At 41.4% G+C, this 115,154-nt stretch overlaps 2 protein-coding genes across 7 annotated transcripts; one reads left to right on the top strand and one right to left on the bottom strand.

Annotated features, from left to right (window-relative positions):
• The first annotated feature begins 41,882 nt into the window (after positions 1–41,882).
• ACSL3 (acyl-CoA synthetase long chain family member 3) lies at positions 41,883–113,756 on the top strand. Of its 6 annotated transcripts, XM_025890819.2 has the most exons (17): positions 41,883–42,127; positions 57,523–57,700; positions 65,647–65,701; positions 86,830–87,244; positions 94,228–94,405; positions 95,588–95,697; positions 96,557–96,695; positions 98,659–98,809; positions 99,995–100,118; positions 100,360–100,431; positions 101,960–102,099; positions 103,252–103,424; positions 105,058–105,132; positions 106,175–106,366; positions 107,718–107,832; positions 109,489–109,646; positions 113,033–113,756. In XM_025890819.2, the coding sequence occupies exons 4-17, from the start codon at positions 86,867–86,869 to the stop codon at positions 113,188–113,190; spliced, it is 2,163 nt and encodes a 720-aa protein (XP_025746604.1). In that variant the 5' UTR covers positions 41,883–42,127; positions 57,523–57,700; positions 65,647–65,701; positions 86,830–86,866; the 3' UTR covers positions 113,191–113,756. The 6 variants fall into 6 exon arrangements, with proteins under 6 accessions (XP_025746604.1, XP_025746597.1, XP_025746609.1 ...); XM_025890812.2 differs by lacking the exon at positions 57,523–57,700; XM_025890824.2 differs by lacking the exons at positions 57,523–57,700; positions 65,647–65,701.
• LOC112838172 (PAT complex subunit Asterix-like) lies at positions 73,741–74,377 on the bottom strand. The gene has a single exon (XM_073878029.1). It carries the CDS (start codon positions 74,355–74,357, stop codon positions 74,037–74,039), a length of 321 nt encoding a protein of 106 aa, XP_073734130.1. The 5' UTR covers positions 74,358–74,377; the 3' UTR covers positions 73,741–74,036.
• Positions 113,757–115,154: the final 1,398 nt, after the last annotated feature.

Below are 115,154 nucleotides of genomic sequence, written 5' to 3'. Positions count from 1 at the left end.
CCTGCATCGGTCTCCTTGCTCAGTGGGGAGCCTGCTTCTCCCCCTGCCCCTCATCCGTGCTCTCTCTCTCATGCTCTTTCTCTCTCTCAAATAAATAAATAAAACATCTTTAAAAAAATAAAATAAAAGATGTTATTGGGGCACCTGGGTGGTGGTTCAGTCAGTGGAGCATGTGACTCGATCTCAGGTTTATGAGTTCAACCATGTTGAGTGTGGAGCCTACTTAAGAAAAAAATAAACAACAACAACAACAAAAAAACAAAGGATGTTATTCCTATTAAAATTCTTTTGAATTTGTTTTTATCAGATCCCAACCTAGTGGAGGAATTGGACAATTTACTGAGCGTGGCCAAAGAGGAATGACATGTTTTGGCATACAGAGCTAGTGTTTTTGAAGACAGAGAATCCAGTGGAACACCTAGAGAGACACACACACCAAAAAATAACTCCCGGGTCATAGTTCTAGAATAACTATGCCACGTTAACGATGGAGTTGCCATCCCGTGTTGGCGCGTCTGATACAATGCCATCCATGCCTCTCACCAGTGAGTAGCTGTGGCAGAGTACACAGTGCCGGCTCCTCATCGTCTGAAAGAGCTGAGATTGTATTAATATTTTGAAATCTGTGACTTATAACTCTTTCTTAAGTGTGGCAGGAAGCAGAACTCAGCTTTCTGCTCCAAAGCACTATCAGCTGGTAGATCTGTTCCCTGTGTCACTGCCCTTGTCTTCCTTCCAGGTCACAGCCAGCAGACATGTGGGTGACAGTCTGAGGGGGCTGAGGATCCTCACTGGGCTCTTGTGAGGGGCTCCTAGCTACAGCCCAAGGATCAGAATGGAGGCTGAGTGCCACCCTCTTTGCAGCTCAGGGACGGGTGCTGCTCACAAATCCAGTTCATCAATTCATTCATCTCCAGCACATCTCCTTCGTTTTTGGCTGTGACATTTACCGCCATTTTGATGAATCCAAGTGGAAAGTGATTTCCTGATAGAATGAACAAGCACAAAATCAGGGCACTTTGCTACAACAAGCTGTCTCAGAAGAATAATGTGTTATATATCTACATAATTTAAAATATGGTCTCAATATTAAAATGTGGTTGTGAATTGGGGCTCCTGGCTGGCTCAGTCAGTAGAGCATATGACTCTTGATCTCATGGTCATGAGTTCAAGCCCCCTATTGGGTACAGATCTTACATTAAAAAAAAAGTAAAAAAAAACAGTGAATGTGCATATTGGCTAAACAAATTATATCAGGTTAATATCCTTAGCCAAGGGACACCTGGGTGGCTCAGTCAGTTAAGCATCTGCCTTTGGCTCAGGTCATGATCCCAGGGTCCTGGGATCGAGCCCTGCATCGGGCTCCCTGCTCAGTGGGAGCCTGCTTCTCCCTCTGCCTGCTGCTCTCCCTGCTTATGCTCTCTCTCTCTCTCTGACAAATAAATAAATAAAATCTTTTAAAAAAATCCTTAGCCAAGAAATTCAATGGCAAATATATGGACACTCTGGCTCTTCTAAACCCTTGGCACAGTCCCTCCCCCGGTGTAAATTTCATGTAAAACCTCTCGGCATTTATTTATGCAAAAAAGAAAAGGAAATATTTTTATTTTCCCCCTTTCCTACTCAAAATATTGTATAATAAGTTGAGTGTATGGCACTTTGCTCTTTTATGTAATATATCCTAAAGATCCTCCTGTATCAGTAAAAAAAGAATATCCTTGTTCTTTTTTTAAAACAGCTTTATCAAGATGTAATTCACATACCACACAATTCACCCGTTTGGAGTGTACAATTCAATGGGTTTTAGTATATTCACAGAGTTGTGCACCCATCACCACCACCAATTTTTATAACATTTTTATTACCCCCCAAAGGGATCTTATAGTCCTTAGCTGTCACCCACCAAACTTCCCACCCCGTCCCCTTACCAAAGGCAACGACTCATCTACTTTCTGTCTCTATAGATTTGCCTCTTTCGGGCATTTCTTACAAATGCAATCATAGAATGAATACACGGTCCTTTGTGACTGGCTTCTTCCATGTAACATAATGTTTTCAAGGTTCAACCGTGTTGTAGCCTTGCTCTTCTTTATAGCTGCATAATGTTCTCTTGTGTAGAAGTCCCATTATTTGTTCAATCATTCCCCTATCAGAAGCATGGGTTCCTCCCAGTCTTTGCCTTTTCAAGCAATGCTACAGTGAGTAAACTTGAATACGTGTCACTTCTTATGTCTGCTGGCACATACGTGGAATGCATTTTCAGACGTGGGAATTCTGGAGCAGATAGTAAATGCAACTGTAATTTTTTTAGATATTGCTGTCTTACTCTACCAGAGTCCCACCAGCAAAGTCTGAGAAGCTAATCCCTCATAGCCTCACCAGCAGAGCATGCTATCAAACTTCAGAGTTTTTGCCCATTTGGTGGGTTTATTTTATTTTTATTTTTTTTAAAGATTTTATTTATTTATTTGACAGAGAGAGACACAGCGAGAGAGGGAACACAAGCAGGGGGAGTGGGAGAGGGAGAAGCAGACTCCCCGCTGAGCAGGGAGCCCGATGTGGGGCTCGATCCCAGGACCCTGGGATCATGACCTGAGCCGAAGGCAGACGCTTAACGCCTGAGCCGCCCAGGCGCCCCATTTGGTGGGTTTAAAAAAAGTTAATCTCTGTATGGTTTTCCTTCGCATATTTCTTACCATGGTTAAGACTGATATCTATATATATTGACACCTCTTATGATTTCCTTGTTTGAACTAAATTCTCTTGGCTTCATCAGAGGGATGGTTGGGGTGGCTTCCCACAAAAGTTTGCTTTCCACATATTTTGTCTTTTGCCACAAGGATCTGGTCATTTTAGTACTGATGGTTATTATAAAGATATATATTTTAAGCATAAGTAATTATCTTTACGAGTGTCAAAAGCACAGTAATTTTTATTTCCAAATTAGTTTGCCTTTTTTTTTAGATTAATTGACTAAGAAATTATCTTTCACTAGCGATGGTTATTTTGGTTAGCAACATGACTGTCCTTATCATGAAACTGCAACTCACATGAAATAAAAACAAAACATCTATTTATAACCAATAGAATTACTTCATTATATGTTAGATGCTCATCACCAGTCCCATTTGGAATTTCTCTGAAAAATAGATTCTAGTATTTCCTGAGGGGGGAAAAAAAGCTGTTTCTCTGAATATTCTCCCCTTTTCGTTAGACATTTTATCAAGTAAATTTTTCCATTTGGAACTAAGGTTTCTTTAAAGGGCAAGCAAAGGCATATATGTTTTGATTTATTTAACATGTAATGTACTGAAGTTCTGAGACTTGTGCACAAAGTTTATGTATTTTTTCCTTTTTTTAAATTTAAATTCAATTTAACATATAGTGTATTATTAGTTTCAGGGATAGAATTTAGTGATTCATCAGTTGCATATAACACCCAGTGCTCATCACTTCAAGTACCCTCTTTAATGCCCATCACCCAGTTACCCCATCCTCCCACACCTCTCCCCTCCAGCAACCCTCAGTTTGTTTCCTAGAGTTAAGAGTCTCAGGGTGCCTGGGTGGCTCAGTCGGTTAAGCATCTGCCTTGCATTCAGATCATGATCCCGGAGTCCTGCATCAGGCTCCCTGCTCAACGGGGAGCCTGCGTCTCCCTCTGCACCTCCCCCTGCTCGTGCGGTCTCTCTCTTACTCACTTTCTCTCTCAAATAAATAAATAACATCTTTTTTTTTTAAAAGAGTCTCTTATGATTTGCCTCCTTCCCTGTTTTCATCTTATTTTATTTTTCCTTCCCTTCCCCTATGTTCACCTGTTTTGTTTCTTAAATTCCACATTTGAGTGAAATCATGTGGTATTTGTCTTTCTTAGACTTATTTCACTTAGCAAGATACCCTCTAGTTCCATCCACGTTGTTGGCAGTGGGTCAGCAGTCTCTCAAAGACGACTGTTGGCTTGAGGTCTAACCTGCATATCCACCTAAGGGACTCCTGTGTAGGGGACCCTAGATCTCCTGAGAGGAGCAGTGATGAAAGTAGGATTGATGCACGGGCCCTCAGGGCTCTGACATTAACGTTCTCAAAGCAAAACCAGAAGCAAGCCTGCTTTAACCTGTAAGTGGGCTGGCCTGATGCTTCCAGAAGACCAGGCACGAGACAGGAGCGCTTCAGTTAACAGGTGTCAGAGTTTGGAACCATGATTAATTGCTAGCAGGGGCCAGCAGTCCTGTTGAGGGTGCTAAGAGTGGAATGGTAGCTCCCTAGCATCCACAGCAGGAAGAAGTAGAAACTGAAGGTCTGACCCTCCTGTGTAAGGCTAAAAAGTAAGCTGGAATTCTCTGAGAAGCCGCAGCATTTATTATTAGGCAATAGCAGCAGTAGCTACAACAATAATACAGCAGTTTCTACTTACTCATGGTCGTTCTACAAACTCACTGTAAACTTCGAGTTAGCAAATCCTGAACCATTACGCCCAGGTGTAATCTGTGAGCTTCTGGTAAGATTTTTATCAACCAACCAATATGTGACCAGTTTTACGTGTGAACTCATAGTCAACAGCTCCATAATGCGCCGCTGAAGGAACCACACCTCACACAGGAGTCCTCTGTGCGTTAGGGACCCTCGGGAGCTCTTCAGCACCACACCTGGGGGCCATTTTAAACAGCAAAATTGACAACAAAAGTGCAAAACTTCAAACGATGTGGCACTAAATGGACCGCGGAAAGGACACTTGTTTGCAGTCTGAGAGCTGTAATGAGAAAGCAGAGTGTCCCCTTGTCTGAGCTCAGCTAAGAACATATGCCAAGAGCGACTCCGAATTTTTGGCTGCCTGTCTGCGAGTAGGTCAGACATGGCAAGTATTGACTTCCGGGTTAGAATAAGTTTTAGCAAGTAGGGCACCTGTGAAGACTGAGGAGTGAGTGTAATTGTCATCACTGAGGGGACAAAAAGTCCTCTCTCCCTGTGAGGAACACAGCCGACCACAGAAGCAAGGAGAGTGGCCTGAGGGGCCTTGTGAGGCCTTGTGGGGCTTTGTGGGGGCCTTGTGAGGCCTTGTGGGGCCAGCTTGGGCTCTCTGGTTGGTATTCCGCGGCCCCACTAGCCAGGTCATGGGATTTCCGTGGGCCTCAGTTTCCTTATCAGCGAAATGGACATAATTCCTGACCTCAATACGTTCGAGGGGATGCTTTGAAGTTAAACTATAGGAAGCCTTTGAAGAAGTCAGAATAAATAAATGAGAAAGAAAACAAATCCGAGGCCTCCAGTGGTTATTTCTGTGTGAGAATAGTAAAGGCAATTTTTATTTCCTTCTTTGTACCTCTCTGAATTATTTCATGCTGCTTTCTATTGAGTGTGCGTCTTTCTAATCCAACACAGCTTGAAAAGGAAAAAGCGCCCACGAGAGTGACGTTAATTCATAGGAAACTGCTTCGAAGAAGGACTGTGACAGAGAAGAAGGTGTTGTTTTCCACGAAATAAATCAATATATGCTCTGGGTTCGTAAACCCAAGTGAAATTCCTACGTGCTCAGTCGTGCACGGAAAAACAAGTCCCACCTGGTTTGGGTAGTTCATCTTGTGTCAGAGCCTTTGAGTCAGATCCGCATTTATAAGGACTTCTGCACCTCGCCGACCATGCCCAGCCGGCCCGCCTCCTGGGGCTGTCAGCGCTGCCCTTGACTTCATTTGTACTGAAAGAAAAACAGGGAGGAGGGCTGGGTTATCCTCCCCGTCCTCACAGCAACCCCGGAGAAAGGCAACGCAGAGCAGTGTATGGTGGGAGTCTGCACTGCGTGTCCTCTTGATTTAGTGATGCAGTTTGTAAAATGTCAGGCTTGTCTGTTCTCTTGGCTCCAGGAACTAACTCAATTCACTGTTTTGGAAGCACACGTTCCTCTGCGCGCTGTTGAACAAAGAACAGGTTTTTCTCACTCAGAAGTTCACTGCCTTCCATAAACAATCGTTTACACACTTCTCGCTGTCCTTTCCACTGGACGTGGGATGCGTTCGCTTTTTCTGGTCCAAACTGTCCCCGGGTGTAGCTGAGGGCATTTCAATCGTTGTGATGTTTTGTGATAGAGATGGTTGGCTCTCCATGCGAGGTAATATGATCCTAAAAGAGATTAGAGAACAAAGCCTAAGCCCTTCAGCTCTGGCCTCTGGCTTACGTAAAACACAAACCTGGTTGATATATTTGATCTATTCCTGGACAATTAGGTCTCCTGCAAAATTAAGCAGGAGCATCCCTGTTCACAGATTTAAAGGCGTGTTAGATATGCCAGATTGGAAACAAAAAACAATCAAACAAACAAAACACCTTGCAGAAATAATAAAAAAGGATTGCATGGTTATTATCTAAGAAGAAGAAATGTCATTAGTGTCTACCAAAGTGAACATTGTTTTAACATTAATTCTGTTTACATAACTAATGGACTGTGTTAGGTGGATTTAGAACATTAAGTATGTCCCATGCAGAAATCCATACAGATTTCACATAAAAGTCTGTAGTTTCACAATAATCCTTTAAAAGGGCACTTGAAAGGAATTCAGAAATGCTAGCCCATTTGGTGAGAGAGAAGAGAGCAGCAGGAGTTTGGGGTAATTAACAGGCTGGATGGAATCTTTTTCTACCTGTGCAAATTACTTAGAGCAATGTAGATGAGATCTGTTCCTAGAACTGTCCAAATGTATGAGATTTTGTTTAAGCCCTTCACAGTTTTGTATCAGGATTAATTACAAAGATGTTGCTTTCTATAGTTCTCTTTTATATATAAAAAAGCCATGATTATAGTGCTATTTGAGAATCACTAGAAAGCACTTACATGAGGGAGGCAATTAATCTTAATCAGAAAGAAGGAAATTTGGTTGTGGCATTTGTAAGAATACTCTTGGAGGGAAACTCAGTCTGGACCTTGACAAAACCGATGATGATAGCCCTGGAGGAAACCAGTCTGTTTACGTCTCTATTATTTCACATAAAAATCCCTATTTGATTATATTTCATATAAACTAGGTACAATGCAGACATCTGAGAAGAATCTTGATTGTTGGATTCTCAGACTGTTGGAATTCCACGAACAAGGGGAAGAAAGAGATAAACAAATAAAAATAAACTAAGTCATGGGCCATCAGACAAAGTTTTGGCTTCAAGGAACATTCAAATGAATATACAGGCAAAGTATCTTTGCTGACATGGATAAAATACACCTTTCTTTTGAAGCATGGCACGTAAGCAGATGTCAAGAAGAGATAAAGAGAGGGTTGGCTGAGCTCAGAGGGACCCCTGACATCATCCCACCAGCCTCATCATCTTAAAGCTAGAGACACTGAAACCCCCAAGAACTAACGTGACTTGCCCAGCTGAGGCTTTTTCCCTGCACGCCTCACTTCTCTTGAAATAAAACACACTAAAGGACGCAGCAGTTCATAGGCTGCCTCTTGACTAGAAAGAAGAACAAAAGGAAGGGAAGAAGGGAGAGGGGGAGATCCTTGTTCAAGGAGGAAGCCATTCTTCCTGTGGCTCAGCCCAAAGCCCCGGAAGGCAATTTTTCTTCAGTCTCAGGCTGCCTCTCCATCTGCCTTCTTACTCCTTATTATCTATGCTGATATCATTAGTTACTGAGGTTCTGTGCCCAATTAAAAATGAAATGAACATGAGGATAGAATGTAAGAAAATGGGGGAGCCTGGGTGGCTCAATCTGAGCGTCTGCCTTCGGCTTGGGTTGTGATCCCAAGGTCTTGGGATCGAGCCCCACGTCGGGCTCCCTGCTCAGTGGGGAGCCTGCTTCTCCCTCTGCCCCTCCCCCTGCTCACGTACTCTCTCTCTCTCTCTCTCTCTCTCTGACAAATAAATAAAATCTTAAAAAAAAAAGGAAAGGTGGATGGAAAGTAAATTTAAAAAAAAGAATGTAAGAAAATGTTACAGACAGCACATGATATATCCATATTGAAGAAGAATACATTGGCTATTTAAATTTTAATCCTAATGAATCCATTGTCTTATCCCTAAAAAAACAATGTTTATGAGGGTGCATAAATGCTAACCTAATAAAATATGCTCTCCATGACCCGAATGTCCCTAATATTAATTAGCAGGAGGATGAATGCCCGCAAGCCTGAAAGAATGATTTAGGAGTCTCGGATTTTGTCTCTAATTTGTCGTGTGACCCTGGGCATATCACTATACTTTTGCTGTAGCTTCTCAGTCCATAAAAAGGATAGTAAAATTACCTACCGAGGTAACCTCAAAGAAGTGTCAATGCCAATGACTGATGCTGATGCTGATGATGGCTTACACACCTGAGATTAAAGGCAGGGTAGAAGAATGTAAAGTCTTTGCTGTTGTAATCACTGTTACTGTTCCTGCACCACAAGCAGCGTTAGCCCATCTGCTGCCACTCAACACCAGCTCCCTGCAAAGCACCCCCCAAGGATGCAGGATGGCTTTCCCACGTGCTCCCAGCCACGGCTTGTCTCAGACTTTTCATTCATCCATTGGTTCATTCACCTAGGCACTCATTTTTTTTTTTAAGATTATTTATTTATTTATTTATTTGACATACTGAGAGAGAAATAGAGCACACAAGCAAGGGGAGCAGCAGAGGGAGAGGGAGAAGCAGGCTCTCCACTGAGCAGGGAGCCCAACGCAGGGCTCGATCCCAGGACCCTGGGATCATGACCCCCGCAGAAGGGAGACACTTAACCAACTGAGCCACCCAGGTGCCCCTAAGCACTCATTTATTTATCTAACAAGGACTTTCTGAGTTCCTGGGATGCTATATGTATGATGCTAAATACCAAGATACAGTTTTGAATAAGACAACCCCCCTAATGACGCTAAATTTCTTCTAACACCTCTTCTCTTCTCCTGGACCCTATTTGCTTGTCTCCTGTTGCAGACGTGGACATTGAGGTGACAAAGCTCCCCAGACCAGTATTCATTTGGAAAGTGGAGGAGGTACCTCTCTCCCTCTGTGTGTTGGCACTAGCTTGAGACCTGTGACAGTGTGTACAATTCTTAATCATGACCAATACCACCTCCCGAATGATTTTCTATGTCAGGCACTATGCTAAATGCTTGTTTTTCGTATCTCATTTAATCATACTCAACAAGGTAGGTACAATTACTAACGCTTCTTGGCAGATGAAGAAACTGAGGCATAGGAGGTTTAACTTGACCAAGTGCTAAGACCAGTACATGATTGAACTGGTATTTTGGGGTTTAAAACCAGAATTACCTGGCGCTGTGTTGCCTCTTTGTCTCAAGGAAGTTTTACTGAACTACCTGTTTTGTATTTAACTTACAGCCCCTCTCTACCCAACCCCTTCCTTCCCACCTCTATAAGATGGGTAGTCACCACGGAGACTGTTTCAGACCGAGATGTGAGCAAGAGGCTTGGTGCTCTCCCAGGGAGCATTCCTCTCCTCCTCTCCAGGGTTGAGGACTTTGCTCCTGGGTCAAGCCTCTTGGGCATGGTTCCCTCTTCCCTTAGTAGAGGCTCTTTCTCAGGAGGAGGCTCCCAGCCCTTCATGCATATGGACCTCTGGCAAGCAGTTCTAGTCCTGGATACCACTGCCCTGTGCTGAATTAGGACAATACATCAGCGATTCCAAGAAGTAGGCAATCTGTAGAAGTTTGAGGGATCTAGGTTTTTATTAATTCTAATAAGGATATCAGCAAAACATCTTCATGATTGATGAGGTGAAAAAGCCTCATTAGGTCACACCCCGTTCTAGCTGCACACTTTTTTTTTTAAGTGTTATATTCTTTGGGCATGACCAATGGATGCATGGATGCAGTTGTTGGGACAGAGAAACAAGGCCATTCACCTTGCCATCCCTAGGTGCCAAAGTAGCAGTTAGCTTGTGTTAAAGCTGCACCACTTTATACGACCTCCTCTTTCTAGTAGCACACGTATAGAGGGCTTACGGAGAGCTGAGTATGGAGTGGGAGAAGAAACCCTTCCCTACGTTAAGGGGCAGGCTCACTATCCAGGCCAGCTCACTCTCCCAACCTGGAGAAGTGAGATCCAGAGACAAACTTCCTTGTATCATAAATGAATGTTGCTATGGTAGATGGTCTTTGCAGATTTATAAAAAGTCATGCATAACTCAAAATCTAATAGGCATAAAGAGTGAAACCAGGGCACCTGGGTGAGGCTCAGTCGGTTAAGTGTCTGCCTTCAGCTCAGGTCGTGATCCCAGGGTCCTGGGATTGAGTCCTGCATCGGTCTCCTTGCTCTGCGAAGAGTCTGCTTCCCCCCCATCCCTCCCCCCTGCTCATGATCACTCTCTCTCTCAAATAAATAAATAAAATCTTTAAAAAAAAACCCCAAGGTTTTTGGAAAATATGGCAAAATGGAAAATATCAGAAAACAAGTGTTGTTCTATGACACCCTTGTTTGTACATATGTGGATATATGCCCCGGGTTGCGCACATCTCTTTCTGTGAGTTATGGTTCAAATGTTTGCAAGTCACCACTGGTAAAGCCTCAGAATATGAAAGAGGTTTCTATTATAAAATTATTCTCTTGTTTCCAAAATGATCATGGGCACACTCTGGCTGCTGCTGATGTCCTTTTTTTTTTTCCTCCTTCAGTTTTAACAAGTATCAGTTGCTGATGTTCAATAGTGAGTTAATGGACTTATACCTTCTTTTATGAGAAAATGGTTTCCTTTGGAAATCTCATTTTTATTTTATTTCTTTTATTGTTTTATTTTTTAAGAGAAAACTACAAGTTTTAACTGAAAAATGTAAATGATGTAAATAAAGGGAGGGAATGTTCCATATCCTCAAAGGCCAGTACTAAATAGCACTGCCAGTTTATTGCAAATCGGATTTTCATTCCCTCCTAGATATACTTCGCTTTTAGTTTTGTTTATTCAACTCTTTCGCTAATACTTAGATTACTTTTTTTAAGATTTTATTTATTTGATAGAGAGAGACACAGTGAGAAAGAGAACACAAACAGGGGGGATGAGAGAGGGAGAAGCAGGCTTCCCTTCGAGCAGGGAGCCCGATGCGGGGCTCAATCCCAGGACGCTGGGACCATGACCTGAGCTGAAGGCAGACGCTTAACGACTGAGCCATCCAGGTGCCCCATCCTTTTGCTAATACTTATCTATTACATTTAAAATTTCCAAGATATGTAGTTATTTTTTTCCTATGATATCCTCTCAAATCTTTCTGAGGATGTTAACTTTTATAACAGAATTTCTTGAGGTATTTATTCTATTTTTATTCAACTTGGTGTCTTTTTATGGTAGTGTTTCTTCCTAAAAACTTGGTGATACTTGGTTTCTGGTGATCTTTGTATTGAAATTTTCTGGCCACCTGCCAGTCATATCTCATGTTCTGGGGAGACGTGAGAGTGGATAGTAGAAACCATATTGGCAAGAGGAGTCTACTGTTAGTTTCTCCTCTGAGTACAGACACTTCCAGTGCCCATGGGGATGTATAATTTTCCAGATCGTACCTTTCCAGCACCAGCGTCCACATGCAAGTGTTTGTCCATGGGCAAATCCCCCAGTCAGTTGTCCAAATAACCCACCTCCTCCCCCTTCATCTTCCCATTCATCACCCTCCCTGCATGCTGCTCCTTACATCCATTGCTTCTGAGCTGGGTGCTCTTCTGGGATTGCTCCCAACATTCAACTTTGTTTTTCTTTGTTAATTAATCCATAGTGCTGATTTCTGTCAGTGATTCTTCAACTTTTCTGGTTCATTGAAGAAACTCTTGTTTTCCAAGATTATGTTATAATTTATTGCTGATATTGATCAGGCTTAAAGTTTGCTTCAAAACACAAAGTATGACACCAAGGATGTCTCCTAATCCAGTCTTTTAACTGTCCCTTTGATGTTTGATATTAATTTCTCATATCTTGACTCATTACCTCTCCTAAAGTGGATAAATAGTATTTCCATTATGGGTCCTCTTATTTTAGCAAAGCGATATAGGCTTTTTTGTACTCTCCTTTTAGCAAAGCAATTTAGGTTTTTTGCTTAGAAAAAGTAAGAGGAAGAAGTCCCAAGCATATAAAATTATGGGTTTTTTGTGGAATTACTTGTATTATTAATATAGGCTGGGTCACAGTTAACAATATATAAAATTAATGCTTAATGTGTGTGTGTGTGTGTGTGTGTGTGTGTGTGTGTATCCCTCTGTTCTTCTTTAGGTAATTTCTATATCACCGAGTGAAGTAGTGAATTTCAAATCTAGCACATTGGTTTTATCTATAAGGTAGATTTTCATGTCCTTTTATTTTCTACAGGAGTATCAGGGCAGACATTTTAACCACATCTTCAACAGACTTGCCTTCTGTCCCTCAGTAGACAGAAACAAACAAGGGGCGCCTGGGTGGCTCAGTCGGTTAAGCGTCTGCCTTCGGCTCAGGTCATGATCCCAGGGTCCTGGGATGGAGCCCCGCATTGGGCTCCCTGCTCCACAGGAAGCCTGCTTCTCCCTCTCCCACTCTCCCTGCTTGTGTTCCCTTTCTCGCTATGTCGATCTCTGTCAAATAAATAAAATAAAATCTTAAAAAAAAAAAAAGAAACAAACAAGAAAGACTGCTATAAAACAGGGTCACAAGCCAAAAAAGCCTGTCTTCTGAATGTTCACTTTCCTTGAAGTGGGGCTTGTCGCCTTCATCTATTTCTGCGGTCTCTTTGCAGCTTTGCTTAATTGCACAATTTATAATCTATAGATCTCACAAGTACAAGTGCAGGAGAATTTTCTAGGGAGGTTACCCAAGGAAAGACTAAATCTCTGATAAAATAAACACTGACTTAGAACCAGACAAAAACTGTCTGTTGGTAGGAGACCTTTCCCCTTAGGATCGATCAACAGTTGCACACTTCCCACAACTAAACGGAAAACACTCTCCATGGCAAAGCCCATCAGAAACAAGTTTCAGGAGACCTGATTTCAAGAAGTCGAAGACAAGGAGACCAGAGAAACCATCGAGAAATCACCACAATAACTACATAGGAATCATTACAGGAAGGATTTGGGGACATTTGCCTTCATTTGGTCTGGCATGGGAGATAAATGGGTCCTGCTTTTCTCTGCAGCCTTACATAACGGTCACTTTTTCAGGTTGAATGGAGCTCACGGTGGTTCTTAACCTTATTCTTTTCTAGCTAAAATTATGACTCATTTTAGATACGTAATTGCCTTACTCTTTCATTTTTCAGTGGAGCTAAAGGAAGGGAGGGAGGAAGGGGGAGAGGGAGAAGGAGCCCCGGGGAGGGCAAGTTCTCAAGGGGAAGCCCGAAAGATTGGATGGACGATACTGAAACTGGCAAAGAAATACAGGCTTCTGCCTGCTTGGGTTTCTGGGCTCAGTCTTCTGCTTGGAATGTTGCCTCCTTTCTCTCTTGGCTTGAAAGTCACCTTCTCTGGGCAAACTGCCCTGCCCCCAGCCCACCCAGGCTAAACCTCTCACTAACTTTCTGGCCTTATCTTTCTTTATATACTCACATGATTATGTCCCCTACTGGGGGACCTTAAGGTCACAAAGGCAGTGTCTTTGTTTTGCTAATAAGCCACACTGCAGAGAGATTAGAGTGCCTACCTCTGAGTTGTGGGGGAAAGTGAAGTTTGCCTGGCGCCCAGCAGAATTTTCTCCTTTTCTTCCTTGTCTTCCTTGAGTGTCCATTTTCACTCACCTACTCCTCTCCCCAGCTCGGCCTCAAAGTGCTAAATATGACTTTGGTATTTTGCTGGAGAACTTCTGTCTTTTATTATCTGTCTAAATATCTCCCTAACCCAACATTGGTTTTCTTTGTAAAACACAGTAAGAACTCCGTTATAAAGCCCCTTGGGTAAATTGGTTATACTTTTTCTGAATTGGAAATGAAATATTAATGACGTGTGAGTTAAGACACTTATATTGCTATTCCCGCAGGAAGTCATCTCTTCGGAGATCAAATTTGTGACTGAATCATTTCAAGAAAGGTAATATTTTGACTACAAAAAGAAATTGACAAAAAATTTTAAATTATAACAAAAAAGCCCAATTATCATTCAAAATGAATTTGTCACCCTGATAATCTAATGTTATCAAGTGAAGCATCTTTTCACAAAAGTTTACAATTGAGGGGAAATAAAAACTGTGTAAAGCAATTTTACCTGAAGAATTAACTAAATGTACGATTTTTTTTTTAAAGATTTTATTTATTTATTTGACAGAGAGAGACACGGTGTGAGAGGGAACACAAACAGGGGGAGTGGGAGCCGAAGCAAGCCTCCCGCTGAGCAGGGAGCCCAATGAGGGGCTCGATCCCAGGACTCTGGGATCATAACCTGAGCCGAAGGCAGACGCTTAACGACTGAGCCACCCAGGCACCCCTAAATGTACGAATTTAATAAGAGAGAGCATTTAGGGGTACTTGGCTGGCTCAGTCAGGGGAGTGTGAGACGCTTGAATCTTGAGGTTGTGAGCTCGAGCCCCACAGTGGTGTAGAGATGGCTTAAAAATAAAATCTAAAAAAGAAAAAGCTTTTAAAATTGTATTATTTATTTATTTATTTATTTTTAAAGATTTTATTTATTTAATTGACAGAGAGAGACACACACACACACAGCGAGAGCAGGAACACAAGCAGTGGGAGCGGGCGAGGGGGAAGCAGGCCTCCCGCCGAGCAGGGAGCCCGATGTGGGCCTCGATCCCAGGACCCTGGGATCATGACCTGAGCCAAAGGCAGTCGCTTAACCGACTGAGCCACCCAGGCGCCCCGAAGCATTTAAAATTTTAAAAAATTTACTTCAAATGCTGGAAAATATTAGCAACATAACGACTTACAGAATAATAGATATAGGAGACCAGAGGGAAAATTGATTAAAACTTTTAAATAAACTAATTTTTGACTTAATAATATGCTGCCATATAGTTACATGAATTTGTTCCATTATTATGTCATGTTAATAAGGTTTAACTTATCCTTTCTTGATACTTTTAACTCATTGTGATTAAAAATACATTAGCACTACTTTTTAAAAAAATTAATATATAGTTTTATCCTGCAAGAAATTTTTAGAAGCTTCTATCCAAAAGGGATAAGAGGTTAAATAAATCACTTTAAAGAAATAGGACATGAAGCAGTTTTATTTTTAAAGTTTGTCTTAGCAAAAACTTCAAAACTTAAAACATTTAGTTGAAATATTAAAACATTAAGAAGGGAGAAATATTAAGGTATTTAAATAGTAATATAAAGACAGCACATATCATGTCTTTATTAGAGTTAAAAAGAAACAAACAGAAGTATACTAACTTGGACAAGACTTTATTTATTTAATTATTTATTTATTTTTGGACAAGTCTATATGTATTTAAATGTTAACTGCCTTCTATTGTAGTCTGGCCATAAATACAGAGGGGATGGTGGTATTGAAACAAACATACCCCTTTGGTCATTTATGGATCTAACATAATGATCGCTGAAGAGTATCCAGCATCCGCTGAGATCATAGCATTGTATTACTTTAATTCGTATGACCTGCTCTATCATGTTCAAGGTTCAACTAAGGTCATATCTCCCTTTAATCAATGGGGCCCTATTTGCTCAGTTGTGCAAGGAGTCCACTTTCTCCCTTGGGGGCCTCTCTCGAGAAGACCAACGGGTTACACAGCCCAGCCGGACCAGTCCTGCTTCCACACATCTTGCCAACAGAATCTGAAGAATATGATTAGTCCACTAATGGATCTCACATTTTCTGTGGTTGTTGCTTCTGCAAATGCCCCTGGTTTATGCTTATATGTTCAGCCATAGTTCCCAAAGCACAGCTTTCTTGCCAGGATAAGTCATTCATTCTGCTGGAATCAGTTCTCAATAATCTAGGCCCTGATATTGGGCCTGGGAATCCAGGCAAGTTTGCCCTTTCCTTCTTGGCAAGATTCCCCTTGCATACCATTTCAATTCCTCAGGGAGAATAGGAACCGCCAAAGGGTAGGAACTATAAGCCTCTCCATGTTCCCAAAAGCTCCCAGTTCTTCATGCAAATTTGCCCACCTTCTCCTCAGAATACCATGAGGTATTGGAAGAGCATACTTTAGTAAGCCAAAAACAAAACAACTTCAACCAAAAATAAAAACAAAAATGAAAAAGCAATGCTTCCTTAAATCAAGGAAATATGCTTCAGATTTATTTACTACTACCATCTAGGATGAGAGGGAACCAACATTATTTGAATGGCAATCTCTCTAGGTAAGTTTAAATTCAGCACTGAGCAGTAAAACAATATACAAAATCCACCAGAGTTCAAGAACAGCTTATCACTCTACCCTTTCTTGTACTACCATTACTTTCTTCCAAGCGTGTGGGTTTATTATCTGTATCTCTGGATGAAGGAACTTTTTAATATCACTCATTAACTCATGAACAAAGAATGGGGCTACCATTATGGCTTTAAAATATATATTTCATGATAGGGCGCCTGGGTGGCTCAGTCGTTAGGCATCTGCCTTTGGCTCGGGTCATGATCCCAGGATCCTGGGATCAAGTCCCGCACCGGGCTCCCTGCTCTGCAGGAAGCCTGCTTCTCCCTCTCCCACTCCCCCTGCTTGTGTTCCTGCTCTCGCTATGTCTCTCTCTGTCAAATAAATAAATAAATAAATAAATAATCTAAAATATATATTTCATGGTATATAAAGCAAAGAAATAGCTCTTAACTTTCCATTTCTCATAATTTCACTTCCTGTATTTTTGAAATCCTTATTCAACTTCAAAGTCTCTCTTCTTGGAAGAAAATTATGAATCAAATCTAAGTTATCGGACTAAAATTCCATAAGAAATAATATGAATTTGTTGCAGATGGGTTACAATTTGATTATTTCCCTCATGCTCTGCAAACCTTGGTAGTCTGACCATAATCAGATGTAGACTTAATCTCTGAATCAAATAAAATCAAATAAACCAAAAACCTCTTCAGTTATCTTCCCACTGAATATGATGTTTTTAGATTCCGCATCTTCATGATAGGGGCTTTTAAATATATTTTCTTAAAAAAAATGTCTGGTTTTTATTCTCCTCCTAATATTTATGCTTATACTCTATAATCATTGGAGCTGGAAGTTATTTTCTCCTGTAACTTTTAACTTAAAATCTTATTTTTATGGGAACAAAGACATTCTGTTTTTAGTCACTGATGGAGTCTCCTTTCGGGTTTCAGGAAATTAAACAGTGGTTTGAAATGTACATATTGCTTTTTGTACATGCCTCTAGATTTCGATGTAGTATAAAACACTGGGAAATACCATGTGTGTAGTTCTGAATACTTTATATACAATTTCTAGTGATTTGTTTTGTGTTTATCAAGTAATGAACCAGTAAAACTGAAAAATTTCCATAGGATTTTGCAGGAAACCCACTCCGGGTAGAAACTGTGTCCCTGGTAACTAAGTGTACCTTAACCAAGGTCTTACAAAATGTTTTTGAAGTTCATTTTGAAGGCCAGAACCCCAAACATATGGTACCCTCAGACGTTGACTTCAGTTGGCCGAGTCAGCACATTAGCACCATATCATCTAGCATGGTGGGAAGAAGATTCTTTGCATTCTTTAGAACTTTTTGTAAGTGACAGAAAAACACCTCCAACTAATTTTGACAATGAAAAGGATTTATTGACTCACATAATCAAAAGTCCCAAGATCCATAATCTTCAGACAAGGTTTGAGGTGACAATTCAAACAATGTCACCAGAAGGAGACCATCTTCCTGTTGGTTCTCCGGGGCATCCCACTACCCTCCACCACCCCAGGAGCTCCAGGTGGCGACATGGAGGCAGCATTCTAAGATCTCACCTCTTCATGCCTTCCAGGGTGACTAGCTCCTTCATAAGCCGTGGAATGCACAATCTTTGACCAAAATCATGCAACATGTCCATCCCTGAACCGACCTCTGTGGCCAAGGTATGAAACATGTGCGTAGTCTTAAATTACCCCTCTCCTTCCCAGAGATGAGACTGATCCTTTGGGCAGGGGTGAAATCCCTGATGATAGGAGATGGTGTAATGAATGTAGAAGAGGCAATCATCAGATCTCGTGATGCCCTTCCTCTCCACACCCTTCTTTCCCATGGCCTTTTAGTAGGAGACACACAGATGTAGAAAACAGCTTCCCATATCTTGACAGCCGATTTGACTGCTTTCCAATGGGGGAGGGGGGTCCTCCAGGGTAGCCTGCTGTCTCTGGCCATTTGCACAGGGCAAAAAGGATGTCTGTATTTCTTGTTGATGTCACTTATTCAGCCAACAGTTCATTATTTTATTCATTCCTTTGCTCATTCAATATATATTTACGTGCCAGATATTGTGCTTTTTTTCCCCATCTTTTCTCTTAGGACCAAATGAAGGTGCTGGGCCTGGGTGGAGGGGCTGAACCCACGCACGCAGTGTGCTTAGAGGTTATGGGAGCTGAGGGGAGTGAGAAATTTTCCTTGCTATCATGCAGGTCCGCTGAGGTCGGCTTAATGGGCTTATAACCCCACCCGCTCTTATCGAGAAATGCTTGGGGGTTTTCAAGGTTGTTAGTTAGCTATTCAAAGATAATCCTTGGGAGGCTCCAATTTTCAAACCAAGTATCTTTCCGCGGTATTTTAAAATTCTCTCATAGATAACAAGGTAATCACTGTCATTTATTAGAACACCTAGCAGGCAGTATGTTATTTATTTTACTTACATTATTTTATTAAGTCTTTACAACAAACGTCCAAGGTAGGAATTATGATTTTTACCTATAAAAAAATAAAAGCATAGAGAGGTCAAGTAAACTTCTCAAGGTATAAAGTGACAGAACCAGTATGTAAACGCAGATCTGTCCAATGCCAAAGCCATGCTTATTCCATGGGCTTCTCTCTTTCATAGATACACTGCACCCTGTTAGCAAATATCAAGTCTTATTTTCGTTCTTAGGTCACACTTAACCCGATTCATCATATCAGTGTCTATTCAGTTCAATTAGTAAGTTATTCTGAAACTGCTATCGGGACCTGGAATGGGTCTACAAGACCATGCGATGGAATTGCATTTTACTGGGGCCTGGGAGTAGAACTCAGGTTTACCTGATTCCCACCTCAGAATTCTTTTCTGGATCCCACAAAAGAAAGTGTGACATAGACCCTTCCTGAGTTCACATTTATAGTTGGGGAAAAAGATTCATAGAAGACAACTCTACCCTTGGTCATCAAAGCAAATTGTACAAATACATTTGAAGGTCACATGGAATGGGGTCAACAGTTAGAACTACAGGAGGAACCTGGAGCATACGCTGTTCCAGCCATTCCTTTTTCTTTTCACCATTGTTGGGAGAAATCTTTTTCTTTTTTTTTTTTTCCCCCTGCCTCCCTGTTCCACATGGAGAAACTCCCATCAGAATAATGAGCCTGCATTAGAAGTGAGTTATCTGATTGGTAAATGACATGGATCCCACAGTAAATGGTGCACGTTCCTTGATGGGGTTTAAAATCTGCCAGGCTTCAAGGCATCAAAGATCGAGGCTCTTCCCTCTCTGCCAGACCGGAGCAAGGCAGTGATCTGGGAGAAGCGGATCTGCTCAGGTGCTCAGCTCCATAGTTCACACTGTGGTGGGGGCGCAGATCGTTAGCCAACCCTGCCCTTTTGGCCGAAAGCTACTGCTTTCACCTCCATCCGTTGGTCTCCTGTGTCTCATTTCTCAGATGCTTCAGAGCTCCATAGGAGAAGAAAGAGGTGTTATTATTTACTGACCTCCCCAAATATAAATCATCCATTTCCTTCTTTATTTAAAATTCAGCAACCATCACGGCTTATTACTGAGTCGAAAGTCAGCCTAAAACATCTTATTAATATTGCAATTTGCATTGCAAGTGCTCAGCAATGATTTACCAAGATGTCCTTTTTAAAACATGTGACTGCTTTTCCAAGGGCCCTTGGCAGCTTATGACTGTGGGGTAGAGGTGCGTGGCAGTCTACATCACTGCCCTCCAACCCCTCTGACTTTGGCCACAGCTGAGGTGGATCAAACTCTACCACTTCAGGCAGGTACCCCGTGCTGTTCATTTTCAGCCCCACAGCCCTCTCCCAAGCCGGGAGGCTGCTCGCCCAGCCTGCAAGCACAGCCTGCAATTGTGGGGGAGCCAATGTCCACCGGGGCAACCCTCAGGCAATGAAGGAGCTGAGTCTGTGAAGAAATGCTCTGGATGTCTGTCCGTCCTTTGGGTGGCCAATTCTTTTTTTTTCTTTTTTTCAAAGATTTTATTTATTTATTTGAGGGAGAGACAGAGAGAGAGAGAGAGAGAGCGCGCGCAAGCATGTGCAGGAGCGGGGTAGTGGGGAGAGGCAAAGGGAGAGGGAGAAAGAGATGCAGACTCCCCACTGAGCAGGGAGCCCAACACAGGGCTCAGATCCCAGGACCCTGGGGTCTGAAGGCAGATGCTTAACTGACTGAGCCACCCAGGCGTCCCTACATTCATACATTTTATAACTTAAAATACATTAACACGTCCTTCAGACATTATAAATTTACATGAAGACAGGAGTACAAGCCCATTTGGAGGTATGAACAACTCAATATTAAGTCATTGTTAAGGGTTGAGTTGTGTAACCTCCCTAACTCCCCAAAGAAGATATACTGAAGTCCTAAACCCCAGTACCTCAGAGTGTGACTTTAGTTGGAGATAGAATCTTTCCAGAGGTAATCACGTAACAATGAGGTCATTAGGGTGGGCTGTAATCCAATAGGGTGTTCTCATAAAAAGGAGAGTTAGGGTCATAGAGAAAAACAGACATAGAAGGAAATCTATGTGAAGACACAAGGAGAACGCCATCTACAAGCCAAGGAATGCCCAAGGCCACCAGAAGCTAGGAGAGAAGACACCGAACAGATTCTCCCTTATAGCTCTTGAGAGAACCAACCATACTGACACCTTGATTTTGGACTTCTAGTCTCCAGAACTAAGAGATACTGAATTTCTGTTGTTTTAGCCATATAGTTGGTGGTACCTTGTCCCTGCGGCCCCAGGAAACCAACACAGCTACTCCAGCAGCACCTTCTCCATTCAGCTCATGTTTCCTTCTTCCATGAAGGCAACTCAGAAGTCAAATGGACTTGATTTTGGTTCAATCATTTGGGCAAGTTACTTAATTTCTCCAAGATTATTTTCTCATCATGTAAAATAAGGACATTAATAATACCTACTGTAGAGTTCTTTTGCCTATGAAGTGAGCTAAAATAGATAAGATCCTTCCTTTCTAGGTGTTATAAATTCAAAAGCATCATATAAGTCCAACTGGCTATCTTCCCAAAAAATGCTTATAAATCAATTGATGGTCAGTCTGATCCTTGTAATTTTTATGCCCCTTAGAGTTTCAAGTTTAGCATCACTTCCTCTGTTCATTACTGCCTGTTATTAATATTGCTGCTATTATTTTTCAAGTCTCAATGATTGAAACTGTTAAGTCTCTTGAAACAAAATAATTATCTTTATGTATTGAAGAAGTCATAAACCAGAAAGACAACAACCTTAGAGCAAGCACCCAGCCTTTCTTGACATGCTATAGTGGATCAGTCTGCAGCCACTGTAAATTAATTAGCAGTGTAGGTGACCTCCAGGGACCAACTTCCAACCTCTTTTGAGCCAGATGTGTACACAGAGTTTTTTAAATTTAATTTAATTTTGTTTAATTCTATTCTATTCTATTCTATTCTATTCTATTCTATTCTATTCTATTCTATTCTATTCATTTTTTCAGCTGAAAGGTCTCACATTTATTACTGAACCAACCTACTGGTATAGAAGCATAGTAACAGAGAAAAAATCATTTCCCTGATAACACATGTCTATTGGCCAGGTAGGAGGAGTGTTTACAGAGTGACAGGATAGGAACATATGATTTTTTTTTTTAAGATTTTTTATTTATTTATTTGACAGAGAGAGACACAGTGAGAGAGGGAATACAAGCAGGGGGAGTGGGAGAGGGAGAAGCAGATTCCTGCCGAGCAGGGAGCCTGATGCAGGGCTCGATCCCAGGACCCCAGGATCATGACCTGAGCCGAAGGCAGACACTTAACGACTGAGCCACCCAGGCACCCCTGGAACTTATGATCTTTGCGCAGCTTAAATACGTGTGCCAGTTAGGTGTGTCATCTCATGATGTGTGATGCCTTATAGAACCAGCTTGGTTCTTCTCCAGTGCCTCCTCTTGGAGTTGTACCTGATTTTTTTTTTTTTTTAAGATTTTATTTATCGGGCGCCTGGGTGGCTCAGTTGGTTAAGCGACTGCCTTCGGCTCAGGTCATGATCCTGGAGTCCCGGGATCGAGTCCCGCATCGGGCTCCCTGCTCAGCAGGGAGTCTGCTTCTCCCTCTGACCCTCTTCCCTCTCGTGCTCTCTATCTCTCATTCTCTCTCTCTCAAATAAATAAATAAAATCTTAAAAAAATAAAGATTTTATTTATTTATTTGACAGAGACAGAGACAGGGAGAGAGGGAACACAAGCAAGGGGAGTGTGAGAGGGGAGGCAGGCTTCCCGCGGAGCAGGGAGCCCGATGCAGGGCTCTATCCTAGGACCCTGGGATCATGACCCGAGCCGAAGGCAAACACTTAACAACTGAGCCACCCAGGTGCCCCTGTACCTGATTTTATTACCAGTTTTCATCTGAATCCACTGGGGAATGGAACAATTCTGCTTTTGTTTCTTGGCCAGGAATTGCTTGATTCTGAGTCTTGTGAAAAGACATGGCGAGGAGCAGTCAGCCACACAGGGCAGGATGGAGGCGAAAAGGAGAAGGGGGCTTTATTATTTTAAATGTATTTTTAAAACCAGATAATTATCCTTGGTTTGTGTGACACAGACTCTTTCAAATAATACCCAAATGCTACAACACTTTATATAGATGATCTTTGGACCATTGGGTTGATTTTATTATTTGACCTCTTTTCATTCATATTCAATCAATATTATTTATATTGATTTTATTATTTGAACTCTTTTCATTCTTTCACAGAGATAATTAAATCCTGATTAAACCACAGTGAGATATCACTTCACACTTCCTAGGATGGCTATAATTTAAAAAGAAAAGAAAAGAAAAGACAAGAAAAGAAAAGAAAAGAAAAGAAAAGAAAAGAAAAGAAAAGAAAAGAAAAGAAAAGAAAAGAAAATGGCAAGTGTTGGTATGGATATGGAGAAACTGGAATCCTTGTACATTGTTGGTGGAAATGTAAAGGTACAGTGCTGTGAAAAACAGTTTGGTGTTTCCTCAAAAAAGTTTAACATGGGGACGCCTGGGTGGCTCAGATGGTTAAGCGTCTGCCTTCAGCTCAGGTCATGATCCCAGGGTCCTGGGATCGAGTCCCACATCGGGCTCCCTGCTCTCAGCAGAAAGCCTGCTTCTCCCTCTCCCTCTGCCTGCCGTTCCCCCTGCTTGTGCTCTCTATCTGCCTCTCTGACAAATAAATAAAATCTTTAAAAAAAAGAAAAAGTTTAACATGAAATTCTTATAAGACCCAGTAATTCCAGTCCTAAGTGTACACCCCAAAGAACTGGAAACAAGGACTCAAACATTGTGCACCAATGTTCATAGCAGCATCATTTACAATAGCCACAAGGTGGAAACAACCCCTGTGTCCATCAACAGATGAATGGATGAACAAAATGCTCTATGTGCACACAATGGACTATTACTCAGCCATAAAAAGGAATGAAGTTCTGACATGTTACAACATGGATCAACCTTGAAAGCATTGTACTAACTGAAATAAGCGAGACACAAAAGGACACACGTGTATGATTCCACTTACATGAAATATCTATAATAGGCAAATTTATAGGCTCAAAAAGTAGATTTTAGGTTGCCAGGGGCTAGGGGTAGAGGAGAATGGGAGTTAATTATGTGATGGGTACAGAGTTTCTATTTGGGGTGAAGGAAATGTCTGGAAATGGACAGTGGTGATGGTTGTACAACATTATGCATGTAATTAACACCACTGAATTGTGCACCTAACAGTGGCAAATCTTACGTTATCTATATTTTACTACAATAAAATAAAAAGAAAGAAAAATCAATTTTATAATTATTCTCTTCTTTTCACATGGAACCTGGGACATGAAACAAGGAGCTCTACACCCATTGGATGATCTCGTGTCGTCTTCATCTTTGCACAGTGTTATGAGGGAAAAATTATTGTCTCCATCTGACAACTAAGGAAAGTAAGGCTCAGAGAGGTGCTCATGGCCAATAGCTAACTGACAGAGCTGCGTTGGGATTCAAGTCCTAGGCCTTCTCCAGAGCTAAGTAGACAATACAGAGATTTCTCTGTCTATGATCTACCAAGATAACCCAAACACCAATATCCACCCTTTCTTTATAGCAACAGATCCAGGTGAGTAGGGAAGAAGGGCCTGTGGGTCCCATAAAGGCGAATTTCCTGGTTCTGAAGGGAAACTGAGTGGTTTTCTCCAGTCCTGTCGATTATTGGCAAAGATAAGTTATGCCTTGAAAGTGTCACTGGAATGCTTCATGTATTTGCGAACTCAGTCATCCGGAAGACAGCCAAAAATCCAGAAGTGTGCAAAAATTACCTGTTAACGCATGCGAGGACAGAAACGAGTAAAATGATTGTCACAGTACCAAGCTGGTTATAGTTTTGGGGCTGCAGCATTTCTGCATATGCTTCAAAGCCTTTTTAAAAATTTTCTAAAGATTTTATTTTCAAGTAATTTCTACACCTAACGTGGGGCTTGAACTCACAACCCCGACATCAAGAGCTGTATGCTCTACTGACTGAGCCAGCCAGGTACCCCAAAGCCTTTCCTTATCCTGGGTCCCAGTCTGCAGCTTTAGCAGCGAAGAGGTGGAGTGGGAGGAGATGGGGCAGTTTTCCCAAAGAGAATTGCAAACGGCTATCAAAAAGAGAACCTGCCCCTCCTGGTGAGCAGCATCCTTACTGCACCCTCCAGTCCCTTCCCCTTTGTCTTCTTTTTGACTCCTCTTTATCTACTGCACTTTTAAACGTTGGTGATACCCGGGGTTCTGTCCTTCCCACTTCCCTTTTCATATTATACAACCCCTTGACCGACCCATCCACAAACATGGCTTCAGCTACCCCCAGTCCCTGAGGACATCTACATTTCCAGTCCTGACAGCTCTTAGACCCATTATACATCTCCACCTGGATGTCCCCAGCTGCATCCATCATCTTCTTCTGAAACCTGCATTTCTGCTGGAATGACAGCGCCAACCAACCGGTCACCCAAGCTAGAAACTTGGGAACCCTCCTGGGCTGTCCCCTTTTTTCCCCCACCCTCCCTAGTTTTTCTGTCCTGTCAATTCTATCTCCTGTATGTTGCTAATCATTTCCCATTTTCTTTATCTCACTGTGCCTTGTTTAATTCCTCCTTATCAAAACCTACCAAGACCACTGAAGTAGACTGTATTTGTCTTCCTGCCTCCAGGCTTATTCCTCTGCAATCTGTTCTCCAGAAAGTGGACAAACAAAACCACATTTAGTCCTATTTTTCTTCTGCCTTAAAGTCTTCAGTGGCTAATGCTTGCTTGCAAGATCTCTCTCAAACATCCAGGCTTGACATGGGTGACAAATTCATTTGTGTTTTTTACCACCTTGTCTCAGGCCACTTTGCTGCACACCCCCTGAGCTGTGGTTATCCTGGCCATCTTACAATTCCAAAAATACACCATGGCCCAACTTGCTTTTGTGCTTTGACGTGTACTGTTCTCTCCACGCGGAATGTCCATGTACCCCCTCATCCTTCACCCCTCTGCTGAATGCTTATGGGTCCTTAGGGACATAGTTTGCATATCTTCTTTTAGAAGCATGTCTTGATGGCCGTGGGCTGATTTTGAAGCTTCTCCTTCATAACGTTTCTTTATCAGCCTTATCAGTAGGGTGCAGAACTCTATGGCTTATCATGCTGTCTTTTTTTTTTTTAAGGTTTTATTTATTTATTTGAGAGAGAGAGAATGAGAGAGAGCACATGAGAGGGGTTGGGGTCAGAGGGAGAAGCAAACTCCCTGCCGAGCAGGGAGCCCAATGCGGGACTCGATCCAGGGACTCCAGGATCATGACCTGAGCCGAAGGCAGTTGCTTAACCAACTGAGCCACCCAGGCGCCCTATCATGCTGTCTTAATACTGATTTTCTTGGATAGCACCATCCCGAGGCTACTTATTATAGGTAGGATCTGGGTCAAACAATTTGATACCTAGAAGGAATGAAAGACATGTTGAATGAATGCTCCTTGCCTGGAAAATTATTCTTTCTCAGTCCAGATCATAGGGGGTTGGTAAGCAATTCCTCCCAGCATTAACAACAATGCCCTGAGAGCTCCTTGAGACTCCAAGTTTGGAAAGAAAAGATGAATTGGTTGAGAACCAAAAATCAGAGCATGTTAGAGAGACATTAGAGTCAAAAGAAAGAGAGTAATGATAATGAAACTGGACTACTCTGTGTGACTACTTATCAGGGAAACTGGTAGACGTTTTTTGTTTTTGCTTTCCAGCACGGTTTTTCCCTTTGTATCTTGGTATGTCCTTTGGGACACCAACCCTTCTCCACAAACTCAATCCCTGTGGTTCAGGTGGGGCTGATCCCAGGCTTCCACACCATTAGTAGACACATGTCCTTGGCCTGTCCAATCAGAGCATTCCATTCCTTTCCCTCGCCAGTTGGTTCAGATCAATGACATTAAACACCAGGACCTTCTCTGGAGCTAAACTGAGATTTTTGGTATTTACTGAGGTTACTTGGTGCAAATACAAGGCAGAATTATAAACCTGCAGTGGCTAGTTACCAGCTTGGTCTCCATGTGGGAAAAGACTCGAGAATGAAGCCCAGGCAAAAGGAGGAAGAGCTGCAAGGCAGAAAATCAAATTGCTGATGATAATGTGCCAAATCCAACTTTGCATGAAGCCGAACCTGTTTTGTTTTGTTTCTCATGATAAAATAAATTCTCCTTTTTTGAACAAGGTAATTCAATTTGGTTGTCTGTCACTTGCAACCCAAAAAGGCTTTATTAGTACTGAAATCAGGGTAGTTAGTAAATCTGGGTGGGGGGGAAAGTGAGTAGACAGGCCCCTGGTTTTGTGGTCCTGCGACAAGGATGTGTTTCCTTCCATCCAAATCATTTCATCCGGTGACGCTCTGGGCTTAAGGTCACTGACCCTCTAGGCATGTAGCAGAGGAAAGAGTACCCCAGAGGGAGGCATGGATCTCAAACTATGGCCCACTTAGATGGGGCACATCTAGTCCCCAACCCATTCTCACTTGCCAAAAAATGTTTCACAATGGACTTTGTTTTATACTAATTTTAATTACTAATACATTCTTCATGTAGAAATGGAAATATAGAAAAGGCAAAAAAGTCCCCTGACTTTACTTGACCATTCCCCTCCAGAGGCTACCCTTTATTCAGCTTGCATTCTTTAAACACTTACTATAACTCACTATGAACTCTCAGAAGGACATCAAGGATTGTTTTACTTGGTGGCTATATGATATGACTGTGATTACGAAAGTCTGCCCACATCCATGCTAAAAGTAAAGTTCCAACTGCAGAAACACCTCTCCTCTCACTCTGTCACCCAACCCCAGGGATATCTGAAATTGCACCTTCCTTCAAATCCCTTTTATGTGTTTAGCAATCTTCTCTGAAAGGTCACTATTGATGGGGCACTGGGATGGCTCAGCCAGTTAAGCATCTGACTCTTGATTTTGGCTCAGGTCATGATCTCATGGCTCTGGGATCAAGCCCCACATTGAGCCTGAGTCAGGCTCTGCTGCTCAGTGAAGAGTCTACTTGTCCCTCTCCTTCTGCACCCCCCCCCAACATTGTGTGTGTTCTCTCTCTCTCAAACAAATAAATAAAATCTTAAAAAAAAAAAGGGTTGCTATTGAACAGCATCCTGGGAGAAGAAGGATGAGCAAGGGTGACCGGGGGGCTCAGTTGGTTAAGCGACTGCCTTCGGCTCAGGTCATGATCCCGGAGTCCCGGGATCGAGTCCCACATCGGGCTCCCTGCTCAGCGGGGAGTCTGCTTCTCTCTCTGACCCTACCCCCTCTGTGCTCTCTCTCTCAAATAAATAAAAAAAAAAAAAACAAAAAAAAAAACTCAGCATTAAAAAAAAAAAGGATGAGCAAAACTATGGCTTTTCTCATGTTTTTCCTCACTCATTTTTTTTCTCACTCATTTTTTTTAAAGTTATGTATCTAATGTACAAACATGGGCTTCATGTAAAAGATTGAAAAATACAGAAATATAAGGAACAAAAGGTGAAAATCCGCCCTCATCCCACAATCTCCCCTCACCATTCCCTCCCCCTCATTATGTTGTATACATTCCCAGTTCTTTTCTTTGCATTTTCATTACGTATCTTGCCAAACAGCAATATATTTTAGAAACTTCCCTGTCAGGGTCATAAGATTAAAGGATTAAGTTATGACACAAACAGAGAATATGCCCCCAGGTAATGAGATACAGGATAAGCAAGTTTCAAAGGGCGAGGAGGGACAGGAAATCTTTGTGCACAAGCCTGAATAGGGAGGGTTGGGCTGCCAGGGTATCAAAAGTACGTACGTGTGGGACAAAGCACCCAGTGGGGCCACATCAGAAGCACACCTCACTGACTTCCCGGTTTTTCCATGCCTGCTGCTCAAATCCTGGTGGCTGGGAGGACGGTTGTGTTAGTGTCATCGGGGTATTTATTTTAATAATTAAAATAATATGTAGGGCGCCTGGGTGGCTCAGTTGGTTAAGCGACTGCCTTTGGCTCAGGTCATGATCCTGGAGTCCCCGGATCGAGTCCCGCATCGGGCTCCCTGCTCGGCAGGGAGTCTGCTTCTCCCTCTGACCCTCCCCCCTCTCATGTGCTCTCTCTCTCTCATTCTTTCTCTCAAATAAATAAATAAAATCTTTAAAAAAAAAATAATAATATGTACATAAAACACTGATTCAATACATGAATGTGATTTTTCCATCTTAACATTTTGATTTAGAGAGTAGACAATGGAAATTTCACACCATTCATCCAGTTAATCAGGATAAAGGAGGAGAGAGCAGTTCAGGCAGATCTGTCTAAAAGGAAACACTGCTTTCCACTTCTTTTTTGCTGTGTTGACTCAGAAACCTGAGCTCGCCTAACCTAGTGCAGGGAGAAGAGGAAGCACTGGAAGTAAGATTCCTGCTTTACAGAGATGGGGAGGTAGAAGGTACGCAGACTCCTGGTAAAGGCTAAGTGATTCTGTTGACTAAAGATATAACCTCAGTGTCACAAAAGTAACAAGCTACCTTCTTAAGCTTCAGTGAATTTCATTTTGAAGTCCTCCTTTCATTTTCTTGTTTATATACTAGGACGTTTGGGTTGTGAATGATCCAAAACTAGCTTGAGCAAACACACACACACACACACACACACACACACAGACTCATTTTATCAGTCAAAATAGTGGTGGGCAGGAGCTGACCTCAAGAACCACCAGATTTGGGGTTTCTCACTCCCATCTCTTCCCTAAGCTGTGTTAGTCCTCAGGGCTTCTGAGAGAAACTTGACTTGCACTTGGTAAACTCTAGACTCAACCCATCCCAATTCAGCCTCTTTCTGGGGATAAAGACGGAAAAAGTGCTAGGGATGGACTCTGATTGGTTCTCCCTGGATCACCTGATTGCCTTGAGCCAATACCTATGGCTTGAGGGACACGTTGTTTTTGTTTGTTTTTAAGATTTTATTTATTTATTCATGAGAAGCAGGGAGGGAAAGAGAGAAGCAGAGGGACAAGCAGGCTCCCAAGGAGCAGGGAGCCCGATGCGGGACTCGATCCCAGGAACCTGGGATCATGACCTGAGCCGAAGGCAGATGCTTAACCATCTGAGCCACCCAGGCGCCCGGGACACGTTGTTCTGATTGGCAGGTTGGGTTTTGTAGTCCCGGCTCCGGCCAGTGTGGGGAAGGCTTGGTGACAAGCCCTGCGGCCAGAAACACAGAGTGGGGCGGGACCCTTCCGCTTTATTTTTTTTTTATTTTTTTATTTTTTAAAAAAGATTTTATTTGTTTATTTGACAGAGAGAGAGAGACACAGCAAGAGAGGGAACACAAGCAGGGGGAGAGGGAGAGGGAGAGGCAGGCTTCCCGTGGAGCAGGGAGCCCGATGCGGGGCTCGATCCCAGGACCCTGGGATCATGACCTGAGCCGAAGGCAGATGCTTAACGACTGAGCCACCCAGGTGCCCCGGGACCCTTCCGCTTTAATAGAAAGGAAGGGCTGCTGGGAAGACAATATGACAAATGTTCATGCTAGAGGTAATCTTTTATAAATGATCTAGCTAGAATTTTACTGCGATTGTGTGGATTAAAATAGAGCTTTGACATTTTATGTATCAAGGTCTTTATCCCCTGTGAGAGTATGTCCCATCATTACCTTTAGTAAACATATCCTAAACTATTGAGGGAAACTATTCTTTTTCAGAGCTGCTTTGATAGTGGCAATACGAGCTACATTGGTTGGAGTGCCTGGCTGGCTCAGTCAGTAGAGCATATGACTCTTGATCTTGCAGTCACGAGTTCAAGCCCGGCATTGGGCACAGAGATTATTTAAAAAAAAAAAAAAAGAAGGGCTATATCAGGATAGCTCATCAAAACAACAAAAGCAGCACAATTTCACTAACTGTCCATGTGGTGGCTTACTTCTTTCTGCCCTTGCTAGCAGTAGCTGATTAAAAAGTGGGTAAATGCCAATTTGTAATTTCTGTAGTTAAAACACAGGTGCAGGGGGCGCCTGGGTGGCTCAGTCGGTTAAGCGGCTGCCTTCGGCTCAGGTCATGATCCCAGGGTCCTGGGATCGAGCCCCATGTCCGGCTCCCTGCTCAGCAGAGAGCCTGCTTCTCCCTCTCCCTCTGCCTGCCACTCTGCCTACTTGTGCTCTCTATCTCTCTGTCAAATAAATAAATAAAATCTTTAAAAAAAAAAAAAAACACAGGTGCAGTAGATCACTTTGAGTTTCTTGAATTAATAACACTGGTATAAAATGAGGTTGGGAAGCATGTTCCAACATTGTGGGTATTTGCTTGCATCACTCAGGCCCGTGTCGGCATGGGAATCAGGAAGTCTGTCTTTAAGAAAGCTGTGGGTCACTTTTGGAGAAACATGGTTCTTTAAAATATTTACACACACACATTTTTTTTTTTCTTAGTGCAGCTCAGGGGGTTTGGGAGCTTCTGCTTTTTGGATGAGTAGCAAACAACCATGATAAACTTCAGGTCTGTCCTTCCATTACCTTTATGCCCTCTTTCCTCCATCTGTGGACAGCTCTGTTATGTCCCTGTTTGGTGGGCCAAGGCACTAGAAATCAGGAGATGCTCTATCTGTTTGTTCTCTGGGCCCGTGGTTTTCTTCTTTTGGTGCTGGGCTCTCAGCTCAGTGACAAGCACATCTACAGTTGGTGGTGGATGAGCTGACACCAATGGTGAATCAGTGCTTCTCAAACTCACAGGAATCACCTAGGGATCTTGTTAAAAGGCGGATTCTGATTCAGTAGATCTGGGAGGTGACGGGAGAGTCTGCATTTCTACTAAACTCCCAGATGAAGTTGATGTTGCCAGTCCATAAAACCATAGTTTAAGTAACAAGGTATTAAAGTCACAGGTAGGCTTTCCTAAATAAGTTAGGTACTCTCACTATACTTCTAGTTAACTTTTTTTTTAAGATTTTATTTCTTTATTTGAGAGAGAGAATGAGATAGAGAGAGCATGAGAGGGGGGAGGGTCAGAGGGAGTAGCAGACTCCCCGCTGAGCAGGGAGCCCAATGTGGGACTCGATCCTGGGACTCCAGGATCATGACCTGAGCCGAAGGCAGTCGCTTAACCAACTGAGCCACCCAGGCGCCCGCTTCTAGTTAGCTTTTGATACTTTCACAAATTATATTACATTAAGAAATAAGCTTTTAAGCAAGGTGTGATGTTATAATCAATACTAGAGTTTTGTGGTTTAGAAATTACATAGAAAGTATATAAAACAGATAAAATATAAAACATATAAAATGTTTTCATGTTTGTTTATGGAGCCTAGAAAAGTATACAAGATCATTAGAGATCTGGTATAAACAGGAATATAAATTAGCAAGATGCAAATAAACAATCTTTACCTGTAGTTTTTTTTTTTTTATTCTTTTAAGCCAGATGTATGGCATGGTCTTAGTTCATGAAAAATTTCTGGACTAAAACTCTCTATTATAGTAAGACAAATACAAATAATAAAGGTTTTCAAGTCAGGGGCGCCTGGGTGGCTCAGTTGGTTGGGCGACTGCCTTCGGCTCGGGTCATGATCCTGGAGCCCTGGGATCGAGTCCCACATCGGGCTCCCTGCTCAGTGGGGAGTCTGCTTCTCCCTCTGACCCTCCCCCCCTCATGTGCTCTCTCTCTCTCTCATTCTCTCTCTTTCAAATAAATAAATAAAATCTTAAAAAAAAGGTTTTCAAGTCAAGATATGAAGGAGGAAAATAGAAACACTAAAATGACTTCTCTGTTTTGATTTTTTTCTTTTTAATTTTTTTATTATTGTTAATCACCATACATTACATCATTAGTTTTTTCTGTTTTGATTTTGACCGTTGCTCTCAATTCTGTCTGCCTGGTGTTTCCACCTTTAAGAGAATGAAAGAGGGACACCTGGGCGGCTCAGTCGGTTAGGCGTCCAACTCTTGATTTTGGCTTGGGTCATGATTTCAGAGTCGTGAGATCAAGCCCCGCGTCAGGCTCCACGCTTGGTGGGGAGTCTGCTTGAGATTCTCTCTCTCTCCTTCTCCCTCTGCCCCTCCCTCTACTGTCTCTCTCTCTCTCTCAAATAAATAAGTAAGGGACACCTGGGTGGCTCAGTCGGTTAAGTGTTGGCCTTTGGCTCAGGTCATGACCCCAGTAGTAAGACAAATACAAATAATAAAGGTTTTCAAGTCAAGATAAGAAGGAGGAAAATAGAAACACTAAGAGTTTCCAGAAGGAAACTCTACCTCCAGGGTTTCAATTACAGAACTGAATAAATGCCTTTTTAGATTTAAATTAGCTTGACTTGAAGTTTCTAGCCCCCTGAAAATGAAAATGATCTTTTTTTTTTTTAAAGATTTTATTTATTTATTTGAGAGAGAGAATGAGAGAGAGAGAGAGAGAGAGAGCACATGAGAGGGGGGAGGGTCGGAGGGAGAAGCGGACTCCCTGCTGAGCAGGGAGCCTGATGCGGGACTCGATCCCCGGACTCCAGGATCATGACCTGAGCCGAAGGCAGTCGCCCAACCAACTGAGCCACCCAGGCACCCAAAATGAAAATGATCTTAATTGGCTGAGTGTTCTTGGAAGCACATGAGTAGCATTCTTTTTATGTTTCTTCTCCTACTGGGCCCAACATGGTGCTTTTGCACACAGTAGGTGCTTACAAATGAATAAATATCACAGAAGCCTTTCTGGGTTGGAAGTTGAGACCTGATTGTCTAATCCTAGTTTTTGCCATAAAGAATGTGTGACTATGCAGAAATCGCTTAACCTGTTTGGACTCTGTTCTCATTTGAGATTTGAAGGGTTTGGACCAGGTCACTGCAATCTTGGCTGATAGTATATCAGTTCCCACCAATGTAGCAGTACTGATTGCTGACAATCTTTCTCATTTTTGATTGGTCCACAGACCTATACTGTTCGGTCAGTGCTTTTGCTGTGCTGTTAAATATTTTAAATATTTCTCCTGTCAATTTATTAATTCAACAAACATTGGGTATCTCCTACCTGTCAGGCCCAGGCCAGGCCCTGGCATACAGTGGAGAGTGAAACAGACATGGTGTATTGTTTTCACGCATCTTACTGTCCAGGGCTCTGCTGATCAATACAGTAGCCACTAACCAACCGTAGGTGGCTGTTGAGCACTTGAAAGGTGGCTAATCCAAATTGAGGTAGACTCTATAAAATGAACACCCGATTTAAAAAAGCCACCCCCTAAAAGTATTTCATTAATAATTTTTATATTGATTATAAGTTAAATGATGATATTGTGGGATATATTGAGTTATATAAAATATGTTACTAAAATTAATTTGGCTGTTTTCTTGGTACTTTTTAAGTGTGGTTACCAGAAAATATAAAATCGCATATGTGGCCTCCATTAGATCTCTAACTGGAAGGCACTAGTTAGAGTAGGAGACCAGTGACTCTCATTTTTTAATGTGTCTATGAATCTCCTAAAAAATTTTGTTGAAATACAGATCTGGTTCTAGTAGGTCTGGGCTGGGGCTTGAGATTCTGCTTCTCTTACGATCTCCCAGGTGATGCTACCTTTGCACACAGCACCCTTTGAGCAGGCTGGAAGGGATTAAAAAAGGCTTATGAAATGGTCCATCAGATGTGGATTGAAATGGAGAAAAATGTGTAGGTATGAATTCATTATGGAAGGAATGAATATTAAGATAGACTCAAGCTGTCGCAGACGAAATAATGGAAGTAAATGTAGTGTGAAGACAGCCTTTCTGTCTAACTGCTAAGAAACAGTTTGATGTCTTGTGAGAAATTTAAAGGTACTATAAAAACTAGCATTGGTGTATGGAGCCCTCCAAACTTACCTACATGTGTACGGTATTCAATAGTTGAATTCAACAAATATTTACTGAGCTAACGTAGTGCAGGTATGTCTACCAGCCCATTGTGTATATTTTTGGGATGAAAAGCTGAAGATGTGCTTCTTCTGAAACAGCTCATCATGGAGTCAGAGAAAGAGGAAGACACAACTGACCATACTGTGGCCCAAGAGGCACTAAGCTCCTGGTGGTGTTCGTGGTTTCCTTTCATTTTTACTAGTAACTGCACTCTGATTTCCCTGTGGAGAATCTCCATCTGTCTCCCCATCACACTGCCTCAGTGATTTTGAGGTGTGGACTCCTGAACTCCACTTGAGGATCTCAGGGTGGAGCCAGTCAGGCAGGTTAGGCCAGAGCCGAGTGTTCTGGGCACACAGACTGGGCAGGGAGGGACATGTAGTATCTTAAGAGGAGATGAGCTTTTTGAGAAGAGAGAGAATTTCCAGTGAGCCAGGAGCCTGCAAGGGCCTCCAGCGGTCTTGCTGCCCCAGGGTCCTCAAACACCTACGCCAATGCCGAGGAAGCTGACCTGTGGAATGGAGAGAGTCAAAGTGGCTCTTTCTGATTTCTTTATAGCTCCTTATCAAGCTGTCCCTGAGGGCAGATAAACTCCCTTTAATTTTGTAAGCCAATAAATTCCATTTGCTTAAGCAAGTTTAATTTCCATTTCCTATTCTTTGGAACCTAAAGAGGCCTAACGGATAAACCAATGGCACAAACAAAACACAGAAAATGGGACAAGTAATTTCGCTCGGGAGCCCCACAGAGCGCTTGAGATTTAAGTTAAATGCCTTAAATGACAAAGCAAGATCTAATGAACCTTTAGATGATAGGACTGTGTTCCTTGTTATATTTATTGATTCTGCAAACTGGACAGGATTTCTAAAAAGCCCAGGTCAAGTCCACGGGATAGAAGAATGCATTCCTAGTCTCTGGTAGAAGTGCTCTGGAGTGGGAAGACGGTTTTCCTGCCAAAAATATCGGCTGTTTCCTCATTAGGGCTTAAGTGTCACCTCCCAAGAGCTGTCTTCCCTGGCCTCTCCATCCAAAAGTGTCTGTTCCTCCTTTCTTCCAGTTATCCCAAAAAGGTCTGAAAAGCACCTTTGACTCTTTAATTATTTTGTTTACTATTTTTATTTATTTATGGTAATGATCCTATCTTAGAATATAAGCTCCTTAAGGGTCAGGATGTTTTCTGTCTTGATAAGTGCTATCTTTGCAGCATCTGGCACAGTACCTGTCATCTGGTGACACACAAATATCTGTTGAACTAATGTTCAGCCTTGCTTCCAAATATTTTATAATGATATAAAGAAACTATAGCAGGGCCAGAGAAGAGAAACCAAAGGATGAAAGGAACGAGAAGTAAGTTCAGTAAGGAATTGCAAAAAAAAATTAAGACAGGTGGTTCCCAAGAAGAGAAGGCTCAGGGATTATTTATTTATTTCATAATTATATGAAAGCTCTTTATCAGAAAAATATAGAACCATTGCTCTTTTTTTTTTTTTTTTTTTTTAGGTCGTCCTCTTCGACCAAGCGCACAACTTCAGGAGGGACGCACATGGAGCAGTGAGGGAGGAAGGGGACACCCGCCTAGCCAGCCAGATCAGCCGAATCAATGCTGGCGATCAATGGGGTGAGAGATGTCACAGCCAGATCACCCTCACATCCAGAACCATTGCTCTTGATTGTCACAAACTTCTAAATCAAAGGTGGAAACAAACAGGAGCACTTCTGTTGGTCCTAGGAAGAACTTGAGCAACATCAGGTTAAAGGTGTGTATTTCAGTGCTCAGCATATTGTGCTTTCCATCAGTTGCCCTACCCCTATCAAGGGGGCTGACTGTAAGTTGCTTATCCAATAACTGTTCGTCCCTTCCCTTCCCAAATCAAAGAATCATGATTTCATATAGATGGTAATGTGTGCTTCTAGGAAATTTCATATTCCAGTCTTTCTGGTCAATGGGATGTAAGGTGAGATGTGCGGGAAAAACAATTTCACAATTCTTTTAATTGCCTAAAGAGAATTACTGGGAGTTGTGTGCCTTTTACATTCTTCTTTTCTTCCTTCCTGATGCTTGGAAGGTAGATGTGATGCCTGGAGCTCCAGCAGCTATTTTGTATTTTATGACCTTGAGCATGGAAGTCACACGTGAAAAAGCCACACCTGAGGAACAGCAGAAAGAGAGAAATATCTTGGGTCCCTGATGATTTCATGGAGTTGCCATTCTCCTTTTATGTGGAATTAAAGTCCTTGTATGCTTCAGCCACTATTATTTTGCATTCTCAGTTACATGTAGCCAAACTTAATTCTAACTGCTATTTCTCAGTTATCTCTTTTTAATAGAATACATCAAGTCTCTATTCCAAAATATCTTTAAAAAATAATAGAAAACCAACTGTTCTGGAAAGTTTACTATAACTGCCTGAATTCAGAGTTCTTTACATCTATAAAACGGAAAGGAGATTCAAGAGAATTGACAAATTACAGAAAAAGTTTAATAAAGATAATATAGAAGACTATCTATTCAGAGACATCCACATAGAGCGCAGTCAAACAAGCCCAACAATGTATTTGAAGAGACTTTTAGACATATACAAATGTGTAGCTAATAAATGTTCACTGCCTTAACCGGAAATTACCATTAATCAAAATGAGCTAGGAATGAGAAAGTGTGTGTTGTTACTTTAAAAAGCTAATTAATTTTAGCCTATTTTAATGGAATTCTGGTGAGTAAGGGCTGGGAATAGATTCTTTCAGTGTATTTTACAATTGTCAGGCCCCCATTAAAGTTTAGGTATTATGTTTTGTCCCCCAAATGATGAAGAATGGAGAAGAACAATAAAAATGGTAAAAGGGATAGAAGATAGGGCATTTGAAAAAAAAAAAAAAAGATTGTTTGGCCTGGAAAAGAAAAAGTAAAAGAGGACTTTAAAGTATCTCATGAGGGTGCCTGGGTGGCTCAGTTGGTTAAGCGACTGCCTTCGGCTCAGGTCATGATCCTGGAGTCCCACATCGGGCTCCCTGCTCAGCGGGGAGTCTGCTTCTCCCTCTGACCTTCCTCCCTCTCATGCTCTCTACCATTCTCTCTCTCTCAAAAAATAAATAAAAATCTTAAAAAAAAATAAAGTATCTCATGAATATGAAGGGTTATTACAAGGAAAGTAGTAGGTTCTCAATCACTAAAGTGAAATAAAATTAAATTAGCTTACATTGAAGAAAGAATGTACTGGTAGTGTTGATGCAGTCCAGTGTCATTGAGGACACAGACATTAAAAATCTCAATCGCTAGAGATCTTTACAGTCTAGAGTAGGTATGAGGATATTCCACTGTGATACCTCACCCCATGATTGCCATGCACATTCCTCCCACATCTGATGTCTGTGTTGCAAAGAAGTGCTTCCTAGAAAGACAGGACCACAGGATTTGGACACACAGGACCTTTTAGAATTTTCATGATTATTTCCTTAAAATTCAGTAACTGAAAAATTCCTTGAAATACATTTTTTTTTTTAACAAAAGGATAAATGGCAGACAATTGATTGCCCACCTGTAGCAGATGCTGTTGGTGCTCTGCACATATCATATCATTCATATGTTCAGTGTATGCTGATGGCCCCCATGAATCTCCACCCCGGGACTTTCTCCCTATCAGTGCATAAGGCAGTTATTTGTCTTTACTGGGGCTAATACAAAATCTGGGTATGGATGTGCCAATCTTGCCCACTGAGTCTTGGCAGTACCACAGTCTGAAGGCTCAGAGAGTGTCTCATTTGCCATCGTGGAATCTTGCATAACATTGTTCTGCCATCAAGGGACTCATTTTATGGCAGAGTGGCAATGATGGGCCTGTGACTATAGGATCCATGGGTCCTGTCATAATACTTCATTCTCGATAAGTACTGCCTGATCAAACTTTTTTTTTTTTTAAGTAAACTTTACAGTAAATGTGGGTCTTTAACTCATGACCCGGAGATCAAGAGTTGCATGCTCTACCCACTGAGCCAGCCAGGTACCCCCTGCCTGATGAAACTCTTAAACGTGTCTTAAAGGCAGTGCTTAAGAGCCAGCTTGAGGATGATCGTCTTTTGGAGTGGGGCCCTGTCCTTCAAAATGCCCTTCATATAGTTTGAACCGAAGGACAAACAATGTTGTGTCCAGTTGCTAGACGATCCTCTTCCAGCCCTAGTAGATGATGTATGAGTGAGCTAAGTTTATCAGGGCGATTTCATTTGTTAGTGATTGGATTACGGGAAGTGGGCTGAGTGCATCTTGGAAAGATGGAGCTCCACAAGAAACACATACTGACACATAGGAGAAGCTGCCGTTCCCTTCTGGCTTTGGAAGTATTGTGTAAACATAGTGCTCAGAATGGTGGCAGCCATTTTGTAACTATGAAGGGAGGGAACATAAACACTGAGCATGGCTGGGCGAAGAGACAGAAGGAGCTAGTTTCTTGCGATAACACCAGTGAGCCTTCGAAGCAACCCTGGAATTGCCTTTCTCTGGGCATTTTAAGAGAGATAACAGATGGTTTTATTGTTTGAGCACTTTTAGTCAGAGATGGGTACTTTTAGGTGATAGCTGTAGCAGACACTACTGATTAGGCTTTCTTTCTCACATTTATTCCTTCCCGTGACTGCTTCCGTGTTGATGGTGCCTGGTTTCCATTAGAGAGGCAGGCCAAAACTGCCAACACTTTCCCAGCGTCCCTTGCAGCTAAGGTGTGAACATGTGACCCAATTCCGACCGATAGGACTTCAGGATCAGTCTGTAGCCAGTCATCTGAGAAAGGATTTCCTCCTTAAGAAGAAGTGGCATTAGGAAACATGCCCCTAGTTTCTGGCCAGATGCTGTTGTGTCTTCATGTGACACCTGAAACCGCAGCTGCCATCTGTGACTAAGATGGCTTAAGGATGAAGCCGATATACTGAGACAGAGTGAAAGATGGTCAAAGCTCAGATCCTCAGTCACATGGCAGAGTCTCTGGATCCATCTTGGACTTGTCCTGCCTCTTGAGTTATCTTTATGTGAGGCAAATAAATGTCATAGTTTTCTGTTGAGTGTTTTGCTCTTTGAAGTCAGAACCGTTTTGACTCAAGCATAGAGTAAGTATCTTCTGCTACCTCAGCTCCCCCACTCCTTCTCAATTCCCAGAAATGAAAGAACAAAAAGGTTTCTGTTAAACTTTTGAACATTGGCTGGCCCTGGTTTTACATTATAATGATTATGGAAAATGTTAGCAGTAGTTTGCCACGTGGTCACAGACTATTTCTGCGACCCTTCACATAAAACAGATCATTAAGTGTTCTAGAGAATTGCAAAGACATCTCCCTGAATTCCCCTGTAATTTGGTAAAATAACAAAACTTTAAAAGGTACTGTTGGGTGTTTTTGAGTTGGCCGTTATAGTTTCTGAATTGAGTTTTTCTAAAAAGAGGGAAAGTGAAGCCAAATTCCATAACTCTCAAACACTCTAAATAAAAATAAAAACATACTGAAAACTTTTCTAAAAGAAAAGCAACTGTGCATGTATTATTTTATTTAAAAAGCAAAACTTTAGAGACTAGAGAAATTATATTTCTGTTTAGCCTAAGTTAACAAGATGAGAATTTAGAATTTTAATTCCAAGGAATATTTTCTTTTAAAAATGTCATATATATGTATGTATATACACACATATTTTATGATATAGAAAGAGATAAGATGTTAAGATGTTGCTGGAATTCTATTAGTCGGCTTTGTGCTTATTGATGGGAAAAAGGTTTAATATTGGTTTTCCTAAAATATATATATACATATATATTTATATTTGCTTTCCTCACTTGGAAATTACTTATTTTCCTAGAGGCTTTTCCTCGTTTTGGAACTACCCCTTCTACTATACTTCCCTCTGCATGCAGAAAAATGGTGATCTTTTTAGATAATTCTGCATTCCATTAGTCTTCAGGGTCTATCCTTTGATAGCATCTCTATAGATTAGCAGCAACTGAACACATTTTCTAGTGGAAAAACAGGTTGCCTGAGTCAGGTATCCATTCCTTTAGGTAGTTAAATTGGCCTGGGGCCCAAGGTGAGTGAGCTTTCTTTGCTCTGTGCATCATCACTCCACCTAGTTCAAGTTCAGACGCCTTCACTGATTTTAGAAATTCTCTTGGGAAGGGCGCCCTTGCTTTTAGCCTGAGGCTGGCTCAGAAACGTCACCTTTCACCTACTTAAAGAAAACTTTTGCATGGCAGGGAGATTTACTATTCAAGTAGCTATTTCTAGCTCCTTCACTGCTTAAAAAAAAGAGAAAAAAGAAGAAAACCCCAAACTCTCCAAATCAGTTTCATTTCCTGGGGTATCAAATCTGACTTAATGTTGTAACTTTGTTCAGAGACCGACTGAATATTTCGTTGGGTTAAAAAAAAAAAAAAAAAGCCCAACCCTCCTACCACTAGGGTAATGAAAATCGTCTTTCTTATAGAGCACTGCAGTTGTTTGAGTCGTTTGTGTTATGGTTTGCATTTGATTGCTTGTGGGGAGGCAGTGTACCTTGCACTCATGTCTTTTTTCCTTTTGTAGTGTTTAAAATGAGATAAACTCTTTGAAATACAGAAACACTTCTAGATTCAGAAGAAGAATGTCTAAAAACAGTAGTTTGGGGTAAACTTTAGCCTTTGAAAACAAATATCAATCTTGTATGAATAGTGCGTGTATTTAAAGAAGATGGGTTATTTGCTGGGTTAAGTGAAGCCAAAGCAAGAGAAATAATTAGAGGGATTTGCTCTGAATCTTTGAGCTCCTCTCGATTCGGGTATTTCCGAAAATCATTTTATTTTACAGAATTTGACAACAACAATGTGTGCAAGGACAGGATAAATGATCCACTTAAGGACGAAAATAATATGCGTATTATTTCATGATCTATGTTAAGATTTAAACACTACAGCAGTAACTGCGTTTCTAGTTATTTTTTGGGTAGGCGGCAGGGGCGGTCTCCCCCCCCCCCCCCCCCAACCCCCCAGCCCTCCGCCCACGTCGCGGCCGCCGAGTCCGCCTCCCCTCCCCCAGCCGCTGCGGTCCGATCCCTCCCTCCGGCCAGGTCCCCACCCCGCGCCGGTGGCGGCTGGGTCCCGTCCGCCGCGGCTCCGCGAATGACCCGTAGTAACCCCGTCCCGCCCCTGGCCGACCGCGCCGCGCTCCCCGGCCGGAATTCGATAGGCCCAGCCCCGCACGCGCCACCGCCCGCGGGCCAATGGGCGGCGGCCTCTCTGCATATGCAACGAGCGCCGGCCGGGGGAGCGCGTCCCGGGCGGTTCGGCTCAACAGACGCTGGTCTGCCGGCGCCGGGCTGCGTCGCTGCGGGTGTCTCCGCGGCCGGGATTGGGACGAGGAGGCAGCGGCAGGGACAGCAGACGGTGGCCGTGTTGCAGCGCGGCCGCGGCGGCTGCGCCAGGGTCCCCAGGAGGCGGCACGGGGCGTGAATGCTCTGGGGGCGCAGCCAGGCCTGCGTGGGCCCGAGGCGGGAGGAACCCGGGCTCCGGCGTCGCGGTGAGTGCGGTGCCCGTTGTGGGAGCGGCGGGGGTCGGTCGGCGGCGCGGCGTCGGCGAGCGGCGGGGCTGGGCCCGAGGGCCGTCCCGGCTTGGGGGCCGGATGTGGCCGCGGAGCCAGGCCCCGGGCATGTGCGCGCCGGGGGTCGCGTGGCGGCCCGCTGCCGGAGGGGGAAACACCCGGGCAGGGTGGGAGGCGCTGCCGTGGGGTCGGGGAAGCGGGTGACGTGGGGCCTGGGCCGAAGGGCCCACGTGAGCCGGGCGGCCGCGCATTCCGGGGGAGGAAGGGTGCCCCGGGTCCCTCCCGGCGCTTGTGGGGGCGGACGGGGTGGGGGGCTGGCATCTTTCTTTGGGTGGGCCTTGACGCGGTCCCTGCGAGGAAACTGAGCCCTGCGGTTCCGGGAACCCCTGCTGGAGGGACCGGCGGGGGTGTCTGTTGCTGCCGGCTGTGGGGAGAAATTGGGTGGGTGAGCAGGGTCGACCTGGCTATTTATTTGTTGGGGCCACGATCCGTGCTGACGGGGCTAGGATTGACCGATGGTTGGGGTTGAGAGTTGCAGGTTTACTTACCCGTAAGTGCGTTTTCATACATCAGTAATAGAATGTGTAACGCTGAGGTAGTGCTCACTATCAGCAGTCCTGCGGGGGAGGGATTATCACGCCCGCTTCCTAGGTGAGCATCCTGAGACACAGACCTTTAACTGGTTTATCCAGTCTGGATTTAGAAAAGGTGCTCTAAGCTAATGTATATATGACCCCTCAAAAACAGAAAGGGTAGAACAACATCTTTAAAATTATATGGAAGCTAGAGGAAGAATAGGCCTTACGAAAGCGATCACAGCTGAATACAGTGACAAATAGTTGACATTTATTGAGGCTTTATTACATGCCAGGCACCGTACTGAGTGCTGTATGCATGGTACCATCACACAGTTAACAGCCCTCTAGGGTGATGCTTATTCCCATTTTACAGCGGGAGAAACTGCAGTTTGGACACATTAACTTGCCTCAGACCACAGCCAGTAAGAGAAGCCGGGATTCAGACAGGCCTGTCTAAAAACCCAGAGTTCTTGCGTCTGACCACTATATTATGCTGCCTCTCCTTGGTGGTTGGCTGAATAGTTGCCACTGTGAATTTTTCTGGGGGGTGGGGTGGGCCAGGAGAGCTGTAGTTTGATGATCTTCATTCAGGATTATCACAGCCTTTTTTGTTTTCCCCAGATTAGTCCTGGGAGCTGAAGGTTATTGCTGAGTTGCTCCAAAAATGTATAAGGTTATTGAAGGGAAGAGGTGTTGAGAGATGGTAGTCATTTGCACAGACTTTATTCTTTGGTTTTCTGGCATCTTCTTCTGCAGTTCTTACCCTTAGGGATGACTAAGACTTCTGTTGTCACTGTGGCATGTTCTTGAGACTTTTCAAGCTATCTTTTACAAGAAGGGTCAAGGTGACAAGTCACCTGGTGTCTTTGGGTCTCCGTTACAGGATTTGTTAAATTTGGACAGGATTTAAAGCTGAAATATTCTTTGAGTCTAAAATGTCCTTCTTGAAGGAAAGAGGGAAGGAAAAAGGGTTGAAAGAAACGAAGGATGGATAAATTATGAGCGGAAAATCATACTGTGTCTGGTTGGGGGTGGGTGTCAGATCTTAAAGCCTCAGGATCTTTCTCATTGCTTATGTGCTTCCCTGCTCTCTGGTTCTGCTTAAATGACTTATTTCCATTCCTCATTCAATTAATTGCTCAGCCAGAGCCTTTTAACTCATGTTATATTTTAGGAACCGTGTAAGGTGCTGGGAATATAGCATTGAGCAGAATTGATGTGATCCTTGCCCTCATGGAGGAAACAGATACGAAGGAAATCATACAGATAAATATATAATTACAAATTATGAGAAGTGCAGTGAAGGAAAAGTGTGTGAATGAAGAGTATAATGAAGATTGTGATTTAGATGGAAATTGGGGAGTTTTTTTGAATTGATCTGGTGAGGTTTTACAATCTTGCATTCTGAGTCTAATTAAATGTACCTAATGCAAGAGTTTGAGAACTTTTGAACAATAATTCATTCTTTTCATTCCACGGTGTCTGATCCTACCCAGAATATCACTCTAGCTCATGTTACAAGACAGAAAAATGAGATAGGGAACTTTTTGAAGCAGTCATTCCACCTTACAGCCTAACTGTTCTGTAACACTTAAATTTTCCCCTCTCAACGTGAACATTTGGGAACCAAAAATCTTTATGTAAGCTTTGGACTTGATAGGATTTGGATGTTTTCAGGAAAGCCAGGCCAAAAAGGTGACAGGTTTTCCTAACTTGAGATAAGTAGCATCATAATTATCAAAGGTATCCAGGGTAGTTAGACTTAAAATTCTCACCTCTTAGGAGACAAAATGATTATGTGGTTTGAAGAAATACAAGCTGTTAAGTACATGAATATTTCAGTTGAATGTGTATTAAGCCAATACAAATAATTCATTGCAATACATTTACTGAATGCCATCTGCATGCAAAGCACTGCCAGGTGTACCATGTGGAATAAATAAAAAGGTGAATTTGACAAAGTCCCGGTTTTCAAGGAGATTTAAATTTAATGAATACTAATACTCAGATTTAAGTCGCACCCCTCCCCCCCACCTTTTCAAAATACTCTCATGTTAGCCCATTTGATCCTCTTAGGAGCCTTATATCACAAGCAGAGATACTGAGAAAAAGGAAATTTGGAGGTAAAATTACCAGAAATGGTGATTAATTGTTGGGAGAAGATGTCCAGTGATCACTAGTTTACCATCTTGGAGCCATCGGTATAGAGGTGATACAGACTCTTGGGCTTGGGTGAGATTGCCTGTGGAGAGACTAGAATGAGAACAGGTGGAGGCCTGGGATGAAGCTGGGTAGAGGGGGCTGAGCTTGGCCAAGGAGATGGGAGGAGTGGCCAGGGAACCTTGCTCAAGGGGGAGCCACAGCTGGAGTGGTGTCCCTGCAGCCAGTGGGGGAGCTCCTGTGAGAGGGAAATTGAGTAATGTCCTATGGATTTAGCTACTCTGAGGTGATGGGTGTTCTTTTGCAGATGTTGTTGATGGGGTGGGAAGCAGAAGCAAGTAGAAGGTGAAGAAAATGGAGATAGCAAGAATAGGAAACTTTATAGGAGTCTTGATTTTTATCAGTTAAGTTTAAATGCTGATGGGAAGGTGTTTGTTGAAAGGGAGAGGTTGAATATAGATCAGTAAAATGTTCGCTTATTTTTGCAAAGTTCTGAGAAGATGGAAGGGGGTGGGATCCAAGTGAGGCCTGTACCTTAGGAGGGACACCTCTCTTCTGTAGTAACCCAAGACTGGCCTGTTAACTGATCTGACACTAATCAGTACTTGATCCTGGAGCCCTGGCCATTTTCAAAAAATTGCCAAGAACTGTTAAGTTCCAAAAAATTAGCTTAATTTTTGCTGACTGATAAGGTCTTTATAGAACCTCACTATAGAAGCATTGTGTGAAATTGATTTAGTATGTGATTTAGTTTTGATTTCATCCACCTTAATAGGGTATATCATCTGGCTTGTGATTATTGTTTCTCTCCTGAAAAAGGAGACATTATAAACATTAAATCTTGTGATTTCTTCTACATGCTATTTTTAGTTTCATAAGAAAGTTTTTAGACTACTTCTGTTTTCCTGACATTTTAAATGACTAAATTCTTTTTATTTAAGAGTTTAGCTTCTGGGGCGACTGGGCGGCTCAGTCAGTTAAGCGTCTGCCTTCTGCACAGGTCATAATTCCAGGGTCCTGGGATCAAGATCTGCATATGGCTCCCTGCTGGTGGGGGGGGGGACTGCTTCTCCCTCACCCTCTGCTGTTCCCCCTGCTTGTGCGCCCTCTCTCTCTCTCTATCAAATAAATAAATAAATAAAATCCTTAAAAAAATAAAGTTTAGCTTCTGTCTTTACTGGAATATCTTTACTTACATACTTCTACTATTTCCCACTCTGAGGGATAAAGAATTGGTGGATGATTCAGTGGGTTCAACTGATCTGCTAATTCTGAAATAGAACCGAAGATACCTAAATAACCTTTTGGATAAACCACCTCCAATTACAGGTTTCTACTTGCCTTTCTTGTATTTGTTATAAGATATATAGGGAGACTGCTTTATTCATTCATATATTTAATGCCTATCTTGCAAGACACTGGGAATTTGAAAATGATTGATAGTCTCTGTTCTCAGAGAGCTCTTCATGGTTCATGAAAGGAAGGAGTTGTATGGACATTATATGGTATGGACGTTATACAAGAAGAAAAGGGCAGATGTATTGCAGTATGGTATAATCCTTACACAGGGGAGGAAGAGGGGGAGACTTTCGCAGTGGAGGGGATGGCCTGGTTTTCCAAGATGAATTGGGCTGACAGGGTGACACGGAGCCAGGAATAGAAAATTTTATCTTGAATTTGGTCCAGGTGTGTATTTCTACAAATATGTACACATTGGAGATATTATAATACCAAAGAATATTAGAAAAATAAAAAGCTTATTTTGCTATCCTGAACATTGCCCAAGAGGTGAAAAGCTGTCCATTTTTCTGTATTGTCATGGTCAGCTTTTCTATCCCCTACTTGACTTAGAAAGTAACCACAATTACACTTTTCTGGTACAAAGCCTTGTTTTTCTTCTTCAAAACAATTGGTCTTTGGAATAAGGCTAAGAGCCAACACCTTTACAGTACTTCTCTGGTCAGGCGCTGTTCCTACTTTCTTCTCACTTCTATTTTTTATTTTTTTTTAAGATTTAATATTCAGAGACATAGCAAGAGAGGGAACACAAGCAGGGGGAGTGAGAGGGAGAAGCAGGCTTCCCGCGGAGCACGGAGCCCGATTCGGGGCTCAGTCCCAGGCCCCTGGGATCATGACCTGAGCCGAAGGCAGACGCTTAACGACTGAGCCACCCAGGTGCCCCTTTCTTCTTACTTTTAACAGATGGGGATATAGATTTTTTTTTTTTAATCATTCTTAACTTCGCAGATGAGGCAGTTGAGGCACAGGGGATCTAACATGACTTGCCTTTGTGTGTGCTGGATCTCATCTCAGGTAGTTTGGTTCCAGAGTCCATGTTCTTAGCCTGGGCACTGCACCTCCTGTGGAGTGACGGACTTGCAGTTCTTACCTCTGAACACAATTGTATCAGGAAAGGAGCTGTTATGACGTTTAGGGACAATGTTTATCTTTTTTTTTTTTTTAAAGATTTTATTTATTTATTTGTCAGAGAGAGAGCACAAGCAGGGGGAGTGGCAGGCAGAGGGAGAGGAAGAAGCAGGCTCCCCACTGAGCAGGGAGCCCGATGCTGTGCTCAACCCCAGGACCCTGGGATCATGACCTGAGCCCAAGGCAGACGCTCAGCCATCTGAGCCACCCAGGCATCCCAATGTTTATCTGTTTTAATTACACATAGTTTACTGCCCCCCAAAAGCCCTCTTCTTACAGGGGGGACATAAGTAAAGAGTAACAGCCTAAGTTGAGGGAGTTTGAGTTTTCTTGTACTTGAATGGGACTACTTAAGGATACATCCTCCTTTAACATTCCTTCAGAGATTATCATCATCGCCCTTTTAGAATTTTTTGGATTGGGAATATAAAGCAATTTGGGTTACTATAATCTAATACCATTTTCTTACTTTTCCTTCTGTTAAAAAGACATGCTTTCTGTATGTCTGAAAAGTATTTCATAATATTTAATCCAGTTAAACCCACTCCCTTCCCCCACATTCTCCAGTTAACCACTAATCTGAATTTGGTGATCTGAATTTTATTATTTGTAGGCATTTCTCTACAGTTTTATTATCCCCAGGCAGTGTATAGTGTTGTTTTATGTGTTTTTAAACTTCAAATAGTATTGTATGATTGTGCAACATACTTTTTTTCACTTGTTATCACTTAATCGTTGTGGTTCCATCAATTGAGTTTCATCAAAGTGGGTATGTACATGTCTGTTTAGCTCATTTATTTTTGCTGTGACATGGTATGACATTTTAGGACTAAGACCACATTTTATTTCCTCTTTGTTCGTAGACCCTTATGTTTCCTTTTTTTAAATTATGAATATTAGCATAAGTATTCCTAAACACCATTCCTTGTCTAATTCCATTTTTGACACTGTAGTCCTCCCCGTGCTCCTTTTTCTTTGTTCTGTACATTCCTAACTCAGGTTCCTCTAATCTTGTCATTATTTGACGTAAGGTATTTCTGTCTGTCATAGTTGTAGTACAAAACCACAGTGGGTGCTTTTCTTCTAAAGTTCTCTTTAGTAACTTTTCATTAACCTTGTTTGACTTTTTCTTTTCTTTGTTCTTAGGCAATTTTGCAGATACATACCTAGTATCATCTCATTTTAAATTCCATAAATGACAGTAGTATCTGGATAATTCACATCTGTCCTTCCTCTTGGAAAATTTTTTCAATCTATTTTTGATTTAGCCAGTTCTGTATTTTAGTGTGTATTTATTAATTTTTCTCTAAAATGTGTCTGTTTCCATTGTAATTTGGTGAGTAAGAATATGGACTTGGAGTTAAGATTGCTTGGATTTGAGTCCTGGATTTACTTCTTGATAGCTGTGTGACCTTGGGCAGCTTGTTTAGCATCTCTGTGACTCAGTTTCTTCTATAAAATAGAGATCATAATGGAATCTACCTGTAGATTGTTAGAAGGGTTTATATGAGGTTAGTGCCTGCCCTTAGTCAACGATCAGTAAATATTAACTATGCTAACTTTAGAGTATGCAATATATTCTAAGTCCACATTTTATTATTGCCTTCTCTTCTGAAGCAGCATTAATATCTTTACATATACAAATATACTTCAAAGAAATGTCTAATGTATTGTAAGGTCTTATTAATGGAGCTTGGGAAGAGATTGTAAATTGTAGAAAATTGAGGGACATTAACCAGTTCATTATATTTTAACATCAGTAATTTAGGATTTAGCTTGTGCTTTAATATTCTGGAAGTGTTTAAAAAGCACATTGAAAGTAGGTTGACATGTGTACTTCTTATTGAAGTAACTTAAGAGTTTCCTCTTTTTTTTAAAGGTGATTTTATGAAATCACAGGGACAGAATCTGTGGGCAGAAAGAGGTGCTGCTGAGAGTACCTTTTTTTTTTTTTTTTTTTTAGTTGTTGTTAAGACTTTATTTATTAATTGTCAGGGAGAAAGAGAGAGAGTGGCAGGCAGAGGGAGAAGCGGGCTCCTAGCTGAGCGAGGAGCCCTATGTGGGGCTGGATCCCAGGATCCTGGGATCATGACCTGCACCGAAGGCGGACGCTTAACCAACTGAGCCACCCAGGTGTCCCTCTTGTTTTAAATACCTTTTGTAATAGGATCTTAATAATGATTCAGATAGCATTTCTAAATACACTAATTATCCTATATCATCAACTCTCTGCTGTTGAGTGGAAAAGGAATCATTGCCAACCATATTTATAAAACTTGCTGTGTAAATTTGAGATGGTTCCTTAACCTTTCTAACCCTTTCCTTTCAGTTTCTTTAACATAAATATTTTAATTCTCACCTCACGAAGTTACGAGCACTGAGGGAGACAACAGATGGTAGTTCAGGGTACGTACATAGGTGACTTCCTGTGTTGGTTGCTTGCCTTATTTCTCTGCCTCCTTCTGTCTTCTCTTTTTCCAGTTTTCTTCTTTGTTCTTCCTTTCTCTGTTCTTTAATTGAGAAATCTGCACATATTTAATGTATACAATTTAAGTTTATACATGCATACACCTGTGTAACCATCACCACAATCAAGGTAATTGACATGTTTATCACTTCCAAAAGTTTCCTTGTGCCTCTCTGTCCTTCAGAAGCAGTTTTTTTTTTTTTTTTTTTTTGGTAAGCAGTAACAAGGTATTCTGAATCCAGTGTGTGAGGGAACCCATCATATAATAAAAGTACATCATTTTTTAAAAAAGATTTTATTGGGTGGCTCAGTCGTTAAATGTCTGCCTTCAGCTCAGGTCATGATCCCAGGGTCCTGGGAACGGTCCCGCAGTCAGGCTTCCTGCTCAGTGGGAAGCCTGCTTCTCCCTCTCCCACTCCCCCTGCTTGTGTTCTCTCTTGCTGTGTCTCTGTCAAATAAATAAATAAAATCTTAAAAAAAAAGATTTTATTTATTAGAGAGCGAGCAAGCAGGAGCAGGGGCAGAGGGAGAGGGAGAAGCAGACTCCCCGCTGAACAGGATGCCCGATGCAGGGCTGACTCTGAGATCATGACCTGAGTCGAAGGCAGACGCTTAACCTACTGAGCCACCCAGGCACCCCAAAAGTGTACATCATTTAAGGGGAGTAGGAAATTCTAATTTCTTAAGGACAAGAATGTTCAGTCTATAGGAGGATACATACAAGGTGTGGTTAGTGTTGAGTGAGCAATACAGAGGACAGAATGGTCATGTTTGGCCAGGGTAACCAGGGAAAGGTCAGCTGAGCGAAAGGAGACACGAGCTGGGTTTGAAGAAAGAGCTGTGTTTGAGGAAGGTACACGAATGGGATGTCCAGGGCAGTTGGGGAAGAGCGGGCCTGGCAGATAAAATTGAGGCATCGACTGGTTTAGGGGGTTTAGGGAAGCTGTGAGGATAAATCACATCCCAGAGGGCAAGCAAAAAACAGGCATGGAGAACAGAAACAGTTAAGAACTTGTATAGACTCATTTATTTATTTTGATTCCTTCAAATCAGAAGGTAGTTGTTGAATGCATGGATGGTTCTAGGAGTGGTGAGGGAGACTGAGCAGCCAGCAAGTGAAGAGAACCATGTGGGCTCTGAGTTGTTACTAGGAAGAGCATTTGGGGATCTGGTCCAAGTTGTTTCCAACCCTGTCACCATGACTGTTGGTTGGCACTGCCCGTGTCGTGCCTGGCAGTGTGGCATTCTCCACACCATTTAGCCTTTCTGGAGTTCGGTTTCCTTGTCTGTGAACCTTTCTTGCTCAGTAGTGTTATGATCTGCTTCTCCATCAGTGTTCTTTTTCTTTTACCTTTCTTTCCGCTTCTTTTTACTTGCCTCAGAATTTTTGTTATCTCTGCCATATTTCTCTTAGGTTTCTTTGAAACTATTAGTTAGCTTCATGCATTTCCCTTTGTTCATTTTACGTTTACTACTTAGAATTCACTGGGGTATTTGCATGGGTTTTATTAGATACTAACTACACTGCTGAAATAGATCTTAAACTTTTGAATATTATTTTAGTTCTAAATTGATCTTGTAGATATGTAACAGCTCAGTTTTCTGCATTGATGTTTCTGGGTTGTAAAATACTCAATATCATCTTGGCCAACATTATAAAAAGTTCTCCTTCAACCACAGAAGTTTCTTATTTTTATTCATTTTACTTTCATCAGGCTTGCAGTAATCCTCATTCTGGATCTTGACTTTGGATTTTTTACTGTAACACTAACACAACCAGAAATTCCTCTCTTCCCATTTGAGACTGACTTGATCCCTGGACTTGATCTCTGCTTTCTAAGTTGAAATACGGAGTTTACTTTAGTTCCATAGAAGATCAGAATGAACTACAATTAATCAGTCTTAGAACTGTATATGGCATCATTTTAATGTAAACAGGATTCACATTAATTGAAATTATACCACGTGGTCATTACATACATTGGTCATTATTTTTTTTTTTACATATCCATAGTGAATATTTTCCTAAGTCATTTTCCTTTTGTATTGTAACTTTCCATATTGCTAGTGTGAGAGTCTAAGAATTTGTATTCATCATTTACCCTGAAACTGAGCCTATCTTTTGTAGACTGATGCTTATTTCGATAGCATAGCACTCTTCTTAGAAATTCAGTGTTTAGTTTGTATGTCACTTCTCTGAGGCATAAAAGGAATACCTATTTATCCAGTAGCATCTTGAGGTGGGAGGATTGTGGGAGGTAGTAGCTAGCTGGGAGTGGGGTATGAGGTCAGAGAGGGAGCTCATGGGACCCCAGGTGTAAGGAAGGAGTTTGGCATGGTGGAGAGGAATGACGAAAGGCTTGAGCTTTGTGACCACACTGTTGCTTGAATCCCCAAATCTAGTTCTACCTCATTTTAGTTTTGTGACCACAGCAAATTCCTTAACCTCTGAGCTTTAGTTTCTTTAGGATTGGGGTGAAATCTGCCTTGCGGGGTACTTGTGCTCCAGCTGTGTGTGTAGCCCATCTTTAGGGTGCAGGAAGGAAATGTTAGAAACTTTCTTTCTAAGAATTTCTACATTTTATGCATGATTCATAGTGTTCACAGTATGCTAGGACCATAGTACATATATACAACATCAAAGGTACATGTGTTTGGAATGCCAGTAGTTTTTACCAAAAGGGGCTTGTTGTGATCCTTAAAGTTTAGAAACTGGACTCCTAGATAAAAAGCTAGGCCCTACTTGGAGGCTTATTAGTTTGGGGGCAGGTTTAGAGATGAATTGAGTATGGGATGAGTTTGAAGAGCTTGGGTTAGTTGGCTCTGGGAAATGGATGGAAGGGTATTGGATTTAGGGAGCATGTCTCTGCAAGATCATTTGAAAAATGGGGGACATAGTAAAACTGGCATGTTAATGATTTGAGTTAGTTCGTAAAAGTCTTAAACTGTATATTTTTGCACGATATCATGTGTTAGAAGATTATATGGTAGAAATTTGGATGGTATATAACCCAGAAACATGAGTCAGTATTAGGGAATTGCTCTTGATGCGTGGATAGTTTGCCTACAGATGACTGAGAGCTGACTGTATGTATGTTTAAGTTAATAGTGTTTGTTTATATTGTGTGATGTCGGCAGACAGGCATGTTAACTGTAGGTGATTAATTACAACTTTGGGTTTCTTGTTATTAATTTCAAATTGGCTTCATGAGATAATAAATGGGTTTGTTATCTTGTTAGATATGTTTCTTTTGGGCTCCTTAAGGGATAGTAGCTGTGTTTAAGTATCCCTCTAAGAGAAAAGAGAGCTCTATGAGGACAAGTATATTTGTGTTTTATTTACTGATTACACCCAGGGCCCAGCATATAGAAGATACTCCTGTTTTGTTGAATGAATCAGTCTGCGTATCCCTGCACAGTAAAGAACACGAGATAGTGTTCATTAAATTGAGTTGAAATATTTGAACATAACACCAAAAAGTTTTGGAAGGCCAACAGCCTGATACAAAATGACCAGTATGTGCTTATTAGTGGGAACTCAGGAATTCTGAAAGAGTAGACTTAATGTTGATAAAATATGCATTTGAATAGCTAGCTGGTTGAATAATATGTACAGATACAATTTAGAAATTTCCTGATGAAGAAGATAAAAAAAAAAGAAAGTGTGATAGATTGTCTCAGGCCAAGCTGAGTTCTTTATCATAACTCCTTGTTGCCTCTCCCCCCCCCGAAAAGGTATTTATTTATTTGAGAGAGCGAGAAGGAGAGAGAGTGTGCAAGTGCACAAGTGGGTGGGAGGGGCAGAGGGAGGGAGAAGCAGACTCCCTGACGTGGCGCTCAGTCCCAGACCTGAGCCAAAGGCAGACGCTGAACCGACTGAGCCACCCAGGTGCCCCTACTTGTTGCCTTCTTTTTTTTTTAAGATTTAATTATTTATTTGACAGAGCGCGAGAGCAGGAACACAAGCAGGGGGAGTGGGAGAGGGAGAAGCAGGCTTCCCGACGAGCAGGGAGCCTGATGCGGGGCTCGATCCCGGGACCCCGGGATCATCACCTGAGTTTAAGACAGACGCTTAACGACTGAGCCACCCAGACGCCCTACTTGTTGCCTTCTTAAAAGCCTTTGACACTTCTGACAATGTCCTCATCAACCTTCATTGTCTGCCTTTGGTTTCTGGGACACTGTTCTTGGTTTCTTTACCTTCCTAATTGGCTTTTGTAGTGTCTGTCCTTTTTTTTTTTTTTTTTTTGGTCCTGGTCCTTATTCTTTTTGTAAGTGAATATACTGTATTTGAGGGATTCCATGGTTTTGACTCTAATAGGGTTAGTGTCAGTGATGACTCTAAAATCTACATCTATAGCTCTGTTGGGAGCCCCAGTCCTGTATTCTGACAATATCTTGAATCTCTCTTCTGTCCGTTCCCACAGACTTAATATCACCCCATCCCCTATGCACTCTCCTATGTGTCTGCACTTCTCTTATATTCCTCATCTATTGCAAGTCACCCAACTTTCTAGAAATGTTGATACTCAGTTTTCAAAGATTAATCTTCACCTCTCCCCATATTCTATTGGTTTTATCTTAGAAAAGTCTCTGTGGTTGGTCCTGCTTTTTCTGTAACTACTTCCCTCTACTCTGGACTTACTCATCCTTCACTTGAGCTATTTTAATAACTACATACCTGGAGTCCTTTCTGGTTTCTTTTCTGTGGTAACCCAAGTAATCATTATGAAAAAACAAATTTGGTCAGTTGCTTTGCTTAAAATGCGGTCTCATTCTGTCTGCTACATGTTTCTATTTTTCATTTTCACTTCTAACTTCCCTCCTATTTTCCTGTGCTGCATCTGCCAAGCTACTTGAGTTTCCTCATTCTGTGCTTGTTCATGCCTCTGTGTTAGACAGGAATGGAGTGTTGGCACAGAGGGGTTGATTCAGCTCTTGTCTGTGGCACTGAGGAAGACCTCTCATAGAAGCTTCAACTGAATCTTGAAGGACAAGTTTACGTTGGCAGTCTTTTTATCTTCTTTGAATTCTCTCAGAATTTTTTAATTCAATGCCAGTTCTAAGTTCTGGAGAATATTATTGAATCAATACGTCCATATTTTTGAGACAGGCCTCTTAGGTCATAGGCTCTGGGCCCCTGTGGATGTCACGTTTGCCATAGTCCACCGGGGTAGAGATGGGAGCCAAGTGGCATCACAGAGTTTCTTTCTTTCTTTCCTTCTTTCCTTCTTTCCTTCTTTCCTTCTTTCCTTCTTTCCTTCTTTCCTTCTTTCCTTCTTTCTTCCTTTCTTCCTTTCTTCCTTTCTTCCTTTCTTCCTTTCTTCCTTTCTCCCTTTCTCCCTTTCTTCCTTTCTTCCTTCCTTCCTTCCTTCCTTCCTTTTCCTTTCCTTTCCTTTCCTTTCCTTTCCTTTCCTCTTTCCTTTCCTCTCCTTTCTTCCTTTCCTTTCTTTCTTTCTTTCTTTCTTTTTAAAGATTTTATTTATTTATTTGACAGAGAGAGACACAGCGAGAGAGGGAACACAAGCAGGGGGAGTGGGAGAGGGAGAAGCGGGCTTCCCTCTGAGCAGGGAGCCTGATGTACTCAGGGGGTCACTGTGAGGATTATGTACGGGGCTTAGCTCAGTGCCAGCACTAGTCATAAGTAATACCACTTACCGGGACGCCTGTGCAGTCATTTATGACTATCTCACCTCTTCATCTTTTCGGTGATCACTTCCTGTTTTCTTCCCTTTCCAGTTGTCCTTGAACTTCACTTTATATATTTTTTAAAGATTTTATTTATTTATTTGAGAGAGAGAGACACAGCGAGAGAGGGAACACAAGCAGGGGGAGTGGGAGAGGGAGAAGCAGGCTTCCCACTGAGCAGGGAGCCCGATGCTGGGCTCGATCCTAGGAGCCTGAGATCATGACCTGAGCCGAAGGCAGATGCTTAACGACTGAGCCACTCAGGCGCCCCCATCACAGAGTTTCGACAGAACCAGTGATTCTCTCTCCGAAAGTTGCAGGCCAGGCAACATGGGCTGTGCAGGCTACCATAATAGTACTGGAGATTAATCAGAAAAAAGACTTAGGAACAGATTGTTTTTGGGACATGGCAACTGTTGAAGAGAGGGTATTGCCGGGCTGATTGTTTGCTTCATGGATCTCCTCATCTTTCTAGGACTTAAATCATCCAGTTGTTGGCTCAGTTCTGACTTTTCTTTAATGCTGCTTAATTTATTGAATAATCTTTTAACCACTAAACTGAAATGCCACTATGGTCAAATATAAAAATACCATGACTGTTAGTTGTTAGTTTTGACATCTAATAGGGCAAGCATGCACTAAGTATTCTTGTTTTCAAGTTTTATTAGCATTTTTTTTTTTTTTTTTGGTCAGTCAACATTTATGGAGCACCTTTATTAGCAAATCTTAAAATGTTTTCCTCTAGATAAACTTTGGAACTAATATCAAGTCATCGCACAAAACAAACAAGTAATAAGATCCTACAAGGATTTTGATTGGATTGTATTTGGTTTGTAGGTTAATTTTGGCAGAATTATAATGATCTTTTCTACCCAGGAACTAGTTTGTTTTTTAATTTAGTGTCTGTCAGTAGCATTTTATACATATGTGCATACATATACGTTATTTTTATTTCTTTTTTAAAAGATTCTATTTTTAAGTAATCTCTACACCCATAAGTGGGGCTCAACTCACAACCCAGAGATAAGAGTTGCATGTTCTACTGACTGAGCCAGCCAGGTGTCCCTACATACATATGTTTAAATAAGATGTTGTGTATTTGAAGTATTTTAAAGTTGCTTTTACTCTTGTGACTAAGATCTTCTCTCTTTTAGGGCACCTGGTGGCTCAGTCGTTAAGTGTCTGCCTTTGGCTCAGGTCATGATCCTGGGATCCTGGGATCGAGACCCGCATCAGGTTCCCTGCTCCACGGGAAGCCTGCTTCTCCCTCTCCCACTCCCCCTGCTTGTGTTCCTGCTCTCACTCTCTCTCTGTCAAATAAATAAATAAAATCTTTTAAAAAGAAAAACAGATCTTCTCTTTTTTTCATTTTTTTAGAGGGGGAGGGGCGGAGGCAGAGGGAGAGGGAGAGAGAGAATCCAAAGCAGGCTCCATACCCGGCACAGGGCGCAAAGCTCCATCTCCCAACCCCAAGATCATAACCTGAGCTGAAATCAAGGGTTGGACACCCAACCGACTGAGCCACCCACACACCCCATTTTCTTTTTATGTAAACTACCCCGAACATGGGGCTTGAACTCATGACCCCAAGACCAGGAGTTGCATGCTGTATGGACAGAGCCAGCCAGGCACCCTTCTTTTCATTTTTTAACTAGTTACTACAAGTATATAGAGAAACTGTCAATTTTTATTATTTACCTGGTATCCAGATAACTTAGTGAATTCTGTCTCTGGTTGGATAGCTTTCAAATGATTCTTCTGGATGTTCTTGTCAGAAGGGCAATCATATGCAAACAACGAAGATTCCATTTCTCCTCCTCTCCTTTTCCAGTATTCATGCTCACTTCTTTTTCTCATTATTGCGTTGGCTGAACTGCAGTGCTGTCTAAAAGAAATGCAATGAGAGCCACAAATATGAGCTGTATATGTAACTTTGAACTTCTAGTAGGCATATTAAATAAAGTAAAAAAAAAAAAAACCCGGTAACTTAAATATATTTTATTTAATCCAGCATACAGTAGGTACCCCCTTATCTGCAGTTTCTCTGTCCCTAGTTTCAGTTACCCTCAAGTCAACCGTGGCCTGGAAACAAATGTTCTTCTTTTTCTGACCTTTCCTCAGAAGGTCAGCAGGAGCCTAAGGCTGGTCCACAACGTTCACCTCCTTCACCTCCTTCACCTCCTTCACCTCTCTTCATCTCATTCCCTAGGCATTTTATCATCTATCACAAGGGTGAGTACAGTAAGATAAAATGTTTTAAGAGACTATATTCACATACCCTAATAAAGTTTTTAATTTTAATTCCAGTATAGTTAACCTAACTTTTATTACAGTATATTGTTAAAATTGTTCTATTTTATTATTATTGCTGTTTAAAAACAAAGTTCAACCAAGTAAATTTGAAGACCTACTAGATTTTATTAAATGATTCATGACTTGGGTAGCATCCCATCAGCAAGTAGGGGGAGCTCCAAGGAGTTGTAGAAAATGGAAGAGGGTGGGGTGAGAAAGTTATTAGAAAAGAAAAGGATTGAGGGGGCGCCTGGGTGGCTCAGTCGTTAAGCGTCTGCCTTCCGCTCAGGTCATGATCCCAGGGTCCTGGGATCGAGCCCTGCCTTGGGCTCCCTGCTCCTCGGGAAGCCTGCTTCTCCCTCTCCCACTCCCCCTGCTTGTGTTCCCTCTCTCGTTGTCTCTCTCTGTCAAATAAGTAAAATCTTAAAAAAAGAAAAAAAAAGGATGTTTCGTTCAAGATCATCTTCCTTTATGGGGATGGCAGGGGGTTTTATGCAAATTAAATCATCTTCCTTTTGGGGGTGTGTGGAGAAGGCCCCTGTGACATACTACCTCATTGATGCTGATCAGAAAATTCCTGACCCCATTAAAACTACATTTCTTAGGGAGGTTGAAACTGCAAGAAGATTAGGTATAAAGTCCATATATGGTGATTTGGCTTAAGTGATGCCATTTCAGACCTGTATTTTTCTTTTTAACATTGTTAATCTCTTACTGTGCCTAATTTACAAATAAAACTTTATCATAGGTATGTATGTATGTATAGGAGAAAACATAGTGTCTGCAGGTTTCAGTAGTATGTGTGGTTTCAGGCATCCATTGGGGGTCTTGGAATGTATCCCCCTGCCCCGGGGATAAAGGGGGGGAACTACTTGTATCCAAAATATTATTTCAACATACAATCAGTATAAAAATTATTAGATGTTTTACATTTTTTCTTTACTAAGACCTTGTAATATGAAGTTCCTTTTAAAGTTGATTATTGATATTTCCTTAAATACTTTTTTTTAATACATATACTGACATGATCACACCTTTCCCTCCCATTTAAACTGCTAATATAGAGAATGATGACAGAATCCTGGGGTATAATACAAAAATATGTTTGGTCTTTGTCCCCACTACTGGCACCTCCGGAGCTCCTGAAGACCCTTGGAATTTCCTGAGTGATAAGAGTCTTTTGTTATTCATAAAAATTCCCTTTGAACACCTCTGAGTTTATGCTAATGAAGCAGCTTAGGTTGGGGTTCTCTAGATAGCCTCAGGATGGGGCTGGTCACCAGAAAGACCCAATGATTAGAGAGTTTAAACTTACAGACCCACCCATCGACCTCCTATGAGGTGTGAGGGAGCTGGAGATAACAAACTCTTGAACGATGAACAAGCTTCCATGTTGGTGACCTGGGCCAGGTGCTGGGAAGGTGGCACACCTGGGGAGGGTTTGGAAGTTCTGCGGTGTCTCCTCCTCCCCCTATCCTTTGCCCTATGCATACCTTCCCTTTGGCTGTTCTGGAGATGTATTCTTTGTGATAAACCGGTAAACATAAGTAATGGGTGTTCCTGAGTTGCCATTCTAGCAAATTACTGAATTTGAGGAGGGGATTGTGGGAATCCCTGGTTTGTAACCGGCTGGTGACCCGTGACTAGCAAGTGGGGAATAGTCTTGCAGGACTGAGCCCTTAACCTGTGGGATCTGGCTCTTGTAAAATAGTACAAAATTGTAGGTCAATTCTAGCTTTAATAAAATTGTCTTTAAAAGTACTATCAATGTGTGCACATGGTGGAGGACTTTTTAAAATAATTTCTTATCAGAGTATGTTTGCAGAATGTAAATTTCTTGAGGCTTTACATCTCTGAATATTTCTTTATTCTACTTGGCAGTTGATCAGGAATTTAGCCAGGAGTAGAATTCTAGTTTAAAATTCATTTCCCTCAAAACTTTGAAGGCATTGTTGATAGCCTTCCAGGGTTACAAAGACATCTGAGGCCAGCATGATTCTTATTCCTTTATAGGAAGGGTGACTATAGGGGCACCTGGGTGGCTCAGTCGTTAAGCGTCTGCCTTCGGCTCAGGTCATGATCTCAGGGTCCTGGGATCGAGCCCCGCATTGGGTTCCCTGCTCGGTGGGAAGGCTGCTTCTCCTTCTCCCACTCCCCCTGCTTGTGTTCCCTCTCTCACTGTGTCTCTCTCTGTCAAATAAATCTTCAAAAAAAAAAAAAAGGAAGGGTGACTATACATCCTGGTTTGTCTGGAGCACTTTCTGTAAAGTATCCTTATGTATTGATCAGTTATATAATTACTTATTTGTAGGTGACCTACTGTTTTTTTTTTTTTTTTTTTTTTGAAGCTTTTGGGGTATTCTTAAACCTAGTGCTCTTTAGAATTCACAAGGTTGTGTCTAGAGGTCACTTATTTTTGCCCCCATTCATCTGCTCAGCACTCGTGGGGCCTTTCAAACTGAAGACTAGCATCCATCAGCTCTGGGATATTTTACTGCCGAGTGCTTCAGTAATTTCTGCCTCTTCATTTTCTTGGTTCTTTCTTTCTAGAACTCCTTTTAGTGGAACCTGATCTTTTGGATTAATTTGACACCTTGAAAAAGGACTTTACTACCGCCATTTTGACCTCAGACTTTCTAATTAAGTTTTTCTTTCCAGCTTATCCCTTTAACTCAGGCAAAAGACCCTGCACAGAACATCTTGTGATGGGAACCGAAACTACCCCCTCATGCAATCAGGAGTGCCTTGAGCCAGCTAGACCTGTGTGTGTGGTTGATCCCAAGACAGTGATCCATCTGAACTTCACTACCCACCTCCATGTACCCACTGACCTTGTACCACATTTCCTTGCATAAACCTAGAAGTATTTTCAGCACTTTGGAGGCAGTCTTTTTTTTTTTTTTGAAGATTTTTATTTATTTATTTGACAGAGAGAGAGAGAGTGCGAGAGCAGGAACACCAGCAGGGAAAGTGGGAGAGGGAGAAGCAGGCTTTCCGCCAAGCAGGGAGCCCGACGTGGGACTCAGTCCCAGGACCCTGGGATCATGACCTGAGCTAAAGGCAGACGCTTAACGGCTGAACCACCCAGGCGCCCCTGGAGGCAGTCTTTAAAACATCAGTCTGCTCTGTTCCCTGTGTGGGCCTCACTGAAATACATTTCCTTTCTCATTTCCCCACCACTGTGTGTCTGCCTTTGGTGAGTGGCTGACCCTGGACTTTTGGAAACCCCCAGAACCCCATGCCCCTATAGCCCTATGCCCCCAGCTACAATCTTATTTTTAAAAGTCTTTTTTGATTTCTGTTTTTTACTTTTTTTTTTTTTTTTTAAGATTTTTTTTTTTTTTTTGGGGGAGGGAATGAGATAGAGAGCATGAGAGGGGGGAGGGTCCGAGGGAGAAGCAGACTCCCTGCTGAGCAGGGAGCCCGATGTGGGACTCGATCCCGGGACTCCAGGATCATGACCTGAGCCGAAGGCAGCCGCTCAACCAACTGAGCCACCCAGGCGCCCTGTTTTTTACTTCTTTGATTTTGCTTCCTTTCTGGGAAAATAGTCTCAGCCTTTTTTCTAATATATATGTGTTGATTTTTAAATTTAATATCAGGTGCTATTCTTACTTTTAACAAGAGCTTTTTCTTTTTAGTCCTGTATGGTGCCCCATTTGTGTTTCATCAACAAGAGCCTCATATCTTTTTTTTTTTTTTAAGATTTTATTTATTTATTTGACAGAGACAGCAAGAGGAGGAACACAAGCAGGGGGGAGTGGGAGAGGGAGAAACACGTCTTCCGCCGAGCAGGGGGCCTGACGTGGGACTCGATCCCAGGACCCTGGGATCATGACCTGAGCCAAAGGCAGACGCTCAACGCCTGAGCCACCCAGGCGCCCGAGCCTCATATCTTTTTGAAGGATTAGTCACATGTATTTAAAGTATTCCCTCTATTTCCTGCATCGTCTGTTTCTATCCATTTCTGCCCCCCCCTTTCAGTTTTCATCTGTGTCCTCCATCGTGATGAGTTTTTGTTAAATATCTGCTGATCAAGAACTTCATATTCTCTCTGGATTTTTGATTCTAATTTTTCTGTTTCTAGGTGTTCCCCCCCCCCCCGTATCAATAAATTTCCCACATTGGCATGAGATTTAACACTGTGAGAGATCTGATAGGCTATTCTGCGTACATATCTGGATGGCTCTTCAGAGATTTGGGTAATATCTAAACCACTTAGCACTTTGCAGGGCTTATAGGGCAGTGCCGGTGAGATATTGCCTTTGTTTCTTAGAGCTGCTATAACACCACGAATTTTGTGGCTTAGCACAACAGAGATCAATTATCTCACAGTTAAAAGGGGCCAGAAGCTGACTGGGCTGAAATCAGGCGTTGGCAGAGCGGTGCCCCCTCCAGAGAAGAGTCTGTTCTCGCCTCTCCAGTCGCTGTGCCTGCTGTACTTGGTGGCCTGGCTCCAGCCTTCCAGGCCAGCAGTACGTCTCTGCTCTGTCCTCATGCTGCCTTCTCAGAAGGAGTGTCAGATCTGCCACCTTTCTTCTAAGGACGCTTGTGGTGGCCTTAGGGCCCAGCTGATCATCCCGATTGCTCTCTCATCCCCCGATCCTTAATTCAGTCACATGTGCAAAGACCCCTTTCTCAAGTAAGGTAACATTTGCAGGTTCCAGGGATTAGGGCCTGATACCTCTGGGGTCATCTATCAGCCTGCTTCCGGGTACTTTAGAGGTCTCCAGTGCTTTCTGTGCTTTTGCAGGTGCTGTTGTTACAGCCTCCGGTTTCCTCTCTCGGGTCCTTTGCCAAAAATTGGTGGATCCGCTCAGTTCTTAGTCAGCCTTCCTTGACCTTTCCTCTGAGACCGAGGACTGCATTTGCCTGTCTGTCTCCTTATCCAGTAGTTTTGGCCATGTCAGTACTATTTGTCTTGTTGGTCTCTACCTCTGGAGTGGGAGCTTTTTGAGTCTTGTGGGCACATTTCCAGAATGGGAAGCATTGGGTACGGAGCCGAGTAGGCATTCATTCACTAACTAGTTGTTGAGGAGGGTCAACATTTATTAAAGGCCACTTAAATACCAGGACCTGTCATGTTGGGCCATTTAATTAACAAAGCCAAATATGGTAAAGTAAGTATGCACATGTGCCAAAATTTCTCCAGGGCAAATTTTTTAAGGAGGCATTTGCTAGGTCACGGGAATTCACATTTTCAGCTTTCGCGGAATGCTGCCAAATCGCTCTCCGAAGTGCGGCGCTCTTGTTCCCTCTGTTCTTGCCAGTGCTTGTGGTGTTTTTTCTAATTAAAAAAATTCGATGGGGGGAAGGATAATGTTTTCATTTGTGTTTCTTTAATCGTGAGGCTATGTCATAGTTAATGGACATTTAGGTTTTTTTAATGGACATATCTTTTTTTTTTAAGATTTTATTTATTTATTTGACAGATCTCTCTCATGGTTAATGGACATTAGGTCCCATGGACGTATGTAGCCTATTTCTTCTACTGAGTTTTATTTATAGAAATTCAACAGATACTCTGGATATGAATTGTATATATACGTTGTCGTCCCTATTTACGTGTGAGGAAACTGGCATAAGAAATAGCAGGTAAATTTGTAAGATTTCCCCCCACCCAGATGGATAGATGGATAAATGGATGAATAAACGAATGAATTTGTTTAGAGTCATTGCTCATGAGAAAGAGTGGGGGCTATGGACCCGGAATCTGTTTTTTTTTTTTTTTAATTTGTGTTAATCACCATACATTACATCCTTAGTTCTTGATGCGGTGTTCCATGATTCATTGTTTGTGCATAACACCCAGTGCTCCACGCAGAACGTGCCCTCCTTAATACCCATCACCAGGCTAACCCATCCCCCACCCGCCTCCCCTCTAGAACCCTCAGTTTGTTTCTCAGAGTCCATCGTCTCTCATGGCTCGTCTCCCCCTCCGATTTACTCCCCTTCATTCTTCCCCTCCTGCTATCTTCTTCTTTTTCTTTTTTCTTAACATATGTTGCATTATTTGTTTCAGAGGTACAGATCTGTGGTTCAACAGTCTTGCACGGGATATCTGGTTTTAAGGCCTAGTCCTTTTTTTTTTAAGTATATCTGGCCGCCTCCCAGGGAATGAGGAAATTAAGAATGAGTAGTGATAACGCTAAATTTTGTCAAAATACTTAACTATTAGTTCCATTTACAGGCTCCGTGCATTTGGGCTCACGTTAAATTATTATTATTTTTTTAAATGCCTGTAGTGACCACAAACCTGCCTGCTTCACAAACATTTGAGAAAAATCATTGAGGGGGGCGCCTGGGTGGCTCAGACGTTAAGCGTCTGCCTTCTGCTCAGGTCATGATCTCAGGGTCCTGGGATTGAGCCCCGCATCGGTCTCCCTGCTCAGCGGGAAGCCTGCTTCTCCCTCTCCCCCTGCATGTGTTCCCTCTCTTGCTGTGTCTCTGTCAAAGAAATAAAATCTTAAAAAAAAAAAAAATCATTGAGGGACGCCTGGGTGGCTCAGATGGTTGAGCGTCTGTTTGCCTTCGGCTCAGGTCATGATCCCAGGGTCCTGGGATCGAGCCCCACGTCTGGCCCTCAGCTCAGTGGGGAGTCTGCTTCCTCCCTCCCCCTCTCCCCCTGCTTGTGTTCTCTCTCTCTTTCTGCCTCTGTCAAATGAATAAATAAATCTTAAAAAAAAAATCATTGGGATAGTGGATAAAAGTGTTGTATACACAGTGAAATACTGTTTATAAATCTTAGTAATTATTCTTCTTGACCATTACCATTATGAGAGAATAAACTCCAGTATATGCCTTAAAAGTTTTGGATGTACCTTTTTATTTTAATAGACTTTATTTTTTAGAGCAGTTTCAGGTTGAAAGCAAAATTGAGCAGAAGGTTCAGAGATTTCCTATATACCTCTGACCTCATTATCAATAGTCCCACACCAGAATGGCACATTTATTGCAGTCAGTGAACCTACACTGATATGATATATCATTATCATTCAGAGTCCTTATTTTACCTTTAGGGTTCACTCTTGGTGTTATACATTCTGTAGGTTTGGACAAATATGTAATGACATTTATCTACTGTCAAAGTATACAGAGTGATTCTACCACCCCCCACATCCTCTGTGCTCTGCCTGTTCATCCCCATTTTCCTCCTTAACCCTTGGCAACCTTTTACTGTCTCAATAGCTTTTCCTTTTCCAGAATGTTGTAGAGTTGGAATCAGACAGTGTATGTAGCCTTTTCAGGTTGACTTCATTCACTTAGGTAATATGCATTTAAGTTTCCTCCATATCTTTTCATGGCTTGATAGCTCATTTCTTTTTAGTGCTGAATAATATTCCATTGTCTGGATGTACCACAGTTTATGCATTCACCTACTGAAGGACATCTTGGTTACTTCCAAGTTTTGGCAATTATGAATAAAGCCGCTATAAATATTTGTATGTATTTTTTTTTCCATTAGTCATAAGTTTTCAGCTCATTTGGGTAAATACCAAGGAGGCTCAGTCACTGGATCATACTGTAAAAAATATGTTTAGTTTTCTTGGAAACTGTCAAACTTGTCTTCCAAAGTGGCCGTGCAGTTTGCATTCCCACCAGAAATGAATGCGTTCCTCTTGTGCCGTATTCTTGCCAGCATTTGGTGATGTCAGTATTTTTGGATTTTGTCCATTCTAATAGATGTGTAGTGATACATAACGTGCTTTTTTCGGTGAAAGGTTACATGATAAAATGTCATTTGTTAGTGTGATAGATGGTGTTTTCAAAAACAGAAATTTTTCTGTAAGTTTTTGGAAGTAAAAATATCTCCAGGAAAAGGCTGATATTTGGCTCTGATGAGACTACAAGTAGTAATGTTTGTCTGTTTATGTTTGTTTTGACAGGTATCGAAACAAAGACGCAGATCTTGAAGGCACTAGCACCTACCATTGTCAACTGGTAAAATGTTAATTTTGTTATAACTGCAAAATACTTCAGCATACAGTGTATTAAGTTAAAAACCAAGTGTATCTAAACTGTCAGATTTTTTTTAATTCTTCCCATTTTGTGATTGTAGAATTACGAAGGTAGAAGGTAGCTTTCCTACTGATTTTGTTTATTTTTTTTTAAAGATTTTATTCATTTATTAGAGAGAGAGAGAGAGAGAGAGGCAGAGGGAGGGGGAGAAGCAGGATCCCTGCTGAACAATGAGCCTGCCGATGCGGGGCTCGATCCCAGGACCCTGAGATCATGACCCTGGCCAAAGGCAGACGCTTAACCAGCTGAGCCACCCAGGCGTCCCATTCCTACTAATTTTAATTCAGTACAAATGCATTGGAACATTAAGCCATGTTATTCACCAATATCACTGATCTTTTCTCAAATTGAATTTCATTTAAGTATTTGTGTGAGCGTTTGTGAACTCAGTAACCTCTTTATTTTGTGAAGTTTAGCACTAGTTAGAGTGGTATTACCATTTCAGCATGTGCTGGTCATTTTAAATTTGTGTTAGTGTTACTGGACATTTTAACAGAAGTTGTTGGTTGCAGGCCCGGAAAACAGCAGTGGGCTTTTTGTTAACCTGCAGCCAGTTCTACATGTTACTCATAGTTGCAGTGGGCTAGAATGTGGCAGGTTGTAGTCTTACCTTACTGTGGCTCCTGAAGTGAATTAGTTTCTTGAAATTTTGGGGCAAGAATTTGAGGATCAAGTGAACTGAAACTTTTTAGCATCTGAGTACAAGTAAAATTGGATAGAGCTGTTAACAAGGAATAGTCCATGTTGATAAAATGCTTTAAGAATGCTTTGAGAATATAAAAGCAGTAAGCATTTTTATCAATTTGAATCATGAGTGTTGACATTTATCTTCTGTTTCAGAAGATCATTTCAAAATCTTTGCTTCCCTTCCCCCCCCCCCCCCACAAATCTTTGCCCACATTGGTCAAATTTACTAATCTTTGTTTTCTATGGATTTTAAAAAGAATGCAAATAAATATTATGTTTATTATTAAAAAACTAAACAGTATAGGAGTCTGTAAGTAAAAGGGTAACTTCTCCGTTCCCATGATTCTTTTGCGAGGGGATTACTGCCCCTTACCAATTTGGAGTGTGTCCTTCTAGACCTTTTATGTGCATTTCCAAAATGACCGTTTTGTAATTAAGCAGGTGTGATGGATAGAGGAATATTCCTTGTCCGTTGATGTGTCTTCACTTTATTTTAGACATTTCGGTGCCTACATTTTCTTGGATTGTATACTTGGCCACGTGAGGAGTGCTTTGAAGTCACTAAGTAAATACATCAGTACATAGTAGTTTCGCTACAAATTTCTTTTAGTGTTTAGTGGATTTTGGAAACTCCAGACTTTGAATTTCTGGCTAAGAATGGCCCAACAGAGTTTAGATTTACAAAGAAATTGGAATTGCAAAGATAACTGTGTAGGGGCAGCTGGTTAGCTTAGTTGGTAGAGCATGTGACTCTCAATCTCAGGGTCCTGAGTTCAAGCCCCACATTGGACATGGAGCATACTTAAAAAAAAAATTTTTATGCATATATATATATAAATATATATACAATTTACTGTGTATTAAACAATGGGTGTTAAATAGTAAGGCATTTGTATAGATGACTGCAGTTAGTTTTGCCTTTATAGAGGCTTGGCTGGATTGGGGTAGACGGGTAAATGGTTATGGAGTTTTAGTACACCTACTTAGGGGACAAGGAAATGGTGAGTGGTGCCTGGGGAAAAAGTGCTATAGCAAAGTGACAAAAGTAACTTTGTCTCTCATTATTTTGCCTAGACTTGAGCAGGTACCCAAAAAGGGAAAGGACATTTGTCACTGTATACTGGTTAAGTATATTAGGAAGTAAACGGAATGTCACAGACGGTTTGAGGAACCTGGTGTCTTGTATTCTAAAAGTTAGAACCACACGGTGTTACATGTGGGAACCGTGCATATTCAGAAGGCCTGTGACTTCTGAAATGATGGAAGAATTGAACTGATTTGCATGTGAACATGTCCTTTGTGTGATGGTTAGAGTGAAGTATTTTGAGCTCCTTAAAAAATCTGGAGAAGCAGATTGTGATTAGAGTTTTATTTTAATGCTGTTGGTGTTAGTAGTCTACCGAAAAAGGGTGTGTAGAATTTGAAGAACATTAACAAATAGAGTTGTACATGAATAAATGTAGACCCATTGCCATAGGTGTTGTCTAGTGTCTTAACTCTGTTAGATGCACAGCAAGTCCATTATTCTTATTTTTTTCTTGGTGTTCAGTTATACTGGTTTAAAGTATATTCTGTCCATGATTCTAGTAATTTACATTTAAGTATTTTCTAGAGTAGACAAGTTCTGATGGCCTTCAGGACTTCACTCACCTTGATGATTCATTGTCCCACATTCAGATGGTAACAAAAAAGGTTATCTGTGCATATAGCCATGCAGTAGAGAAATTATTCAGAATATTGTCATTCTTATATGAAAGTGATCTAGGTTTGAAGTTTGGAAGGAGATGGGGACAGCAGCAGGTTTGCTGTATTTTTGGCTAATCACGAAACAATTTCCTAGAGTAGGGCCGGATATTTCTCATAGCTGTTGAAGGTAGATTCCTTTTTCTTGTGCCTTCTAGTTTTAAAACACAATCTAGGTTTTGAACACTTAATGGGAAAGCTGCAAGAGGCCAGAAAGCTGGGCACACTGGAGAATGGCGGAGAGGAGAGGGGAGACCATATCTTCATAGCTTTAATTTTGAAAACTCTTTGTTTCAGAAAAGCTTAGTGGTAAAATAGTTTATGGGAAGAAGAAAATTTATGTAAAAAGTTAAGGAAAAATAGAATAAGATTATATGAATAAAGTGAAATACAGTAAAAGACTTAAGTATTTACTGAAGGAAGTATTGCATGTTTAAACCTTATTCTTTTTTTATTTAAGATTTTATTTATTTGACAGAGACACAGCGAAAGAGGGAACACAAACAGGGGGAGTGGGAGAGGGAGAAGCGGGCTTTCCGCTGAGCAGGGAGCCCCATGAGGGGCTCCATCCCAGGACCCTGGGATCATGACCTGAGCCGAAGGCAGATGCTTAATGACTAAGCCACCCAGGTTCCAGTTAAACCTTATTCTTAATTAACATTTAGATAATACAAATAATGAATTTGATATAATGTTGGTTGTGATGCAGGTTATTTATCCTGTAGTTACATATTTCTACAACATACTTACAGTTCTTGTTATATATATTATTTGCTTTTTCTTAATTTTTTTTTAAAAAGAGAGAGAACTGGGGGCTGGTGGCAGAGGGGGAGAGAGAATCTTAAGCAAGCTCCACACCCAGCGCAGAGCCTGACCCGGGGCTTGATCTCACAACCCTGAGATCATAACCTGAGCTGAAATCAAGAAGTGGAAGCTTAACCAACTGAGCCACCCAGGTCCCCACCTTTGTTTGTTTTTTAACTGTTAGCCAAGATACAGATAGGGCTTTTGGGATGAGGAAGGATATGGAGAAAAGATAAGGAAATATCTTATTGAACAGTTTATAAATTCTTAAAATTAAAAGGTATTGATTTAGATTGGGTAGATTTAGATGGTGTAGACTAAAATTATCTTGAAAATCTTAATTTTGACAAGTTAATCTCTTTACATTCTCAAAGGCTACATTTACCTGAACTATCTTCTCAATGTGTACTTTATTTTGCTTATTTTAAGCACATTGCTTTTGTTGACATATTTCATATGTTTGCAACTGTTTAGCCTCCGGCCTTTGAATTTTCTTCAATTTCATTTTCTGTTTTTACTGTAGGGAAGAAAATAGTTAAGTTCAAAAGTGAAATTGTTAATTGGACTACCAACCAATCCACTCTCTTAGTTTTAGGTTCATGTAATACTAAATAAAAGTACTCACCTGGATTGACTTGAAGTTACTAAGACCCTCAAGTACCAACCATCCAGGCTGATGTCATTATATAATCTAATCATGTTCTCCTGAAACATTTATATAGGTGGCTCTCATTAACCATTTTGGAGATAATTGGAATAAGTAAGGATTTAGTACTAACAGTTGGGGGGGTGTAAATAGTCCTATTCAGTATTGTTATAATACAGTCAGGGCATTTAATTCTTGGCTGGTTAGGACACACTGATGGATTTGTCAAAACTGCTACGAAGTAGGGCTCCTAAGGTTTAGTTTCTCTGCCCTACCATTTGGATAATATAATGATGACTGACCATGCCATTCCCCCCATTTCCTTTCTATGGATCAGCCTTAAAGAAAATTCTAGGATAAAAAGCTGCACTTGTATATAGAGAATTTCATATCACTTCTTTTGGATATAATAATAAGGGAAGATACATGGCTTGGAAGGTGAGTAGAAAGCGGAGTAGGAATAGGTTTTTCCCTTAGATGAGGAAGGTGAAGCAACATGATTCAGAACCCTGAGTGCATGTGTGTGTGTGCGTTGTCTGGGTTGGGGGGGTGACTGGGGATCTACCACATGACAGGACTGATGAACAGAAGCACCTCTGAGGACTCCCCTGTGTGTTGCTGGATCTTGGCATGAGGTTATTAGCCATAGGCGTAATACTATAAAAACCCTAAGAGTTAGGGAAGTTTGTTGCGGATCAACTTTTTTAGATGTATGGAGGCCCAGTAAGTTGAGTTGGTTAAACAGAGTTGGTCCCGAATTATATTGCATGTGTGTTTTTTACCTTTGGGACTGGAGTGGGACCCACAGGGTGGGATCCGATAGTTCTGTGTCACAAACTCCAAGGATGTTTAAACTCGAGCATGGAGTACGAGCCATGAGAAAAAAATATTCTTCATATATGTATTTTCTTAAAGATAAATTTGTCATCATCTCACTGAAGCTCATGGAGAGAAATCCCCAAAATTGACTAGTGAACTAGAGATGCTAAATGGAATACCAATTCCAAATACAAGATGTGTTAAATATCCTTATTCTCTTATTATTATTCTATAAGGAATTTTATGGATGGATCTATGATTTCAGCTGCTTCTAAACTTTAGAATCTTAAATGCCTGAAACCTGAAATGATAATGATAACGTGCGGCTGAGGCCGGAGTGCTGCTTGTGAGGCAGACATACCACCTTTGACGCATGCTAGCTGAGTCCTCTTAACGCTCTTTGTTTTTTTTTTTTTTTTTAAAGATTTTATTTATTTATTTGAGGAAGAGAATGAGGTAGAGTGAGCATGAGACAGGGGAGGGTCAGAGGGAGAAGCAGACTCCCCGCCGAGCAGGGAGCCCAATGCGGGACTCGATCCCGGGATTCCAGGATCATGACCTGAGCCAAAGGCGGTCGCTTACCAACTGAGCCACCCAGGCGCCCCTCTTAACGCTCTTTGATACACATACTGCTCCTCTTCACATTTTACGGGTGACGACATTGAGGCTTAGGAAAATAGTTGACCTAAGGTGACATTTAGTAAGTAGTAGAACTAAATGTCGGACTCTGTCTGTTTGGCTCCATGGCCTAGGCTCTCAGTAAGCATACATTTGACTTAAGTATCTTCAGAGTCAGTGGGGGTATAAATAAGAAATAATCACGATGAAAGAAAAGTATTGGCATTGGTATACATAGTTCGGCATAAATGAATTTAAAATGCTACGAACACATGGATTGTATTTTGTAGTTTATATAGAGCGTGTTCACCTGATTTCTTTGTTCCCAAAGGGAGTTTTGTGAGGCATTTATTATTATCACCCCAGTTGTGTAGTGAACTTGAAGCTTTGGTGTGTTAAGGGAATTGTCCCCTATTACGCGGTGAGTAAGTGGGGAGGCCAGCATCACACCAAGAGCTTATTGCCACAGTTCTAAAAGGAGCAAGTCTATTGAACATTTTTATATGCAGTCAAACTAGTGTTGCAAGTAATAGTACCTTCGGTAGATTATATAAAGTATGTAAATAAAACTAGGTAAAACTGCTTTGAAATTTTGCATAAACAGAACTTTGTACCCAAACCAACTATACTAATAACTAGCATTTATAGCACCTTTGCATTTTTCCAGAGTCTTTTTATTACTTGCTGCATCCATTTTATCCTCACTTTAAATTTTGTGCGTTAGATAAATGATGACAGACGATGACAGACATGGGAAAATAGACAGAAAAATTGTTTCATAAACGAAAGATTAAAATTAACTAGTGGTAGAATCCAGGCTACAATATGCTTATTCCATGAGATGGTTAATTGTAGGGTGACAGGTTTGCCTAAAACTTTCCTGGTTTTAGTACTGAAAGTCCTGTGTCTTGGGAAACCCCAAAGTGTGAGGCAACCCAGAGTGGTTGGTCATTCCTAATAATTGTCACACTTGGTGGTGGCCTGGGGATGGGATTAGGGTTGCCATATAAAACATAAGGCACTCAGTTAAATCTGAATTTCAGATAAACATTGAATAATTTTTTTACTACATGTTTGATATATATGTATGGGACTTATATACACTAAAATTTGTTCATTGTTTATCTGAAATTCAAATTTAACTGGCTATCTTCTGTTTTTATTTGTTAAGCCTGACTGTCCCCAGTTAAGAGTGAAGGGACATTCTGATGTATAAAAAGATCACTTAGCTGCTTTTTTATGTAGACCTTAGGCTTTATACATTTATCTGCTTAAATAAATGTACCATCTAGCAGTACTTGACTCTTGTTCTTTTAGTTATGTGGGTAGAGATGCAAGAGGTCAGGATGAATGTATGAAATCATATTTTGCTCAGTGCATTAAAACTGGTGTGTGTGTGTGTGTGTGTGTGTGTGTGTGTGTGTGTGTGTGTGTTGGTTGGTTTGAAGCAGTTTTGTACTTGGCAGGAAATTTAACCCAGAGATGAGCCCATTCTATCTTTGTTGGATCAGTCTGTGAAACACTGGCACATTCTCACAGACCGTCCATATTGTCTTTCGACTATATGTTAAAAAAGTATTTTTGCTGTTGTTAAAATAATGGATTCACATGATTCAAAATGAAAAGGAAGTAAAGGTTTTCCTTACTCCCTTCTTGGACCTGTTCATTTGCCCACTATGGAGACAGTCTGATCTGACTGGAAAATGTTAGAATTTTAGAAATGGACCTTAGAAATCTTCCTATTGAGTTTTTTTTTTTAATTTTTAAAATTTATTTATTAGAGAATGAGAGATAGAGAGAACAAGAGGGAAGAGGGTCAGAGGGAGAAGCAGACTCCTTGCCGAGCAGGGAGCCCGATGCGGGACTCGATCCCGGGACTCCAGGATCATGACCTGAGCCGAAGGCAGTTGCTTAACCAACTGAGCCACCCAGGCGCCCTACCCCCCCCTTTTTTTAAAGCGTGGGAACTCTTGCCTGCCCACCCCCCACCCTCCACCAAGGGGGAAGAGTGTTTTGTATAGAAGACAGGGATAGAAATGGGTTCCTCTGGTCATTTACTTCTTCAGTGTTTGGTGGTTGTCAGTACTCCAAAATTGATTTGGGAGCGCTTGGCATCAGTACAATTTAGTCTTAAAATAGATTTAAGTGAATTCCATCATCATTAATGATGAGAAAATTACAATTTATTGACTTAGACAAGGTCTCATAGTAACTGGTGGCAGAGCCAAGACTAGTATATATGTATTTTTATGCATGTGTTTTTGTGTATGCATGTTTAAAACTCCTTTTCTGAAAAAGAGAGGGAAACAAGCCATAAGTGACTCCTGAAGATAGAGAACAAACTGAGGGTTGATGGAGGGAGGTGGGTGGGGGATGGGCTAGATGGGTGATGGGCACTTAGGAGGGCATTTGTTGTGATGAGCACTGGGTATTGTATGTAAGTGATGAATCACTGAATTCTACTCCAGAAACCAATAATGCACTGTATGGTAGCAACAAGAACAACAAATTTAGCCCCCCCCCCCGCCAAAACCCTATTCTGTATCAAGCTGAGAAACCTATAAATTCCCTTGCTTAAATTGTTTCCTATTTGATTTCATTCAAGACAATACTTTTTAATTTTTTTTTTGCCAGAATGCAAAACTTTATTAATAATTAACTGGTTTCAACAAAAAAACGAGTGGATACACGTAGAAACATGGACAGCATCTCCCCCAGCAGCAGGCAGGGTGGGAAAGGCAGGCAGGAGGGGTAGGCCTAGGGTATTCCGCTCTTCCCAGCAGAAGTGGAATCCCAGGTAAAGGGTCAGGTTCCCTCCATCCAGCTGTGAGTCCTGAGACTACCTCATTCAGGGAAGCCCAGGACAGCAGCTGAGGGCAGAGGCTGAACAGCCAGGGGCCAGGCCTGGGGGAAGGTGTACAGAGTAGTCCTAGGATGACATCACCAGGGGGGCGTCATGGGCTGAGGGTTCTGCAGATATGACATCACCACGGCAGAGATGGACAGCGTGAAGCTACTCATCATCTGTTTAGTGTCCTCAGAGCTCCGGGAGTTGGCAAAGCTGATGAAGGAGCAGTAGACAGCCACCCAAGCGCACCACTTCAGCTTGAGCATGAGACCGCACATGCTGAAGATCATGCCGAGGAGGTTCATGTAGTCCGGCGTCGGGTCGTCCAAGGCCGGGTTACACTCGCTCGGCGGGGGCTTGTACCTCAGCACTTTGTTTGGCCTTCGTGGGTCCGACATATTGTTGGTGGACATGGCGGGTCGGAGGTCGAGCCTCTTCCCAATACTTTTTAATTTTTTTAAGTTTTCATTTTTTTAAAAGATTTTTTTTAGATTTATTTATTTGTCAGAGAGAGAGAGGGAGAGAGAAAGAAAGAAGGAGCAGGGGTAGCGGCAGGCTACCTCATGGAGCAGGGAGCCCATTGCGGGACTTGATCCTGGGACCCCGGGATCATGACCTGAGCCAAAGGCAGACACTTAACCGACTGAGCCACCCAGGCGCCCCTCAACACTTTTTAAAAAGAACATTTGGCTTGTAGAAAAGGAAGGTGGGATGAAAAGTAGATTTTTATTTTTATTTTTATTTTTTTTATTTTTTTTAAAGATTTTATTTATTTATTTATTTGAGAGAGAGAGAGAGAGAATGAGAGATACAGAGCACGAGAAGGAAGAGGGTCAGAGGGAGAAGCAGACTCCCCGCTGAGCGGGGAGCCCGATGCGGGACTCCATCCCAGGACTCCAGGATCATGACCTGAGCCGAAGGCAGTCACCCAACCAACTGAGCCACCCAGGCACCCTCCACCTCATTTTTTTTAACTCTAAGTACCTTTGAACATGATCTGTTTGAAATTAGTTTTTTTTGTTTTTGTTTTTTTTTTATAGAGGTGATACAAAGCTCCCTACACAGTGCTTACCTTATTGGTACTCAGAATTGCTTCCCATTTATTGCAAGCTTGGTGAAAAATTCTAGGCACATCTTACAGATTCCTTGATACCCATCCCTGTGCAATCCACTTATTTGTACTTCATTAGAGGTAACATGCTAAACTGTATTTTTTCCCCCCAGATACGAAGTTACATAGTGCTGATGCATGTTTGGGTGTTGTAGGCTACAGGGAAAACACAGGAGGAAATAAGAATGGGTAATGGGCAAGTTAATCAATAAATAAATTGTGGAGAATCTAGATACCCCTCTGGAGCATTTTCTCATTGCCTCTTCTCTTTCCTGGGTATTCTCTCTGCTCCCAGTGGATCTGTAGAAGAATCCAAGTTTTGGGTTTCTGCCCTGCTCTGGAAGTGGAGCTTTTCAGGTGGTATTTTGGCTGGGAGTGGGAGGGGGGCAGAAAGACCTACTGTCGTAGCAGAGTAATGTACTGGTGTTACTGGCCTCTTCCTTCCTGTAGACATCACAGAAGTCTCCAGTTCTGAGCCAGACTCCCATTTCCCTTGTTCAGTCCTCCAGCTCAGGGAGATTAATGGATTGAAATACTACTGTTTTGTATCTCTCCTGTGCCTGTGAGGTTCTTGAAGTTTCTGTTTAGATAGCTGCAACCAGATCTAAGCAGGTAGACCCTTTTAATATATTAGCATGAACATGATCCCTGTGGCAACCTACTGGTTTCCCCCTCCCCCACAGTGCAGGCATTTACAGTTTTCCTGTTACTGAAACACATGTTGTCTGTGGAAGTTTTTCATATGATTTGCAGCCCCCCTCTTTGGCATTTAAAAAAAGTGGGAGTTAACATAGGTTGTATGACTATGGTAATAATACTCCTGTAGTAACTATTTAAAAACTAAAAGTTTATCCTAACATGAGAATTTCATATGTCCCCTAAGTGTGTTATTTGAGGGAGATTTGTAGGCGGGCGTTAATCTGTATTACTTTGAACAGTTATTTCAGTTCCTGCCCTCAGCTTTCTGACAATTATGCAAAATTTTATCTGCCCTTCCTCCTCCACCACCTCCTTCTCTTACTCCCCAGGTGCCCTGTGTTCTTCCTTTTAAGTAGTAGAGGCCACTCAGGGAAGGATTTTCCTTAAACTTGATCATTATGATTTAAAACGACTTGCTTAATTAAAAGATGCAAGATGTAAATAATTTCTTTTGACCTAACAAAATGGACCATTTGCATACACGTGTTTGAGTCTAGCTAGTCATAATCACACAATTTCACTTTTTGAGATACTTGCTCATCTGTCATTGTGTAAATAAGGATGGGTCATTTTCTTTTAATGTTGTTAAACTTGACTCAACTTGTTATTTTAATTAGCAATTCTGAGAGTATGGTAAAGATGGACATTTTTATATTCTTTTTTTTTTATTCTTTTCTTTTTTTAATTTTATTTATTTGAGGGGTGCCTGGGTGGCTCAGTTAGTCAGATGTCTGCCTTCGGCTCCGGTCATGATCTCGGGTTCCTGGATCAAGCTCCACATCTGGCTCCACGTGGGGAGTCTGCTTGTCCTGCTCTCTCTGCCCCTTCCCCCGCTTGTGTGCTCACTCGCTCTCTCTCAAATATATATATATATATATATAAAAGATTTTATTTATTTGAGTGAGAGGGTATGTGTGTGTGCACAGGCAGGGGGAGTGGCAGAGGCAGAGGGAGAGGGAGAAGCCCGCTACCTGCTGAGCAGGGAGCCTGACCCAGGACCCTGGGATCATGACCTGAGCCGAAGGCAGACACTTAACTGAGTCAGCCACCCAGGTGTTCCCAGAAATTTTTATATTTTCATGGTGGAAAATTAATGTACTTTGACCCATTGTAGCCCCATATAAATATTTAGAAATAATTGCTTAAAAACCTTGACTTGTCCATACTGTTGTCAGACATAAAACCATGCAGGACTGTATATACATTTTTTTTTTTCCTTTTAAGAATTAGCAAGGTACATGGAAGTCCTTTCAGGTCAATTGCAAGTACATATAACTAGTTTTTAATGTTTGCATTATTGTCCATACTGTATATGTTCTTCAGCTATTCTTTGATTGATTTCGATCATTTTGTTTTCAGTTGTTGAATGTTTTCCATGGACAGTTTACCGATGTAGTAGGGTTTATTCAGCAATTCATTAATCAGGCAGCATCCAGTCTGGTAAATAGAAAAGAACTCCAAAGGTGAGGTTTTTATAGATCAAAGTGAGCGGGAACAAGGAAGTTATACTGGACACTTGCTGATTGGTGAAAGCAGGGTTAAATTCCTTAGATGGAACATATGCTTTGTGGGCAAGCGCTGATTGGTTGACCTGCGTCTTCCTTTTCTCTGCCAGGTAACCATGGAAACTTAAGTTTTGGTTTGTTGACTTGGGTCTTAGCATGAATCACTCCATCTTGGGCCTAGTCTGGTTACTTTAACAGTTTTTTGCCTCTGAAACAGTACTGGCATGGCCTCCGAGCTTTGCCTCTAGATTGTACTGCCTCCTGTTCCTTCTCGGGGCAGTCGTCTGTCTCCCTGTTCCTGAAATATTTGAACATCAAGTTTTCTGTGACTCTGCTTCTGTCCTGTCATGATTCTTAGTGGTTTCAATATTTTTCCAATACTATGGTCTTTGTATTTCTTGACCTCCTGTCCTTACATGCTGTCATACCCCAGCCTGCCTTTGCTACCTGTTTCTCCCTGGTTACAACCTGGACCTCTCCACGAACAATCGCTGTATGCCTTCTACAAACCAGCTTCAAAGCATTCTACTCAGACCATCACCTCCTGCGGTTCCATTTTACTCTCTTTTAGTACCTTGACCCAACAATCTGTCACCACACAGGATCTGAATGCATTGATCCTATCTCCTCTTCACAAACCCTGTCCCTCCTTATGGGCCATCCTCCTTTCCTCAGCCTAAATCTCCCTGATCAGTCATGGAAGTAGTCTTCCTTCCCTTGTCTTCCGCCCCCTCCCATGTTTTGTTCTGGAACTTGCCTGGTAAAACCCTTTCCTTAGTTAATTCAGCTCTCTGCCTGGTTCCCGTTTCTGCTCTACCAGTTGAACTTGGCTGGGAAGTACACAACCAGCTCGATGGGTCTCCCTTTCCATCCAGCACTCGGACTTCAGGTGGGCCTTTTGAGCTGTCAGGTGATTCTACTGTCTCCTATTTTCCTGTTCTCTCAGATGAGTATTTAATACTTTCTTGCTACTTAATTTTCTAATACCTTCCTTTCCTCCTCTCTCAGTCAGTGATTTTTCTTCCTATTACTCTGAGAAAATAGAAGCACTCAGAATTTTCTACTAGCTCCTGGTACCACCCACATGCATCTGTGTCCCTGTTCCTATGTACGGCCAACCTTTTCGCTTGGACGCTGTGTCACACCCTCTCTTGGGTATAATCTTTTTCTTTCCTCCACTGGGGTCCGAGCCGTCAGTATGCAGACACTTTATAACTGTCTCTTTGAAAACAAAAGAATGCTTTGTCCTGTCGCAGTATCCATTTCTCTCTTCCTCTTTAGAGTGCTCCTACTGTTCTTTCCTAAGCTCTCTCCAGTTGGGCTGTAGTACTTACATGGCTATTTTCGAGGTCAACAATGACCTTCACACTTTTTTTTTATTGTAGTAAAATATACGTAACAAAATTTACCAGCATAACCATCTTTAAGTGCCCGGTTCATTGGCATTAAGTAGATTTCACATTGTTGTGCAACTGTCTCCATTATCCATCTGCAGAACTTTCCTGCCATTCCAAACTCTGTACCCATTAAACACATCTTGCCAACCCTCCTTCCCCTCAGCCCCTGGCAATCACCAGTCTAGCTGTCTTTATGCATCTCATATAAGTGGAATTATGTATTTGTCCTTTTGTGTCTGCCTTATTTCGTGTCATGTTTTCAAGATCCATACACATTGTAATATGTATCAGAACTATCAGAACTTCATTTGTTTTTAAGGTTGAGTAATATTCCATTGTGTGGCTCTATCAACATTTTGTTATTTATTCACCCACCAGTGGACATTTTGGGTTGCTTTCACCTTTTGGCTATTGTGAATAACTTTGCTATGAAGCTTGATGTACAAATACCTGTTTGGGCCCCTGCTTTTAGTTCCTTTGAAAATACACCCAGAAGTACAGTTGCTGGATCATCTGGTAATTCTGTGTTTAATTTTTTGATGAACTGCCATACTGTTTTTAGTAGCCACTGGACCATTCCACATTCCCACCAGCAAAGCTTAAGGGTCCAGTTTTCCACTTCCACCTTCCTTGCCAGGACTGTTACTTCATTTTTTTTTTTTTTTTTTTTTTTTGCTAGTAGCCGTCCTGATGAGTGTGCAGTCTCCTCTCACTGAGGCTTCGATTCACATTTCAGTCCTCATCTTTGTTGACTTGTAGGTAATGTGTAGAGCTGTGCTCCTCCTGTGACTCTACCCTTCTGATTTTCCTCTGTTAACACCGACCCCTTCTGTCATGCCCCAGGACTCTCAGTTTTGATCTGCCCAGGATCTGCTCTTTGCACTTCTCGCGCCCTTGGCCATGCCAGCTAGTCTCATGGTCGAAAATACTATCACTGTTCTGACTTGCCTTCAGCAAAACCTGTTCCTCCTGCAGCTGAGTGGTTTTTCATTATCTCAAGCCAAACACCTTGACCCCTCTTTCTCTCTCACTCTACATAAGGCTGTACCTTCAATACAGAGTCAGATTAGGGTCCCTTCTCACTGCTTCATCCTCATTCTGGTCTGAGACCTCGTCATCTTACACCCGATCCCTGCAGAGGCTCCTAGCTGGCTAGTCTCCTTGCTCCTGCAGCAGCCAGAGTTGGCCTTTTGATGGTCGGTCAGATGATTTCGCTCAGGTCAGTACAGTTCTCATAGTGGTCCCCAGGCCCTTTGGGATCTGGACCCAGTCTTCTCACCGTGTCCTGTCTGCCCTCCTCTTTCCCCGTCCCGCATCCTGCTGGGCTCAGCCTGCGATGCTCTTCTCCCAGATACCCATGTGGCTTTCTCTCCTTGTCTGCTCCTGTAACACCTGACCGGAGTTCTCCTTCCCCTCCCCTCTCCTCCCCTCTCTTTCCCGTCCCTCCCTCCTTCCCTTCCTCCCTCCCTTCTTCTCTCCTGCTCTCCTTCCTTTCCTTTCTCCTTCCTTTCCTTTCTCCCTCCCTCTCTTCCTGCCTCCCTCCCTCCCTTCCTTCCTTTTAAAGATTTTATTAGAGAGAGCGCAGTGTGTGGGAGAGAGCACAAGCAGGGGGAGCGGCAGAGGGAGAAGCTGCCCCTCCCCCAGCAGGGAACCCTAAGTTGCTGGGCTCCATCCCAGGACCCTGGGATCATTACCTGAGCCAAAGGCAGACACTTAACCGACTGAGCCGCCCAGGCAACCCGTGACATGCATTCTTTTTTACCTTCCTAAAGCAACAGCCTTCTCCACCCCACCACCCCCCCACCCCGCCACCCCGCCCCCCCGCCCCCCCGCCCCCCCACCACCCCACCACCCCACTGTTGTTTATTTCATTGAGCCTGCGCACGTGTCTCTGTAGCTGTTCCGACCTTACGGTATTTAGTTACTTGTTCGTGGTCTGTTTTGTGTTTTGTTCATGACTGTGACTCAGTCATCCGCAAGAGTAATTGGTGTGAATTCTGTGTTCAATAAATGATTGAGAAATAAACGAATGATTGAGTCCTTATTCATATGTACTTAATATGCACTTGCTTTTCTGTAGAATAGAGTTCCGAGTGTGGGTTTGTATATGGGTTTTAAGTACTGCAAGATGGCTTAACGGACTCTGGATATTGCAGTCTTTAAGTCATTAGTAGTGGAACTATTGGATGAAAATCGGTAAGGCTTCATTTTAATTTTAATTCTAAGTTTAAGGAGAACATACTGTCTATTTGGATAAACGATCTGTGTGTTTTTCTCTTTTATAGCTTCTCTGTACAAATTCTTTTTCCTATGTGTTGCTTGATTTTTTTAAATTTATAAGCGCTCTTTGTATATTTTGTCATGTATTATTTTTTCCCCGAGTCTTGTTTTCCTTTTGATTTTCAGATTGTTTCACCAAACAAATGTTAACTCTTCAAAAAAGAATTGATAAGAAAAATTTGAAAAACATGCATGTGGAGTAGTTCCCAAACACTGTACATAAATTTACATGGTTGCTGTTTAAAAAATGAGTCTGCTATTAGAGTTTTCAATTTATAGATATTGGGGAGGTAAGGAAGGGGGATGACATGTCTGAAGAGTCTCCTGTTTAAATACTCTCTATGGTAATTCTGGATGTGATTGTTCTGTGGATCACAGTTGAGCAGCACTGCTGTAAATCTGTGTTTGGAGGCACGGCAAAGCAGTAGACCGATCCAAGGAACAGAGTCATGTCTAGAAACAGATCCAGTTGTGAACGAGGACTTAACTATTGAAGATGACATTTTGGTTAATCGAGAAAAGGGTGGTTTATTTAATAAGCAGTTCAGGTAGTTCATCCGAAAGCAAAAGTTAACTTTCTTCCTTACACAGTATAGAAAAATAAACTCCATATTGATTAAAGTTCTAAATGTAAAAATTATGCAAATACTAGAAAAAATATTGGAGACCATGAGTTTAACCCTGGTATGGATGAGGCCTTAACATGGGCTGTAAACCTAGAAGTCGTGAAGGAAATAATGAACAGATTTAATTGTTGAGGTTTGCTTTCTGAAAGGTGATGCTCACTGTAAGATGAGGCAACATAAAAGAGCACCGTGACTATTTACTGATTCTCTAGATTTTCCACAGCCCCTTCAGCAAATGCAGTTGGCCAGAGGTTTGTACTTTACCTTGTTTTAGAAAAGGGTAGAGTCTTTTAGAAGACTTTTAGAAAAATGCAATGTCGTAATTGCATGTGGCTGGTACATGTAGGCTGCGTTTGGTGCTACTGAAGGCTCCCCCTTGGCTCTCCCGACCCTCGGCCTCGCAGCACTGCCTTCTCGGGGTTCTGCTTTATTGGTCTTGCCGGTGGGATTTTCCTGCTCAGTCTGGGCTTTGGTTTCCCTCCAAAGTTTTCTGTCCTTGAACTTGATTTTGGAGATTTCCTACCTTTTCTTTCTTTCTTTTTTTAAAGATTTGATTTCTTTATTTGACAGAGAGAGAGAGCACAAGCAGGGGGAGAGGCAGAGGCAGAGGCAGAGGGAGAAGCAGGCTCCCCGCTGAGCAGGGAGCCTGACATGGGGCTCGATCCCAGCACCCCGGAATCATGACCCGAGCCGAAGGCAGATGCTTAACCGACTGAGCCACCCAGGCGCCCCTGGAGATTTCCTACCTTTTCATCCTTTCTCTGATTATGGCTCTAAAATGTGTGCTTCTAGCTCTGATCCCTCTTACTCTTCACAGCTTATATATTTGGATGACTCACAGGCATCTCATACTCCTCATTTTCAAGACTTGTATTCATCTCCTTTCCCCAGCCGTCCCACTGTTGATCCGCTACTGCTTACATTTCTGTCTCGGTTGAAGGCACCCAAACTCTTTCACCTTCTTTCACTGCAGCTCCTCTGATTCGTGCCTTTATTCTCCAGGACTTGGATGCCGAAGCCCCTGCGCTCTATTAAGACAGATTTTGGCTGCTGGGGAGGACTGGAGGAGTAGCTGCTGCTGCCACCGTCTGGGCAGTTGGGAGCTGGAAATCCTAGCTGTCGGCTTGGGCCCCACACCTTAGCCACCTTACTCCTAGGAGTAAAGGATTCTCTCTACTTTCTCTTATCTGATTGCCTCCCGTCTGGTTCCTGCTGCCTTTAGCATAATGTTATTTTCTAAAACACTGGGATGCGGTGTGCATTCAAATGCACATGAAGTTTCCTCACCAGCAATTTGACTTCAAGGCCCTGCCCTCATCTCCCCACTCCCACCCTGCTCTACTCAGTGGCTGATGGTTCCCTGATGAACACCTGCTGCTTTGGGTGCTTGTTCAAATGATGTGGTGTCAACCATTCTGAATCTCCCTTCTCCCGCCCCCCCCCATCCTTTTGCTAGTACTACCCTGTCTTGATTACTATTACTTTGTACTAAGTTTTGGAATTGAGATGTATGAGCCCTCCAACTTGGTTCTTTTTCAAGATTGTTTTAGCTGTTCTTGGCTACTTTGAATTTCCATGTAAATTTCAGGATCAGCTTACAAAATTCTGTATAAAAAGCAGTAGAGATTTTGGTAAGGATTGTGCTGAATCTCTACATCAATTTGGAGAACTTTGTCATTTTTAATGGTAGTAAGTCTTACAATCCATAAACGGGATGTTTTTCTACTTATTTAGATCTTTAATACCTTTAATGTTTTATGGTTTTCACGGTACAAATTTTACACTTCTTGTTGTCTCGTCCTAAGTAGTCTTTTTTTTCAACGGTGGACCAGACAGTGGTGGGCAGCGGAGCACCGCTTACTGAGTAACAGCAAAGTGATAGTACAAAGCTCCTTGGGAGGAGGGACCCGAGAGGGTTGCTTAAGTATTATTTCTGATAATGTTGTAAATATAATTGTTTTATTGCTAGTGTATAGAAATACAGTTGATTTTTTTTGTGTATTTGTCTTCCATCCTGCAACTTCTGCTGAACTGTTCTGTTTTTTTTAGTGGATTCTTGGGGATTTTCTATACCGTCATCATCTTATACAGTCATCACCTGCAGATAAAAGTCTTTTTATTACAACATTATTTTTAAATTCAAAGCACAGATATATGAAATTAAATTTCAGGGAGATTACTACATGAGATTACATCATTCTCCTGAGTTATTAAAATACCTCTATTTTCCCTGCGGCTCTGATGTCTTAGAAGTAGTAGGATCATTTGTTTTCATGGTGTCATTTTCCTATATAGAAACCTTCAGTGGCTCCCCATGCCCTTAATGGCACAAATCTAGATTTCCCCGGACTCTTTTTTTTCCAAAGTACTGCATAATACATGTCAGAGAAAACAGCATGGAATGGTGAACGGAACCTGGGGATTAGTTGGGAGTCCTGACTTCTCACCAGCTGTGGATGGGCAAATTTGGAGGTAATCTTTCTCTTGTAAAATTGCAACATTGGACTTAAAACAATTTTTTTAAAAAGGTTTATTTATTTATTTGACAGAGAAAGACATAGTGAGAGAGGGAACACAAGCAGGGGGAGAGGGAGAAGCAGGCTTTCTGCCGAGCTGGGAGCCTGATGTGGGGCTTGATCCCAAGACCCTGGGATCATGACCTGAGCCGAAGGCAGATGCTTAACGACTGAGCCACCCAGGTGCCCCAAAACAATTTTTTTTTTTTTTTTAAAGATTTTACTTCTAAGTAATCTCTACACCCATGGTGGGGCTTGAACCCACAACTCTGAGAACAAGAGTCATACGCTCTACCAACTGAGCCAGCCAGGAGCCCCTGGACTTTTAGTGTGTGTGTGTGTGTTTTTTTTTAAATGTTAATCTTATTTGTTAATTTTTAAAAAATATTTGTCAGAGAGGGAGAGAAAGAACACACAAGCAGGGGGAACGGAGGGAGAGGGAGAAGCAGGCTCGCTCGCTGCTGAGCAAGGAGCCTGATACGGGGCTCGATCCCAGGATCCTGGGATCGTGACTGAGCAGACGCTTCACTGACTGAGCCACCCAAGCGTCCCCGGACTTTTAATTTTTTAAGCATATTTTCCTGTAGTTCTTTGAAGATGTTTATAATAGCTGCTTTGATGTCTTGTCTGAGTCTTGACATTTGGGCCCTCTCAAGGATGATTTCTTTTGCCAGCTTTCTCCTCCTGTGTTTGGGTCTTCCTTTATCTGCATGCCTCAATTTTTTGTTTAAACTGCACATTTAAGATCTTTTATAGCATTTCTTAGTGCTGATTCCCCCCCTCCCCATTTCCCTGGCTTCTTGTGTTACTTGCTTGTCTATTTGTTTAGTGACTTGGTTGGCCTGTTTCAATGCATTTTACACACACATTACCCCCCCCCCCACCAGTGTACATCCTTTGATGTTGCTCCTCAGTGGGCACAGGCTTGGGAACACACAGGGTTCCCTTGAAGTGCCCTCTTTAGGGGATGACAGCATGGTTTTAGTAGGACTTTGGACCATTTCTTTCTCTGATCTCCTTGTTAAACTGCTAAGTCGGCCTCTGTTGGTTCACACCCGGCAATTATTCTCCACTGATAGCTGATGGCGTTACTGTATTCGAGCCCTCGGCCATAAATTGCCCCACAGTGTGATCCAGTTAAGTTAGATGGCCTTTGTAGGGGTTGAGGCCAGTCTTTGAGCTGCCCTGACTCTAGAAGAGCTCTTATTCTTTTCTCTTTTCTCTGATTCTGTTAAACTTCTGTTTGGTCTACTCTTTTCCTTGTTACTATCATGGAACTACCAGCCTCGTCTTAATTGCTCATCGCCAAAGTCTCCATTGTTTTCCATAGTGCCACGTGGCTTGAGTTTCCCTGTTCTCTGTTCCAACTAAAGTCAGTCCACTTAGGGATTGCTGAGGGGCTGTCTGTCCTTACAGCCTGCCTTGGACTGTGTAGAACCTGCAAGCCATTGCTCCAGAGCCAGGGGCAGGGACAGCAGCTTGTCCTCTGTTCTGTGAGTGGGGTCATGGCCTGCGGCTGTTGCCTCTGCTCTTCCCTGTTTGGAGTTTCTGTCTCTCTGCAGTTAACATTATGAGCAAGCCGAGGCAAGGACAAATGGGCCAAGTATTCTTGGCCCGCTGTGCCTACAGTAGAGTTTCCTCACATTTCTTGGCCACATGTGCCTGGAATAGAATTTCTCCAATATGGAGGTGAGGGTAGGAGATGAGAAGGCTAGAAATCAAAACCCTGGATTTGGAGCTGGTTTAAATAATTAGTAGTTTGCTTCAGTCCCCCCCCCCCCAAATATTATTTACGTACCTACCCCACAAAGGCCGTTTCCTCTGTCTGGAGTGCTCAGTTTCCCCCAGATAGGCACATGGGCCACTCTCCCTCTTGTATGTCTTTGCTCAGGTATGCCTGGCCAGAGAGACTCCTGTGGACCACCCTTGTACTAGAGCGTCTCTCCGACCTTGCCCTTTCACTTTGTGTTCCCTTTCCCAGGTTCATTTTTCCTCAGAGGATTTGCCATCACCTGGCATGCATACGTACATTAGTTCATCATCTTCTCCCAGTGAATGTGTAGGCTCCCTGAGAGAAGGAACAGAGACTGTTGTTCGCTGTTGTAGTTCCTGTACTTAGAACAGGATCTAACACGTAGGAGATTGTCAGTAAATCTGATGAATGCAAAGTAGAAATGGCCAGAGTTTACTGCCTTCTTGCGTCACAACTTAACCGGCCAAACTGAAAAATACCACCATAGGAAGTGAATTCTGTGTTGTTCACCAACAACTAGTTCCTTGTTGCTGCCTAGAGTGAGAGAATGGAGTCCACTGGGAAAGAATGCAGTGGTTATTGAACAGGCTGCTGGGGCTGCGAGGGAGGAGAATGGTGTATCTGCAAAGCACTTGCCATCCCTGAGGGATGAACAGGAAATTGGTACATTCTTGGTCTTGATTCTGATGTCGGTCTTCTGACTTGCTCTCTCATCACCACCGGGAAGTGTTTGTGGGCACTTGGGGTTAAGTTGGAAAAGCCACCTGTTCGCAGAATGATGTAGAAACTCTCTCTGTGGTGATTTCCATTGCTGATGGTTGTAAGAGACGCACTCGACCATATTGGAGTGGACTGGACATCGCTGGAGGCCAGGACCATCGGCTGCTTGATTGGGGAAAAAAAACCTCATTTGCCTATCTAATATGAAGATTTTTTTTCTTTACAGTTATTTTAAAATGACTTTGAACTAATACCTTTTTTCCCCCCCTTCCTTCTAGATTCTGGAAATCCGTTAATTCCACTTTTTGAGCACTTATGAATAACCACGTATCTTCAAAAACATCTACCATGAAGCTAAAACAGACCATCAATCCCATTCTTTTGTATTTCATACATGTTCTAATATCACTTTATACTGTTTTAACGTACATTCCATATTATTTTTTGTTTGAGACAAGACAAGAAAAAGCAAACAAAATTAAAGCAAAGCCTGTAGATTCAAAACCTGAGTCTGCATACAGATCTATTAACAGTTTGGATGGTTTGGCTTCAGTATTATACCCTGGATGTGATACACTAGATAAAGTTTTTATGTATGCAAAAAACAAATTTAAGGACAAAAGACTGTTGGGAACACGTGAAATTTTAAATGAGGAAGATGAAGTACAGCCAAATGGAAAAATTTTTAAAAAGGTAAGGTGATCTTTAATTGCCGTTGTCTTTCTTCTGAGTAAAATGTTCTCTCAGAAATGGCAGCAAGGGACAAGGGCAGCCTGCTGCTGTCGGATGCGGCTGGTGTGGCAGGAGAAGCAGGGTGGGCAGGGGACCATGCTCTGATCTCCTGTCCTCTCCTGCAAAGGATTTGTTCTGAATTGTCACAGACCGGCCAGAATGCCCCCTGACCCGAGTTGTCTGCCACGGCTTGGAATAAAATGTCTAGTGCAGTTTTGGGTCTGAAACCGTATTCCTGGTGGTCCCACAAGCACCTGTGTGTGCTTGAGATGGTTCTGGGTTTTGAGATGGGAGGCCTGCTGTTCCTGATTTTATCATAGGTTCCATTGGGTGCTTAATATCTTGGTATTTTGGTAGTGGCAGTTGCATAGTTTTTTTAAGAATTTCTCTTCACCATTATATATCAGTTGCCATTGTTGATTTGAAACAGGGGATAAGACATCCTTAGAGGCAGTATAAAATAGTGGTTAAGAACCTAGATTCCAGATCCAGACTACAGGTTTGGATCTCAGCTTTGCTACCTACTAGTTAGCTGTGTGACTTTGGAAAAGTAATTTAACAAATTTGCCTCAGTTTCTTTATCTGTAAGATGAAGATAATGATTACTGCTGATATTTACATTAGCATTTCTTATGAGCCAGGCTGTTTTAAGTTCTTTACATGTACCAACTTACTTAAGACTTAAATAGCGCTATGAATTTGTCTTATCATTGTTATTTTGCAGATAACGGCCCAGAGGCACCAGATAGGTTAACTTAGGCAAGGACATTCCAGCTAGAAGTTGTAAAGCCAGGCCTAGACCCGAGGTTGTCTTGCTCCATACACAAACACACACATTCTCTCTCTCTCTCTCTCTCTTTCCCTCTTTCTCTCTCTTTCTCTCTCTCACACACACACGTAGAACAGCTGTGGTGTCTCGTGTAAATGCTCTAGTTTTTGTCTTGGGAATTGGGTGGGCAAAATTATATGAGTGACTACAAAAGACATGGGGTAGTGCAACGTTATGAAGGATAGTGAGTATAGAAATGGCACAAAAATGCTGTTTTTGAACTTGGATTCATGACTCTTCGAAGCCGTTTTCTAAGCTCCAGTAGGTAGAAATTGAAGATTAAATTTTTTAGAGGCAGTAAGATGATCAGTAATCATCTTTGATAATTTGTCAGGTTATAGTTTATTACGTGTGTAGGCAAAGTTATTTTTGTCTTTCCTTTTTCCAACTACATCCTGACTCCAGCCACCTTTTTTCTTTTAGTCACGAAGGAACTCTCAAGTCTCAGAGGAATGTTCAAATAATCACACCATGGAATGAAATACTCAGAGCTTCTCCTGTGACTGCAGGACCAGGGGGGTGTTATTTAACTTAATGGCCCATTAATTTTGGCACTCATACACACAAATTCCAGAGTCATTTTCTTTCAAACGTAAAGGAAATGGCAAGCAAGTTAACGCCAGTAACTCCTAGAAATTAAAAACACATTATTCTAATTGTAGACGACAAAATCTGTAAGTGTCCATCCCCTTTATATAGAGTGATCTTGTATCTTGTTCTGCCTGAAACTGTCCTTGTTTATCTTGCTTTGCCTGTCACATAAACAGTGCCTCCTTACAGTCTCAAAAGTGGCTTGGGGAAATGATATGGTCCTTCGACTTTTAAGGCATATTCTCTGTTTCTTTTGATGACTAGTTTTGCCTCACTTGAATCAATTTTTTTCTGTTAACTTAAGGTCTGTCTGGAGAGTTAATAGCACATTTGTTGAAATTGAAGTCATGTAGTTAAGCATGTTTGTTTACTCTTCTCTAACCTATAGATTACAACTTGCAAAACATTATGTCATAATGGTGTCTGAGTTTTTGTGATATATATTTGCTCCTTTTTAGGGTATACCATCCTTGATTTCATCTTTGAGAGATCTGGTAGTTATAAAAGATACCAAAAACACTACACTTTTTGAGTGCTAAAGTTTTCCACTCGTATGCCTCCTCTTAAAAACATTCATTTTTGTTTCTTGGTCTAATGCTATTTGAATTCAAAGATTGGGTTCCCTTGTTTTTAATCTCAGCATATGTAACAGAAATCCTCTGTTAGCAGGAGGTGTTTCTCCAGAATTGCATGTTACAGGCTTTTTATGGGACTGGCACTATTTCTCAGTCCTCATTCAACACTTAGAGCAACAAAGTAGCTTCCAAGTATATAAAAAGGAGATCAGTATGGTAAATACGAAATTCCTTCTTAATTCAGTTTATCAGTGTAATTAGGACAAAATCCTAGAGCTTTCACAGTTCCTTAAATGTGGCCAGATAACACAGTGTACACACGGAAAGTGTTTTTCCCCGTTGCGTGGTTGCATATGTGGCCTTTTCCTTCCTGTGCTGCCTGCCCATGGTGGCTTTGTTGTAGTCGTTGTTTATTTAACAAGGAAATGCGTGAACTCAAATAGGAAAGCTAGAAGGTGCAAAACCTCTTTAGCCTTTTCTGCCTACGGGATCTCACTCTGCCCTTCTGTTGACACTGGCCTTCGAATTGGCGTTTGTGACTCATCAGACTTCTGAGGAAGTCTTTACAGAATAGGGTGTATTCTGATACAGAAAATATTATACTCTTCCTATTTGAAATTAGGCTCATTGGGAAAGTAAAAGTTTTAGTTTCCTGTGTAGTAAATGAAGCACGTTTTCGGTCAGCCTTACGCAAGAAGAGGGTGACTTGAGTTCCTGTTGGTCTGTGTCGCTGTGGTAGCTGTGGTCTGCGTACTGGGCAGTGGGTACCTCAGCTGGGTGTTAGAAACAACTCGGCTCCCCCCCCCCCCTTTTGGTTTCTTGTTTATACCCACTGTATTGCGGCAGGAGCAGCATCTGCTCTGATACAAGAGTAAAAAGGGGACATTGCACAACTGGTGCTTAGGTAAGAGTGGAGTTGCCTGGGCTGGTGCGGCTTCCTCTGAGTGCTTACTAACTGGTGCACACGCGTGTTTCCCATGAATGTATCGTCATTAATAGTTTCCATATTTGAAAATAACCTTAAATTAAAAAAGCCAGCTGGTGGTGTAGCAGTGTCTACAAATTTCCTTCCTTCCTGTTTTGGGGGCTAGGCTTAGGGATTAACCCCAGAAGGAATCTGATAATGGTTGAATCAAAGATACCCAGACCTTCAGGCCATCTTCCTCACCTGCCTCGTAACACCCCGTCTCCTTTCTGTGGTGCGGTTGGAGCCTTGTGATTTAGTGCTTAGATCCCAGGATGAGTCTGCCCGGGTTCACGTCCTGGTCCTGTCACTTACGCTGTGCGATTTTGGGGCACGTTCTGCTGACTCTCTCGATGCCTCAGTATTCTCATTTGTACGGTAGGGTCACTAAGAGTAACACTGTCTAGAGTTAGAATCTCCTAAGCTACTGCTGCAGCGCGCTTAGCACAGAGTGAACTTGGCAAAGCTTAGCCACCCTCCTCTTCAAGATCACCACCAGCCATCCAGACGTGTTGAAGATTTTCACTCCCTGGCTCCCTCACGGTACATTCCAATAATCTTCATTTGTAGAGAGAAAGGTTCAGTGAAGCCGGGTGTACTTTGTCGAAGAAGGCAGGGAAGTGTGTAATTGGAAGTATTTCTGTTCTGAGTGGGTAAAGGAAAAGAAAAGTCCTGGACTTGCACTGGTTAACTTCAGCTACCTGAAAACTTGATTTTTACTTGATTGTCTCTTTCTTCAGGGTCCTGAATGGTGAAGTATTTGTGTGCTTTTATTTTACAGAATGTTCTGTATGTTATCTTTGTTTTATTTTTATAGTTTATCTTCTGAGATAAGAGGCCCTCATCATTAGCATCATCAAAGCATCTAATTTCATCTGTTCCTGAACAAAGTAAATGATTAAGTTCCTCTGTTCTGGGCAGTGGTGGTCTGAGTGATTAACATTGATGTTTACCCATGTGTTTGTCACACCTGTCCTAGAATAAAAATACAGCCAGTTAAATGTGAGACATGAAAGCGACCATAGGGCCAATCTTAACTCTCCTGCTACCGCTACAAATGAGGAAGCTGCTCAAAGGCTTCACAGTCATCATTTCCGTAGCCACGCTAGTCATTCCCTTGCCTGACTCAGAGTCGGGAAAATTGAACATACTTGTGTCTCATGGGTCATGGGTGAGAATATTTAAGAGGTGGTAGGCAAAGGATGTGTGCACTGGAATGGAGACAGAAGAAAAGTAGCTCTAGAGGTTAAATGATTAGGTGAATGTGGGTCGTCCCCCCCCCCCCCCCAAGCAGTCTTAAAAAAATGAGGCTCCTGGAGCAGAAAGGGATTAGAAGACTCAAGGCCCAAAGTGAATTGAAATTGTGTTTAATTACACTGTTCATTCCACACATATAGCAAATAATTGCTGAATGCCGACTATGTGCCAGGTGCTTTGTTCTAGGCACTAGGGAGACAGTAATGAACAGGACACATAGGTTACTCGTCTCATGGGTCTTCTATTTGTTATGGGAGGAAGAGAGACAAGAATAAGTTAACAGATTAATAACTACTACAAAGACATAAAGCTGACTGGAGATCAGGGATAGCCTCTCTTGGTAGGTTATGGCTAAGTGGAGGCCTGAACAACAGAGGAGCCAACTTTGCAAAGATCTGGGTAATGAACCTTCTGTGCACTGGGATAGGGTGTGTGCCCGCTGGCTCTAAAACTGGAATGAGCCCAGTTGGGTGAGGCACTTGGGGTACAAAGTTGAAGAAGGTATTCAAATGCTGAGAGTGAGTAACTCTCTAAATCTTGTGCCCTTGGCACCTGTCTTGCTTCATCCTAGTTCCTGCCCTGGCGCAACCTGTTTGAAGGACAGAAAGGACAAAGTTGTATTTACAGGAAGTAATGAGTTGGGGGAGGTGAGTCTGGAGAAGAAGGTTGGATAGGAGCACAGAGGTACTGGCATGGCTAGGTCCCTTAGGGCTTTGTAGGCCAGCGTAAGGTTTTTGAACTTGGATGTGCAAGTAGATGTGGCTGGAGATAGAAATTTGGGAAGTGCTTTGAAGTAAAGTCCTTGTAAGTTTGGCTATTGTTACGGACGCTTCAACCTTTGTAATACCATGAGGGGAACCGCGAAGGATATGAGTACAGATGTATGTAGGTTATTAAACTTGGTGCTAAGAAGATAAGGGTATTTCCGTTGAATTTCTAATTTCTCAGTGATGTATGAGACCGTATTATCACCTTATCACCTGGACAGGGATACGGGAGGGAGGGAGGGGGGTGGAGGATATTTGAGTAGAGAGAAGTAGCCATTTCAGAGGGTGAGAAAGTGAATAGACCCAGGGAGTCCTTATAGGATTGCTGGGTGTTGAGATCTGTGATCCTGGATAGAGAATGAGTTTGGGTGTTCTTCAGCAGTATGGACAGGGAATAAGTAAAGGAGTTTAACCTCAGGTTTAAGCTAACCACGGGGACAGAGTTAGAATTGGGAATTTTTTCCAGCAAAAGTCAAAATTATGGGGTAGATAGGGGCCTTGAAATGTAATCTTTATGGGAAAGATCACTACTAGGAGATTCAGTGGTTTAAAGAATTAAGTGAAATTCAGTTTAGTTACACTTGAATTAAACTCATGATTTGATTTCTTTGCCACATGGTGGCCGTACCTTACGGGTTTAAAGATCTGGATTATGTAGATGATAATACCTTTCAGAATATATACATCCTCTGAAACTTAACAAAGCTCATCATTTAGATTCTAGAATCTAAGAGGTAGCTCATGCTAATCTTCAGAGTGTAAAATTCTTAATTGTAATCCAGTTTGTGCACCTTTTGGCCAAGTTCTCATCTGTCTTCTCACCCCCACAGAGCTCCTTTTGAAGTCATTGGAGCTCCCCGTGCTGAGCATTTCATGGGGGTGCAGAGCAAGGTGAGAGTTTGGGACCAGTGAAGTTAAATAAATATTTTAAATCCAGTTGCCGTATCCATCAAAGTAAGACTTTATTCCCTAAGTCCGTTACGGGATAGGACACTAGAGGGCAGTACTTATCCTTTTTCCTCCCCGTTTCTGTCTTCACCCAGTGTCTTATTTCTAGAGCTCCCCAAGATGTTGGATGCATTTTTGGAAATGAATGTGGTTAGTTTTAAGGTGTATGAGACATATGAGTGAAACAGCCATGTTTGGAAAAGATGTATATATTTGGAGTGTGAGGAGCTTTTTATCCAGTCTGTATGTAATTGGGGATTTATGGTCTAATCTAAGTTGGAGAAAATTCCTAAAGAAAAATAAGTTAGCCAGTTTAAAAACATGATTATTACTAATGAAGACTTAATGTTACTTCTACTTATGGTAAGCACAAATGAAATGTTGAAAGCCCAGTGGTGCCAATGGTTATTTAAGGCTTCAACAGAAAGACTTTGATGAGTAATAAAACTAGTCCTGGTTGCGTAAATAGACTTGTTTAGAGTTCAGTACGGGAGAGAGCAATTCAAATTAAACAGCCATAAATACGTCTGTTAACTTGGGTCTAGCCAGTTTCTGTTTGTAAATCATATTGTACCATTTGATATTGAAACCTGGGAATTCAATAAGTAGAGGGAAAGTTAATTTTTGGTATCATTAGTACTTGATACTAGGCTAAAATTTAAGCTAACATCTAAATTGTTTAAGTAAATGATATATAAATGAATTACCAATATATGAGCTTTTGACAAAAAAGCTGACCTTTAAGATCCTGTCAAACCCTGAAGATTTTTAAAAAACTCCCCATTACAATTGAAGATGTAGCATAAGATTTGTCATAGAAATGATCACAAAATAGCTAATTTTCAAAATAGATTTTTTCACGTGAAATTCACTTTCTAGCTTTTTGTTAGGAAAAAAAATAAATTACATATGTGCAAACATAACTGGTTTGTCATAAAATTTGGAATAAATCTTCTTTATGGAAAATATTTTGGTTATATTAAAAGGTATTTGTATGTTTTTTGTTTTATCAGGTTATTCTTGGAAACTATAATTGGCTCTCCTATGAAGATGTCTTCGTTAGAGCTTTTAATTTTGGGAATGGTTTGCAGATGTTGGGTCAGAAACCAAAGACCAATATCGCCATCTTCTGTGAAACCAGAGCTGAATGGATGATTGCTGCGCAGGCGTGCTTTATGTATAATTTTCAGCGTATGTGGGCTTTCTGATCTTCTGGGTGGGAGATAGGGTGCTGTTTATTATAAATATTTCACTCTTTAAAATTCTGAAGTTAATTGCCACCTTGCATCTGATCAGGGGAGCGTTCTGTTACAACTTGCAGTCAGAGGTCTACTTTGGAACAACTGGTGTAGTCCGTGTAGTAAGGGGACTGGAACCCCTTAATAGGGGCCTCGGGGCCTCTCTAACTCTGCTGCTGCTTCTCTCAGGAATCTTCTCATGAAGTTAGTGTCACTTCGTCCCCACGTCTGTTGGTAGCAACAGTTGACGTCTAAAACCGCACTACTTGGAGCCACGAGCCGGGTGAAAGGACAGGGAATATTTACATTGTTAATTAAGTGGCAGTCTGGATGCCCCAGACTGTGAGGTAGTTCTGGAAGCTTAGTTCATAGATCTTGGAGCCAAAATGGGATGTTAAGTATGGACATTCTCTTAACCTTTCAGATGGAGCAGAAGGGGTACTTTTACCAGATTTCTTGCTGTAAATGCTCCAGTGGTTTTTTAAACTGACATACCTTTTTGTTTTCATGGGTGTGGGCTTATAGTTTGCTTCTTTTGGGAAGCTTTGAAATAATTATCTCTTAAAGTCACTTTTAAGTCTGACTTCTGTGAGTTAGGCATCAAGCAAATAAAAGTCCACAAGATGATGATGATTACATTTCAACATGGCTAAGAATGTTTTTCTTGAGTTTTCTACTAGAATAAGCAGTACTGCCCCCTGATCATGTTTTCTTAACATACATAACACCTTCAGCCTGATACTTAGTGCATTATTTTACTGGTACATATTCTTTTTCCTATTTTAGTACCAAGTATTTAACAACTAAGGCTTTGATATTTTAGCAGTCAGAAATAATTCCTTCCATTGTGGCATCCCAGAGTAACATCTGTAGGTGAAATAAAACTTAAAAATTTCATTTTAAAATGTTAGAAATCTTGGGGGAAATTAGGAAAGGGTGAATGAGTGGGCATAATGTTTATTAGTATATTGAAATAATTTAGATAATCATAGAACAGTTACATAATAAACTATGGATCTGACGATTTAAGGTTCTTTATACCATTAGGATTCATGACCCCTTTCAGAGACTTTAGTTACATTTAGTAACTTCCATGAAATGTGGAATATTTGACTTGCCCTTCTTTTCTCTGTAGTTGTTACCTTGTATGCTACTCTAGGAGGTCCAGCTATTGTTCATGGATTGAATGAAACAGAGGTGACCAACATCATTACTAGTAAAGAGCTCTTGCAAACAAAGTTGAAGGTGAGGACTGTGGTTATCTGTCCAGAACTTCCAGAACTATCACTGCTATGAGCTCTAATATTGATACTTTTACAATCTTTAAAATCCTGAATATCTTTGTAAACTTTTAGGAATATCACACATTCTTCCTTTCCTTTAGAAAAAAAAAAGTAGATTTCATACATATTTGTGTAATAAGTAGTGCAGAGAGTTACAGATCATTAACATGGTATGCCCGTGTAAGGTAAAGGGATCACCTTTTTTCTTTATTGTGCTCATTTGTTTTCTAGTCTATTTTCAGTAAATTTATAAATTATAAGGGTTTCTAAAGTAGTAATTCCTTTATATTATTTCTGAAGCATTGAGTCGTTACGAGTTTTTAGAATTTTTTAAAAGGGAAAAAAAGAGACTTTATGAAACTGTTAGAAAGGTTTTGAAAGTCCCTAGACGACTCCCAGTGAAAACAGATTAGTCTGCTGGGTTTTTTTAATACCCAAATTTATAAGTGAGTTCTTTCCCCCTCCCCCCATATCTTTATGAGCCTCTTAAAAACATATAGGACTTGTGGCTACTCTAGTTCAGGCGGCCTGTGTTTATATGCCTATTTTGTGAGGAAGTGACATTGCTGATTAGGATTTTACCAAAGAACGGGCACACACAGTGAATCTAGTGCTATAAAATCGCAATTTAAATTTCAGACCGTATTTCTCCATCTGAAAGGAGTGGTATTCATACCAGTGCACCCCCTCGCCTTTTTTTTGGAGGCAAGAAATTAATAACTCATGGATTGTGGTAAACTGCTTTTCTTGTGTCCGGGACTGTTTGCTAAGCTGATTTGAAACAGCGACGAAGAACATAATGAATACTTGTGTTTTTCCAGGATATAGTTTCGTTAGTCCCGCGCCTGCGGCACATCATCACTGTGGACGGTAAGCCACCAGCGTGGTCCGAGTTCCCCAAGGGCGTCATCGTGCACACGATGGCTGCAGTGCAGGCTCTGGGAGCCAAGGCCAGCAGAGGTACGGGGCACCTTCCCAGTTCCTTAGGGCCGTTCTGCAGTGACCGTGTTCTCTGCAGTGGTTCTAGACCCTGAAGTCAGATCAGGGACAAATCATTTTCTAGACCATCACTTTGGGAAGTAAGGTCACTCTATACTTTTCCTCTACTCTTTAGTAGGGTTTAAGGGAGAATACACCCATTAATTTATTGTTCTAAAAGGAGTAGTTATTCAAATACCTTTTACGTTATACAGGTTTCCTGTTCCTGTTTCCTAGTTTTCAGTGGCTTAAAGTTAGTTTTCTAAATAATGCCATTAAACTAGTCCTATGTGGATTATCTGCAAGTACGAACAGATAGCTGGAGTGGCTAAACCTAGATCCCCTCTTTCACTCCCTGCCCCAACTCTGTTTTTTTCCTGAGAGAACATCTTTTTATCCCCCACCTGAACACTTCGGCATGGTGATGCCAAAAGCTCCTACTCTCAAATAAGTGTCAGGAAATGTTCAAAAGTGTACGGGTGTTGATGAATATCCCGAAAGCTGCTAGGGTGCTGGGACTGTATTTCCTTTTTGTAGTTGGAAACGCAGTGATGAACTAAATGTAAGCACTCAGCTCAGGAATGGGAATGGGGTTCTGCTGACATTAATGTTGGGCATATGGAATTTTAAGTGCCAGTGTGACATTCAGATGTGGATATTTAGTGGGGAGTGGCATGCACTCTGGAGTTAAGTTTGGAGTTAGAAGCCAGAAGTTTGGTGTTATGTATAGTTGTGGAAGGACGTGAGGTCACCCATGGAAAGCGGTGCTTCCAAAAAAGCAACTGAGGGTGGGTCAGAGGCAGGAGGAAGGCACTCAGTGTGTGCTTCACGGCGGCTGCATGAAAGGGGCCTCTCCCGGAGGCAGGGGTCAGCAGCAAGGGCAGGTCCCCTGCAGGAGTCAATGATACAGGCATTACAGGAGGCCCACCTCAGAGCAGTTTCTAGAAGGTGGTGGAGAATGGTGCCCTGGGATGGAGGAGTGAATGGAAGGCTAGGAAGTAAGGACTGGAATGAAGACCATTGTCATGGAATATATCCCCTCATGTAGAAAAGGAAGGGTTCACTCAGCAACATGTTTAAAATTGTTTCCCCCACATTTAAGAAGTCCGCACTTAGGGGAGGGTCAGGATTAATTCGGGGGTGCCATCCATGACCCACTTCTTTTTGCCTTCCTGCCATGTCTCCTCCAGGATGTGGGCTGTGGCCCTTAGGTTTGTGCAAATGGAGGGCACTGTCTTTGAATCCAGGATTCAGACTGTAGCCAGATCACTTCAACACTGTGAGGCAGAGAACAGTTTTTAGCAAGTGTCTAGGTACCCTAGCCCAACCACCCTATTTCACAGTGGAATTTCTGGAATAGCCTTTTGTCTCCCTACTGCCTTGCTTCCCTAAGTTAGGCAGCCACGTAGCAGCCAAAGTGACCCTCATCACTGGTGACGACAAGCCTCTGTTCAGATTTCTACTCCAGGTGCAATCTAAAGTCCTTAGCGTGGCCTCCAAGGCCTTGCATGATACGGTCCTGGCTGCTATGTCAGGGCCTTTGCTCTCGCTTATTTTCTACTTGAGACAATCTTCTCCCAGTTCCAGGGTTTCCGTGGCTCCCCTCTGCACTGTATCCAGGTCTTTACTAAAATACCAACGTGCCAGAAAAGCATTTCTTGACTTTTCCATCTAAATACCTTCTACTGTCATCTCACCTTGTCTTTATTTTTCTTCATAGCTCTTACTACACTATAGATTTTTGGCTTGTTGATCTCAGTAGAACATGTGTCCTGTATGTGCAGGGACGTGATCCGTTTTGTTGACCTCTGAATGAATACAATTCGTAGTTGTCAAATTAAGTTATCAAACATGATTATGAAAAAAATGGGTGATATGACTACATTTCTCAGAAATGTGTGTGTGTGTGTGTGTGTGTGTATTTTTTTCTTTTTCTCCAATGCAGAAAACAAACCTCTTAGCAAACCAGGGCCCTTAGATATTGCAGTAATCATGTATACAAGTGGATCCACAGGACTTCCGAAGGGAGTCATGATCTCCCACAGTAACATTATTGCTGGTATAACTGGGATGGCGGAACGGATTCCAGGACTGGGGTATGTCACATGGTCAATGCATATGAAGTAGTCCCTTGTTGATGCTGGTTGTTACGTTAATGTTGTTTGTGCCATTTAGTGGTATGTGGCTAAATTAGTCTTTCAGAGTCTGTTTACAGTAGGCAGTTCCCTCCAAAAAATAAGAGGGACTTTAAAATTAAATAGTTTTAGTTGTAAGGTTTAAAATACAGTTTTATATATATCATTATATTTACCTTTTACTTGAAAAGTGTAAATTTTATCTGACTTAAATCCCTTAATTTATATTCAGTTGATAATAGTATTGCTACTATGTCATTTTTATACCTAAACATGTTAAAATTCAGATGAACAAATAGCTTCATCTCTTCCAGTACTTATTGAGCTTTATTCAGTCTCTGATTTTTCTTTTTAAGACCAATTCCAGCAGCCACAGGGCCAGGGTGGGCATACTGCGGGGAAGAGACTGACTGGCGGGGAAGCCAGATGGGACCGTGAGGGTGGTAGAGGAGTCAGTACTTGATGACTGTTGAGGTGCCGTGGTTGTGCTTGGGTATTTTTGATGCCCTTATGCACAGAAATCACACTCACTCACAGGTTACTATGGAACTGAATTTAGGGATGGAGAGAGAGAGTTCTCTTATGAATGGATAACTTTTCAGAAAAAATTAAGAGCAGTAGTTTCCTGGGTTAGTCTTTGCCCTTCATATTTTTTGGGGGGTGGGGCGGTTCTTGAAATACACACATACGTACACATTTTCTTACGTACAGTATAATTTATTATTTCTAAGTAACTTTCAAAACAGGAATCTCTTTTGTAAAATTCCTGGCCAGCAATTGTGGATTAGATTGGAACTTTGGGAGCCCACGAGCTTTAAAGACCATTCCTCTCTGGATGATTTCCGCTGTCCTACAGAAGACCCCTTCTTGTTTTGGCCCCTCAGCCCCCGTTTCTTCTGAGCACATTGCTCTCATGATCCCTTGAGTGCCTTCACGTAGCCCTGGAGACAGCCTCTGGGCTTTAGCTTGAGCTGTAGCCGTCTCACTACTCCCCCTCCCTCCCCCACGACACACGCGTGCACACAGGCATGCGTGTGCGCGCTCGCTGTCTGTCTCCCTTTCTCCCCATGTGGGCGGGCTCGCTTTGCAGTCTCTTCCAGCAGAGATGACACCTGACGGATGCTTTTATATCTCCTTTTCTTTTAGAGAGGAAGATGTTTACATTGGCTATCTGCCTCTGGCCCATGTTTTAGAATTAAGTGCTGAGCTTGTTTGTCTTTCTCACGGGTGCCGCATTGGCTATTCTTCACCACAGACTTTAGCAGATCAAGTAAGTTAAATGTCTTGTGACTTCAGATACTAAAAAAATTGTAATTTTTAAACACATTTTTCTGTATCAGCATGACAATATATCATAAGGGTGGCAGTTAATCATTTAAAAATAATTACTTTTAAGTTTTTACAATAAGTAAATTAAAATGATGAATTTATAATACACTTTTTGGTCTAAGAATTTCACAGAATTTCTAAAATAAGGATCAGTTTATATAGATCACTTTTTCTCTCTCTAGTCTTCAAAAATAAAAAAAGGAAGCAAAGGGGATACAACCATGTTGAAACCAACACTGATGGCAGCTGTTCCGGTAAGAATCGACCGTTAGTTAATGTTGCGTACTAGAGAAGTGTTGCTGGCTACAGAGCCTGAACGCTAGTGGAAAAGTTAACTGTTGGCAAGGTAGTTTATGTAGGCTTTATTCCTTATTGATTATATTGCCTTACGCTCTGTGGGATTGATAGTCTTTTTTTTTTTTTTAACTTTATTTATTTATTCACTTTTTAAATTTACTAAATACTCAGTTTCAGCCTCCCTATGGTAGTATCACGTCCTTTCCCTAAAGTCGCTTCTAATTCAGATCCTTTTCATGATATGTTTGCTATTAGTAGAAACCTGAAGCCCAGCAGGAGATGGGGGAAGGTTTGATAGCACTTCCTTCTCCTCTAAGCAGATTGCGTAATTACCTCCTGAGTCCCCAGGAACAGTCTGGCCTAGTCACCAAAAAAGTGACAGAGAAGTGGTGCACCTTTGAATTACCTGAGAAACACTATGTATCCTAATGTACCAGGCATGGGCAGGGGCCTGGGAATTGAGTAGAAATGGGAGAGTAATGATTTTCTGTCTCCTTAATGTGAGTTTTATGTGGCTTCTGATTTTGTTTGAAAGTGTTGGGAATCATTACCAGATCCCTGAGTACCCCCAATCCAAGGAAAGTTACATAGTTACTCCAAATATAAATGACCAGTAGTTTGATAGTTTCTGTAGGTGTGTAGTTTCCTTAGTGTAATATTTTACTTTTTACTTTTTATTTTTTTTTTTAAGATTTTATTTATTTGAGAGAGAGAATGAGAGAGAGAGAGAGAGCACATGAGATGGGGGAGGGTCAGAGGGAGAAGCAGACTCCCTGCCGAGCAGGGAGCCTGATGCGGGACTCGATTCCGGGACTCCAGGATCATGACCTGAGCCAAAGGCAGTCGCTTAACCAACTGAGCCACCCAGGCTTTTTAGTTCATGTAAACTTTTAGTTCATGTAAAAGGAAATACAATTTAAACTTGTAAAGGGAAAACCATTTCAAGTCATTGAAGTATATATACTTCGTAGTAATGGGCCTAGCAAGCTAAATGCAGTGCAGAGAAGGAAAATTTCCTGAGTGCAGCACTGAAAGACAACCAACCAACCAGAATAACCCTGTGGTCCTTTTGTGAGCAAAGAATGTGGCTCTCTGTATTTTTATAAGATAAGGTTATGAGAATTTTAAAAACCATTTCATACAGTTATTTATGTAGTGAGCTTAGTTTTTCCAAAATAAGTAAGACAAGCAAGGCCATATAAAGAATCAATACTGATCTGTTACTGCCCTGAGGCTTTTATTTCTTTTTCTTTCTTTTTCTCCCCCACTCATGAGCATCTAGGTATATTTGTGTTATGAAAAATTATTTTTACAGAAACCTCATTTTTAAACTAGCTGTGGCTCTATTTTAAAAGTTTATTCCTGATCAGCTGTATCTTCTAAAATGCTTCAATACCGATAGAAACATTTATCTGGTGTTAAGATACAATATGTCAGGCAGCTGATAGCATTGTTGACTGTATTAACTCATTTTTATATATCTAGGAAATCATGGATCGAATCTACAAAAATGTTATGAATAAAGTGAACGAGATGAGTAGTTTCCAACGCAATCTGTTTATTCTGGCCTATAATTATAAAATGGAGCAGATTTCCAAAGGCCGTGGCACTCCACTGTGTGACAGGTCAGATGACTCCCCCTCTCCTTGGTGGCTTAGTCATTTTGTTCATATTTACTAGCCCAGGTAATTGAGATAATTACAAGAAATGAATTGGTTTTTAAAAAGTCAAAGGGACTCTAAAAATCCATCTTGCATAAGAAATTAAAAAAGATTGCAGTGTTATTTGAAAAAATGTTTCACTTACAGTTTTACTGTATTATAGTTTGCTTTCATTTTCTGTGGACACGTATGTAATTTTAGTTATTTTTAGAAATAGTTTTTCTTTGCTTTTAATTTTAAATATTTCAGTATGAATATAAAATGGCAACTAAATATGAGTGTTTAAAGTGTTAAATGATAGGTTTTACCACAGACGTGATATTTTTTGTTTTTGTAGTGCTGAGTAAGTAGATTTAATTATAATTTAGAAATTAGAAAACAATATGGCATTTAATTTGTTTTTGTGGGAATATTAATATAGTTTTCAGATGCTCCAATTTATTTGAAACTTTATATTTTTCTGCCTTATTTTAAAAAGAGATTGTACAAATATGTACACAATTCTTTTTTAAAAAATACTTAGAGTGTGTGCGCGCATGCGGGGGTAGGGGTAGAGTGGGAGGGAGAATGAGAATCTTAAGCAGACTCCACATTGAGCACGGAGCCCAACGCAGGGCCGATTTCACGACCCCACGACTCTGAGATCATGATCTGAGCCGAAACCAAGATTCAGACACTTAACTGACTGAGCCACCCAGGTGCCCCAAATACGTACATATCTCTAATGAAGTAAACAAAAGCAAAAAAAAAAATTTGCTTTTAATGCTGAATTTTATAAAGATACAATAGGATTGTTTAGTATTACTATGTGTATTACATAATATAAAATTAATTGCTCTTTGGCCATAAACATGGGTTTGCCATTACTATACAGAATTTTAAACCTGACAATTTTTATATCAGATATTAACTTGAAAAGTTCTTAAGAGAAAATCATACGTTCTTTACTTGGTCGAACTATAAAAAATAAGATTTAAATAGTGAGAGAATTTCTTGAATTGTTTGTGTGGCCTGACTCTCAAAATCTCACATATCAAAATTGGGAGATTAGTCTGAATGATCTGGAAAATCCCATTCAGCTTCAAATCCTCAGATTCTCTCTCTCCTTTTTTTTAGGTTTATTTTCCGAAAAGTTCGAGGCTTGCTAGGTGGAAATATTCGGCTTCTGTTGTGTGGAGGTGCTCCACTTTCTGCAACCACACAGCGATTCATGAACATCTGTTTCTGCTGTCCCGTTGGTCAGGGATATGGACTGACTGAATCTTGTGGTGCAGGAACAATTACAGAAGGTTGGTGTTCTCCACAAAGTGGTGTGTCCAACAGAGCCTGGGGTGTAACTCCCTGTATTCTTTGGTAGTGGGTTGTTTTCTGCAGTATGAAGGATAAAAGTGGTTAAGGTATTTGTGTAGCAGAATAATGGTAAATTCTAAGTACTGTGATTATTGATAAAGTTTTTAATTATTGAGTATTGGGTACATCTAATAGTAATTAAAGGAGTCTTTCATGTTAGATTATGGTAGATCATATTAAAAGCTACTTAGCGTCTGGAAAAGAAGTTTTAGTAACAAGCATTGGCTGTATTATATACATTTATTTTCTTATCAGTTATTAAATGTCTTTTTGTGAAAAAAATTTAACATGTTTTGTACAGTTTAGGTATGTGTATTAAAGCTCAAACTCAGAAGTGGTTTATGGGGGTGGTCTGTGTAATGAGAGAGAAACCAGACTCAGTTTTATAGAATATAATTTCTAGCGTTTATTACGGTGACATGATTGAAGAGGTGATCCACTACCCAAGTGGTCCCTAGATGAATCCCAAAGTGTCACATGTGTCCCTTTTATGGAGGAAAGTTCTTTTGCTTCTCAGTACTAGGGAAAGAAAGCTACTTTGTATTTTCTAAATACTGACAGGTACTAAACCTCTTAACTGATCATTTTCCCCTATTTACCTTCAGTGTTTCTTTGTACTATTCTTATGTCAGGTTTATCTTACATTACTTCTGTATTTTCCTGTTTTCAGTTTTCTGTACTTTGGAAGTTACTTCTAAGTCTTGTTTTGCAGGAAATAAAAAAGCAATCTTCAATATGTTCATCTATGATTCCTTTCTTATGATCCTTATAGCTTCTGTTTTAAGATTTGCATTGAATGTGATTCATCAGTTACAGCTTATGTTGTAAACAAAACATTCTATGAATTTTTAAATATCAGCCTTTTCTGATACTTGAATGGTTTTTGAAGAGGAAACATAATGCAGTAGTAATTCACAATAGTGGTGTGTGCTTTTCCCAGATCCTTGAAAATTAATCTCCAGCCTGGTCTTTGAACTCCTGTGTACGAGTTTAAATAGGGTGATAGCATAAGCTGATGTCGGGGAGGCTTTAGAGGTCTCACTTTGAAATAGTGATAGATGGGAGAAGATTGGAGAGGCTACTTGTACTGCAGAGCCGTCCGGTCTAATAAGAAAGTGGAACGGGGGGAAGCCATTGTGATCCATCATCCTTTAAGATAGGGGCTCCAAACTCATGAGCCAGGCAGCTACTTCAGTGAGTGAAGTGGGCCTTGAGGCATGAAGATCCACGGTGGGTGGAAGGCAGGAATCGGGGGGAGCCGGAGCAGGCATGCCCCGTCTAATGGGGACTACGGTTGTTGCTGCGCTGGAAATGCCGGCCCTGTTGGTCCTGGAGTTCCACACTTCTGGGTAAATTGTCGTGATTTTTAAATGTCACTAAGCAATTCAGAATAAAAAAACAGAACTCTCTGTGGGCCACACAGCTTGTGGGTCACCAGTTTGTGACTCTGGCTTTTAAAGATTCTCTGGGGCTGTCAGAGCTTTGGGATAAATCATCATTTTTGGTAATTTAGAAAAATCAAGCTCTTTATTCACCACTGTAATCAAATACTTTTTTTCATTTGCATCTTAGTCTGGGACTACAATACTGGCAGAGTGGGAGCACCATTAGTTTGCTGTGAAATCAAATTAAAGAACTGGGAGGAAGGTAATAACCTATTTTAACCACAGACCATTAATTTGTATAATATTAAACCTTGAAATTAGAATTGTGCTTCATTTTCTTATTTTAGAATATAAAATCACCCACAAGTGCTTTTTTTTGTCTAATAGAACTATTTTATCTAGAGCTGTATGAATGCATTTATTTTGCTTATTTCAAGAATGATTCTGAAATATTAAAATTGTTTTTATTTTGCTTATTTTATTACATGAATGCAAGTAAGAATTATGGCAAAAACTTGAGAAATCTCCTAAATGAATGATGTCAGTAAATTAGGAATGATCATAAGTTTATTTGGTAGCAGCAAAATCATAAAATGTAATCTGTGAAACTGAGGATTTTTCTTTTTTTCTTTCTTTCCCCTGATGGCTTCAATCAAGAATCATCAGAAGGAAATTTTTACTATAATTTCATACAGATCTGTTGTTGTGCCATTTAAATACTAACCACTTTTTAAAAATTTTATTTGATTCTATCTGTGTATACATTATCAGTGATTGGTTGGCTAAATCTTTTATACAAAGTAAAGATACTCAGGGTTCGCTGCCATTAGCAGAATTAGTGAAAATGTTTAACAGATTTAAACTTGGAGTCATTCTGAACTTATCTGTCAGTCATAAATCTTGTAAATATTGTGTAATTTGATTTTGGAGATGTGTTTTATTGAATTACATGATTTAATACTTTTATCAAATATATAGGAATCTCTGCAGAATCCCTAAAGGAGTTTACCTGTGTAGTACACATGATTATTTATTCCACAGATGTTGGATTTTTTAGTGTAATTTTTGCTTGGAGTAGTAGTTTAAAAGCATCAGTGCTTATGGGTAAGCAACTGAAATTTTGCACCTAGTTTTACGTTAATGAGTTTTCTTCATTCATACCGTCTGCCTCATTTCCTTTGGGAAACTCTAATTGGATTAAAATCAGATGTCCCTATTTAGAAACTAATAGTTTCAAATTTTCACACAATTGTATATAGGGATAAAAATTTTGAATTAACTCTTAATTATTTTGTGTTTATTAGGTGGATACTTTAATACTGATAAACCACACCCCAGGGGTGAAATTCTTATTGGTGGCCAAAACGTGACAATAGGATACTACAAAAATGAAGCAAAAACGAAAGCTGATTTCTTTGAAGATGAAAGTGGACAGAGGTGGCTCTGTACTGGAGATATTGGGGAGTTTGACCCCGATGGTTGTTTAAAGATTATCGGTGAGCCAACTAATATATATACATATGTTTTCTGCCAGTGGATGTTTCTGAAATAGTTTTACAAAAGAGATAACTGTATATTTAGGGAAACTGTTTAATAATATAAGAATATATCTCTCTGCAGTGTTGATAGGGTCTGTTGTATCATCCCTGGAATATAAAATTTTATAATAAACTGTGAAGAAGTTTTAAGGCCTGACATTTTAGGAGATCTCAGAATCTGTTCAACAGGAGTGATATTTTTAATTATTAGATAACCCTGAAAGAATCCAGTTCTCAGTAGGGAATATTTATTTTTTTGTGTGATCTTTGCTATTTAGAGGTTATTGGACAGGCTCTCTCCTGTTGGAACCATGTCCTGGCCTTGCCTGTGAGAATAAGGAAGGCCTGGCAGTTGGAGTACTAGGACCCATGGGGCAAAAAATAGCTCCCTGCCTTCCCTCTTACATTTTTTTTTTTCTCAGCTAATAGAATTTCTGTCCTAGTCATGCTACCTAGCAACCTGGGGGAGATGAGACTGTTTAGTGCACTCCCCATGTCTTACCCATATTCTACTGATTTATCATGTGAAACATGCCTCAAGACATTCTCTTCTTTCTCTCTGCCCCACCATGACCGTAGGTCAGGCCTGCACCTTCTGTCACCCTACTGCAAGAAATTCCTCCCTGGGACATGCTTGTCTCCCTTAAACACACACTCTTACAGGCCATGTGAGCCCTCAGCACTGATCTCACAGGGCCCCTTTGCTGCTAGAAAACTCTAGTGGCAGCTAGGGGCTCGGTTCCGTGCGCCTCTGTCCTGTAGCCCGACCCACCTCTCCACCTCTGGCCGTCCCCCCGCCCCCCGTGCTGCGGTGATTCAAGTAGACCTGTCTGTCGTTTTCCATGGCCGCTGCACTTGGTCAGCGCCCGTCTTCCCTTGAGACTCAGCCCAGGCCTCACTTGGAGGAATTCTTTCCAGATCAGCAGGTTGGACAGGCTTGACCCTTACCCTTACTGTTCTGTATGGAGGGGATGTGCTTCTCTCCAGATAGAATGTGAGCTTTCATGTGTCCCCGAGAACTCTTCAGTTTCCTGGTGTTAATGGGTCGCGGGAACACACTTGTTCAGTGGAACATGCCCGAAGCCCTGATGGTGGGGGCTCTTGACCAGAAGCTGATTTTCTTTTTTGAAAGAATTTATTTAATGGTACAAAAATTAGGGCCTAATTTACTGTGTACTTTTAGTTTTGGTGTAACTATTAATAATAGACTTAATTGATAGCAAATTACTTAGGGAATGGGCAATATTCATGTGTATTCAAGGTATTTCTGTGCTCCCTTGTGGCCCCTCCCGGCCTTTGTTCTGCACAGATCGTAAGAAGGACCTTGTGAAACTGCAGGCCGGAGAATATGTTTCCCTTGGGAAAGTAGAGGCAGCTCTGAAGAACCTCTCCCTTATAGATAACATTTGTGCATATGCAAACAGGTAAGAAAGTAGAATTCTGTTACTTCTACTTCAGACAGACATTTTGTGTGGTTTTGGCATTTCCTTCCTAGATGAATCTTCTTTGTAAAACTACACTAAGAACTCTAAGAACTCTTCTTCCTTCTTATCTGTTGTCTCTGGGGGAGGCCTCTTCTCAGGAAAACCAGTAACTGATTCTGTCCTTGGGATACCTCCCCTCTTCGTCCTCCGCTGTGTCCCTGTTTTCTGCTTTGCATCTCACTGCGGTGTCCTGTGTGATAGGGAGGGGAAGAAAGTCCAGTCCTCCCTCCTGCTGCCTTGGTACCCCCAGCGACCCGCCCCGCTGCGCAGGGAAGCATCCCAGAACCAGTCCAGAGCCAAGGGGAATAAAGAAGGAAGTTGAGGATGGGAGTCATCAGGCTGAACCCTGCTCAGCACTTAACTGCCCTACTCTAGACTCGAGCCTACTTTGGACCCTGGCCAGGCCTGGGAGCTCTGCCTTAAGCTATGTTAAGCTGTGGCTGAACTCCTAGCATCTCTAGTCTGTAATGATACAGAGGCAGCTGGGAAGGAGAGTTTAAAGTTAAAAATCCCAGAAATGTATTCCTGAGAAATGTGTTGGAAATTTAGATTGGCACTCTGATGACATTTTCCCTTAAGAGTTTTATACGTAGTAATTATTCTCCAGTGTTAATGATCAGATACTTGGTGGCCAGCCTAGGAACCTTACTGCAGCAGTTGACATAATAGTTATTGTGAAAAGTTAAAATCTGGTATCAGAAGAACCGATTTAGAAACAGACTTTAAAGATTTACTACACTGAATCTTAAATTATTCTGCCCTTTAATTAGCTGTGAGATATTTTCCTTAGCGCTGCTGCAGTTCTGGCTTTTACTTGTGTGATACTAAGCAGACTACCCTTCTCTTCCTGATGCTTGCTATTTCTTACTGCCATTGGCAGGCGTACCTAAAGCTCTTTTAGTAACAGTTCTCGTGGTAACAAGAAGAAAATAAATGCAACCACATTACTTTGATTCGCTGCCAAATTTCTTTAGATACAATTTATTTTTTTAAAATTTTTAAATATATTTTTTAAAGGTTTTATTTATTCATTTGAGAGCAACAGAGTGCATGAGCAGGGGCAGGGGGAGCAGAGGGAGAGAGAATTCCAGGGAGAGACTGCACTGAGTGTGGAGCCTGACACGGATGGTGTCCGATCTCACAACGCTGAGTTCATCACCTGAGCGGAAGTCAAGAGTCAGCTGCTTAACCGCCTGAGCCACCCAGATGCAGTTTCTATTTACATGAGTTTTTACTTTGTTAAACAAACTGTTAATGTGAATTACTGATTTTTTCTCAAAGTTGAATTTTCTGATATTTGTAATTTTCTTTTAAAAAATGTATACATGGAAGTATTCGGAACAGTTTCACCTAGTTGAAATTTGCCATTAAATATCAGATGAAGGTTTATTTAGCAGTGAACTCTGTCGAGTGTTGAACATACTATGAATCATACAGTAGAAGTGGCTGTTCCGTGAGGTAAGTGCTCAGTACCAGATGCGAATCACGTATGTTCTTTCAAGTGGTCGTGAATTGAAGGCGTTGGCGTATCACTGACACCCGCTCACACGCTGTGCCATTTAGACCCTTAGCCCGCTTGTCCTTTATGTATTTCAGTTATCATTCTTATGTCATTGGGTTTATTGTGCCAAATCAAAAGGAACTAACAGAACTCGCTCGAAAGAAAGGACTTCATGGGACTTGGGAGGAGCTGTGTAACAGCTGTGAAATGGAAAATGAGGTCCTCAAAGTGCTCTCTGAAGCTGCTATTTCAGGTGAGTGGCTGTGAAATGGATTGAGGACCGAGGCTCACGTTTACTTGCTCTGCTGTCACGAGGCTTAGGGGACGTCATTTCCTGCTCAGAAACCAACTGCGTCTCCTGCTGTTGGATAGAACCACAGGCCTCTCAGGCCCGCATCCAGGCTCCTCCCCAGGACTCGCCGGTCACGTGCTCCCGTGACGGCTGGGCACCGGTCAGAATGTCCTTGTCCCTGCAGCTTCTGTCTTCCGGGTTCGCCCTTTCTCTCCTTACTCAGCTGGGCCCTGGCCACCCCGGCCCACCCTGAACTGTCCAAGACTCTTCTCTTCATTTTCTGCACCGTTAGTGTACCGGTAGTGGCTTGTACGGCTATGTCCTATCCCCCTTTTTGTGTGTGTGTGTTGGGGGTGCTGCAATGGGTTGCTCTGCTTTTGGTTGTTAATGGATAATGCTGTAAATATTCATGTGCAAGGGTTTGTGTGGACGTACTCATTTCTCCGGGGTGGGTACTTCAGAGTGGAATTGCTAGGCCTGTGTCAACTTTATGTTAAATCTTTTGAGACAGAAGTACCAGATTATTTTCCAGAATATTTTTTCCCAAATCTTCCAAACTGTTTCTAAAATGGTAGCATCATTTTATCATTCCCACTAGTGTTGGTTTCCAGGTTCCCCACGTCCTTGAAATACTTGTTACTGTTCATCCTTCGGGTTCTACTCATCCTAGTGGGTACGAAGTAGGGTATCTCGTTTTGATTTACATTTTCTGGTGGCTAATGATGGTGGGCATCCTTCCTTGTATTTATTAGCCATTGTATGTCTTCTCTAGAGAAATGCCTCTTCAGATCCTTTGCCCATTTTTTATTTTATTTTTATTTATTTTTTAAAAGATTTATTTGACAGAGACACAGCGAGAGAGGGAACACCAACAGGGGGAGTGGGAGCGGGAGAAGCGGGCTTCCCGCGGAGCAGGGAGCCCGATGCGGGGCTCGATCCCAGGACCCTGGGACCATGACCCGAGCCGAAGGCAGACGCTTAACGACTGAGCCACCCAGGCGCCGCTTTGCCCTTTTTTTAAATGGGGTTGCCTTTTTATTATTGTGCAAGTTCTTTATATATTCTAGACACAAGGCTCTTACCAGATACGCAATTTGTAAATATTTTCTCCATTCTGTGGGTTGTGTTTTTACTTTTTTGATGGTATCCTTTAAAGTACAAAAGGTAGGTTTTTTTTTCCTTTTGTTGCTTGTGCTTGCGGTGTCCTATCTGAGAAACCAGTCCTAATCTATCACAAAGATACACCCTGTTTTTTATTCTAAGAATTTTATAGTTTCAACTGTTAAATTTAAAAGCTCCTTGGTTCATTTGAGTCCATTTTTGTATGATGTGAAGAAGGGATCCAACTTCATTCTTAGGCAAAATCTATATTAGGTTTATACCTGAGAAACAGAATTAGTAGTTAATATAGAGAGACTCAGTGTGAAGAATTGGTTTAATGTGATCTTTGGGGGCTGACTTAGGCCCTGTTGGCAGCAGCTGACCACAGGCAGAATTACATTTTGTTGGGGGGACACCTCAGCTCTGCTCCTACAGCCTTTCAGTTGACCAAACCAGGCCCACTAAGATGATATAGGCCAATTTTCCTCACATAAAGTAAACTGGTTATAGACATAATCCTATCTACAAAATATCCTCAGAGCAACACCTGCATTAGTGTTTAATTGAGTAACTGGGAACTCTAGCCTAGCCCAGCTGATACATAAAACTGACTTCCCAGTCCGTCATCGCTTGTCCGCTTGGCACTCATGTACATCTCCTGAGAACATAGTTGATTTTTAAGTAAAGACAGTAACAGAGACTCCTGCCTAACGTGATAAAACTGCCCAGCACACAGCTGAAAATACAGTAACCTTTTCTGCAGAAGAGGATGCAGACCTCTTGAGCGATTTTTTGCTCTTATTCTGTATGCAGTTAGCTTATTAATACCTATTATAGATAAGAGAATAAAAGGGAAGAAAATAAAAATATTTGCTTTAACATATAAACACAACAAAACAAAAACGAACTATTCCATAAGTCCTGAGGTCCAGGCCTTGCTGCTTTTGCTCACAGTGGTTTTCCCTCTAGGAGAGCCCTCCTGAAAGAGCTTTAATCTTTGAAGAGAAAATCTTGTTATGTCTATGTTTATAAGTTAGAGTTAATATGCCCCTTTTGCTCCCAAGGTACTCACACCTTCAGTTCAGTGAGCACGTGTGCCAGTGTGTGTGCGTGCGTGTGTGCGTGTGTAAGTAATCATGGCTATGTGGTTACCTGTTTATCATCGTTAGATTTTATTCCACTTGAGAACAGAAACTATTCCTGTGTTTTTTAAAGAGTGTTTAAGAATGTTTAGTAAAGCACTTCGCACAGTAATTTTTTTCAATAAATATTGTTGAATGAATGCTGGGAAACCGCTCCCTTTTCTCCCCGTCTGCGTCCCTCCCTCTCTTTCTCCACCCCTCTCCCGGTCTCCAGCCCTCTGCTCTTGAGAGCCTGCTGGTACCCAGCAGTGTATAGGGACACAGTAGTGAGCAGACGTTCTGTCCTCAAAGCTTATGCTGAATATTCTGGTTCAGTGACAAGGTTCGTTTTAAACTTTATTATTTTTTAGTTTCTAAAGTGATCTCCTTATAATAAACTGAAAACAAATAGGTGTGTGGCCTTTGCTTTTTCTTAATCGTGGATCTTAGCTTCTAGAGGTAAACAGGTTATAGTTTGGTGTATACTTGTCCTACACATCTAGATGTGTATAATTTATCTGGTATTTAAAAAAAAAAAGCCTTTTTTTTAAAGCCTAACAATATATATTACAAATATCTTTACACACTGTACCATGTAGATCTTTTTTTTTTTCCCCAAAGATTTTATTTATTTTTGACAGAGAAAGAGCACAAGTAGGGGAAGCAGCAGGCAGAGGGAGAGGGAGAGGCAGGCTCCCTGCTCTCAGGGAGCCTGAAACGGGACTCGATCCCAGGACCCCGGGACCCCGGGACCATGACCTGAGCCGAAGGCAGAGGCTTAACCGTCTGAGCCACCCAGGCGCCCCATACATCTTACTTCTAATGACTGAAATATATTCCATTTAATGCCTACATCATAACTGAATCTAACCCATTCTATTGATGGCCATGTAGATTTTTTAAACAGTTTTTTTGCTATTATAATTCTCATACATATCTCTATATATTTTTTACTTGTAGCATTTTTGAGGGATGGATTATTTAGAAGTAAGATTCATGGGATGTTTGTGCATTTTGATGGGTGCTCTAAGACTTCTATAGAAAAGTTTACTATTTGCTTAGAATTTTAATTGTACATTTTTCATGCCTCTGCGTTTACATTTTTTTTCTCTTCCCCCATCTCAGCAAGTCTAGAAAAATTCGAAGTTCCAGTAAAAATTCGTTTGAGCCCAGAACCGTGGACCCCCGAAACTGGTCTTGTGACAGATGCCTTCAAGCTGAAACGTAAAGAGCTTAAAACACATTACCAGGCGGACATTGAGCGAATGTATGGAAGAAAATAGTTCTCCTTCAGCATCATTTGCTACAGGGAGCTCAGATCAAATAGGAAAATACTTGAAGTGCATGTCTCCAACTGTGAGGCAAACCCCATTCCGCATAGTAAACCTAAACTGTTGTTTCTCATGACGTCGCCGTTTTTACTGACAGGATTAGTAAAACATTAAGACAGCAAACTGGTGTCTGTCTCTTCTTTCTCTTCCCCCTTTCCAACTTACCTTACCACCTAGGACTGCACTTGTCAGCATGAGGACTTCCTGAGTCATTTTGGGGAACAGTGATTTTAAAACCTCAAGTTTTTAAACATGATTTATATGTTCTGTATAATGTTCAGTTTGTAACTTTTTAAAGTTTGGATGTATAGAGGGATAAATAGGAAATATAGGAATTGGTTGTTTGGGGGGCTTTTTTACTTACAGTATTTAAAAATGCAAGGGTATGGATGTGAAATTGTATAAATTCAAACGCTTATGAATCAAATCATTGTTGAACAAAAGATTGGTTGCTGTGTAATTATTGTCTTGTATGCATTTGAGAGAAATAAATATACCCATACTTATGTTTTAAGAAATTGAGACCTTGTGAATATATGCCTGACAGCGTCTTCTATATATATATTTATTTTTTATTAGGGAAAAAATGGAAGTTTGGTTGGTGCTGCATGAAACAAGATAGCACTAGAGGGTTATGTTTAATAGTAAAGAAGGAAACACAGCAAGTGTAGCACCAGAGGATAATTAGTCTCTAGTAGCTTACCCTCAGAATATTCAGGGTCTTTAGTTAGCTTTGAAACTATGAAAATGTCCAAACATTTTTTAAAGTTGGAAGCAGTTCTAAAAGTTAGGGTGGGATTTAAGAAGCAAAGGCTAGAAAGCTATTCTTTATTAATGTTTATATTTACAGCACCTCAGTCATGGGAAGACACTCTATCCACTCCGATGCTTTTAGTCTAGATGTGTAATCTTCTATCACATTTCAAAATGAGGATTCTTTCTCTTGATAGTTTGCACTGGTGTGTGTGTGTGTGTGTGGGTGTGGGTGTGGGTGTGTGTGTGTGTGTGTTGGCAACTTATTAAAAAAGCACCTTATCCTTTCTAAATGGAACTAAGGTAATGAGAATTTAACTTTATACTGAAGTAGTTAAGATTTAATTTGTAGGTTTTTATGTTACTATGGAAGTTATTTATGATTCTAAAAACACTGCTTGTATGGTACATAGTGTTTTTCATATGTGTTGCTTGTCTTATTTGAGCATTATCAAGGGTAATATTGCACCAGTGAAGATGTGTTCAAACAAGACTTTAAAAAAAATCATAGGTACCATGTTTTCTTAACATCCTATCAGTTATTTTCTTGATTCTTAGTTTAGGCATCAAAAGGCAAAAACAAAAAAAGTTACGAATGTAGATCCGTGTAGGATAGTGGGAGTGCTGAGCCCCAGGGCCCTGTAGCTTTTGGTCATTTGCGCACACACCATATTTGGAGATACCGCAATATGGTGTTCGGTTTTGAGTATTTCCTGTATTTCTGTATATTTGCATTATGTTTTTAGTGTGTTTCTCCTTGTCATAGTTTAAATTTTCATAAAGTTTGGGAAAACTGCCAAGAAATAAAACAAGAAATTAAACAGCTTCTCTGTCAGGATGTTGTGATGTAAAGATTAAGTCAGGGTGGGTGGAGAATTTGTTTCTGATGCTTTCTCTTTACAATAATTGTTTGCTTTCAAATGATTTTTGAGAAGTTGTATTTAGAAAAAAAAAAGTTCAGTGCTTCAAAGGAGAGAAAACAATATAATGGTGACTTTTTACCACTGATTCTGGATACAAGTTGTTTCTTTTCAGAAGCATCCAATAAGGCTGATTTAATTTGCGTCTAATTCCATTTTCCTCATTTTTTAGAATTCCTTTTGGTCTTAAAATCTTAGGTGCCACGTGTCAGATGTCATGCAGAGTATGAAATTATTACATAA

The sequence above is a fragment of the Callorhinus ursinus genome, unplaced genomic scaffold (genome assembly GCF_003265705.2).
Source record: "Callorhinus ursinus isolate GAN/ISIS: 27379988/994484 unplaced genomic scaffold, GSC_fseal_2.0 scaffold2, whole genome shotgun sequence".
NCBI classification, from domain to species: domain Eukaryota; kingdom Metazoa; phylum Chordata; class Mammalia; order Carnivora; family Otariidae; genus Callorhinus; species Callorhinus ursinus.
The sequence above is the reverse complement of the archived record's forward strand: the minus strand, read 5'-3'. Positions and strand labels throughout refer to the sequence as shown.

What these genes read in the sequence shown, in the direction of transcription:
- LOC112838172 (XM_073878029.1), bottom strand. Translation starts at nt 74,357, where the DNA reads ATGTCCACCAACAATATGTCGGACCCACGAAGGCCAAACAAAGTGCTG.
- ACSL3 (XM_025890824.2), top strand. Translation starts at nt 86,867, where the DNA reads ATGAATAACCACGTATCTTCAAAAACATCTACCATGAAGCTAAAACAG. An exon ending in GGCACTCCACTGTGTGACAG is followed by an intron (nt 102,100 to 103,251) that starts GTCAGATGACTC and finishes CCTTTTTTTTAG; the next exon opens with GTTTATTTTCCGAAAAGTTC. An exon ending in ATTTGTGCATATGCAAACAG is followed by an intron (nt 107,833 to 109,488) that starts GTAAGAAAGTAG and finishes TATGTATTTCAG; the next exon opens with TTATCATTCTTATGTCATTG.